At 42.7% G+C, this 144179-nt stretch overlaps 6 protein-coding genes across 8 annotated transcripts in view; 3 read left to right on the forward strand and 3 right to left on the reverse strand.

Annotated features, from left to right (window-relative positions):
- Positions 1 to 4361, forward strand: part of colq (collagen-like tail subunit (single strand of homotrimer) of asymmetric acetylcholinesterase) — a gene marked incomplete at its 5' end in the record, with an annotated part of 17905 nt that extends 13544 nt beyond the window's left edge. Inside the window, 3 exon segments of the mRNA XM_080425794.1 lie at positions 1 to 112; positions 1704 to 1806; positions 2178 to 4361. The exon segment at positions 1 to 112 is cut by the window's left edge and continues 15 nt beyond it. Coding sequence (XP_080281920.1) covers positions 1 to 112; positions 1704 to 1806; positions 2178 to 2247 — 285 coding nt within the window. The 3' untranslated portion in view covers positions 2248 to 4361.
- A 4095-nt stretch (positions 4362 to 8456) lies between these two features.
- On the reverse strand, positions 8457 to 28068 carry plekha8 (pleckstrin homology domain containing, family A (phosphoinositide binding specific) member 8). Its single transcript, XM_080427591.1, has 13 exons — positions 27823 to 28068; positions 26423 to 26539; positions 26030 to 26185; positions 25617 to 25738; positions 23563 to 23721; positions 21761 to 21801; positions 20842 to 20981; positions 18333 to 18711; positions 16790 to 16875; positions 14995 to 15053; positions 14043 to 14244; positions 13551 to 13612; positions 8457 to 12975 (listed from the first exon to the last, which is right to left on the reverse strand). The coding sequence occupies exons 1-13, from the start codon at positions 27860 to 27862 to the stop codon at positions 12778 to 12780; spliced, it is 1761 nt and encodes a 586-aa protein (XP_080283717.1). The 5' UTR covers positions 27863 to 28068; the 3' UTR covers positions 8457 to 12777.
- A 795-nt stretch (positions 28069 to 28863) lies between these two features.
- Positions 28864 to 34300, forward strand: fkbp14 (FKBP prolyl isomerase 14). Of its 2 annotated transcripts, none has more exons than XM_080426738.1 (4): positions 28864 to 29222; positions 30820 to 30971; positions 32225 to 32352; positions 33151 to 34300. In XM_080426738.1, the coding sequence occupies exons 1-4, from the start codon at positions 29023 to 29025 to the stop codon at positions 33307 to 33309; spliced, it is 639 nt and encodes a 212-aa protein (XP_080282864.1). In that variant the 5' UTR covers positions 28864 to 29022; the 3' UTR covers positions 33310 to 34300. The 2 variants fall into 2 exon arrangements, with proteins under 2 accessions (XP_080282864.1, XP_080282865.1); XM_080426739.1 differs by having other exon boundaries at positions 32225 to 32362; positions 33151 to 33315.
- A 9316-nt stretch (positions 34301 to 43616) lies between these two features.
- On the reverse strand, positions 43617 to 94286 carry chn2 (chimerin 2). The gene is made up of 13 exons (XM_080426611.1): positions 93689 to 94286; positions 81162 to 81200; positions 73749 to 73804; positions 71290 to 71321; positions 70344 to 70457; positions 69815 to 70085; positions 60058 to 60144; positions 54558 to 54642; positions 49983 to 50156; positions 46947 to 47024; positions 46650 to 46787; positions 46219 to 46324; positions 43617 to 45932 (listed from the first exon to the last, which is right to left on the reverse strand). The coding sequence occupies exons 1-13, from the start codon at positions 93735 to 93737 to the stop codon at positions 45761 to 45763; spliced, it is 1401 nt and encodes a 466-aa protein (XP_080282737.1). The 5' UTR covers positions 93738 to 94286; the 3' UTR covers positions 43617 to 45760.
- Positions 94287 to 96007: 1721 nt separating this feature from the next.
- On the forward strand, positions 96008 to 109345 carry cpvl (carboxypeptidase vitellogenic like). Its single transcript, XM_080427394.1, has 13 exons — positions 96008 to 96354; positions 96958 to 97148; positions 97810 to 97937; positions 99814 to 99928; positions 100729 to 100787; positions 100953 to 101032; positions 104196 to 104262; positions 104808 to 104930; positions 105442 to 105573; positions 106019 to 106117; positions 106659 to 106832; positions 107794 to 107976; positions 108862 to 109345. The coding sequence occupies exons 2-13, from the start codon at positions 96959 to 96961 to the stop codon at positions 108958 to 108960; spliced, it is 1449 nt and encodes a 482-aa protein (XP_080283520.1). The 5' UTR covers positions 96008 to 96354; position 96958; the 3' UTR covers positions 108961 to 109345.
- Positions 109346 to 118608: 9263 nt separating this feature from the next.
- creb5b (cAMP responsive element binding protein 5b) overlaps positions 118609 to 144179 on the reverse strand; it is an 86074-nt gene continuing 60503 nt past the window's right edge. For both annotated transcript variants that reach the window (XM_080427393.1, XM_080427392.1), the window contains exons 8-11: positions 125296 to 125622; positions 123111 to 123338; positions 121929 to 122037; positions 118609 to 118833 (exon numbers count right to left, since the gene is read on the reverse strand). In XM_080427393.1, the coding sequence (XP_080283519.1) occupies positions 118676 to 118833; positions 121929 to 122037; positions 123111 to 123338; positions 125296 to 125622 (822 nt within the window). In that variant the 3' untranslated portion in view covers positions 118609 to 118675. The remainder of the gene's footprint in view (positions 118834 to 121928; positions 122038 to 123110; positions 123339 to 125295; positions 125623 to 144179) is intronic.

Here is a 144179-nt window from a genome sequence, read left to right on the forward strand (position 1 = left end):
TCGACGGAGAACGCGCCCGACGATGAAGGTTACTGCGGTGACGGGATCGTACAGATCCCCAACGGAGAGGAGTGTGACGACAGCAACAGAGTGGTCACCGATGGTTGTGTCAGTAAGTCATCCCTGCTTCATAGCTGGCCATGTTACCATAACGCCCAATTCACACAGACAGTGATGTGTTTTATTCCTGCTTCTGGTCAGACTGAATTAAATGCATTTCCTTTTTGGAAATATGGACTTTCTGATACATTAACCCAGCTGTCCTTGATTTGGGCAAATTTTAAAACATTTTACACATTTTATTTAAATTGGTTTAATTAAAAAATAGCATATCCACAAGCTCACAGTGTGTCACATCACAACATGTTGTGAGCTAGATTGGCTAATTTTGCTATTTGTCGTACGACAAAATGTATAGGGCTTAAGTGGTTTAGAAATCTTCTTCTTTCGTGTATCGTCGTCATACTGTATGTCCAGCTCAGTGTCACAAAGCCACACTCTCGTCTCTGGTCCCACTTGGAAGAGGCCAGCCTCTGAAGGAGGTCTGTACAGAGGACAGGTGGTGATTATATGTTCGGCACACTCGCATACTGCGCTGTCTGCCAGGCCCCACTCCTTCATGGACGATTTGAAGCGACCAACCCCAGTACGAAGGCGGTTCAGCAGGGTCCAATGCCGGCGTGGTAGATGTTCTCCTTCAACTCCATCTCCCGGGTCTTCGATGTGATGGTGCAGACGTGTGGGTTCAGCCGACTGCCATTCCTGCTTCCAGGAAGTTGCTAGCCATGCCCTTGTAGACAGGTCCTCAGGGATGGAACCAAGCATCTCTTGTGCTGTCCTGTTGTAGGGGTGACGGGACTTGAGTCTGCTCGGGGACGCTGCCTTAGTTGTTGTATCGTGCAGGATATGCCAGTCATGTTCTTGGGCTTTCCTTCCAAGTGCGAGGGTAGCGGCCTCTCGTCGGAGACCGGCCGGGGCAATTCCCGCTAGGACTGGCAGGTAGGACAGGTCAAGCAGCCAGTTATGATCCGAAGGGCATTGTTGATGATAGGATCAACCTTCTTCACATGTGGGCTTCTACTCCAGACTGGGTTTAGAAATGTCCCCCCTATGTTATTTTACAAATCGAACCCTGGGTCAAGGTACCTTTTGCGTCCGATGCTGACATTGAGGGTGCCGTTTCGCATATGTCCTCTGAGTGTATTTCCGCTAATTGGGTGTGTCAAAAACGTCCGAGACATCCATGCTGCCTTCATGTGTACACCTTCTTTGCGTCTAGTTCAGACCACAGCCAGTTTCTGTTTGGTGCCGCTTTGTCTTGCCGCAAACCTCAGTAAAAAAAGTTGAGCTTTCCGCAAACTTTTCTCACTGGCCTCCTCCTCCTGTCGCAGGGAATCACTCCTTGACATAGACCAAGCGTTCCCAAACTTTTCCATGCCAAGGACCACCAAATAGCCTGGCTGTATGTGGCTCCCCTATTGTGAAATAAAAATGAATAGCAAAAACAGCCGATCTACAATCTAATAACGCCACGCCACTATTTTTCACGAGCGACCCCATCAAACGATGAAGTATGAATCATGCTTAAGTGTAAATTAAGCGCTTTACAGGTAAAATAAATAACAACTTTGTCCAACAGAGTGTCTGTTTTCATTCCAGCCAGCCATCTAAACTGATCCTTGTATCCATCCTAATTCCCACAGAATGTAAACATGCCTACTGTGGAGATGGCTACCGCTACGAAGGTGCTGAGGAGTGCGATGGAAAGGACTTTGGCTACCAGACCTGCAATTCATATCTTCCAGGGTAAATACAAGCACCACTGATCTATAATTCCTGCTTGATGATGTTCCACATTGTGGATTGCACAGTAGCTAGGGTTGGGATCCTTTAGGATTTTAACGATTCAGGTTTCTTAACGATGACCTCTTTACGGTCCAATTCCTTAACGCTTACCTTTAACGATTCCTATAGGGGGTTCCAAATGGACCTTTACATGGTTGTAAACCGGTTCCGGAAACGGTTCCAAATGTGATGGAACCGATTCCCGGTTCCTCAATGTTGGATCCGGTTCCTCCGGTTCCTCTTGTTCCAGAACCCAACCCTAGCAGTAGCTATCTGTGAATTCTGTTGACATTTTGAATGACCTATGGGTTTCATTTCCTGTTGTCCTGCAGGTCATATGGCCGTCTCAGGTGCACGCCGTACTGTGTCATTGACTCTACAAACTGCAAGTACTTCACATGAGGAGGCACCTCGGACAGTGTCGCCTAACATCCAAAATAGGGATTTTTTTTAGATGCAAACAAATAAAAAAAAGAACAGCGATGCTACAAACAGGAGGCACAGATGGAAGTGGCAGCAAATGAACCTATGAGAAAAGAAACACACACACACACACACACACACACACACACACACACACACACACACATACACATACACACACACACATACAGTACATGTATCTCTATATAAAACTACTCTGTGTTGCTGCTGAGATGCCACGTACAGCTCCCAGGGTTCCAAGAGACCGTCTGTGAGACTCGCCCCCCCCTCTACTGTTCACAAGAAACGCACAGGACGATTGCACTCTGTCTTAACACACTGGATCGATGCCTGGCCTCCCCCTCTCCCTGACCTTGAATAGGACCAGAACCGGCGTCTGGACGAGGTGGTGGTTGTACTGTATCACAGCCAACCAGAGTTCATTAAAGCACCGATCGATTCGCAAGACGCCGCAGAGATGTGCTGCACTGGACGGGACGTCTTCTCATCTTGACTTAATACTGTTAAAAAAAAATGAAAATAGACAAAAGCCGTAGGAGGACATCCGCAACCATGGTGCTGTCTGTCCTACTGCAATGTGAATGACCATGCACAGCGTTTGCATGAGGCTGAGATCACTACGACCTGCAGCAAAGGCTGTCTCTACCTGAGCATGTAACCCTATCATCACTATACTTTCATTTTGCCATGACAAGCTTTGTACTGTGTATTCTTAATATCACGTTTACATCTTGGGTTGTTGAATGCTGGAATTTGCCAAACGGCCGTATGGTAATGTAGCCATCTGAATTTGAAACCAAAAATCTACATTAAGGCTTCATGGGCTACAGGCAGGGCTGCCCTGCTACATTCATCCCCACTTTGGCTGCTAGGGAGCTTCAAAGAGCCTGGCATGGCTCCAGTAGTCTGTGATGGTACAGCTCTTGACAGGGAGAGGAGGGAGCATTCAGATTCTGGACATGGTCAAGTCGGTTTGGCATTGACATATCCATGGAACTACTCAGGAACCAACCAAGGTAGATGTAGCTCTCATTGGGCATGCTTCACCAGGTATCCTCTTTGGTACGCTGTGTAAATGGAAATGTGCAGTGACTGCACACCGAGGCACACAGGTCAAGTAACTCATTGTGATCACAAGCATCAGTTGTGCGCAAGCGCCCTGTGCTTCACTGAGAAACGATTTATGCTGTATGCAATGGCTTAAAACTGTTATATTCTTAATTTCCTCATGGCACAGTTAAAGTGGAAACAGTTTATAGCTGCTATATACACAATGGGGGGAATGTTAATTCCGGTGTAAAAGCCCACATTCTGTTTTTATGGTCGACTACTGACTGTAAATACCTCTTCATCTAGATTTTCTGTCTTACAGTATACAGGAACTGAGAAACTCTCAACACTGAAACTTAACAACGTAGATGTAGTGTGCTATGTCTTGAACACCCATAGTGTGAAGGAACATTGTATACCGGTATAAGCTGACGTCTTTCTATAAGCTACTGTACAAGTCGCCGTGCCAAGGGAGAACCTATCCTCAACCACACTGAGATGAGTGGTGTGGTGTGAGGTGTTATAATGTGTAGTACTGGGTGTACAGAAAATGCAATCCAAAGTTATGACTGTTACTGTTAACTGTACTTGCATGTTTGTGATACTGCATTCATGAGTTTGAAATAAAAAAAAGCAGGTGTCTTAAATACCATACTAGTGTAGCTAGGTATTGTTTATATAAAACACACAGTACTGCTGTTTGTATGATGGTTGCGTGATCAATTGTGTCATGTGCTAGCCCTACACCAAGCCAAAAATACAGAACACTGTCTATTTCTTTTCCACATAGCGTTGGATGTTCCGTATGTGGTCTATTCAGCTGTACTGTATCCTGTACTGTGTACGCACAACAGTGTTAAAACATAAGATGCATGTGGTAACATAATGCTTATGGAATATAGTGTACACACTGTGTTGCAGACAGTGAAATGTAAATCTGTTTCATTACTCAGACATACTTTATATACTAGTTGTGGAGAATTTGAAAAGGGCAAAAAAGAAACTTGCCAAATAAAATGAGAACCAAACCATTCAACGCAACTCGCTCATTCTTATACGGTATGTTTCTCGATCAAGAGTAGAGCCAAACCAAAATGTTGGCCATTCTTTTTTGACGACATTGGTATCGGCAATTATGTGGCCAATGTGTCACAGTTTTTAACCACTTTCATCCTGCCGTACCTATTTTGGACATGTCATTATAGGCAACATTGTTCAACTTTTCAAAGGTTTGAAAGATTTACAAGTGTCACAACATGCCACATTGCCATTTGTTGTGATCTTGTAGGCTCTTATTGAAGATTTTTGAATAGGGCTCAAGTGGTTCAATTCATGTGACCCCCTAGGCTATTAGCACACATTGTGGCCCAAAAGTGGATCACAAGCGTGACCCTATATAGGTCCCAAGTTGACAAGGTCTGATCTGAAAGCACTCTATTCAAAGGGTTGTCAGCAGTCGAGCCCTCTCGTCCGTGGGCGGACGGAAAGCGACAGTGATTGGGATCTGTGCAGGAGACAGGCTGACAACGATTGAGATGTTATTGATGTTCTTGTCTGGGCAGAGGGCGCTGTGTGCAAAACCAAGCAGACATGCATCAAGCTGAATAACAACGCTGTCAGCGGCTCCCCGCAAAGTGCTGCGTCAGTCTAAGTGGTGAAGAGACCAGGCGGTGAACTCCCACTGGCTGTCGAGCTCTTTAGAGACAGCAGGGTTTTCAGATATCCCTCGCTGTGGCCGCTCGCAGCCGACTCTGTGCTCCCGAGTCGAGATTGGGAGAGCCTGCAAACATGGCAGCCAGCCAAGGACACAGGAGAGAGATGTTTGAGGCACGGTACTAGCCACTAACTCGATTAGCGTGCCATATTTCTCTCCCAAATCACATCAGGACAATTTGCCTGCTGAGAAGCCCAAGTAAAAGCTTACCTAGGCGTATTTATCCTATCACACGCATTCCCCTGACCAGGCCAATCAGATTTGTGGCAAAGATGTCTCTGTACCGTACTAAAATGCCACCGGATATGCAGGGTTCATCCCGATGCTGCCGAGACCATACAGTAGTTCTCGGATGCTCTCACAGAAATAGCGGAAACAGAAAGCTCTTGAGGCAGATGCCATGCATGAATCAAGGCATATCTGGCAACATTCTATTTATTTGTTTTTAAACTGAAAACACACGGCAACTTTAATCCAGTATCCTTGGAAGACAAATGAGAGTCTCATCCTGGTGTCTCTAAAAGGCATGGGGTTCTATAGAAGTCATAACCTCTACCGTACGCAGAAGGCCCATGGATTAATTTACCACTGGAACCATCACCATCACTGTGATTACTTGTCAAATGCCAAATATTCTAAGTTTACCTTTATTAAACAATTTTTGTTATACCCTACACCTTTATACCAATTTGTTTTTAATTTCAAGTACTCCCAGTTTCATATGCATTAGGCCATGGATACTTAATTGATGTCATTTGTTATCTGGGAGCCCAATCTGCACTGTAAAATCCTCTGCTCAGTTAACTCTGAGACAATCAGGGTCCATTTGCTTCCTAACTATTAATCATTTAGCTGGGGACACCCTGGAACCCCCTCAAGGACCCCCCTGGGGGGTCCCTGGACTCCACGTTGAGAACCAGTGCTCTACATCAGTGGTTCTCAAACTGGGGTCCGGGGACCCCCAGGGGTCCTTGAGGAGTTATGGGTCTGTAAATCTGGGAGTGTACCGATGGAAGGGTCCATTTGGTTCCATTCGTACACTCCCAGGGATAGGATTTTATATTGTAGATTGGGGTCCCAGAGATTTGTATTAATTAAATGGGTTTTCGTGGCCTCATGCATATCAAACTGGGGGTCCTTCAAATTAAAAAGTTTGAGAATCAGTGCTCTACACCCAACAGGACCCCTGTTGGGTGTATCCAGAATATGAAAGCCCCTGCGAGCATTGGTGTATAACCATGTTATTTGTGTCAACAATGTACACTAATTATTAATTATATATAATTATTAATAATATATTATTATTATATTATAAAAGATTGAGAATGACAGGTAGATCTGGAATAATTATTTACCTCACACGATGGATGTCCTATAGAAACATTATCACTACTTAAACAGGTACACACTTCTAAAGTGAAAGGCTAGTACAATATGAGATGCTGTGCTCACATTGGAGAAGGCAGGTACTGTATGCTCTGTCAGTGGTTCTCAAACATTTTCATGTCAAGGACCGCCAAATTGATAAGCCGCAGACCCCCCATTTGAAAATATTTGGTAGCAGGGACCCCCATAAGAGAAAATCTTAGTTGAGTAAGATTAGATTAAGGACAATTCTACACCTGTATATAATGTAGGTGGGGAAAGAGAAATTATCTGAATAGTCATTACACATTCTCTCATTGGATTCCCTTCTAGCTGGTGAATCTATTTTGTGCATGTCATAAGCAAAGATTTTTCAAAATGTGATTTGACAGTTTAACAACGGTTCCTCATTTTTGATGGGCACCCCCTCAATGACCCCTGGTCCTTGAGGAGGTCCCACTTTGAGAACCAGTGGGTTATGTTACTACCTCACTAATCAAACCTACTGTATGATTTCAATAATGGGATTGAACCAGGACCGTCTATGTGAAAACCAGACACAATAACACAATAGAATTATGTTTCTTCTGATGATGGACACAGGTGAATTTGGCACTACTGTATGCTCAGAGAAGAACTGGTAAAACAGGGAATGGGCCCCCCCTAAAAAAAACAACCCCAGAACCTGCTGTTCTCTCAATTGCCCAGTTCTGCTGAGAAAACAGGCCCGATTCTCTTAAGTGCCCAGTTCTCCAGTTACCCTCGAGGAACAAAACCGCCATTTACTCAGACATGATAAATGGTATAACTTTGACCCCTGTACCTTAAAATCCACATCATTATAATTAGGGTTTTTAAGTTTTAAAACGGGGGTTAGTTCAGTGCAGATGGGTTGGGTACAACATGGCATCATCATGGACTGCATTGACCGAGGGAGGCCCTCTGGGGCAGGAAGCAGGCAGGGGCCCAGCTGTTGGCTCTGGGCCCGGCGAAAATCCCTGACCTATAGGGAGGAATGGCCGGCATGCAGGGTGCTGTGGGACAGGCTAGGGGACACGCGGCCACAGGGAAACAGGCCTCATTTAAACTCAATGCCAATGTCATTCAGGGAAACCAACAGACACACACTTAGAATTATACTGCTTGCTCATTAATCATGGACTCTCATTGACGGGTGAGGCTGCAGAGCGTTGAACATCAAATACTTGGTGATACAAGCTGTTGAAATAGGTACAGTTGTCTTTAACCACATTAACCCTAGGCGTCCCCATTTGTTCCAAAATTGTTCAATTTCCTTTTTTAAATGTCAATGTAAAGGTTGGCCAATGGCTAAGCTCCAACAAACCAAGTCCAAGAATACAGTTTTTTGGTGTTTTTATTCACCTCCAAAAAGTCACCATGCAGGAATATGTACAGTGAGGACCCATGCAAAAATTATACTTCAAATAATAATTCAAATAATACTTGAATAACAAAGAAGACTGGCCAAAACATTAAAATTTTAAATATAAACACTTTATGCCAACGCTAAAAAAACAACCACCCAAGAACTTCAGACAACTGAAACGGGTTATGTGTTTTCTGTCCAAAGACCCTGGCAACTCTCCCCTTGGTGTAGTCTCTAGCTCACCCTAAGCCAAACAAAACCAAACACTTTCCAGCTCCTTCGTCTTATACCAGGTGAGCCATACCAAGAGAAAGAGTAATTGGCATCGATTAACTCAACCCAGGTTAACCACAGCCCATGAGTTACATACACAATTACATCCATATTTACAAACTATTTCAAATACATTTCAGCACCAATGCCTTCACCAATGCCCTCTTGCTCTACAGTGCTTGGCACCCTCCAATCGACTGAGAATGCCAGCACTACAGACCCGGGTGAGGTGATCACCATAATGAACTTATACCACATTCAATGAACATTTTTATGTATTGGGAAATACAGAGATATTTTATTCAAACCTAGAATGTCACAAATATACAGAGAGTGTAGACAGGTGGAACCAATACAAAAGATTAGGCATACTTCAAGTTCATTTCATTGGGTTTATTGCATAAAAATCAAATAGCATCTTATGTACATTGATAGAAAACAAACATTAAGATACAATGGCATATTGTCAGGATTTGAAGGGGGAGTAAGTGATATGTTTTTGTAAAAAAGAAAAAATATGAAAAAGTGAAAGCTCTATATACTCCTATTAAACACTGCTACTGTACACAGTGTTTGTTGTAACAGCTCTGCAGCTCTTAGGTAAACAGAACATACGTCTTCAGGTTGGGATTCCAATTTTATCCAATCAACTCCACAAAGATAATTTATCAGCATTAATTCAGTGCTCCAGTTCCAATTTTGTCTGCTCATTTTGTTTTGTTTCATCACTTCCAATTTCACCTGTATGAGTTATTTTCTCCTGAATGGGTAGAATTGGTATCCCGACATGAAAATGTATTTTCTGTTTACTGGAGAGATGGGGCGACCCCTGTTACTGAACAAAGTCTAGACTCTATAGCAATGATTAATATCAGAATATAGAGCTAATTAACTCATTCCCTGCCTAGAACGACTAAAACGACTTTTGTCCTTTAAGTCCCCACTGCCAAGAACGACTAAAACGACTTTTAATTTTTTCAAAAAAAAAAAAATCTTTTTTTTTTTCTTATTTATTTATTAAAATTTTAACCTAAAGACCAAGGAGATATGATTTGTTGAAGATCTAGACTCCAATCCACTTCCTTGTTAACTTAAAACTTCAACATTTTGTATCTTGGCTCCTGAGTACTTTTTTTTTCTATGAAAAATCTCTGGCAGTTTGTCAAACGCAAAAATAAAAAAGTTCTGGCAGTGAATGAGTTAACACTTATTTTAACAAAATAATGTCACTTATCACCACCTTTAACATTGGGAACAACACATTGGGAACAACAATCCATTATTGCAGTGATTCTCAACCGTGAGGATATTGCAAGTAGGCCCCCAAATAATTGGCAAAACTATAAGATAGTAATGATTAATTAAAATAATTATATATATATATATATAATAAATATTAATGTAGAAACAATTCCATGGTATCTTTTCTTTAAAACCTTGAAAAAAATTTGTTAAATAAGGGCTTAACAAACTACGTTAATACCATTGATCCAAGCAGGAACACAATTTATTGATTCATCGTTAAAATAAACATGCTCTGAAAATGCACGCGGCATCGGCTGCCGTGTTAAGAGGTCAGATGGGTGGGCCGCGAACGCTTTCAAGATTTTGAAGTGGGAAAATCAGAAAAGGTTGAGAACCACTGCACATGGTTGTGCACGGAATCATTACTGCAGTCGTTCCCGTAAACTCAAGGACTTGTGGAGAGAGAATACTGTTCTAGTACGTTGGCATGTGTTCAAACAACCAGATGGAACGTTCATGCTTTATTCGAATGGCTCAGTGATTCTGTGGCAAAAGAGTGCATCTACAGTATACCTATACATATATAACACTGTATCTAGTCTAATTGGTATCTAGATTATACTTTGTAGCATGGCGGTGTCGCTCGCCGGAAATTATTATTTTTAATAGAATTACGTCATTCTTGGCAAGCGTCATCAATGTGGGACAAAGTATAAACTACACTTTACAATTTGACAAAAGCATCGCCATCAAATGTTTTGTTATTATTGAATTGACATAACATAATTAGCAGGAGGCTGGAATGGTTAATAATACATGTAGAATAGAGCGCAAATGAATGGAAAAACTAAAGCTGACATTCAGATAGAGCGTAGGTCATCATAGCAAGTGTTATAACGACCATCCATTTTCACATAGTTTACTTAATTACGGTTTACTGTGCAGAACAGGAGGAGAGAGATGAGACTGAAGCAATGCGTTATGACGTGAACAATGCGTTATGACGTGAACAATGCGTTATGACATGAACAATGCGTTATGACGTGAACAATGCGTTATGACGTGAACAATGCGTTATGACGTGAACAATGCGTTATGACGTGAACAATGCGTTATGACATGAACAATGCGTTATGACATGAACAATGCGTTATGACGTGAACAATGCGTTATGACATGAACAATCAGCCCCCTTGCGATTGTTAAACACAGTAACCCTAGCATCCCTATTTGGGGGACATTTTTTGAAATGTTGAAAATAGCCGATAGCTAAAATAGCTGATCTAGAAGCTCACAACGCGTCGGACTGAGCTTGTAGATTGGCTATGTTCGCCATTTGTCATACGTCAATGTATATAGGTCTCAAGTGGTTAATACATTAGTAAGTTCAAGGCCTTGGTGTTATAGGCTATGGTGTGTTTAATTTAGTCATGCATTTTATAACCATGCTCTATGGATTGGATGCAAACATTGATGACATTTACCATTTCACTGAACAGTTAATAAATAGGCACGTGCGCGCACACACACACACACACACACACACACACACACACACACACACACACACACACACACGCGGCCAACTATGAATTGGTTTGTGCAGATGTCTAAATAGATATGCTGCTACTGAGTTCAGAACTCAGACAGTTGTATATGATCTTCCTGTGTATGGTAGGCAGCTCAATCTCAACACCAATTCTCATGAAAGCTCCCGTTTGGTCCCATGGCAAATCTATCTGGAGCTATAGCTTATGACAAGGATCTTCAACAAGGGGTCCGGGACCCCTCGGGGGTCCTCAGAGATACAACAGGGGTCCTTGGTCTGAAAAAGGTTGAAGACCCCTGGCTTATGACATAAGTACTGTAAATATAGACAAGCAATACATTGAGGGACATGGAAGGGAAAAACTATCAGGACTGATGATAAATTGCAATGGTCTAAGATACTGATTGGGTGACAAGTTAAAGGAAAAAACAACATCGACATAAGTGTCTTAATAAGGTGTTGTTGGGCCAGCACAAACTGCCAGAACGGCTTCAACGCACCTTGTCATAGATTGTACAGGTCTCCGGTACTCGACTGGAAGGATGGAACACCATGCTAACAAAGATCATTTGGTGTTTTGACGATGGTGCTGGGGAGCATGTCGGTTCAAAATCTCACATAGCTGTTACCAATGCCTTTTACTGGGTTTTTTAGGTTCTTTTGCACCTTAAACCTTGATGTTTTGTGCAAAGCATTTTGAATTGCCTTGTTGTTTAAAAGTACTACACAAATAAACCTGCCTTGCCTTGGTGTACACCACACACTCAATTTGTGGTCAAGGACTTTTTCCCCCCACATCTCCAGCGACTATGATTTTTGCACCACTGAACTCTCAATGTGCATTTGTCTTTGTAATGATGGGTTTATGAACTGCGACCATACTATAACATCCCTCTCTATGTAATTGTTGATGGACTGTTCTTGCTGACTCTTACTGAATTTTGTAAATGTCACTGAGTCACTGCTCTTACTTAAAACACTAGCCAGTTGAGCAGTCTTTGCGAACTGAAGCTCCTGCCATCCATGCCCCCAATAATAAACCCTCTTTCATATTCACCTGCTCAGCATTCTTATACATGCCAGAGCATGATCGGATATTAACTGCATAATTGTATCATGCAGTACGTCTGTACACAAGCATCTGCCAATGCTAGGTTTCTCCACTCGTTTTTTTCCTTTAATTTGTCACCTGTCTGGATATCTTAAAAGCACCCCATAGTTATTGGGCAAAGTAATCATCCGCTAACATGGTTTCTGTCAAATGCTATGTGCCAGTAGCAATTTATGTCCTAGTCCTTAGTCCTCATAAAACAGAGTAATCTTGATTTAAAAAAAGGTTCTTTTCAGCCAAGGGAAAAATGGAGAAAAGACAATGGATTAAAAAAAAAATCATGATGCATGGTGTCTGGAAAGGAATACCCTGTTTGTGTACCAACTCACAGTACATTAAAGCCAGATAAACTGCGCTCTGTAGACAAATGTCACAACAAACCATAATGGTTGGAGTCTGCGTTAGAGGGAAGTATCCTTGATTAAAAACTCACCAACGAATGCCTTTAAGTTACATACCCGGAAGCAGGTTTTAATCAAACCATTACTTCTGCCTATTGTTAATGCTCGTCTTACCCCCCCCCCCCAGAGGGCTACTGAAAACATGTCGTTCATTAACTACACCCCTCTTACTGCCAGCGCAGTTGGTGAAGCACTAGAAAACATCTCACATTGAACGTCGCTTAAGACTACTTTGTACCCAGGATGCTTTTTGCAGAGCGAGCGTTCACACCCGGCTCTACTGTACTTCCTGTCCTCTCGGTGACGAGTCACCGCAACGCCTCATCAAGGGTTCAGGATCCTGCACTTGGAAGTGGGCTCCACTCTCCTCCGAGTTTTGCTTTGCGGGGGGCCTCACACCACCTCGTCGGACTCTAGGTTGTACTCCTCGTACAGGGCGTCCAGGATGGCCAGTTGGTTCTCCATGGCGGGCAGGTACACGCCCAGGTCTCTGTGAATTCCGCTGACGAAGCCTTCCTTCAACTCGTCGCCTTGCGTGGTCACCAAGGCAGCAGAGAAGCTCTCGTAGGTTGGGGCGGCTCTCAGGGCCAGCTATTAGAGGACATGGAGACATAACCAGATTCATGAGATGGAAAAAGACCTCGAAAGAGAATTTAAACATAGTAGATTCTAATATAACGCGGCGTGGCCTCCCTGTCCAATCATTAGCTGCCAATAGTGAGTTACTGTATGTGCAGTTTGTGAAAGCTTGTTACTTGTGGTCATGTCCTAATAGCGTGGTGGCAAACTATGCCTCACTTGGCCAAATGCAAATAGTGATCTTCATAAATACAGCACCAATAAGAACAAAAGTGCTTCACAAGAACAGTGTCGGTGTAACTAACAGATTTTCTTAAAGGTTTTATTTACATGCATAGATTTACAACTACGACCCAACTTTCATGCTCTTCATAAAAGTTTTACTTTACCAGGCACCTCAGCATTTCACGGTAAAAAGTGGTTCCGTTTCATGACGACATGCCCGTACCGACATGCGATTGGTCTACCGTTTGTGGGGACGTAAATACATACTTACATAAAAGGCAAACTCTATTATAGAATGTAACCACACCATTACAAACATGGAGTGTGTTATCAAAGAAGTGGAGCAGGTAAGGAATACGTACGGCAAACACGCCTCGCACCACCCATCCATGGTACTGGCGAAGGGTCTTTCCATAAGCGTTATCTGGGCAAAAGAAACAAGGAAATGTGAGGAAATGTTATGTCTGAAAATATTAACTTTGAATTGCTTGAATATACAAGTGCATATCTGTTTGTAACTTAACCACTTGGCCTGGTGTCCCTGTTTTGGGCATGTCATTAAAGTTTCAAAATGATTAATAATTGTTCAAAAGCAGACAAAAAGTGTGAGACGACGTTTTGTGAGATACACAATCTCACGAAACATTGTGGTCGGCTACTACTACTATTGGACAGTTCCATACAACAAAGTATCAAATTGGGGTGCATCAATTTATGGAAAAAACATAAAAAGATGAAATATGGAGATACAATGTTTCTGCCTGATGACGATATACAGTATAGGAGTGCATGCAAGTGTGGATGAATGCGTCTAGACACGTCTTTGTTACTCGCTCCTCAAAAGAGTCACTCACTGAGAGCACCCTGGATGTCTTTCTGTCCCACGTGGACCTCTGACAGGAACTCCTTGAGGAACTTGAGGCCTCGTCGGAGCCACAGCAGGGCCTCGGTGGCCGAGTTTCGCACCCGGGACACGTTTGTCCGCACCTCGTGCAGCACTATGGACTGAAGCGTGGGGAAGTTCTCGGAGGAAGACACCAGCTTCTGGTGAATTTTCTACAGCCAGGTGACAGTTGTCATGTAGGATCACACACACACAGAGTTCATTGGAATTAATTTACAGCAGTGGTGCCATGTTTAAAGGGGGTGTAAGTGATTTTCTTTTGTTGTTGTTCAAATAAGTGTGTTAAATAGCTCTATACTCTGATTTTGATAGCAATCATCTCTACATAGTGTCTGTTCCGTAAAAGGGGTCTCCCCGTCTCTCTGCAGCTTACTGTAAACATCACATTTTCAGGTCGGTATATCAATTTTATCCAGTCAGGAGAGAGAACTCATACAGAATAAACAAGTGAAATTGGAAGTGATGAAACGGCAGACAAAATGCAGTTAATGAACCTGAAAATATATTATCTGCTCACTAAGAACTGAAGAAACTACTGAACAAACACTCTATAGCAATGATTACTATCAGAATATACTGTAGAGCTTTAACTTCCCTTTACACCCCCTTTAATTAGGCACTACTACATTATTACAATTGTAGACATGGAGCTACATTTGAAAATACTTGATAAACATTCATATATCAGTTTATATGAGGGCCTTCATGTACTTTCTGTAGGAGACAAAACCATCGCCCCCCTGTGGAGATGTAAAGAACTGCTATAAATGTTTCCTGGTGAGGAAAGTTAATGGTCTGGTGTGTCATAGCACATTCAAGGTTATTTTAAATGTGTTCGTTTTATGAGTGAATTTGTTTAAAATAAAAAAGGTAAACAGTTTTTAACTGACAATCACGCTTACCTTGATGTTTCCAACAAAATCCATTTTAACTGGTGCAAACACTGTGGAGCCCAGCTTGTCTGAAGAGAGAGAGTCCTTAGTCATTGGTCTGTGGTTTATTTAGCACAGATGCTCATCTCCATTTGTCCTATATTCAACTACCTTTGTAGTTTCCCCACAAGGATCAATCTATCCATTACTGTAATTATGTGGTTGTTGGTACCATTATTATTATTATTATTAGTTGGAACACAACAAACAGAACAAACAATGATGAACAGTTTAGCAGGCATCAGGAGGTGATCCCTAAAATAAATCCCCTGTAATGAGAACTTATTAAACAGTAATTTTAATGATTTAGGTGCAGATTAAAAAATGTGCATGTGGCAGGGAAAACAAGTGGAAAGAAATGCAGCAAAGACACTGTCATTTCTGATAAATGAGTGAGACACACGTGAATAATGCAGCGTAGGGTTAAACACTGTGGAAGATTCCCTGAAATATATTTCTTCCTTAAACCGAAAAAATCTATTCATGGATCTCGGGATCCACATGGGAACGGCGTGGTTCCTATGTGGATCTCGGACTTCATGTGGCCAGCATGTGATATCAGTCATCTGTGACACATCTATAACGTATAGATAAATACTTCTAAAAGTATAACACACACGTGCATTTGAAAACAAATGAGTGGAGGCGGTGTAAATAAATACATGCTTTGGCTCAGATCGGCTCAGTGGTCTGCAAGATTAGCTCCGGAGACACAAAAAGACTCTTATAGACGGCAGCCTCCAGTAAGCCAAGCCGTAAAATATAATATATAGCTATAAAGTAATATAAATATAATATCACTATATAACTCTATAGTGAGTTTCAATCAATTTACAGTAGGTTGTGTAGCCTTAATACTGTCCATGTACATTCCAGGTGAATCACAGGGCCTATAAGGCAACGCAGCCTAAACATGACACACAAAACACTGACACGTGAACACAGTGAGAGAAAAGGACATCATTTAAGATGTAGAGGGGAAAATATGCAGATGGGGTGGCCATGCAAGAACAGGTTAGAGGTTAAATAAGGAGGCGAGACAGTCAGGCGGTGGCCGCGGCATGAAGGAGAGAAACATGCCAGCATGCTAGCATACGCAATTTGCAGGATGACGGCTCCATTTTTAGCATAGCTTTCATTAGCCCCGTTAGTTACAGCTAGAAAGCTGCGGTTCTCATCTGCAGTCCTGGGGGGTCAGACACTGTGCGTTCACTGTAATACACCACACCATGAGATGCAGATGAGAACCATGAGTATTAGTGGATGTAAAATGATTGAATGCACAGATAAGATTGTCGCTGTTGGCCCGGAAACCTTGTACTGGATGTCCAAAACCGTTACATTTCAGGAAATGGAAAGAAGAACCCGTGTTCCAGTAGTTATTTTAGTCACAAGCTCTTGTTAATACTTTTCATTGGTTAAGCAGCAGATGTAAGAACCCACAGACACACTTAACCACTTTGAGCCTGGCGTCCCTTTATGTCATTATGGGTTAGGGTACAGTACATCAGAAATGTTCAACAATTTTCCCAAATAGCTAAAAAATAGCCAATATACAAGCTCACAATGCGATGCACTGTGAGCTTGTATATCTGGTATTTTTTTGCGATGCGATGAAGCATAAATTTGGGAATTTATGAAAGAAAAGAAAAGAAAGGAAGATGAAATATGGAGATACAAGGTTTCTGACTGACAGCGACTAATATGCAGAATGAGAGAGAGGGCGGACAAAGACAGGAGAGACTGAAAGTGACTTGTATCCTACCTAATACTGGTACTATTGCATAGCATGAGTCCAAAAACTCTTGTGTGGGGATACCATTGTCCTCGATGAGTCTTATATCACTAAATCTATGAAGAAAATAAAAAATAAAGAAAAGTAACACACACATCCCAACATATGTCATAGATTAGAGAAAGGTCCAACCCAGTTCAACTTTTTTATTTGATCAAACCAAATGAATTAAAATAACAGGTTTACATACAAAACCAAGCCATACAAACGATTCACACACAACGTGATGCAGTTTGACTTGCCTGTCAGTACCTGAGATTATTAGGCTACTACTGGTGGTGGTTCTAGAGCTGGACAGTAGGGATACACAAACCATGACACACAATCATGTCCCACTGACTTACAAATATGAGCTTATTTCATAGCTGCACTTGTTAGGAGTTATATAACACTGGATAGGAGAGTAAGATATAAGTTAACTAAAACTTAAAAAGAGTAACGTTCCTTTTGCCTTGCACTTTTAATACTGGTTCATCAAAACTACTAAGCCTTATTAGTCATTCCAGCAATGCTTTTTCTTGTCCAGAACATAAAATAAAAAAAAGGAATAAATAGTTCAAAGAAAGAGCAAAAAGGGTAACAAAGAAACTTTACAAACCCAAATGTCAGAAGAGGGCATCTCTGTACGTGTCATGTGATCAAGAGAAAACACACTAATATAAAAACACTCATCGTAACATCTTCAAACGGATTGTTATTATATAAATAATAATATTCTATAATTGTTCATATTCAGCCTTGTGCAAAGTAGCTACTTTTTGACAAACACATAATGGTGGCGACTGACCTCTTCATATGCACTGCACCTTTAGGCCTGGCTCCGACTGACTACAGTACAATTCACATAAGATCTGTTCAAACCAGGGGTGGGCCCAGCATCGGCTTTAATATCAATTCTGTTCCATATTATATGGTGATTACGCTGGCCGATAAAGCTGAAATTCTTCCCTTTTATGAGATGCATCGGGCTCTATCGTGTCTAGTTTAGTGCCTACTCCATGGATTTTGTAATTAAATTCCATTGAATTTAATTCAAATGCTGTACAGTATGTTTGAGAGAAGTTATTATATTAAACATACTTATGTTAATTCAAATCCATATTAAAACATTTACATCTACCGCAATTAAATAATGGTACAACAGATCGGCAATCGAACATTTGGTAGTGGCCCTGAAAAAAAAACAATTATCGGTCAACCCCTAGTACAAACCCAATTGATTCTGAAGTAGTATTAACCACTTAAACCCTAAATACTTAGAAAACTAATACTTAGTTGACCGGGGTCTGCTCTCTACTTGGTCCGCTCTTTTTTCCCTCTGCACCAAATCTCTAAGCGACGCGTTGTGAGCTTTTAGACCATTTTTTTCCCCGGCTAATGTTCTCCCCCAGGAATGGGGACGCTAGGGTTCAAGTGGTTAACGGTCTACAGTTGAAATGTCACAGCCGGTCATGTTTCTAAAGCCACTAACGTGTCCTAAAGGATGTGACCCTCCTGAGGCGTGTTGCCGTACCTGTGGCTCATTGTGCTGAAGAAGGTCTCCACCTGCTCTGCCTCTTCCTGCTGCACTGAATCCTGGGAGGGAATCTCTTCCTGTTGCTGGACCTCGTCTCTCGAATCGGCAGGGACATCTTCCTGTTGGTCTGAAGGAGAGGCGGGGCTACCAGGCTCTTTGTGGCGTTCCTCCTCCTTCTCCTCCTCCTCCTCTTGGCTTTGGTCCGCCGTGTGCTTCTGATCTTTCTCCTCTTTGTCATCGGCGTCATCCTGCTCTTCCTCCTCACCTGCTCGTTGGTCGGTGTGTTCGGCCTCAGGGGCATTCTGGGTAACGTGGGGAGGAGCGTGTTCAGCTACTTCCTCTGGGATTGAGCTGGTGCCGCTGATGGTACTGGAGTCTGGATGGTGCACAAGCACAGACACACACAGACACAGACAGACACACACAGACACACACATCCAGGGAAATAGTGCTTACATTTTCTTTTAATGGATAAACTTGCAAACTACACAACACAATATTTTTCAATGACAGGTTTAAGACAACGGCTACAGCATTTCGTCCCACAGTAGGTTAGAACCAGAGTTATTGAGAGAGAGAGAGTTACAACACTCCCAGACTTCCACTGTAAACAACGTCATTTTCACGGAATATTCAATCATTTATTTCAGGTGATTTGGAATTTGCTTGGGGTGCTCAGAGATAACAAAAATAAGAAGAATGTGGAAGTAACGCTTGTCATAGAGTGTTCCAAACACTACTGTACAATTCCAACGTTGAAACCTCATAATGGGTGTTGTTGATGAAGCACGCGTGACACATGTAATCGCATTGTGGCAAGATCAAAGGGTGTCCGAACTCTCTCTTTCAATGTGTCTGGTTTGAACCCGATACCTATTAAAACACTATTACTATCTGGCTATATAATTTGGCTACATGTTTATTATCAGCCTCAGTTGAAATGCAAAGACATCACTGGGCTTGTTGGTGGTGAGAAATGCATGGAGAAGTATTTGTAGAGATGTGTCCCAAATTAAGAAGGTCTGTAGTTGTAATGTAAAGTGATACTCGTCATCATCATCCGACTTGTGGATATGGTACAGCAGTACTTAAAAAATGCAGCTTTGTTCACTATGCAAAAAATACATGGCATGACATGTCATCTACGGTCATTTATTCAAATATGATGAGATAAGGTTATCGCAAAACAAGACAGGGTCTAATTACGGTCTAATAACTTCCCTGTGCAATCTGTACGTGTTATTGACAGTGAGTTACTAGGTGTGCAGTTTGAGAACGAAGCAGCGATGAAATGCTAACGTGAGCTTAGCAGGGTGAGGTGAGCTGTGATTGACATAGACGTGTCAGCTGAATAGTGACATCGGTGTCACACCATAAAAACGTGCAGACGGTTACGTCATTTTGTTCTCTAAATACCATCCAGGCGCCGCACTGCCCCCCTCCCACCCCCCACACACAGACACACACACACACACACACACATCAACGTCTTAATGTGGCCAACAGGCATTTGCTTCTACAACTCAAATACTCCTTAAGCGCCAAATATACCGTTAGCGTTGCAGTTCTCTAAATGTCTCAATAAGCCATGTTACTTTAACTAACCCTATATATACACAGTTGACCAGGATTCCCCAGGGATCTATACTTGGAGGGAATAGCCAATCTAGAAGCTCTCTGCTTCTATTTTCACTCAATGTTCGCAGAATGTTTGCCTATTTTGACATGACCAGAGTAGGGACACTAGGGTTCATGTGGTAACACATTTTCCTCTGGCCAACTCTGCAGCCACAAAGCAGCATTGTGTTGGCTTCCTGTTTATGGCAGTACTGTACATTACACACTGACTCAGCACTTTTTGGAATCCCCCTAAAAAAACACGGATTTTTTCACCGGAAATGGAGTGCTGCATAGACGCAAATTGGATCTATGATTGGGTCGACTACTTACTTCAGCCCTAACGATGTTTACGTTACTATGTTACATTTGAGCATAATTCTGGGGTTTAAAATGAGTCAAAACTCAACGGATTGGCAGGGAATGTGCATTCTCTCCACGGCTGCCATTTGTTGCCCTGCTTGTAAGTTCGGTTGATTAAATGAATGCTGAGGGTAATGCAATAATGCAGCTGGGCATACATCATTGTCCACCCTCTAAAATACATTAATCTATCCACATCATTTCAAACGCGCCCCCCACCCACACACACACACACACACACACACACACACACACACACACACACACACACACACACACACACACACACACACACACACACACACACACACACACACACACACACACACACACACACACACACACACACACACACACACACACACACACACACACACACACACACACACACACACACACACACACACACACACACGTCATTTGTGTCTGGGTTGTTCCCTGAAGGCAAGTGTATTTTTCCTTTCAGGAATGCAGTAATGGTCTCTGGTTCAAGGAGCCTGCAGCAGAAATGGAACCAAACGCTGACCTGTGAGAGACAGCTGGTTTTTCTGTGGGGGGGCTGAGTTATTTGGTCCGTCAGGTTCATCTGGTCCCTCCGCACCAGAGTCCAGGCTCTGGCTGTCATGTGCTATGGATCCCCCTGAGATTTCACCCGATTCTCTCCGTCTGAAAATAAGTTGCAGTTACTTCTAGACAGCTGTGATGCACTTTTTGGGTGCAGCTCTAGTAGTGGACCACACTGCCCCAAGAACTTGTTATATTAACCACTTGAACCCGAGTATGCCTATTCCGGGGTGAACACTCGCCAGAAATAGCCGATCTAATAGCGAAGAGATTTGGTGTAGACGGGGGAAAAAACGGTCTTAGTACAGCTGTAACTCAAGTCTGTTTCACTAAGACTAAAGGGTTTAAGTGGTTAACTCTCAATGGCTATGTATACATGCAAACAGACCATGCATTATTTGTCATTATTCAGAATAGACCACATTCCATTTAAGCTATTTACATGATGAGTTGCCTAAATATTTCTGTTTACATGCACTGAAGCATTGTCTGATCGAACGATGCGCAAAGACGTCTAAGGCCCTTCCACTTTACTCTCTTAAGCCATACATACTGTCTTATGACAAATACCAAATAATATCCAATCTACAAGCTCACAATGCGTCACATTGTGATGGGTAATGAGCTCGTAGATCTACTATTTTCAAATAACTTTTGCCCATAACGACATGCCCAAAATAAGAGATGCCCGGGTTGAAAATGGTTCATTTCTTACATCATGAAACGTTTGAGTAGATATTTGACTCTCTTTGTCAGTGTGTTGGGTGAGGCGAGGAACACTGGCCATATTGTTGCTATCAGAAATGAGCTAATGTGTGAGCCTGCCTGGGGCAGCAGGGTGCAACAAAAGAGTAGCATTAATAGACCATGAAGCAACCTACTTTTCTCCAGTGTTCTGATTCAAATGACTGACGGGCTTGATCTGTGGGCGAGAACAAGCAAGACATTAACAATTAGTGTTTAGGAACAACCAGATTGAGAGGTCACAGTTTAGTTCAGTCAGGAACAGAAACACGGTCGCCATGTATTGCAACAAACGGAAATACAGTATATCCAATTATTTCACTGCAATTTCCGGATCATTGAGCTTCTGCTCAGTTCCGGGAGATTAGCAGTAAACACCACCAGTGCAATAGAGTATAGAATAGACAATAGAGCAGCAGAACAGACCGTTTTTGGTGCATTTTTAAAAGATAAGACCTTTAGAGCAATAAACAACCACAGTGTGCTCATTAACCAAGCTAAGTAGCCTTGGGAACCAATGGTTCCGGACTCCCGAGCCATGTGCCCCATAGTTCAGCAGCCTGTCTATTGTTTCCATAGCGTAAGGCTGCTTGACATACAAGTACACCCCCTGAACATGATGATAGTTTGTCACAGGGACTTACCCCTGGTCCAACCCTTGATAATGAGAGAGAGATGCTGAGGCCTGAGGAGGCATTGGGTACCATTTTGATGGTATGACTCGGCCTGGGATTGAACCCCAGTCTCACAGTCTCTGGGCGGACACTCTAACCACAAGGCCACTGAGCTTGTTAACCAAAAATCAAAGTTCAGTCTCGGTTTATTGCACGGCTTGGTTGAATGCTTGATTCGTAATGGTCAGTCACTAAGCAGACCGCTGCTATGAAGATAAGACGTTGCTGTGGAAGGAGAGTGCGCACCTGAATCAATCAATGGGCGCCGGGCGCACTCGGCTAAATCTAATGGACTATTTTCTTTACCGTAAGCAATAAAGATTTGCGTCAATTTATCTCTACATTAAGTAGCTGTGTAATAAGCGGTATGATTAACAGTGAGCCGGTCATTGTTGAGAAATAAACCCTTTCAGTGTGATAAAGACCCCTCTGCTTTGTGTCGGTCTGGGTTTATTTCTCAACAAAGACCTGCTCACCATTAATTATCCCATCCATAATGCGTTCAAAATTGGCCCACCAGAGGACTTCAGGGAACAGATTCATGTCTACATAAGTGATGTGACTCTCATGCATTTTGGACGACCATTGTCGCCACTCTCTCATTACACCACTCCGGATGGAGTCATATTTAAATGGGCTGCCATGTTGTGACAATGGGCTGTGATTGGTCCATGACTGATTAGAAACACAGATTCGATCTGCAGGCTGTCAACTGATCACAGCTGGGACAGGACAGCATGTCCTGCATGAACTAACATGACGCTCCATTTATTGCATCTGGGCGACATGACCTTAGGATAACATCACAATGGCTATGGACCAAACATTTATATTCAAATTTAATTTGAAATTAGAGAATTTACCTACAGTATGTGTATTATAAAAGTTATTAGTTATAGATTTTAGACCATCTTCTCTTATCTTGCTTGCTTGTTTGTCTTTCACACTAGTAGCACTAGTGGGGAACATTATGGTTAGTAGGGAAACAGTGGAGACGAGAGATAAGGACGAGACAGTTATTTCATTTCCCCTTTCACTAAAAAGAGGCATATTTGCAATTACTCAATAATACTGGATTTTTCACACCGTTAAGTCTGATTCATGCTTCATCATACGCCGGTGTCATGTGGCAAAAATAGCCAAGTTCACAACGCACAGGGCTAATTTTTATTAAAATATAGAAACCCAACCAGAGAACTGGATATTCTTTAGTCAGCACTCAGCACTACTACATCCACAGAGATGAGGTAAATAAAGGAACATACCTTCTGTGGTTTGATAGCTGCCACTGGAGGAGAGCCGGGGGGGCTCTGCTTTATCACGTCTGTGTTGAAAGTGCGGTTGGCTATCTGCATGCACTCCTCCAGGGTCTTCAGAAATGTGGTGCATGTGGATTTCACCATGTTTCCACTGTCCACATCCGTCTGAAAGAAAAATGTTATAAAATAAATATTAAATACACACCCTCTCCACTGACTCTCGAGCATAGACTGTAAAAAAAAAAAAAGAATGGACGAAGCTACGCAATTGGTTTCTACAGACCGTAAATGAAGCCGAGTGTTCAGGAATTTCAAATCCGCCATCTTTCAATATCGCGTCATATCGCGTCATATAACCTGCAGAATGCAACCAGACCAGTATTGGTTGGGTAGCTTGTCAATCAAGAGCGGGGGCGGGGAACGAATGCTATTGGTTGTGTAGCTTGTCAATCAAATCATCCCGCCCCTCCTAGAGCATAGCCTACTTTATCGTCAATTTTAAAATAAATGGGACCATAATTTACCAAAACGCATATCATGATGATTGAAAGGAGACTTTAAACTAGCGACTGGAAGCATATAGCATTTATGACAATGTTTATTAAGGTAAGAAAATCAAGTCTAAAGTTCGTCAAAAACCCATCCGCTTGCATCGAGATAAATTATTTCTGACACCAGCAGGGGTAAAACAGCGAAACTACAGGCCATTCATATGAACTGTCACTTGAACTCTCTTCCTTATTCGAATCAATTTCAAAGCAGGAAGCTGGGCCCTTGCTCTCGAGTCTATATGGTCGACTTTGGGGTGAAAATGCACAAACAATTATAAAAATAAATATTCATTTGGTGGGCATGGCTGCTGCTCGATGTTTTATAATGTCAATAGAACCAAAGCAGTGCACACTGACGGTCTTCAACGCTGGACAAAAGAGTCCGGGGATTAAGTGGTTAAGGGCTCCAGGAGACTGAAACGCTTCCGTATGACGGTGGCATCGCCGACGTATCCTTTGTATGTTTATCCAGCCTTTTGCCAATCAACCTGGAGGAGCTTCAAGCCTCCAACGCACTGTCGTTTTTGACGTCCGTGCTGCTGAAACACTAGCAGGATTAATATACTGGTGCGGTAGGCTACACGAGTCATTATTTCATGTTTGACAACATTCAAGTAGAACTATGAGAAGGTAAAATAACGGGTTACTCTACTGCAATAAATAGTTTATGGGTGTCAAGTGCCATGACCAGTTATAAACAGCATATCGTCGCTGTCGGACAGAAACCAGCTAACTCCATTTTTCTAAGCTTTTATTTTTCTAAATAAATCAGTGCTATTGAACACCCTTTACGTCTGTGTGTGGGTTTTACAAATATTGAACCAATGAAAAGTATTAAAAAGCTCTTCTGACCAAACCTCCTAACTCCATTGGATCCTCAAACCACCTAAACTCCAACTTTGGCAGTTTTTTCCATCATTGATTAGAATGACAAAGTTAGATGGAAAAAAAAAAACAATACAAATGTAATGGTCAAAAACCTCCTAACTCCAATTGAGCTGTACTTGGGTAAAGTTATGATAATATAAGGACACGTTCAAGTATCACCGTACCAACTTTGATGAGGCGGTATTGTGTTGTTCTAAAAACCTTTCCTGAAAAGTTTACATTTTGGACATAGCTGGTTTCTGCCCGACAGCAGAGATATAATAATACACCCAAATATAACCAAATATAATAAAGTCAGTTGACACAAAACATTCACCTGAATATCTTGGCCCTGTGTCAGGTACAAATAGACACCGACAGGATGCCATTCAGCAGCGTGCAACTAAATCTGCTGACGTCAAGCAGGTCTGACCTGAAAGTCAACTGGTTTTAAAAATGCATTGACGACACTAAACTGTTTGCTGGTTGACTGGAAGAATAAAAACACTATCTTTCAGGCAACAGCACTTTTCAATGTGACGAGTCACTGTTTTACAGGTGATCAGGTGCCCCCTGTGCTGCAGTTCATCACCACGTCAATGAAATGCTTCTCTCGTTTCAAAAACTCAACCCCTGTCTCACCTCTGCGGAGTCTTCCAGCTCATCGCTGTCCTTGATCTTGTTTACTTGTTGGAGGAGAAGGTCACAGTACAATCTTAGTTCAGACATCTTAGTTTTCAGTGCTTCTGTGCTCTCCTGGATCTCTGGTTTGGGCAAAGAATAACAGGAGGAATAAGTTACAAAGCACTAGCTATAGGAGCAAAAATAAATAAGCCTTTTCATCAGGAAGGGATTTATAATTATCAAAGAGAGATGAATAAAACCCCCACACAATGCAACATGAGCTTAAAAGTGTAACAACGTGAATTAAGACAAAGCCAGAGAAATTGTATTTCGTTTTAAAATGAATAAGGGCTAAAATGCTGTACATGTAATCAGCCGTGTGAAAGTCGAAACTATTGTTATGTCATTAGTATCCAAAGCTATCATGTTACCTTTCTCTCTCTTTGTGCGGTTGTCTGTAAGGCAGGCTTTGGCTGTTCCCAGAGCCACCAGCCATTTCTGCCTCTCTGCTGCGTTGATGGCTCGCAGGTAGAAATACTGCTCCCCTGGGATGGTCAGGTCCACTCGCGTAAAGTCCGATGAATTAACTATAAAAGAACATAACAGCGGGTGAGGAGACAATAATAATAAATTATATACTATAGCATTTGGAACATAATTTAGCTCAAATTGCTTTAAAGCAGCACTATTGCCAAACTTAGCCAAGTAATAGTTAACATGCAGTGTATTTGACTATTGAAAATGCATGATGTTTGGACCTTCATTATTGGCACGAAGACACCGTTTAAAGATCTAAAAACAACCTGCCCAAGGAACTGACCAACCTTGAATTTCACAAACTGAAATCTTAATGCTGCCCTTGCATCCTTTCTTTGTGTCTTCCTGAGAGTCATAGTAGGACAGGGTGCCTCCGTTCAGGACAAACCAACGAGGCTGCCAACCTGAGACAGTCATCAGAGTTTATTTGCACATTGTCACATTCCATACAGAGTAAACTCCATATGCTTCACATTAAAAGGACAACAAAAATACATGCATATCTATGCATTTTAAGACATACTGTATTATGTACAAATTCAGTAGAACCCCCCCACACACTTACTGGACAAAATATAGCATTTATAACCCCCATTAATCCACTGTCCACTCATTCACATAACACTTTATGTCCCCCCCCCCACACGCACACACATACTGGATATATATATACACACAAAATACAGCATTTATAAACCCCATTAATCCACACATTCACATGACAACACTATTTATGACACCCCAGACCCCCCACACACAGGACACAGGCTACAACCGACAGCAACACACACACACACACACACACACACACACACACACACACACACACACACACACACACACACACACACACACACACACACACACACACACACACACACACACACACACACACACACCCTTTTCAGAACTGATATTAGAGCACCAAACCAAGTATTGATATAAGATATAAAACCGTTACAGCGTTAGGGTTAAATAGCAACCAAAGTAAAAACATGGGATTATCTTCTTGGCTGGCTGACAGGTGGTGGTACAGCTATAGCAGCTAATGCTATCTATATGAAGTATTATTCATATAGGTTATAACGTTTGAAATAGCATTTAACAACTTACATTACAACACTGAGTGTGGACAGTGGAGTCTAACATGACTTTCAATCATTTCAACCCAGGCTTTTATTTGCTGTAACGCTAATAGCTAACCCCAGTGTTGCCATGTCGGCTTATTATAAGCGACTTGGGGCTTCTTTTTCTGTAAAGTTGCTTGTAAAAATTGGTAGTTGCGGGTTGCTTATCTAGGATTGCTTCCAAAAAAATGTTAAACCAGTGGTTCTCAAATATTTTCATGGAAATGTTTTGTGCCAGGGCGCATTTGTGTTGTTAGAATGTTTCAATATAATATTCCAAATATTCCACATTTTATTTCAAGAATTTTTGAAAATAGCAGATCTACAAATATAATGTAAAATAGCCAAAGCATACTGTAGAGGTGGCCTAGTTGCTTCTTTTGGGCTTGTTTTCCTTAGACCTGGTTACCTATTTCTCTCTCAAAATATGGCAACACTGTAGCTAACCCCCCGTTAGCTACATAGCCTAGCTTATTACAACTACTCAACACAATGATGACTATCGACTACACACACACACACACACACACCATAGAAACCATGCTCAGTAAAAAACCTACCACTGATGTAATTAGTCCACTTGTAGAGAATCCCCTCCATGGTGTAAGTTATTGGTTCATTACTTGTTGTGTGTGTTGTTGATCATATTCAGATAAGATGCCCAGCTGATCGCAGCACAGACTCCATCGGGTCTCCAAGTAAAAAAAAGTCTGTGTATTTTACGGAGTAACGTTGCCGTCTAGTCTTTACATCTCGCCTGCTACGAGGATTAAAGTGCGTAAAGTTGTTGGTGAATCGACGTCCGTCACGAGAGGATCACACAATCCTCCCACTTGTCACGTCAAAGGGATTGTGTCTAGAATATCCCATAGCCCTGATACACGACTGGGTGTCATGGATTAACTTTAACATAGTGTTTACACTTTCTCCCTTTTAGCCCTTTGATCTACTTAAACGTTCAGATGTCAAATTTAAAGTACTTACCCCATGGCCACGGATGTTAAAATGATGTATGCCCCCTCAAAACTACCCGTATTTTCTGTATTGTTCAGTAAAAAGCATTTCAATCTGATCAGTGGTCATTTCAGCATATACTTTCAACTACGATCCTATCGGTTGGGAGAAGTATTGCACGCTAATAGATTATAACTCTATGAGAAAATGGCCACCAATAGGATTAAAATGCTTTTTATTGAACAATACGGAAGATAAGGGTACTTCTGTGGGCCCGTACATAATTTAAATATTTTTGGCCATAGAATAAGCACTTTATATTTGAAATATAAACGTTTTTGTAGATGTACGGGCTAAAAAAAGAGAAAGTGCAAACACTATGTTGAAGTTCATCCATGACGGTCCGTCTTGGATCCATGGCTAGAATATCCCATAGCCCCGGATGGACCTATACGCTGTGATTGGCTGATGGGTTTTTTGTTTAGTCTTTTTAAAGGGCATTACGGCACTGCGGGGGCGTGCCCTTTACACTGACCACCAATGATTAAAGCTATTTTAAGAAAGTGGGCGTGGTTCACGAGTAGCTCTGGCCAATCAGTAAAGGGAGGAGGTGACACACACATCCGGACAGTGGATACATTTTTGTTGCCAAGGGTGGAAGTTGTTGGTTGCCACGTACGAAGCTGGCATTCTTTGGCTGTGTAACATAAATCTCATGCAGCCTCTGGGCATGGTTTAGCTTTTGGATATTTTGTAGCAAGAGGAGTATTGATAATTGGGTCATAAATTGTCGTCATAACTTGAAAATGATACTGCTGTGTTTGTGGCCCATAATAATCTCCTCGCTGTTTGTGTACGTGAGTGGGGGCAAACTGCCCGAGCCACAGGTGAACATTGAAGTTGTACACAAACCCTTTATTTGTTTTCGGAAGTCGAAATATGGAGATATGCTTCTTGTTCATTTCGAGGGATTTCTGGAGAGCAATGGCACCATGTTTCATTCCAGGTGATTTGATGAAGCACTATTTATTTACTGCAGATTGCATGCTGCTTGGATTGATTCACCAGATTTGTCATGACACTACCTTTTCATACTTGTCAACATAAAACATATAAATGGCTTCAAGTTTATTTCCTGTTGAAGTGTTTGTGAACATCAGTCAGTAGCTGACTGACAGGAAATTAAGTTGGATCCAGCCTTGGATCAAGACAAATATGTATTTGATTTTGAGATACGAAAGTAAAAGTCAGACTCGATAAAATACATGGTAGTCTTGATCCAAGGCTAAGTTGGACCGAAGCTGTTCCCTAGCAACGCAATTCCACTGACAAGATCTCTTACATGACCAAAAGTCAATGACAATCTACAACACAATTGTGTCCTTCCAATTTTGTGGCAACAGTTTGTGGAAGCCAGGCAGTTTTCTGTTTTAGAATCATAAAGCCCCAGTGCCCCCCACACTCCCCCTCACAGAAATGATTTGTTGAGAAGAATGAGGAAGAACTCGACTGGCCTGAACATGGAGCCATGATCTTAATCCTATCAAATAGTTTTGGTATGAATTGGAGCACCAAATGCAGGCCAGGCCTAATCGCCCAACATGAAGTGTGTCTGACCTCACTAATGCTCTTGTGGCTGAATGGAAGCAAATTGCAGCAGCAATGTTCCAACTTCCAACTAGTGAAAAGCCATCCCAGACTAGTGGACAATGTTATAGTAGCAAATGGGGGACCAACTCCATGCCTGTGGTTGATTGGAGGCAAATATTAGTCCAAATTAAATGTATGCTTTCTTCCAAGATGAGAATTTGTCTGCCTGTTAATAGATGGATAGAAGGCGTTTATTAAAGGTAGGCTAAGTGATATTTTTTGGTATTATATTTTTTTTTGTTAAAAAGGTTAAAGTACTATATTCTGATAGTAATCATTGCTACAGAGCGTTTGAGCTCTTTAGTAAACAGAATATAGTACATTTTCAGGTAGGTGACATGTTTTCAGCCAATCAGGAGAGAGCACTGAAAATGCATTTTCTGTTTAATAAAGAGCTGGAGAGACATGGGAGACTCCTTTTACTGAACAAACACTATAGCAATGAGTACTATCAGAATATAGAGCTATTTAACACTTTTTTGTAACCAAAGTAAATCACTTACCCTACCTTTAACAGCAGAAAATACTAGCTATGAGCTTGAAACAAAAAATGTTGGTTTAATATCAGCATATCGTCTCTGTCGTGTGGAAACCTCATATGTCAAAAACTTTCTTTTCAGCATTCAAATTCAAAAATAGCAGATTGACAAGCTCAATATAATGCGTCGCTTCGTGCCACTTTTTGAGCTTGTAGATCTGCAATTTTTTATGCTTTTGTGTGACGCTGTAGTGTGATTAAGTAGGGCGTTAATTTACGAAAAGCACAAGTTTAAATATGGAGATAAGAGGTTTCTGCCCGACAGCAAAGATATAAAAGCCCATATCTGTCAGATTGTAAAATCCCAGAGCAGCGCTGTGTTTCTCTGATGTTAAACCCTGAGAGTTATTTATACATGTGCACTGGGCTTTCTGTCTTAAAGAGCACTGTGATAGATCTGTGTGACTCTTGACAGCCGTCATCAGGGGGATAAGAACCCAGTGTGGTTTACTCTTGGGATCCGTGAGGTGCTGAAGGGCTGGGATAAAGGTCTGCAGGACATGTGCACAGGAGAACGCAGGAAGATCACCATCCCTCCTGCCCTGGCATATGGGAAGGAAGGAAAAGGTATGTTAAACTAATAGTTACACAAAGTGCATGCTGTACTCAGTACTTACCAGGGAACAAAAGTAATTTGTGGCTGATAGATTTAAAAAATCACTCCCAGTGTGAAGTGGGCGGTGTGGTCATCACAGTGGTCATCATAGTGATGGAAGCTCACTTCCAAAAAAAACTTCTTTTTGGAAGTGCATAATCCTATTTATAGGTTATTAATGTCATCATGTGTCTCGCTAGCCAATCACAGTGCTGAATAGAGTCAGCCAATAGAGTCAGCCAATCACAGTACAGGAAAGTGGGCCAAGTGGGCCAATCACAGTGCAGGAAACTAATACTAATGAGGTGTCCCAACCCCACTTATAGGGGCGGCTACACCGCCCAAAAACTACCAGCCTGCCGAGACAGCCACACCAGTTGGCTATAGCGGCCACACCGCTATAAACAAAAGTATCCCTTTAGGCAGAATCATTAACAGACAACGAAGCTATGATGATGTATGAACATTCAGAAATTAAGCAGGTTCCGTTGGCTCCTAATTATTTTACACACCAGAGTGGCTGGTTAGTCAAAGAGGAAATCTACACGCCATTGCCATTGCCGGTTGGCTGGTGTTAATTTGGTTCCCTGCTTACAGTACTGCATATTACTGTTGAGGTACCGTTGGGCAAGGCATTAACAGTTACTCAGGACACAAGGCATTGCTGTATAAATTAGCATCTGTGGTCAGTCAACCTTCCCTGATAAAATGAGGGTTAAAACATTATCATGCTATCAAGGTGAGATGCTGGGCTGCGCAAGACACAGGAAGACAAAGTCTGTAGACTTGGGAACTTCATTGAAATGTTTTACTGATGGTTCTTTGATTCATATGTTGACCTGATGAAAATGTACACAGAATCACAATACAGTCAGTAAATGAAGATGCAGAAATGTGTGGGGTTAAATGTGTTAGCCTACTTTCTTTTAGTAGGAAATGTACAAGATAATTATATGTGGGGCGGCCATAGCTGAATGGGTATAGAGGCCATCTGTGAAACAGAGGGTCAAAGTGTTCCTGAGCAAGATGCTTAACCCCTATCTGCTCCCCCCGAGCAGTGAAGCAGTGAAGTTGAAACTGAATTTATGCAGCAGAGCGGCACTAACAAAGGTTCCCCTCTCTCCCTTCCTCATACAGTATATTTCCAATGAAATGTGTGAATCTGTGAATATCCTTCATGCCTCACCTTGTTTTATCTCTCTGACTATGCTTCATGGATTCACAGGCAAAATCCCCCCAAGCAGTACCCTGCTTTTTGACATCGAGCTCATGGAGATACAAAACGGTCCGAGGTCACACGCTACCTTCCACGAGATGGATCTTAACGATGACTGGAAGCTATCCAGAGAAGAGGTGTGGAACTGTGCGTTTCAGAACTCATGTTTGCATTCCTTCGCACACTTTAAACACTTTATCTACCGCTGTTACACAGAGCAACATCTGTGGAATCAGCTTCTATTCCTTGATCACGACATTACAAGTATCAGCATCATGGTGGTTAGCAGAAGACATTGACATTGAAGATGCTTAAATGCAGTAATTATTATAGCATCCTGCATGATATCCATTTTTACTGCGTGACTCTGCAGAAGGTTAGCCGTCTATAAGTGGATCAGTGTGTAGGTCTGTCTGTGTGTCTTGTGTCTTGCAAACCGCTGCACTGATCAGTGCCAAATTTCTTGTGCACGCTGTCAGTAGGCCACAGAAGTACCTCCAGTTATTAGTTATGAATTCTCGTTTTATAATATTTGAAATATTTAAAATTAAAAAGTCAAGTCAAAGGGTTTGAGTGGATATATAGATAACTGACATCATAGATGACTGGTTGTCACAGGCTGGCCAGATGAAGTCTGAGATTCTAATTGGAGCTTGTTCCCTTATGGATCGCAAGATCATGATTTGATTATTTTAATTCGGAGACGGCAGTGTGAATGGACAAATGGGTGTTATCGTTGGGGTGTGTGTGTGTGTGTATATTTCTTTTTACATAAGTGTGTGTGTGTGTGTGTGTGTGTGTGTGTGTGTGTGTGTGTGTGTGTGTGTGTGTGTGTGTGTGTGTGTGTGTGTGTGTGTGTGTGTGTGTGTGTGTGTGTGTGTGTGTGTGTGTGTATGTATGTATATTATGTCCTAAATGTTTGCTGTGTATTACAGGTCAGAGATTACCTGAGGAAAGAGTTTGAAAAGCATGGGTATGCTGGCGATGACACGCATCATGAAGTGATGGTGGACGACATCTTCACAAAGGAAGACGAGGACAATGATGGCTTCATATCCGTCAGGGAGTTCACCTTCCAACATGATGAACTGTAGAAGTGCTGCCCTTTCATTACACCGTCTCCAATGTGTCTTTCTGATGTGAACGCCTGTTTAGTTTTTTTGACTTCCTAAAGCAGTAATTCTCAATCTTTTTCAATTTAAGGACCCTCCAGTTTGACATGCATTAGGTCACGGACCCCCATTTTGATATTACTTACAGGTTTGTTTTGGTTACATTTGAACACTCTGAGTTACAGACTCCTAATGTTCCATTTGGGTCCTACTCCTAAACTATCATTCATTTAGCTGGGGACCCCCTGAACCCCCCCCCCCCACACACACACACACCACAACGACCCCTGGACCCCTGGGGGTCCCTGGACACTACGTTGTACTGTGCTGATGGATCTCTGTGCCTGTTGACAGGCTGCCACTACAGGGATTAGAACCCACGCTGTCTCAAACCAACCACTGCGTTTCCAAGTTTATTTGAGAGAATTGCACAACTCACTGCACACCACAGTAATTACTGGTAAAATAGTAATTACCTTTTCTGTTATATTCCGTTTTTTTTTTAAATCTCTGTTTATATACAATCAACTGCAAACCATGTAGCACTTACCTCTTGGTCAACTGTAAAAAAAAAACTGTACATGCAAGTTCTAGAAAGAGTCTTGAAATCCATTCAACATGCACTGAATACTTGTCTAAATGTATCATGCACATTATACATTATACAGTATTACAGTGTTTTGGAAATGATCTACCATTACTGATTTAAACATTTTCACAACAAAAGAAACATGATCTGTATCATAATCAGTTCTATGTGAACAGTTAAAATCCTGTTGACCTGTAACTATTGGTTTGTTGTAAATTTGAATGAATCACTAGAGGGAGCTGTTGTCCATGTCTTGTATTGTATTGTAAGCCTTACAGATAGATCAAGCCTGCATGCATACTGTACATGCATACACTTTGATCCTCCCTGGCATGTGATTGGACATCCCTATCTTGGGCATGTTCATCCAAATGCTTAAAACCATCAACGGAGATTAACAGAGTTATTTAATAATTTACCGATTTACCTTTGGCAATACAGGGATTCTTGACTTTAACCATTGGAAGGAAAGTGTAAAATAAACCAAGCTAGAAAAAGACCCTCATATTTAATAGAAATACACTTTATTAATTGGCTCCATGAAAATGCATGAGACGAAGTGTGTAAACCATGTAGACACAGCAACTACCGTATATGTATATCTACTTGCTCAAACATTATTTTGTTTACATGTTTACTAATAAACAAAAGAAATAATAAAGAATAGCAGCAATAATAAACAATGACAAAGAATAATAAAGAATAGCAATACAGTAAGGAGGCAAATGGTCATAGGCATAGCACAGAGTATATGAACATTGCTCACAGTACGCTTGAGGTGCTTGAAGATGCTGTGTGCGTGGTTCCTAAGTGTTATCCATGTGTGTATGTGCACACTGCACATGCAGTGTATGTCAGAGGTGTTGTAGCACATCCTTATTAGTAGAGGCCCTAGGAGGGGTCCACGCGCGACTGCTTATTTTTTTTTCTAGTTTTGATTTTTGGCATCCATAGAACCTCTAATATTGGGATTTTGATGATCCCAAGAAAAAAAGTGGTCCCAAGTGTGTTTTTTTCAATGTTTTATTACCCCTATGAGACCTGGGAGATGGCTGGCTGGAACGCCGGCGAGAGTGTCTTTCGGAGACTGTGGAACGCTCAAATTTAGACGTAGCCCAAAGATAGAGATACCATTTGATTCCAGACAACCTCAGGTTTCCAATGAGACCAACCGTTTCACGCTTCCTTGTCGGGAAGGGGGCTAAATACCTAATGATTAAAAGTTATGACAACATTTTGGCGAGGGAAAAACGATCATCAGCATTTTCCAAATGGTCCCTTGAGCTGTCACCTCAATATATGTGAATGGAAATGGGTTAAATGGATACCTACAAGCCTCCCCTGTACAGAAATGTCAAATTTATGCCAATCTCATGCAGTTTTGGGCAAGAACCATGCAGTGTTTTGCATGCAGTACAAATATGTAATTTCCGCCTATTGTAAAAAGGAGACCACTTTACTGCATCTATAGCTGTATGAGACCACTGTACTGTATCTATAGCTGTATGAGACCACTGTACTGTATCTATAGCTGCATGAGACCACTGAACTGTATCTATAGCTGTATGAGACCACTGTACTGTATCTATAGCTGCATGAGACCACTGTACTGTATCTATAGCTGCATGAGACCACTGAACTGTATCTATAGCTGCATGAGACCACTGTACTGTATCTATAGCTGCATGAGACCACTGAACTGTATCTATAGCTGCATGAGACCACTGTACTGCATCTATAGCTGCATGCGACCACTGTACTGCATCTATAGCTACATGAGACCACTGTAATGTATATATAGCTACATGAGACCACTGTACTGCATCTATAGCTACATGAGACCACTGTAATGTATATATAGCTGTATGAGACCACTGTACTGTATCTATAGCTGCATGAGACCACTGTACTGTATCTAAACCACTGTGCTGAATCTATAAACCACTGTACTGCATATAGACCATTGTACTGCATTTATAGACCACATACATTGACCACTGTACTGTATCTAATATAGACCACTATACTGCAACTCAACACAACTTAAAACATTTATTTATAAAGCACTTTTAACATGACCAGGTCACCCAAAGTGCTGCACAGGTCGCCACGAAGGCTCGGTAGATGCAGTACAGTGGTCCACAGATGCACTAGAGTAGTCTACAGATGCACTTGAGTGGTCTACAGATGCATTATAGGTGTCCACAGTGACAGATCACGACAGTGGTCTACAGATGCAGTATAGGGGTCTAAAGATGCACTAGAGTGGTCTACAGATGCACTAGAGTGGTCTCTAGATGCACTAGAGTGGTCTATAGATGCACGACAGTGGACTACAGATGCACTAGAGTGGTCTACAGATGCACGACAGTGGTCTACAGACACACTAGAGTGGTCTACAGACACACTAGAGTGGTCTACAGACACACTAGAGTGGTCTACAGATGCACTAGAGTGGTCTACAGATGCACGACAGTGGTCTACAGACACACTAGAGTGGTCTACAGATGCACTAGAGTGGTCTACAGATGCGCTAGAGTGGTCTACAGATGCACAACAGTGGTCTACAGACACACTAGAGTGGTCTACAGATGCACTACAGTGGTCTACAGATGCACGACAGTGGTCTACAGACACACTAGAGTGGTCTACAGATGCACTACAGTGGTCTACAGATGCACGACAGTGGTCTACAGACACACTAGAGTGGTCTACAGATGCACTAGAGTGGTCTACAGATGCACGACAGTGGTCTACAGACACTAGAGTAGTCTACAGATGCACTAGAGTGGTCTACAGATGCACTAGAGTGGTCTACAGATGCACTACGGTGGTCTACAGATGCAGTACATGGTCTACATATGCACTACAATGTGTCTGTAGACCACTCTAGTGTGTCTGTAGACCACTGTCGTGCATCTGTAGACCACTCTAGTGCATCTGTAGACCACTGTCGTGCATCTATAGACCACTCTAGTGCATCTGTAGACCACTCTAGTGCATCTTTAGACCCCTATACTGCATCTGTAGACCACTGTTGTGATCTGTAGACACTTCTAGTGCATCTGTAGACCACTGTCGTGATCTGTAGACCACTGTGGACACCTATAATGCATCTGTAGACCACTCGAGTGCATCTGTAGACTACTCTAGTGCATCTGTGGACCACTGTACTGCATCTACCGAGCCTTCGTGGCGACCTGTGCAGCACTTTGGGTGACCTGGTCATGTTAAATGTGCTAAATAAATAAATGATTTAAGTTGTGTTGAGTTGCAGTATAGTGGTCTATATTAGATACAGTACAGTGGTCAATGTATGTGGTCTATAAATGCAGTAGGCCTACAATGGTCTATATATGCAGTACAGTGGTTTATAGATTCAGCACAGTGGTCTAGATACAGTACAGTGGTCTCATGCAGCTATAGATGCAGTACAATGGTCTCATGCAGCTATAGATACAGTCTCATACAGCTATAGATACATTACAGTGGTCTCATGTAGCTATAGATGCAGTACAGTGGTCTCATGCAGCTATAGATGCAGTACTGTGGTCTCATGCAGCTATAGATACAGTACAGTGGTCTCATGCAGCTATAGATACAGTACAGTGGTCTCATGCAGCTATAGATACAGTACAGTGGTCTCATGCAGCTATAGATACAGTACAGTGGTCTCATACAGCTATAGATACAGTTCAGTGGTCTCATGCAGCTATAGATACAGTACAGTGGTCTCATACAGCTATAGATACAGTTCAGTGGTCTCATGCAGCTATAGATACAGTTCAGTGGTCTCATGCAGCTATAGATACAGTTCAGTGGTCTCATGCAGCTATAGATACAGTACAGTGGTCTCATACAGCTATAGATGCAGTACAGTGGTCTCATACAGCTATAGATACAGTACAGTGGTTTCATACAGCTATAGATGCAGTACAGTGGTCTCATACAGCTATAGATGCAGTACAGTGGTCTCATGCAGCTATAGATACAGTTCAGTGGTCTCATGCAGCTATAGATACAGTACAGTGGTCTCATGCAGCTATAGATACAGTACAGTGGTCTCATGCAGCTATAGATACAGTACAGTGGTCTCATGCAGCTATAGATACAGTTCAGTGGTCTCATGCAGCTATAGATACAGTTCAGTGGTCTCATGCAGCTATAGATACAGTACAGTGGTCTCATGCAGCTATAGATACAGTACAGTGGTCTCATACAGCTATAGATACAGTTCAGTGGTCTCATGCAGCTATAGATACAGTACAGTGGTCTCATGCAGCTATAGATACAGTACAGTGGTCTCATGCAGTTATAGATACAGTTCAGTGGTCTCATGCAGCTATAGATACAGTACAGTGGTCTCATACAGCTATAGATGCAGTAAAGTGGTCTCCTTTTTACAATAGGCGGAAATTACATATTTGTACTGCATGCAAAACACTGCATGGTTCTTGCCCAAAACTGCATGAGATTGGCATAAATTTGACATTTCTGTACAGGGGAGGCTTGTAGGTATCCATTTAACCCATTTCCATTCACATATATTGAGGCGACAGCTCAAGGGACCATTTGGAAAATGCTGATGGTCGTTTTTCCCTCGCCAAAATGTTGTCATAACTTTTAATCATTAGGTATTTAGCCCCCTTCCCGACAAGGAAGCGTGAAACGGTTGGTCTCATTGGAAACCTGAGGTTGTCTGGAATCAAATGGTATCTCTATCTTTGGGCTATGTCTAAATTTGAGCGTTCCACAGTCTCCGAAAGACACTCTCGCCGGCGTTCCAGCCAGCCATCTCCCAGGTCTCATAGGGGTAATAAAACATTGAAAAAAACACACTTGGGACCACTTTTTTTCTTGGGATCATCAAAATCCCAATATTAGAGGTTCTATGGATGCCAAAAATCAAAACTAGAAAAAAAAATAAGCAGTCGCGCGTGGACCCCTCCTAGGGCCTCTACTATATCACCTGGTGTCACTCTGACAGAAAGTCCAGGATCCAGCTGCTGGGATTGAGTCCTATAGTTTCTGAGCTTGGTGTCAAGACTAGAGGGGCTGCCACCTCCTCCCTGTCATATGGTGCTTCCTGCTTCCCTGTCTTCTATGCAGGGGCGGATTAACCCTTTGTGATGCCCGGTGCTACGACCCGTTTTGGTGCCCCCCGACTGCTTTGTCAGCGCCCGGAGGGGGGGGGTAGACGGACGGACTGCTGCAGCACATAAAGCCCTTGCATTAAGCCTGCACTGCTTCTATGGTGCTTCCCTGTCTTCTATGGTTCTTCCTATGGTGCTTCCCTGTCTTCTATGGTGCTTCCTATGGTGCTTCCCTGTGCTTCATATGATGCTTCCCCGTCTCTATGGTGCTTCCCTTATGGTGCTTCCTATGGTGCTTCCCTGTCTTCTATGGTGCTTCCTATGGTGCTTCCCTTATGGTGCTTCCTATGGTGCTTCCTATGGTGCTTCCCTCTCTTCTATGGTGCTTCCTATGGTGCTTCTGCTTTCCCGTCTCCTATGGTGCTTCCCTGTCTTCTATGGTGCTTCCTATGGTGCTTCCCTGTAGGTGTTGAATGTTGAGCTGTAATCCTTTGTTTCTAAACGTCAGGTCCGGGGACGGGTCTGTTTCGTTCCATTTGTACACTCTCAGAGTTAAATATGCACTGAGGATTTTACAGTGTAGATTGAGGTATAGTTTAGTTCAGTGACTCTCAAGCTTTTTAATTTCAAGGATCCCCCACTTTGCATTGGGGCCACGCCACGGACCCCAATTTGATACAGTTTTTCATCTCTGGGACCCCAATCTACACTGAAAGATCCTCAGTGTTAATATAATTCTGAGTGTACAAATGGACCTGTAAGGGTCCATTTGTACACTCTCAGAACACTCTCCATTTACAGTCTCAAATGGAGCCGTAAGGGTTCATTTGGTTCCATTATTTATCTGTGAACAACATTCTCACGTAGGAGTTCCTCTGCTCCAGGTGGATGAAGTGTTGTGGCTAGGCTGTCTATTATGACATTAAGACATTAAATACTTGAGTGTGCACATTCAGCTCCCAATTTGTCTTCCGTTAGACGGTTACCGTGTACGTTTTTATAAAGACATCTTGTGTTTTATAGAATGTTGTTTTGTAATGTTTTGTATTTCAAATTTCATACATTTCCTGTGGAGCGCACTGAGTTTCCTTGTAAAATGTGAAATAAAAATAAAGTTTCAAAACAAGCGAACAAAGCACGCACATCCACTCTATAAAGTGCCAAAAATAGAATCTGCACTCTGGATCATGCTCAAAAAGTTTAGAATGTGTTTTCCACCATAGTACGTGACGTTTCGAGCCTAAGAGGCTCTTTCTCAGACTGAGGAAGAGCCGCTTGGGCTCAAAACGTCACGTAGGCCTACTATTATAGTGGAGAATACATTAAAAAAATTTGGAGCTTGATCCAGTGTGCAGACTCTATTTTGACTAGTTGACTAGTAAATACAGACTTGTTTCAAAGCTAAATCCTCTGTGTTTGTTTAACTCTGGAAAACCAAAAAAAAAGTGTGAGTGTAACATTCAGGGTTTTTGCTGTGTTCTATTGACCTTAACTTTGGTCATGGCAATAGATGTGTGACACAGGAAGAGGATGCAACCTGTGGAAATTATGTCAGCGTTTATCCACCAAAGTGGCTGATCCACCTAAGTGGATAAACCTGAATTAGATTCAATAAAATTATGCAACCGTTCACAATGCATAGTTCTGTTCAATGTTTGGCCAAAAGACACGTTGCCAGGGAGGGATTCATCACCACCACCACCACACCCCAGCAGTGAGTAATTAGAAATTGCTTCCCAGTTGTGATGAGTTTATCTATCAGTCTGACAACCTTTCGCATTGTTTCTCAGCCAAGTGGGTCGGGGCGCCCCAAAGCAGGTAGCGACTGTACATGTTTTGACAGGGTCACAGACATAGGTCCTGACTCCATGCTAATATAATTCTTTTGTAGAAAATCCAAAGACGCAAGATCCTGCACACTGCTCATGAAAAAGCAATTCAACTTTCAAGTTCAAGTTTATTGACACATCACTAGTTTACAGGTGTAAAAGAGTGTGTGTAACTGTTTTCCATACAATCTTCCACAAATTGCCGTTTGAAAAGGTAATCATAAGAAAAGGACAATGTCAAATAAAACAATATCAAATACTGTACATAAGGTGTGTACCCACAAAATAAAATTGAAATAAGGCAGTATATTGTGCAAGTACAGTAAGAGACATCACTTATTGAGATACTTAGTAAGCTACTAAGAACAGTGTGCAAGATCTTGCTTGTTTGCCTTTACACTATTGATTTTATCGTATGCACCTGCATTAAGATTTAATGCAAATATTTCCATTGCTTAATATAAATGTTAAAACCATAAGAACCACTCACTGACTTGTTGACTTAGGAGAGAGCTATTTCAGTATCCCAATAGTACCATAAATACTTTCAACAAGACAGTTCATCACCTCAAATACAAGTCAACGTTATTATGCATTTCAATAATTCATCTTTTAACAATAATTAGCTTTCCCTAATAAATGACATACAGTACTCTGACATACAGTACATGCTCTATTATGCCACAATACAGTACAGTTGAATCCTTCATGTCAGCTATTTCACATATATTTCCTGTTATGTTTGATTTTTTGTTTGTTCATGTTTGTTTTGTTTTGGTTGTTGCGATGCCATAACTAACTGATTTGAACCATTCCATGCTGCTTTAAACCGCTGATTAGTATGCAAGAAGGACATTATGGAAAGTAAAACATAATATATACATAAAAACAAAGAATATGACATCAAGTGTTAGGTACAGGCATAAACTGTAACACAAAAACATGCTCCATTAGTGGGCTCATGTAATGTAATGATCAGCTATTTAGCAGTAACAGGCAGGGCCATATTTCCCTCAGAAAAGTTATTGCTCTCTGGCATAGCAACCCGCACTCTCCTCTTTTCTTTAAAACGTCCAGATCGAGAAATTCTCAGATTTCGCCTGCATGTTTGCTGACTGAATCCTGTCTCCAAGTCTCCCTGTAGACAGGTTTCCTCAGTAAATATGTTTTCCATAGACGAGGGGATGTCCGTTGATGCAGGGAGGTCTGCGATATCTCCACTCTGCTCTGGGTCTGTAGACACTGGGACACTCCTACGCCTCGTTGTGAAGGCTCTCCACCAGGGTAATGCTGCTGTTGCTGCCATCACAATGCTTTTAGAATTTAAGCCAATAACTTTGAACCCACTGCAAGACAGGTAGCAATAATGTTAGCAGAGAGCATTTACACACACACACACACACACACACACACACACACACACACACACACACACACACACACACACACACACACACACACACACACACACACACACACACAACTCCTCATCCTTGCTCTCCATCCACCCTCACTCCATCATAGAAGGACGGTCAAGGTCCAATGACTAATTACTTGTACTTGTAAATTCCAAATTAAGTACTCTCATTACTGTAGACCTAATTGTGTTACTTTTTAATGTACAGTAATTGTTCTTTTTCTAGTACGTTCTAAAATCATTTATTCTGCTTCAACTTAAGAAGATTTCTGATTACGTATTGTAGGCTACCAAACTAGTTACAATTAAGCGTTTATGACACAAGCAAGAGGATATTTATTTAAGTTTTGTCTAACCTCTTTTAGCAAATACATTTTTGAGAAAGCTTTCTATTGTTTTAGAAAGCTCATTTAGAAGTAAGTAGTCTTACTTCTAAATGTGAATATAAGTCCAGCAACAGAACTTCTACCAAGGAACCACCAAGCTGTCTAAACAAAAGCAAGCAAATTACTGCCAACTACAGTATTGACAAAAATATGACACGCTTGTTGCTATAGGCTTCTGCAGTCACACATCTCATCATACCTGATTTTACAGCTGATACATTTGTGTTATATAACAGGCTCTATTGATGTAGACTTACATAGTGATGCAGTGAAAACTCAAGAGATATCAGTCTTCAGTTGAGGGTGTCACTGAGGCAGCTACACATTATCCATGTCTCAGACAGTTGAGGGACTACTTCAGTATGGACCCACTGGTGCACAATGCCTCAGTGTTTTCTTCTGTACTTCATCTGTTTATATACTGAAGCCTTAGCTGGCATGCAAGCAAAGTCCCACCCCCTGGCTGCACCTAGGCAACAGGTAAAACTGAAAGGGTGGGAAAGTTAGAGGAATTCCTTGTGAAAATGCCAGGCAAATTACGGGCATTAGACGGTTACCACATAACCGTGGCACTCACTCTGTGCCCTAGGGCAGACACCCAGGGATGATGAACAAAGATGATTAGCTGTTTTGAAGAGTTTAGTCTAAACTCAAATGGGATTTTTTTGTCATCTTAATTAACCACTTCCTACCTGCCACCCCTATTTGGGGCTTGTCATTAAAGGCAGAAATGTCCAAAAATCAAATAAGAATTATAGGAGAATATTTCCTGACAAAATCCCAAAACTTAAAATGTCAATGATTTAAAAAAAAAAAAAGAAAAAACTAAAATAGCAACAACAAAAAAAGAGGATATTTTCGCTATGTTACAGGGTTTTACATATACATACAGGTATAGTATACAGGGTTTAGGTGCTTAAAACCATCATGTGCAGAAAAGGGAACAAAACAAGGGCAATTCACAAGGGCATTACCTTTTTCACATAGGTTTTACATCCTTTAATAAATTCTCATTTGATAAATTACAATCTTAATTGCAACCATCACAAAAATACATTTTAATAAAATGGATTTGTAGAAAGGATTCACTTAATTACAGAAAAACAAAAGTGAAAGGAACTTGGTTTGGGGTCTAACTAATATCTACGGAGGGGTCAAAGACAACGGTACCAGTATGAGCAATGGTGAGTAAAAAATTAAATATATTAACTGGGTCCAGGTCCTATTTTTAATTTTAAAATATTCCACAGTGCAACATGTAAATAGATATTTCTTTCTCTTTTGGCAAAATAGGCAACCATTACTGTAAGTCTAGAATACAGTCCTTATTATAAATATGCTGCAACAATACAGCAGCTACAATATCATCTTAGTTATTATTCAATCCACATGAATTCACCAAAATAGTCCTGTTGTGTTGAAAATAATTGCTGAAAACTAACATTGGGGGAACTCCAAACTGTTGCCTGGTAAATTTATCTGATTTCGTTGGCCGTTCGACTTCAAATATGAGTCTCACACACTCTCAACATCATGGCAACAAAGATCATGAGGCTGACAAAAAGGCAAGAATAAAACATCTTTACAAAATAAACCCTTACACTCTTTGAATAAAAAGTGCTTAAAGAGCTATCAATTGTCTCAGCTCTCGTTGTTATAGTAAACACAGTTAAAAATATTGATCATGACATGATCCAATTTGATCTAAAATAAAAGGAACCGGAATAATCTTTGTATTACAAATTCCCACAGATGTATTCCCACACATTATGTTATGCACACATGATTCAGTTGATTTGACTATCAGTGTGGGAACACTGTGCATGCTGGTGCTGTGAGGCCTGGTATACATACTGTAGTACCAGGCCCTCACGAGTTGTAACGACCACCTGCATGTTATGGATATCATTGCTGTCAGGCAGAAACCTTGTACTGTATGTTCAAATCCATTGATTTATCTTTGGGGGCATTTTTTCCTGTATTTTACAGAGACAGGAAACACAGAACGAGAGTAGGCGAGTGACATGCAGCAAATGGTCCGGCCAGCCGGGAATCGAACCAGGGACTCACTTGTCAAGACATTTGAGCCCATATGGTACGCATCCTAACCACTCAGCTATCTGGTCACCCCTAAAACAGTAACTTTTCAGGAAATGAAAAAGATCCCGTGTTCCAACGAATTCAATGTAGTTATTATTTACTTAATTAATTTAAATTGCCTGCCACCACCACAGAGGTTGTGGGTTGGAATCCACCGTGGTGCATTCGGCTTTGTCGGCCGTCTATGCGAACACAATTGGCCCGTGTTCGGGGTAGGGAACCCGGGGTGGGGAAGGTGATATTAGTCACTGCACGCATACCTACAGGCTGGGCCGGCACCTGTCAGCGGGGAGTGTTGGGCGGTAGGAGTAGGACAAAGGCCCTACGTCCTCTCGGTGGGGGCTCCTCACTCAGTCAGTAGGATACAACAGCAGTGACAACACAGAAAGGTGTGTGGGGAGGAAATAATTGGCTACTCTAAATAAAAATATCCAACATATAAGCTCACAATGCGTAGCGAATCTAGCGATGAGCTTGCAGATCAGCTATTTCCACTACTTTTGCATGACACTGTCATATAGATGAAGTATAAAATAAGGCCTTCATTTACGAAAAAAAAAGACAAAATATGGATATACAAGTTTTCTGCCCGACAGTGATGATGTTCTGCCCAGAAGTAGCTATTGTCATGTCTGTCACATACACTGGGTAGTGGCAAATTCTAATTCCAAGTTTTAAATGAACAGCACTGGTAAGTACTGTAGTTAAAAATACTAGAGCCGTGACTAGCAGACAACAAAACAAAAAAAAAATTGGTCTTGACCGTAGAGAGAGTACAAAAACTCTGAATGTACAGTAACAGGAACTAAACGTCAACATTTAGCCAACTCGAACTATAAACAGGTCATGCGAGAAACAGGCATTCAAGTTTAAATTTCAATCTCAATAGACACAACACTGGACACCTCATCAGACTCAGGGGGGGGGGGGGGGGGTGGTGGTGGTGGTGGGGGGGTTGGCTTCAATTTCCTCTCGTACAGAATAAATAACTGTCCTTGGTTTCCTTGTGTCGTCTGTCCTCAGAATAAGACATCTTCATGCTCTACCAGGAGCTGCACCACCAGTTTCTGTTGCCGCATGTCGTTCAGGGTCAGCAAGGCGTTCTGCTCCGGCGGCTGCATTAACGTTGGTCCAAACACAATGCCCAGGTTCTCAGAATTCATTAAATTGTCTTTTTCTAACATTGTCACCCTGAGGGGAAAAATGAATAAATATATATATTATTAATTATCCCAGTGTACAAGTTGGGGAAGAATGTAGTATTATGCAAGTCAATGAACATTGGAGGTCTTGACTATATTACTTTTTTCAACACTACATCAGGCGATTTCACTAATTAGAACATCTTCAATCAGAGCAGATGCAACTAATTAGTGAAATGAACTGATGTAGCATTTAGCATTTATTCAAGTAAAAAAAAAGAAAAATCGACAAAATAATTGTGTTTCCTTTTTTTGCTGATATCGTGTGAACTGACCTCTTGAGATGTGCCATGAGGTAACGTAAGGTCTCATAGTGGGCTGGAGGCAGCTGCAGTAAACTGTCATGGATGGCCTCCAGTCTGGAGTCAGCATTTGGATGTTCTACAAGAAGACACAGTACAGGTCATCTCAACTCATTTCACCTCATCTCATCTCATTTTGTTTCTGTGTACAATCTCCTGTTAACAACATAGAACAGCATTTTTCTTTTAGTTTTGTAAGTTAAGTTATGATAAAAAAAATCATAAAATGTAACTGGGTAAGAAATCATCTCATCTCATCTCATCCAATAGGAAAGCTGAGAGGGGGTCACAGGAGAGAAAGCTCTGATAGAATTCAGTGCCAGGCCAGCAGAGACCCATGTGGATCCAGATACACTATTACACTACCACTAGGCACTAATGTTGCACAGCTGATGAGTTCTTACTTGCAGCTTGAATGAATTTGGAGTACAAGTCAAATGTAATGACTGGAATTGGCAGGTCTCTCAAGTAGAGCTTCAAAGCACCGGCAATGATGTTGATGTCTGCGTAGGCATCAGCACTGATATCAGCCTTTTCGCCATCTGTTGATAACAAAAAGAGATAGTGTGATTTATGTGTAAACGTGTATTAATTTACAAAAGGACTATACAACAAAAAAAAGAAAAAGGATAGAAAAATCACAAAATTGTCCCGCTGTCAAGACATGGATATGTAACAAAGACAGAAAAAGTCACACACACCTCGATCGAAAGCCAGCCTCACGTCCTCTATGTGCTCCGAGAATCCAGACACACGGTAGAGTCCTTCTGATTTCAGACCTACATATGGAAAATTGGGAAGCTGTCATTTTTTTTTTGTCATTTCTCTTTCCTGACCCAATTTTTTACAGATAGGCCTAATAAAAGGGGAATGTTTCTTTAGAGACAAATCAATGAACAATAGTGGCTTTTACTCTAACTCAGTCAGGATACAACTCAGTCAAGTTTATCTACACCCTCCCCTATGACCAACTATAGAGGTTAGCAGTCACGGATTACACGTGAGTGTGGGGGAAATCGAGAATTGGCATAACAACTAAATTAGGAGAAAAGGGGAAAAGATATCAAGGTGTTCTAGAAATGCAGACCATTTGTCATGAAACTTGCTGAGTACATTCACACTTCCATGAGGATGAACCCTGCTGACCTTGCTGACCCCATGGCTTTTCCTCTAGTGTCCCCTTCAGTGAATCTACAACATATGCCCCTGTCCTTCCCAATTCTGCCCCTAATAATAATTGCACATTTTACATTATGTTTTAAGTTGTTTTAAGTTGTAATGAGAGCGCAGGGCTCTAAGGATGGCATTGACGGTCGATTTAACCCCCTTTTAGACTCGTACTTACTAGTACCAACATATTCTCACCCTCACTCAGGTCATACTATAGTGACAACAAGTTGTGGAAAAACACCTGTTGTGTCACCCATTTGACATGATGACACTACTCTGTCATGTAGTTTTTCAATGTTCCCGGTAGTCTCACCCACTGGAATGTGGAAGTGCCATTCTAACCCCCAACTTGTAACCAACCAAATAGACCCTTGCTGATCCATTTGGTTCCATTAGTACAGATTCCATTAGTACAGATTTTACAGTGTAGAGATTTAAAAAGAAACATCACATAAAACAGGGTCTAATGCAACAACAATCAAAAAGGTTGAGAAATAGCCGATGTACTGTACAACAGTGGCTCTCAAAGCGGATTTCAGGGACTCTCTGGGTTCCTTTAAGAGAGTCTAAATTGACCCTTACAAGTATGTAACTCTGACATAGGGCTGAACGATTTTGGGAAAAAATCTAATTGCGATTTTTCTGACTGATATTGCGATTGCGATTTGATTGCGATTAAAAAAAAAAAAAAAAAATATCTTTAACATTTTTTTAAGTCAAGCTTCAGTTTAGTATTCACTGTGTACGTTTAAAAAGTAATTGGAAGTAATGGAACATTACCAAATGGCATACCATTTATTTACTGTTCTAGATCCTAATAAATAAGGATGAGAACTAAAAGATATGAATTGCTTCATTGCTTCCAACATGTATCTTCCAAGTACTTTTTTTCCCATGTATATATTTAAACTTTTAGCTGGAATAGAAATAGCTTATTTTTGTAAACAACCCAACATTGAACTTGTTAAGTCATTAACTTATGGCTCAAGAAGAGAAGCTTTTTCTGAAATGAAGTTCAATAAATAAAAATAAAATTAAACAAATAATTACCTTTTTGTGTAAACAATTCACAGCAGTGAAATAAGTAGGTATTTCACTTATGGCTAAAGAAGCATATTTACTGATATCCAGTATTTAGCTTATGTAGATTAACATTCAACTAAAATGTAACACTTTTTTGTCTCACAAGGCAAAGTCCTCTCCTACTGTACATTGTATTACTACTACTCCTTGGAAGTGAAAAACTCAACGCAGTGGTGGAAAGTAACTAAGTACATTTACTTAAGTACTGTATTTGTACTTTACTTGAGTATTTCTAATTTCCAATACTTTAACTTCTACTCCACTACATCTCAGAGGCAAATATTGTACTTTTACTCCACTACAATTATTTGAAAACTTTAGTGACTACTTACTTTTCAGATATAAATTATAATATTGTAAAACCTACATTAACCACTTTGGCCCTATTTTATACCTAGGTTATTTGAAAATAGCAGATCTACAAGCTCACAACGCGCCGTGAGGCAACGCGTTGTGAGCTTGTAGATCTGCTATTTTCAAACATTAGTACTTTTACTTTTGGTATACTTTAAGTACATTTTGACTTTTTACTTGTAACAGAGTACTTCTACATTGCAGTATTGATACTTTTACTTAAGTACAACATTTGAGTACTTTTTCCACCACTGTACATAACAGAAGTGACAAAGATACAGTTCATAGTCGCTTCTTTTGGGCTTGTTTTCATAGACAGGGTTGCTTATTTCTCTCACAAAACCTGGCAACACTGACCAGGAAGTGCTTTCCATCGTATTGTTTACATTGCATCCAACAGTAATAGTTTAATAATGATGGGAAAAATATAAGTTACACTTACAGAAACAAACATAGATAGGAGCAACACTACTACTACACTGCTTGTGTCGCACCGAAAATAATGTTTTACCGCTACGCGCGGCATCAGGGATTTGCGCAACACGGCCGTTCGACAAACTTTAAATACTCGTAGCCGACGGAGACCTAACTCTATGAGAGGGACAGAGCGAGAGAGGGGGGGGGGGGCCTCGCTGCCCTCTCGCTCCCTGTAGAGAGATGCAGGCAGCCACTCTGGAGAGAAGGAGACAAGTCCCGCGGGTGCTCTGGGATTAATATGAATATTAAAATGATTTATTATGATAAAATAAAAAATCGCGGCCTTTGCGATTAGCTAATCGCGTGGTTTCAAATCGCGATTTCGGTTTGAAAACGATTAATCGTTCAGCCTTACTCTGACAGTATACAAATGGAACCAAATGGACCCGTTAGGGTCCATTTGTATACTGTCAGAGTTAAGGGGAGACCTTGAAATGTAAAAGTTTGAGAACCATTGCTGTACAAGCTCACAAGGCGGCCTGCTGCGACGCATGATGAGCTTGTACATCAGCCATTTTCGGCGAACAGATTTGGTGTAGAGGAAAAAGAGAGCAGACCAAGTACAGAGCCAAAGGTGAAGCTCACTAAGTACTGAGGGTTTAAGTGGATAAGGGCTTGAACTGGGGGAGATGTGGCGACGAGTCGTAGTTTACCTCTCAGCTCGATCTCTCGGATGCACATGTCCACCACCATGGGACGCGTGGTGTTGTGGGCTTTGACCAGCGTGGTGAGGTCACAGCTGAACACTTTCTTTATCCTGCGCAGGTCTGGCTGGCAGTCACTGGGAACCAGTTTGGAGCATTGCTTGTGTACGTTCAGCCCACAGTCTGGGATATGAGAGCATATGAGAGAGAGAGGGGGGTTAGAAGGAGAATTATGAAGTGTGCAGAGATAGATAAGCTTCAGACTCAATAAACCACACTTAAAGGAACACTTTCAATCTATTTTCAACCTTATCTTCACATAATTGGCCCTCAACAATGCTGCTCATTCTAAGATAGCGCCATTTCTGTCTACTCGCTCTGCATCTCAGAGGTGGGCTGTGGACAGTTCAGGAATTTGCCTACCAATGACATCGTTGGTGGGGATCCCAAGCTAATGGAAACTACAGTCTTTCTCCTCCTGGAAAGTTACCATGCTGAAATAGAAGCCACCGTTGTTACATCAATAAAAAAAGAAAACGTTTTAAATCTAGTTCGAACCAATGATGTCATTAGTAAGAAATGTTAACTATCCACAGTCTACCTCCGAGACATAGAGCATGTAGACAGAAATGGCACCGTCCCATAGTGAGCATTAGTGAGGACCCATATATGGAGAAGATGTTGAAATCAAATCATGTGGATCTCAGGAGCAGGTGGAGCATGTGATGTCAGTCATTTATGACAGTCAGTCGTCTCTATGACATATCTAGAACATATGACTCAAAAGTTGGAGTCATAAAGTTTCAGAGCCCCATTGACTTCCGTTATGAAATGAAAGTTAAATGTTTCAAAAAGTAATAAACATTATGTGGAAAAATACTGGCAGTGTGCGCAAGTAATGGCCGTCTAGATGGCTTGCCTCTGAGGAGTCACGCCGTAAAGAAGGTGAAATGTTCCTCTGACAGCCGTGTGAAAGGGCTTGGCAGGGTCCGAGATAAACTGCACTGTCAGACAACAGAGCAAGTCGTTCAGTCGGTGTAAGCTGGCATGTTCCCTGCACTGTGCCAACAGAGGACAACAGCGGGGGGGCGGAGGGTGGAGGGGGGTTGTCTGAGTGTCAGTATTGTAGCCGTAGTCATGGAGAGGGTGTTGGGCAGAGAGAGAAGAGAGAATGAGAGAATGCCTGCTTGTGGCACCATTGACAGAGAGAAGAGGGAGACGCCTCAGGAATGTGTGTGTGTGTGTGTGTGTGTGTGTGTGTGTGTGTGTGTGTATGTGTATGCGTGTGCGTGTGCGTGTGCGTGTGTGCGTGTGTGTGTGCGCGTGTGTCTGTCTGTCTGTCTGTCTGTCTGTCTGTCTGTCTGTCTGTCGTGGCCACCCTTTTTTGATTGATTGAATACTTTATTAGTCACGAGGTTCAGTCAGACATTAAGGCTGGACATTAAAAGGATAACACAAAAAAGACCTGGGGACCATTGTATTCAATTCATGAACATAGCATAAAGAAATCGCACAATAATACATGTCAATGGATTGATTCTGTCTCATGATTGAAACAGGACAGCCACTCAGCAAAATCTGTAATGTTGATTGGACTTATAAAACACATTTGACAGTCAGAGTTGAATGAACACCATGGATTTGACTGTGCAGTCTTATATGCCTCGTCACACGGGCGTCTTACTGGCAGGCAGCGCCACATTAACGTTCCACTGCTGACTGGGGACCTTATTCTGAGCTCCTGCTGCCAGAGAGAAAGAGGGAGACTGTGTGTGTGTGTGTGTGTGTGTGTGTGTGTGTGTGTGTGTGTGTGTGTGTGTGTGTGTGTGTGTGTGTGTGTGTGTGTGTGTGTGTGTGTGTGTGTGTGTGTGTGTGTGTGTGTGTGTGTGTGTGTGTGTGTGTGTGTGTGTGCGTGCGTGCGTGCGTGTGTGTGTGTGTGGAGGGATAAGGAAGAGTAGAGACTACGGATAAGGAAAGCGGAATAGAGAGAGAGAGAAATAGAGAGAGAAACAGAGAGAGAAACAGAGAGGAGAAATAGAGAGAGAGAGAGTACAAAGAGCACTCTCCTGTTTTCCCATATAGCACATGGTGTCTGATGACACCAGTGTTTGCCTGAGGCTTATCAGCATGGCTAACGCCTGAACAGCACACACTCTGTCTGGGGAGGAAGCCAACCAATAAACACATCAATGTCAGGGTTGTATCTGTACCTAATGAAAAAGGGGGTCTTGTGACCTCTGAAGAAACCCCACGCTGACCTGCAGCACAACAAGCAATCCATCTGATACTGTTACTATCCTTAGACACACCGTTCATATCTTTATTTCTACAGTGTGGCTCTGCAAGAGGCTACCCATCTATGAGAGGGTCTGTGTGTCTGTGTCCGGGGCTAATCTTGCAAACAACCGCTGGACTGATCAGCAACAAACTTTGCATGCATGCTGCCAGTAAGCCACAGAAGTACCTAAATCTTTTCACGTTTTATACTTATATAATACATAACTATAATTCAAGTCAATGGGGATCAGGCTGAAACCATGCCCACATTTGGAGTCACACGTCATAGACGTCTAGATACAGACTGGTCACATGAAGTCTGAGATCCGCATTATAGCCACACCGTTTCTATGGGGATCCCGAGATCCACATAATTTCCTAGCTATGCTTTATTTTCACGGCTGTAGCACGTACTGCAGTGTACTATCATAAAGCGCTTGCTTGCTGGGCACCCTCCTCAATTGAATATCCATTACACTGAATTTAGAAAGTCTTGAGTCAAGATATGATTAAGTAATGCCATTGCTGAACCAGAAACCAAGTTATGCAACTTAAAATATAATCTGTGAATCAACGTAACAAACTACTGTAGATGACATTTTGACAACATATGATTATAGTGACAGCTATACCCACAAAGTGTCAAACTAGAGAGAGATTAGAAACAAACCAAGTGTTGTGTATGGATTGGGATAAATCACGTACTGGGCCCATTAAGTATGCGGGCTGTTGACACAGTTTGGCATACCTCTACAGAGCACCCAGTTAAAAAGTGAAACATGAAACTAAAGACGTGCAGAGTTTGTTTTTCTTTCATTTCAATTTCACAGCAATGAGCTAAGCAGCGTTAAAGAAACCACAGTAGCCTCAAGTCTGGTCATGCAGCACGTCTTTGTTTGACTGGGTTTTCCCACAGCGGTGTCATTTGGTTAAGTTCACAGCAACATCCGGAGTGTTAAAGTAATTGTTGGAGTGTAAAAATTCAGTTAAAGGTATTCCCATGGCAATCATTGCTATACACTGTTTGTTCAATAACGGGTCTCCCCGTCTCTCCAGGTCTTTAATAAACAAACAAAAATATATATTTTCAGGCCGGGATGCTAATCTTTTAGTATCCCGTAATTATTTTTAGATACATTTTTTTTTGCTAACACTCTATAGCAATGATTACTACCAGAATGTAGAGCTTTAACTTTTTAACTTTTGTCCCAGCTGTCACAGCCAAAATGATAAATGGTCTGAATGGAGTGAATTATGCGTGACAATATTGTGAATTCCTAGCATGGCACAGCATCTTAAGTCTGGAGTCGTGCTACAGTATGGTGTTGTAAGCAAACACAGAGTTGGAAAGAGATTACCAGGACAAAGCAGTTAAACTTGTATGTTTTATGGTGTCATAGATTAAACCTTTACTATGCAAGATGTTGTAAGACATGTAATAAGAATAATGACAATGAAATGGCCGTGGCATACTTTTTGCTGAAGTTTGGCGAGGTCTTGAGAACAAAATGACATAATTGCGGGCGAAAACAAACAAACAAATTGCCCTGCCGACGATTGTTTCAACAGTTCTTGCACCTTCATAGATGTAGAGATGCAAATGCCAACGCCAACATGGTGCGTGATTGGACAGAAATTCAAGCTGCTTGTGATTATTTATTTATCTATTTCCGCAATCAGATTCACTCGGCAAAATCACCATTCCAGCACTGTATACAGTGGGCAGGGTCTAACGTTCAGCACTCAAAGCAGAGCCGCATCGAGTATAAAATTGTGTACCTGTTTGGTTTTGGCAATCAAAAAGTACTGTACAGTACATAGCCTTGGGAACCAATTCCGCAAGCCATGTGGCCCATAGGTCAGGAGCCTATCTCGTGTTTCCGTAACAAGAGGCGGCTTTAGGTACAAGTACACCCCCTGGACATGATGCTAATGTAGTATGTCGCAGGGAATTACCCCCAATCCAAGTCTTTCGTATGACTTTGTCGGCGATCATTGAACCCCCAACCTCGGAATCTCAGGGCGGACAGACACACTCTAACCACACAAGGCCCCCTGGGCTGGTTCTTTTGAAGTACGCTACCAGCTTAACGGTTTAATAACTTCCATATCTAGAGTGCTGCTCAAAGTGCCTGGCAAGCAACACTGGGAAGAAACATACTGTACATAAAGATGAGACAAAGTTAACAGAACAATGAACAATATATTCGGAACAATGATTGTCAAAAGAGATGATGTAAAAACAGGTTAATGCGACAGTTGCATTACAAGGACAGTGTCCTGTAGGGTTTGAATAAGATGTTTTACCTGAACAACGGACACCCTGGGCGATGAGGCCCCACATGAAGTTGGCACAATATTCACACCAGTGTGGCCCCCGGAATGTGTGTACCTATGAGAACAGACACATTGATTATACACACTGGAAAAACAATATGTCCAAATGTTTTTAAGATCTTTTTTTTTTTTTATAAATATAAAACAACATGTTGAGTGAACAATTGTACATCAAATTAATGCTAAATTCATTAGGTTTTCTCAACTAGAAGATTTGAGGTTCAAAATAGACTTAAAGGGATATTTCACTTTAAAAAAAACGTTGGGTCATTTTATCGTCTACTCAGGCAGGTTTTTTTGATTACTTTTTTCATTTATTTCATTTAATGTTTTTATTGTATTTAAATTTTTTCATTTTCCAATTTCTTTTTTTTTAATAAATGAAAAAAGCAATCGAAAAAACACGGCCCCCTCGCGTATTAGGAGGGCAGGGTGAGTCACCAGAACCAAGGACGGGTGTTTTTGATGAATCTAACATGTTAAAAATGGAGTTTGAAGTTATAATGGGTTTGTATAGGAAGGGGGCGTGTCTGATAAAATGAATATCAAATATCTAAATACTGAATCAAGCAACTTAAAGACGGTCTGGGGGGCTCACAAAAGCCTGAGTAGACGATAAAATTACCAAAAGTTTTTTTGAAAGTGAAATACCCCTTTAAATTGGTTTATGCAGACAGGAGAGGCAGTACTTTGGGTCAGACTAAATAACAGCAACACACTCGCTTGCTGCAGTGTTGCAGTCGTTTGAACATTTGCTAACACATCATGAGCCGATCTGTAGCGGTGCAAGAGGAAAGGCCATCTCAACCAAAAAAATGTTGTTTTCATCCTTGCTGAGCATTTCTTTGTTAAACATTAAGGTCTGATTTGTTCAATAACAGGGTCTCCCGTCTCTCCAGCTCCTTGGTAAACAGGAAATACATTTTCAGTTCAGGATACCAGTTTTATCCAATCAGGAGAGAACCCCACAAAGATAATTCATCAGCTTATAGCAGTTTTATAGTTTTCCGTTGCCAATTTTGTCTGCGCATTTTGTTTCAGCACCAATTTCACTTCTTTATCCTGTATCCTGTATGAGTTCTGATGGATAAAATTGGTATCCTGAGCTGATTTTTCTTTTTCCTGTTGACTGAAGAGCTGGGAGAGACAGGGAGACCCATGTTACTGAACAAACACTCTCTATGTGTTTACTATCAATATATTGAACACTTATTTTAACAAAATAATATCACTTACACCACCTTTACATTTCATGGCAATCTACCCATTAGATTTTGATGTATCTTTTATGCAATTGTAAATATTGGTCTAATGGTGGCGCTAGAGGAAAAGCCATTGGGTCACCAAAAGCAGGGGCCATCCTCTGGGGAGCATGACGGTGCACAGAAGATTCCATGTCACCCCAGACAGTAGTTTTCAAGATCATGTTTTTTGGGCCCAAAGTGGTGGATGGATGGACCGACATATCCATCCTAATGTTGCGCTCACACTAACAGAGACAAAGCTATAGGTGGTTCCAAAGACACTGGACTTCTCTACTACACTTTCTTCAAGTCTGAGTGTTTTTCAAAACTAGGCCCTTTTTACTGTTGTTTTTTCTCTTCTGTTTGAACCCTTTCAGTAATGTTTATATGTGCTCTTTTTGTAATGTCCGGTGTATTTACACAGCATTGTATGTGTGGTGTTCATTAATATGCGCTGTCCCTTCCAAATACACGTATAAAATAAAATGCATTTCGAAGAAGAAGAAATGAGGAAATAGCTACACATAGTTGACCAGATTCGTTGGACCCTTCCTGTTCTCCATCTACACTTGATATTTTCGGCAACAATAGCTGATCTACAAGCTCACAAAGCGTCTTAATGCGCGAGCTACCACATCTGCTATTTTCGCCAGAATAGGGATGCTAGGGTTCAAGTGGTTAAAGAAGTAAATAAAGCCTTTGTGTGAGTTCTTCCTGGTTATGTAAGTGTTCATATCTGAGCAGTTGCACAGGAGACGTTATGCAACATTGTTGTCTTCAGACATCACCCACCCAAACATGAGACATGTGACACAGCATGACCAATTACTTACATTCAACCTATAGAGCTTGCGCAAATACTGCCAAAAGAATGCAAATCTACAAAACTCCTGCGAGGAAGACCTCGAGAGTTCAAATCCAGATGGATTCACAGAGAGAAAGAAATGAACTGAAACAAGCTGCAATCACACGTATGGTAATTCACATCGCTAATGTTTGCCAGAAACATTTCAACATGGTCTTTTTTTGTCAACATAAAGAAGCCCAAATGTAAATGTAATCCAGTCACACAGGTACATTTGATCTCTCCACATTGTGAAGGGTTTAACTATACCAGTGATTCTAAAACGTTTTCATTTCAAGGACCCCGAGTTTGATATGCATTAGGCCACGGACCCCCATTTGATTCGATTTTTCCCTCTGGGACCCCAATCTACACTGTACAAATCTCAGTCTCAATTTAACTCTGAGAGTGTGCAAATGCTTTGGTTCCATTTTGTACACTCTCAAAGTTACACACCCGGGGTCCATTTGCTTTCTAACTATGAATCATTTAGCTGGGGACCGCCTGGAACCCCCTCAAGGGCCCCTGGGGCTCCCTGGATTAGTACAGTGGCCATTCAAACTGTGGTGACAGATGATATCATGTATCAGATATGTCATATCTATCGTGTGTCAGACAGTAAAATACATCTTAATTGCTTTTAATTCTTATTTAGACACTAGAGTAGATTCTAAAGATTGTGTTTTTAGCTCCCTTCTCAAATAGGGCAGCCATCTTGAAGCTGGTTTTCATTGTTTGGCTCCACCATCTATGATCTATATTATTGTACTCTGTGTCTGTGGACACATTGATGAAAACGTCAGCAGAGGAGAATCACAGATTACCGTCCGCTGATCACAGACGGTAGCAGATGAACCCCCTGCTGACTAAATGACTGTGTTTGTATGCACCAGGCAGATTAAGGGATTTATAGTAACATGTCTGGCATCTGTTGCTGGGCTGTTGGACAGGTTGCCAACATCTTCACAACACGCAGTGTCTGCAAGGCAAAAATAACAGATGCGAACGAACACACACACACACACACACACACACACACACACACACACACACACACACACACACACACACACACACACACACACACACACACACACACACACACACACACACACACACACACACACACACACACACACACACACACAGTATACACCCTCAAGACACAGATACATCAGCATGTGGTGTCCATACACACACACACACACACACACACACACACACACACACACACACACACACACACAGAAATATGGATACAGAAAAGCACACACAGGGAGGAAACATATAGATAGGGGGAACACACATTCAGACAAAAAGACACACACACACACATACACACACACACACACGTGTCTCACGCACGCACGCACGTGCGCGCGCACACACACACACACACACACACACACACACACACACACACACACACACACACACACACACACACACACACACACACACGCAGTATACACCCTCAAGACACAGATACATCAGCATGTGGTGTCCATACACACACACACACACACACACACACACACACACACACACACACACACAGAAATATGGATACAGAAAAGCACACACAGGGAGGAAACATATAGATAGGGGGAACACACACATTCAGACAAAAAGACACACACACACATACACACACACACGTGTCTCACGCACGCACACACGCACGCACGCACGCACGCACGCACACACACACACACACACACACACACACACACACACACACACACACACACACACACACACACACACACACACACACACACACACACACACACACACACACACACACACACACACACACACACACACCACCTCAGGTAATTGACACGTTGGTTAGGTTCTAGTGGGCTGATGCATAAAGGAGATAAAAGTCCAGACAGGTGGTGAATGAATGTCTCTTTTCAAAAGGAGCAGCAGACATGCTGCTGGGGGGTCATTCTGAACTGCAGGTTGACTGTAACCTGAGATACAATAAGAACAATGTTCAGCTGCCCAGAGGCAAACTATCTCTGTATTTCAAGCTCTCTTTGAACACTTTTCTGCCTTTCCTTTTCCTTCCTTTCTTTTTTTAATGATTATTTTTTGGCACTACATGCTTTATCAACCACTTAAGCCTTATACAGTATACTTCATCGTACGCCAAAAAGTGAAAATAGCCGATCTACAAGCTCACAACGCCCTGTGAGCTACTACATCTGCTATTTTTTAAGACTTGTTGAAGATATTTGAAATAGTTTTCGCCTATAATAACATGCCCAAAATAGGGAAGCCAGGTTGAAAGTGTTTCAGTGTAGAGAGACCACACACAGGGCAGAGAGAGAGATGGGACACAACAGGAGTCGGATTCGAACTCGGGTCTTCAGGGACTCACAATGAGCATATGGTCAGTGAGTGCACTAACAAACTGACCCGCCTGTCTTTCCTTTTCTGTTGCTGAATAACATGACATGCAGTAACCGAGCTCGGCTTTACAGCGCTACAGTTAAACACGTGCCAACAATCGATCGTAAACTATTTTACGAACGGTACGACCGCACTTACAAGTGGACAGCGTCAGACAGACCATGGGGTGCTGGGAGTGCTTGAAAATCAATGACAATCAATGCCGCGCTGCTGTTAATGGGTTAAGGTATAGTGTATCCATTAGGCATGCTTGTTGCCCTTGCGCCTGACAGCTGCATGCGTTCTCATGACTGCAGGAAAACACACTATGATGCCCTGATGCTAACACTGTTCAAAACCCCTATCTAACTGGTCATAAAGCATTCCTGTAAATGTCTCTTTGTCTTTTACAGTCCAGATATGTGTAGTAGTATTAACCAGTGCAGTGTTATTGCTATATTTCTAACCAGTCTGTATAATATTAGATGATACATACAGTATGCCTTGTCTTGTTATAGCATATACTCGTCCAATACTGCTCCCACCATTTGCTAACACTTGGTCTTGTTCATATTACTTACTTTTTGATACTTAACTTTTACAATTTGTACTTTTTTCTCATCTGCTGTGTATTTTATTCCCTTTACATCAATACGTCTGGGAGCAACGCAGCAAGTTATAAAGATACTCAGACAACAAACAGATTCTGCTTGTGATAATCATACTTGGACAACAAACAGATTTTGCCATGGATAATCATGAGAGAAAAAAAGAAATATGTTGAAAAGGAATCTTTTGCTGAGAGAAAGAGAGAGAGAGCGAGAGAGAGAGAGAGGAGAGAGGGAGAGAGAGAGGGGGGGGACTTCAAAAGGAGGTTTGAACACAGAATCTTCAGAAGAGGACTGCCTCTGCCTCCCCATCCCCCCCCCCACCCCCCTCTTTACCACATCCTCTGCGTTAGACAGAAGCTCTCCCCACTCACCTTGAAGTTGTGGATCTTCTCGTAGGAGCACTGCTTCTCCGGGCTGTCCCTCACGGCGCTCCGGCGGACCGGCGGCGAGGACGAGATCTGTGGACAGGAGGCCAACAGTTTAACAGGCTTCCAGAGGAGCGTTCCCTTGCAGCCCAGCCTGATCCCCAGCGCCAGAGCCAACAGCTCCTGGCGCTTGCGATCCGGCCTCTTTGCCCGGTGGGTCATCAGCTCCGCCGGCGGCCCTCCTCGGCCCTCCTCTGCCTCCATGGCCTGGTTCTGCTTCTTCTTCTTCTTCCCACAGGCTCTCTCCGGCCCCTATGGGGGGGGGGGGGGGGGGGGGGCGGTTGAGAGCGCGCGGTCGAAAGGGGGAAGTCGATTGGCTGAGTGCTGAGCGGCCAGACGGTGCCGGGCCAACAGCCCTGTGCAGAGAGAGAGACGGCAGCTGTACTCCGCTCCCCTGCGACCCAGGAGGGCTGACTGACGACAGGCAGGCATCTGATCTGATTCCAGCAAAGCAACAGGAGGAAAGAGGGAGGAGGAGGAGGGGGGGGGGGGTGCAGGGAGGTGGAGCACGAGTGGGAAGCCTGGGGGCAGGAGGAGTGTGTCTCACACAAAGGCCCTCATTCACACTCACTCATTCACACACACAGGCACACACACACACACACACACACACACACACACACACACACACACACACACACACACACACACACACACACACACACACACACACACACACACACACACACACACACACACACACACAAAACAGAAAGAGAGAGAGAGAGTAAGGGTCCCTGGGAGGGGGCGGGGGGGGGGGGGGGTTATGCGGGAGGTGGTCCGCTGTCAGGATCGTTCCACACGGCTCAGCAGCTCTCCAAAGCAGGATCAACGGTCCAACAAGCCTCTCTGTAAAGCAGCCACCAGTAAGCGCACACGCCCATTATAGCACACTGCCTTCCGGACAAACTCCACTTCACTTAGCCGGAGATAATACCCTGTGTCCACTGTCTGGTATACCTCTAACCCCCTGTTTACAATCCAGACATAACACAGTATGTATCGACTCAAAGCCTCCTTCAGGCCTGTCTGTGTTCACAGCAACACCTTCAGTCGATGTTGAGCTTTACTTGTGGCTATTTGCTGCTGATTTAGAACTCCCCAAACGGTCTCTCCAGAACACTATAGCCCCAAACACAGTGATTGCACATTCTTCCCGCCAGTCAGGCTTTGTTCAGACTGCAGGCAAATCCAATTTGTTTCTCAAATACTGTATGATCTTTACTACTGTACTCCACACTGTTATATTGCAAGTGATCAGTCTGTGTATTCAGACATCGTCTAATATAATGTAGTAATGTAACGTAGAACTTAATAATCTCACGGGGGGGATTCAGTTTCAGCTTCACCCAGCTGATGGCTGCTCAGGTGGTCCTATACTGAGCGCTCGGGGGGGGGGGAACAGATAGTGGTTAAGTGTCTTTCTCATGGACACCTCGACACATAAAGCGGGGGGGGGGGGGGCGGGGAATTGAACCTGGGGCCTTCTGTTTGTTTCCCATCAGACCGCTCTCTGTCTGTACCCACTCAGCTATGTCTATACCCTATATCTGCATTGGTTGCTGTGGTAACGACATAATGACATAGGCATGAATAATGCTCAACAGTCAAGCTTTATACTCTGTTGGCTATTTCCAGCAGCAGACACCGTCGTATGACGAAGTCTAAATCAGGCTTCAGAGTGTCCAGACCGAGACACATCTTTAGAAATCACATTTGATTTCATTGCTGTCGGGCAGAAACCTCTTGTCTCCATATTTTATTCTCCATAAACTTTTTGTGTTTTTTTCGTAAATTAATGTCCTACTTGACCGTATTACAGCGTCACACGAAAGCATCAAATGTAGCAGATCTACAAGCTCGAAGCGTGGCACGAAGCGGCGCGTTTCGAGCTTGTTGATCTGCTACTTTCGAATTTAAATCCTGAAAAGTAACAGTTTTGGACATATGAGGTTTCCACCCGACAGAGACGATTTGCATTTTAAACCACCTAGGAATGTGGCTCAAATTTGATTTGATTCACATTGTGCCACACAAACTTCATAAAAAACTATGGCCCGAACGGCTGGCGCAGCGGTCCGGGCACCTAGCCTGACAGTGTGTCGCGGGTTCGAATCCCGATCTCGACGACGTTTGCTGCGTGTCACTCCCCATCTCTCTCTCCCCATTTCCTGTCAGCCTACTGTATACTATGTATCAATAAAGGCAGAAAAGCAACAAAAAAAATCTTTAAAAATAAAGAAATCTGATTCCAATCTGGATAGGCCAAAAATCGGATTTGGGCTTCCAGTCTGAACATATCCTTTGCTCTCAGATCACCAGCCCCAATCCCAGTATGCCAAATATACTGGGATTGGGAGGGATTACGACAATAAACCTACTGTAATCCTGCAGTGCCCAATCAAGAACAAAATCCTTCAGTAAAAATCCCACAGAGGAGCTCTTTTGCAGGGCCTGCAGCCATGATTTGTGCCAACATTATTACTGTGTCATACACTGCGTTCATCACCATCAACATAATGGCTTCTGCAACACCTACAGTAGCAGCCAACCTTTAGCTAATCAACAAACTCAGAACCCGGGGATGACAGGACAGAAAATAGCAGTACGCTTAAACAAACGTTAAATAAATGTAACGTCACATTACGAGTCAAATACCAAATATCACACAGATTCCGTTCATAACCTTTTCTAAAACGGCCCCTGCTTGAACGAGAAGCTGAGAAAACGAAGTATAAAAGGAAGATATAATATTTGTCGAAAGAATGCGCGAGAAACTAAAGTCACAAAAAAGATAGAGGGTATTGTGTAAAATAATGAAAAAGGTCAGCGAGCGAATAAAGAGTAGGATTTGTGAGCTGGAACGACCAGCGAGTGGGATGGAATGGAATTCTAGGGGAGAGGAGAAAGACGCAAAGGGCGACTGCAAAGCTGAGATAAAAAAAAGTAAGAGGATTGTGAGCTTGCGGTCCTGATAGACACAGAAGCCATACTTAAAAGAAATTGCTTTGGGGCGCCAATGCACCCCGTTTCACACCACGCAGCCAGTCGTTGACAGTCTGAGAAGCAGTGACTGAGAAGCCACAGAGGACCAGGGTAGGAGACAAAACAGGTCATGTGAGGACATTTATCATCAGGGTTTGGCATCTTTTGAAAGGACACAATGTACAGCCACAATGTACAATCACAATGTACAGCCACAATGTACAACCACAATGTACAGCCACAATGTACAACATCAATGTACTGCCACATTGTACAGCCACAATGTACAGCATCAATGTACAACCACAATGTACAACCACAATGTACAACCACAATGTACAGCATCAATGTACAACCACAATGTACAACCACAATGTACAACCACAATGTACAACCACAATGTACAGCCTCAATTTACTGCCACAATGTACAGCCTCAATGTACAACATCAATGTACAATCACAATGTACAGCCTCAATGTACAGCCACAATGCACAGCCACAATGTACAACCACAATGTACAGCATCAATGTACAACCACAATGGACAGTCACAATGTACAACCACAATGTACAACAACAATGTACAGCCACTATGTACAGCCACAATGTACAGCCACAATGTACAGCATCAATGTACAGCCACTATGTACAGCCACAATGTACAGCCACAATGTACAGCATCAATGTACAGCCACTATGTACAGCATCAATTTACTGCCACAATGTACTGTCATAAGGGACAGCCACAATGTACTGTCATGCTGTACAGTCAAACCAGATGAGAACATGAAGGAGTCATGTTGATGGAAGGACCAGCAAGAGATATTAACTCCTGGGGGGGAGGGGGTGACAGAAAGGGAGAGAGTGACTGTGTGTGTGTGTGTGTGTGTGGGGGGGGGGGGGGTATATCTTTGTCCCCGAGGCAGATGGCTCCTTGTCTTCTTAAAGAAGAGCCAGAGAAGAAAGGGCACAAAAGGTATAGACAAAAAAAAATAAAAGCTCTGCTTTCTTTACAACGGCCTGACCCCTTTTATTCCCACAAAGCACTGTGTGCGGGCACAGCTGAGCAGACTCTGTGGTGGCCGCATGGAATCATGGGAAAAACAACACCGGTCTTTCTGTGGGCACTAGCCCATTAAGAGCAACAGGGCCGACCCGCGCGCGTCCCACAGAGCGAGCCCTGACAAACAGAAAAATAGACGTTCTGTGTTGGGCGTACAGAAGCCAAAGAATATCGTACAGTGTCCACGAATGGAAGACACAGACCCTTTGTAAAAATGGGACTAGAAATAGCTACTGTGTCCCAGGCCGACTGTAAGTCACATCATTGTTAAAGGGCTGTTGTTGAACATGTATGCTTGCGATGCCACGCAAGGAGTGCCCCTTGTTTTCACAAGTCACAATCAAAAGAGAGATAAATAGGCGTCAATTATTTTTTACATGCTCTCTCAGCAGACAAAGCAGGAGAGAGAAGCCATTGCGTTACTGCAAAAACAACGCACACAGTCATCTGTCCTGAAATGTTTTATGCAAGCGGGCCCCGAGCGAAGAACTAATGATACATACTGTATGTCGCATACAGTAGTTCCCTTTTATGCAGGGTTTACACTAGCGGCAAGCCGGAAACAAAGAAACAAAGCTACAAATGACCACACATGTCCAGCTACATTGCTGCTGACTCGTGCTGAGTCACTGTTGAAGGAATGAGTTTTTCTTTCATTTACAGAACAGGAATTATGGGGATATAGAAGGGACGTGGAAATGAACTAAAAACATCATGTTTGTTTGATGCTTCACTGCATCACTGGAGCGCTGAAAAAAACTTGAGTTCAGCTCATCTTTTTTTCTGGTAGCGCATCACGCAGCGACAAGTGATGGACGTCACTTTGTAGCTTCCTGTCGCTGGCTTCCATTAAAAATGATGTGAAGCCTGTCGCTTCGTCGCCGCCAGCCAGCCAGCGTGCCGTGAATACAGCGTTAGAAGCTTTGCAGTGATCAAAACCAGTGTGGCGAGTGATTATACGCCACTGTAGTGACACTGACATGTAAAATGGATGGGGTGTGTGGGCGCGCACATGTGCATGTATGGGAATGTTTCTTTGTTTGTGTGTGTGTGTGTGTGTGTGTGCGTGCATGCGTGCAAAGAAAAGTATATGCGCAAGGTGGCCAGACAGATTAAAGCAAATCCCTCACGCCTCGTGGGAGAATTCTGCCTACAGTACTAAACCCTATGCACTCATGACAATTACAAAGTATCAACAACACATGAAGTGAATACATGGGAGTGTTGGCTGTACGGCGAGGCCATCTCTCGCACTAATGGGTGTGGTGTATTTTGTCAACATGAACCGATAAAAGTAAAACTCTGCTTCAGGCAATTGGACAAGGCCTCCATTCCCCTCTCACATCCATTCGTACTGCACCCAGGGTTCAATTAGTAAAAAAAAACAAAGGGGGACATGTACTTAATCACTTAAGTCCTATATTCTTCTTTGTACGACAAATGGCGAAAACAGCCGATCTACAAGCTCACAACGCGTTGTGACATGTGATGCGTTGTGACTGTGAGCTAGTACAGTAGATACTGTACTAGCTAGTACTGCTATTTTAGAGCAGGAATAAAACATATCCCCACCAGTGATCAAAATTAATGACTAGAGGGGGGATATCAAAAGCAGACGCATGGATCCCCCCCCCCAGCAAATACAACTACTACTACTGTACCAGTAGAGAAGATAGAGTTGGATTTTTGCTAAACATAATTTTTAAGGCATTTTCTGTCTTATTAGATCTCAAAAGTGAAGGGAGACATGAGAGTGGAGGTTAAAAAGGACAGGATGAGACAGGTGGTTGTGATTAGATCTGTGCTTAATGCAGTACACGGCCTTATCTGTGCGCAGCACTCTGTTTATATTGACAGAGAGAAGGCAGGTGCTTCGTCAACTACGATGCTGTGTGAAGCCTGCAATCATTTGTGCCGGCAGCCTCTCAGCTCCTGCTGTATTAAAGTGGGCAGCTGAAGTAGGAGGTGCTTTATTAAGCTACAGAGTGAACTGACAGTCCAGACATCTAGACATCCGCAAATGTCTGTATCTGTAAATGTTTACTCGCCAAAGGGGAGCTTTTCGCCGCACTGAGTAGCTCTGGTTGTCGTTATTTGACAAGGATGTGGATTGATTTGTGTGTTTAGCAGTTGCACAGTAGTAGGCGCAGTCAGTGTGGTTTAGGGCAGTGATTCTCAAACTTTTTGAATTTCAAGGGTTCCCAGTTTGACATGCATTAGGCCACGGACCCCCCATTTCATACCATTAGTTTTTTGGGTGGTGTAGGCATCGGCTTCCATGAACAACCAAGGCAACCCATTGACCTCACGGATTGTCCGAGATATGCGTTAGGTTTGTGCCACTACACACATATAAGTGGTATCGTGCACGATATAACGTCTGTCTCCCATGTATGCCCCTGTATGTCATTAACATGACGTTTTTGACGACATCAGCATCCCCATATCTCCATATTTGGTGGATCGGTCGTATGGTAGTGGGTAACGCACTGGGTACCACAGGTACTCTGACAGCAAGTACTGTACTGGTATTGCATAAACAGGGGGCATGCATTCACAACTTGCATCGTTCAGGACTAGAATTGTTCCAGATTAGGCCTGTGCACATTTATAAATAACCTATTGAGTGTAATATCTAATGTTATTAGTACTGTGGTAACCGGTACCACACTGGGTAATCTAACAATGGGTTACAGTGAGTACTCTGACAACAGGTACAATGGGTATTGCATGCACGGTCCCTGAGTAGGCTAGTTATTTAAATGTGATTATTCCAACAGCGAGCTGTTTCATACCTTTACCATCCACCCTCTCTCATCCATATATTCTCATCTCTGAAAACAGCTCATTCAATATTATGTTCTCTATTGGTTCATATTTTGCTTGAAATTTGGCCATCAAAACGTTTGGGTGCATTATGTGTGACTATTTTCAACTGAAATGTATTTTTTCAGTACAAAGGGTCTTGCGAGCGACAAAGTATAAATTAGCCTGAACTTTTACAAATTGCTGCAGTACTGCTGCTGACACATTTTCCAGCTCCATAGTGCAACATGTTAATAACACTGCCTTCTGACAGGTCTGTCATATCCCTGCCGTTCACCGGCTGTCAGGCTGACAAACTATCAGCCGGGCGTATGAAGACATATTACCCTCCTCAAGTAATTGATTTGATCGTCAAGCTAAAAGTCACATAAAGGGTAAAAACCCTATGAAAGGCATGTTCTATGAAAAATTGTGGTGTTTCTTATAAAGAACCACTTTAACCCCAACCTCCCTACTTATGTCATTCTAGGCAAAAATGTTGAAAAAAGCCTATTTACAGAGCTTGTAGATCAGCTATTTTCTAGGAGGGGGGGGAGTGGGGTTCATTTTTCACAATTTTAGAAAATACTTAAAAAGTTAAAAGACTAGATAATGCTAAGTCCCTGCATCTGTCAGGAGACAGGGGAAAGACGACAGGAGCTTTGTTGGATTGCCATCTAGTGGAGGTAAGGCTTGCCTCCCCAGTCAGAAAACAGGACACTCTACTCTACGCATTCCTCGAGCAGACAGTTAATCATTGACAGACTATCGTTCAGCAGCAGCGTGTTGGAAAAACAAAAGGCTACTGTATGCGGTTCGTCTCAGCCAAGAACGCTGTCTGTCTGATTACATGACGGCGGGCGAGACAAGTCCCCGGTCCCCTCAGTCATCATTACCTTTCAGAGGACGCAGTGAAGCGCAGCAGATGAAGTGAATACGCACTGCTGGCGGCGGGTGGGGGTGGGGGGTGGGGGGTGGAGGGGGTGGAGGGGGTGGCGAGGGGATAATGTACCTCTGCCTGTCCACCAGACAAGAGAGGCAATCCACCTCCCACACAAGCCCTGCAATATTACTGTAGATGGCAATTTTACCGTGCTGTGGGAAATCGACAAATGTGAAACGAGGCCTTGGTACCATAAGCACACACACTGTTGAAGGGCAAATGCAAATGCATAAAAATGTTAACCCAGATGTTTTTGGAATGTTAGTAATGTGTATTCTGCTCCAAATGAGATCCTACAGGAAAATGACACTGTTGTTCATACTGTATACTGTAGAATGATTTATGGCACAAACTTCAAATAATTTGTGCTATTTAGAGTTTTTCCTCAATCGCTTGCATGCATTTCTTGAAACTCTAACCTCCTTCTTTCAACATTGCCTCAAAACCCCATGCCATTTAGGTTGGCCAATGCAATATTTCAACTTCTCATTGTGTTTGTACAGAATGCAAAAACACTATAAACACAGTTGTCATAGTGTGGATGCAATTCTCATTCCAGCTAAAAACAGATTGTTTTTCGTTCCTCTACATTTCCCATCCACATTGACACAGTTGTTCCTTGGGTAAATCATTGCATGCAAAGTGCTATGTACAATGAGCACTGTGTTTGTACAAAAGATAAGGCCAGCATGGTGGGTGATTGGAGTGAGTAACCTCCCTTTACACAACTGATGAGTAACGGAGAACACATGCTGTCAATTCCTTGTGTCAGGTAAAGGTTTATGCAATGATCAGGAGATGACATTGTTGTAGAGATTGACCTACAGTACTTAGTCTTTTGACGCATGCGGTTATCATTTTGATTCTCATGCACGGTAAATGGACAGCATTCATATAGCGCCAAAGCAATTTATTTCACATTCACCCATTCAGACACACAATCACGCACCGACAGCAGAGGAAACCATGCAAGGCACCAACCTGCCCATCGGGAGCAGTTCGGGGTTCAGGGACACTTTGACACGCAGCCAGGAGGAGCCGGGCATTGACCGATTTCCAAGACGCCCGCTCTACCTCCTGAGCCACTGCTGCCACTGCACGGGTGTTACAGCATTAACCCATTTATACCTGAGGCTGACTCTAAAAACACCTTCTAAATCCTGACCTACGTTTTCTGAAAAACACCAAATCTATTCAAAAACACAATTGTTTTAATATTGCTATATATAGCAACAACTAAAATGACACAGCTTGAAAGGTATAACAATGTATAGGTGTAACAGGTCTAAATAGAGAAAAGCTTTCACTGTAAACTAAGGAAGATGACCAAAGTCAGTGGTTGGAAATATGACCAAAGTCAGTGGTTGGAAATATGGTAAATAAACATGAACCTCAGGTAATTCTTCCCCAAATGGTTCAATAATATAAAATAACGATACCGAATGAGATATTTAACCAATTACTGTAAGCTCTATTCAAACATTTTCAAAGGGAGCCGATCTACAAGCTCACAACGTGTTGCATCAGGATGTTGTGAGCTTGTAGATATGCTATTTTCAAAAATGTTTGACATGTTTGTTCCTAGGTGGTTTGAGATGTAATTCAAATCGGATTTATATATACTGTATGAGTCTCAGTCTGGACACTGGGAATACACAAATATAGAATATACTGCATTGCCACTACTGTTGTAGTTCTGTTGCTGACCCGCCCAAATAAACAAATAAAGAAAGACAAATCCGATCTCATCCCTTGCAAATAAGTGTGGACAGTCAGTCCTAAAGAATGTATTTGAGAAACAAATCAGATTTGCCTGCAGTCTCAACAAAGCAATTGAGCTGAACTAAATTCCATAACTTGATAGATCATACAGTTTAATGGAACAGAGTATAATGGAGTCCTCACCCTCTCGTCTCTCTGGAAGGTGACTCGGCGGCGCTCCGTCCGCCCGTGGTTCAGCCGGTGTACCATCTTGTCTTTGAGCAGCGAGGTGTAGCCCAGGTGCTCGTAGATGGGGTTGGTGGTCATCTTGGCGATGTACTCCGCCGCCTTGGTCTCGATGTAGAGCGTGATGAGGCCGTCGGTCACGAGGTCGTGGACCGACTCAAACCGCTTTTCCCCGACAAAGTGCTTGCCGTCGTAAAATAACCTGTAGTTGAGAGTCTGGTGGCCGAATCTGCCAGCAAGGAGATAATGGCATAATGTTAGCTGAGTGAGTGAGTGAGTGAGTGAGTGAGTGAGTGAGTGAGTGACTGACTGACTGACTGACTGACTGACTGACTGACTGACTGAATGACTGAATGAAAGAGTGAATGAAAGAGTGATAGATTGATTGATTTGAGTGTGATTGAGTACAAGATTGCATGAGTGACTGACAGAGTCAATGCTATAGCAGACCTTTAGGGGTGTGTGTTCTTCTGTCACTATACAGTACCTTAAGGCCAGGGTGTGCGTCCCTGGCTGTCTTTGGCTCTCTCTGATGAGGTAAGCCCCCTCCGATCCCACCAGCAGCTGATCTGCATATTCACGAGAGATGACGCCGTGGAATCTGAAGCAACATGACAGATTCACCGTGACTACCCAGACGACGATGACCGTTTTCCTAGAGATGCTTGGTATACTGTAACATGTATACCATACTGTATGTGGCTTCTATGCCTCAAACTTTTTTTTTCCATCTCATGCGTCTGACTTATTTGACATATAAATATGACACAAAGTACCTAAAAAGTTCAATTTTAACACAAACATTAGTAATGTATGGCTGATGTAGTGCATATAATACATGGAAGAATCCTACTACATTTTTATGGGTCCTCCGATGCTTTTATTCAGATTAATTATTTTTACGGCTTCAGTTTATTCCCAGACATTTTGTATCTATTCTATCACGCACGCACACACACACACACACACACACACACACACACACACACACACACACACACACACACACACACACACACACACACACACACACACACACACACACACACACACACACACACACACACACACACACACACACACACACACACACACACACACACACACACACACTCGCAAATGCGTACACAAACATGTACCCATATATACACACAGAACACATAAGTATACACACACTGACACACACCCATGCAGATGCACTCATGCGCGCACCCCCCCCCCCCCCCCCCCACACACACACACACACACAAGCCCACACAAAGCCCACCCACGTACGTACATACACACATACATACACCCATCCACCCACAAGTCTTGGGAGCCCCAAACCACATCTAATACTAGGCAATAATGACAGATAACACCCAACCCAACCCCCTGTGCAGAGCAGGCGGGTGTTATTAAGAAAAGGAATGAAGTTACAGTACACTCACTCTCTGCCGTAGTACTTGGGCCTGTTCTCCATCTGGAAGCCAGAAAAGATATATTGGCTGACGGAGTGATATCATACCAAAGAAAAGCTTCAATTTAATGGCTTTAGCAATCTCTCCTCTGGCAGTGTGTGTGTGAAAGATAAAGGAGTCCATGCTATGGGACAGAAATCACAGTGGCTGTCTGCATCCCTGTCTGCAAGCTGCTGAACCATTTGTCCTGGGCGGAGGAGGGTTAAGTACAAGCATATCGTTGCTGTCGGGCAGAAACCTCATATCTCCATATTTCAACTTTTTACGTTTTTTTCCCCCGTAGTAAATTCATGCCCAACTACTTCATCGTACAACAATGTCCCGCAAAAGCCGCGAAAATAGCCGATCTACAAGCTCACAACGCGTTGTGATGTGACACATTGCGAGCTTGTAGATCAGCAATTTGTTGCTATTTTCGAAAATGTTTGAAAGTGAAAGTGGTTAAGTGTGGCCATGGGTTTTTATAAATATTTAACCAATGAAAAGTATTAACGAGAGCTTGCGACTGAAATAACTATAATGGATCCATTGAAACATTTGTTTACAGTTGAGGACATACAAGGTTTCCGTCCGACAGCGACGATAGAGAACGCAGGCAGCATGGTGACGGATCGAGAATGAACGATTACAGTGTGATGTTAGGGTGTGTGTAGTCTTATCCGCAGTGGAAGTCTCACAAGCATAGGGAACAGTTCAGATCAATATACTTTTCATCATGTGCTTCACTGGGTGGGGTCAAAATGAAGGAAATACCAGCACAAAGTCTTTATTCAGAGATGGTGACCCGAGGAAGTAGGGCGTCTTTTAGTATCGCAGCTTTCAGTCTAGTTATATCTTCTAAAAGGCAAGGTTGCTGCTTTTAAATATCAACCCAGCCCCAAAAAAAAAGTGCTTCGGAAAGAAAATCTCATTATTCCTTGCAGATATTTTACATGAATGTGTCCCATTTTCTTAGAGGTGTTTTATAAGACATTATATACCATATGGTTTCTACTAGGCCTCTCTAAGGAAACATTTCACATTACATAAAAATGTAAATATATATATATATATAAAAATGTAAATATATATATATATATATATATATATATATATATATATATATATATATATATATATATATATATATATATATATATATATATATATATATATATATATATATATATATATTTACATTTTTATATATATTATATATATATATATATATATATATATATATATATATATTTACATTTTTATGTAATGTGAAATGTTTCCTTAGAGAGGCCTAGTAGAAACCATATGGTATATAATGTCTTATAAAACACCTCTAAGAAAATGGGACACATTCATGTAAAATATCTGCAAGGAATAATGAGATTTTCTTTCCGAAGCAATTTTTTTTTTGCCTGGGTTGATATTTAAAAGCAGCAACCTTAGAAGATATAACTAGACTGAAAGCTACGATACTAAAAGTCCTACTTCCTCGGGTCACCATCTCTGAATAAAGATATATATATATATATATATATATATGTATATATATAATTCACGATCTACATATTGGAAGTCGAAAATACAATCTCCTATTTTTGTGAATTCCCAGTTGTCGATTTTGAATAAAGGTCTAGCTTAGCTCATGGCTGCCGTCACAGTCGTTTCTCTTCAAACTAATGGTGCCATCATAAGTGCTTTGTCAATAAGGTACACACAGCTCCCATCAGAAATGGATTGCACTGGCACAATCGTTACACATGACACGTGCCAACTCCTCTTAGGTTTGATTTGATTGATAACAGGAAAGCACAGAACCATAAGTACAGAAACATAAAAACCCTCTAGTGTACACAGTCAAATTCACATTTGAGAAGGGGGTGTAAGTGATATGTTTTTGAGGTTTATGGTTTTTGTTAAAAGTTAAAACTCTGTATTCCAATAGTAATCGTTGCTATCAGTGTTTGTTTCTTTAGTGAACAGGAAATAAAAAAATTAGGTCAGGATACCAATTGTATCTAATCAGGAATGAGAACCCCGATAAAGGGCTATACAATTGAAGCCATTCATAAGCTTCAATTGTATAGTGTTCCAGTTCCAATTTCCAAGTTCATCACTTCCGATTTCACTTGTTTATGCTGTATCCGGTATGACAAAATTGGTATCCCAACCTGTAAATGAATTTTCTGTTTACTAAAAAGCTGGAGAGACGGGGAGAGCCCTGTTACTAAACAAACACTCCATCATGACGATAATTGCGGAATATAGTTATTTAACAGTTATTTTAACAACAACAAAAAAAGAATCACTTACATCCCCTTTAACTTAGAGATACATTAAACCTCAGTAATTTACAGTGCACTATAGCCGTGTTTACTGTTTGTGTGACTTTTAACGTGACCCTGGCCTGTAGCCTGGCACCATATCTATTTACAGATACTATATATACTGACCTCCTGAGGACATGTGACCCTCTTGGGCCTGGGGGCCTCCTGCTGTAGCTGGTACACTGTCAGAGACAAACATGGAAGTTAATGGGGTCTTCTGTCCCCTGGCTCAGCGCAGAATGTACACACATCAAGTGCAAAATGTGTGACAATACTGTATGACAGCAAAGACAGGGCAGAGAGAGAGAGGCAAGCACAGGCCATAGGTGTGTTCGCACCCACAATGTTGTAAGTCAGTCTGACTCAGGTCTGAGTTTTTCAAAAATAGCAGATGTACAAGCTCGTAGCACGGCATGAAGTGACGAGCTGTGAGCTTGCATATCTGCACATTTTGTTTTACTTTCTGAAAAACGTATGTTTCTATATATATATATATATATATATATATATATATATATATCATATATATATATATATATATATATATATATATATATATATATATATATATATATATATATATATATATATATATATATATATATATATATACATATATATAGCTAAAATCCAAAATGACACAGATGCTGTTTTAATGGGTTAAGAAGACAAATACACAATCAGCCTTTGACATTGATTATTTTAATAAAATATCAAGAATTAAAGGATTTAGGCTACAGTCACACATACGCGCCGGAGGGGGAGTTGCCAACGCATGCTGGAGAGTCAGACACATCAATTTCCCATGTTGTCTTGCAGATTGTGGGCAGTGCTGGCTGTTTGGTATGTAGTTCGTGGAGTGGTTGGCTCACCAAAAGAAAACTACAAGCCTGTCAAGTGGGGTCAACAACACACTTCTTTCCCTTTGGTTAACGCCCGGTCAAAGTTCACCAGTGTTGAATTCCATGGTTCGGGCGCGTTGAACGCAAAATGCGTCAACGAGCTGCACCCCATTGCTTCCATAGAATGGAAGTGAACGGGACGCGGATGTGTGGCCATGCCCTTATGTCTTAGCAAGTTTGGAAAAACGTGTACATGCATTCATCTTCATTAGACTCTGTAATTACTGTGTTTTTTACAGGTCTCCCAAAAAAATCGATCAGACGACTACTGCTCGAGTCCTTACTAGTATAGTACCAGGAAAGTGGATGATCTCTCTCCAGTTCTTACAGTACATCTTTACACTGCCTGTCAAAGAATAGATTTAAAAATACTACGGTTGGTTTATAAAGCACTGAATGGTTTACGGCCAAAAATACATTCCTGATCTTGGCTACACCATGAACCATCCACTGAACCCAGAGTCAGAACTAAACATGGATGAGCTGTGGTCAGTTTTTATGCATCGCATACTGTATCTGGAATAAACTCCAAGAAAACTGCAGGTCTGCTACAACTCTCAGTTCTTATAAATCAAAGCTGAAACCCTTTCTGTTTGCAGCATGCTTTTACCGGGTTTTCATTCTGCACTGTAATTGTGCTTATTGCGTATTCAAAATGTCCTTTTATAACGTGATTCTTTTGCACTCTCACAATGGTCTGTCTTAATGTCTCGATGCTTAATGTAAATTTAAACATTGCCTCGCCTTGACTACTGTATAGTATGTGACATGCTGTAATCAGTTGTGTCACCACCATGCCCCAAATTTCCATTTCAGTTACTTAGCTGGTGCTCTTATTCAGAGACTTCCTGTCAGTGAGGATGTACAGTATGGCTCAGTGTTTATTTTGGGTTGACAAGTGTGGATTTGGGAGCCGTCACTCACAGTGTGTGTGGATATGGCTTCGGGGCAGGCGTTCCTCAAGTGTGATTGAACATCACAAGTGTTCAACGAACTCTGGCAGAGTTTCACCTCTTTCAACCTGGCATCCCCTCTTTTTGGCATGTCATTATAGTAGAACATTTCCAAATATTAGACTGGTGCCCGTTGGGAATGCATGCCCCACACGGTTACACAATACCCGCTTCCTTTACCTGTCATCTGTTTGAGTCTCTTTTATGCCCATATATGGAGTTCTGTGTGATGCATCCAGGCCAGTCTATGACGTCAGTAATATGACATCATATTGATGCCATCAGGGTACTCCATATTAGATGGGGATTTGCGGATTTATCTATTTTTTTGGGAGATCTGCTGAACTGACCGACTTCCCACTAGGCACATCACACCCTCAAGGCCTCGGCGATACGCACACCGAGGTCCAAGTCAACCGGCAGTTCTCGAGATACGCTGGTGACAAACTCACTCACTAGAGAGATTTCCAAAATGTTCAAACAATTTCAAGATTGTTTGAATAGAATAGCAAATGTAGCTGATCTATAAGCTCAAAACAAGTGACACGTTGTGATCTTGTAGATCAGTTAATTTCGCTATTTGTCATACGGTAATGTATATTTGTATAAGTGGTTAAAAGAATACACTGACATGGTGGTCATATAAACACTGGCATAGTATTTATACAAAGACTGGCATAGTATTTATACAAACACTGGTATAGTGTTTATGCAAGTCTGTTCTTACACTCTGCTGAGTTAAATAACACTGAGGATGCTTTACATTTAGCTGATGCTCTTAAGAGCAGCTATGGATACAAGTATCTCGCTCAAGGTCACTTTACTGTGGCAGGGATTGAACCTGTGGCCCTTTTGGTTTCCAGACAGTTCTATTATTGAACTAGATACTTCTATTACTTCTAGTATTCAATAATACTTCTAGTTTCTATGTGAAACTAGACATTGACCACTGAGCCAAAGGGAAGTATTACTGCAGACTGTTGCACCAATTGGGTGAAAGTTCTCTCTTAAGAATGAACTTGATGGTGCAACAGTAGGTGTCAGATTTCGGTAGAAACTATTTTTTTGTGTAATTTTTGGGGGCAGCTTTTCTGAGTCTTCATTTGACAGGTACAGTGGAGAGAGGCAGGGAAAATATAGAGAGAGTATGGGAGCGACTTGCAGGAAATAGTCCGGCCGGCTAGGGGACGAAACAGGGACAAGGAATTGAAACAAGGAATCGAAACAGGGAATCCAAACAGGGACTTCTCATACCTACAGTTGAACCTTTTCAGGTGCTGCAACACGAATTAGAAATGACGTTCAATCTACTACAGTTTAACTTGGTGCAACCTAGTGCTGGTCTTCAGGATGCATGTGGACCAACAGTGCAACTGATCACTCATTGCTTGATGTCCTTGTCCACTGCAAAGGCAGCAGAAGAGGTCTAACAGGAGCCATTAGCCTAGAAGTACACGACTAATCCCTCAGTGCTTTATATGACAGCAGCCGTATACCTGCGATCCCCTTTGTGTGAATGGGGACCATATTTCACAACGACAGCCCTGCTCGAGCGCTAATGCGGGATGCTAACGGTATACATTAATCCTTTTGACCTGAATGAGGACACGCACAAATACACACACACACGTGCGCGTGCGCGCGCACACCGGTATGAACACTACCAAGCTTCTGTAGGATTAGCCATACTTGAAAGTGCTTGGCAGAGCTCAGAGAAAATCACCGAAACCATTGAAAAAGGAAATGAAGAATGTGAGGCATGCAGGAGAGAAAATCACCCAGACATAACAGTATCACAGCTGGGCAGAATTCGTCTGTTAAATAAAAGATAGCTTAACTGCTGTTTCCACAGTTTCAACATGATATTTGACAGATATCGACATGTAAATCATGATATATAGGCCTACAGTACATACAGTAGCCTAAGTATGCTTGGAAATATTGTCACATTGCTACAGTATGTTAAAGTAGCAACACTTTGATTTGGCCTCTTGGTATCTAAAAAGGGAGTTTGGTGAATGTTTATTTATTTAATAGTTAGTTAATTAGTTAACTAGATGGTGGTCAACTTGAGACATTTTTTTTTCAAGGAAAGACTTGAAGCAGCATGCTAAGGGAAAATGACACTTTAGTAGAAGTTTCGGTTGCATAGCCGAGATACGTTCAATTGTTGCTCCGATGATTATAAATTGATATTCCAAAATTGTCTTCTCATTGACTTTGCACGGTAACACAGGTCTCAAAGACTCCCTTTCAGAACATAAACAAATGCGAACAAAGCAGATTCTACCAGTGTGTACTGTAACATTACAATACAAATTTCTGTTGATTTGGAGTTGCTGATTATGAGTTACATCATGGCAAGGTAACTACACAAACTAAAACAAAAAGATCACCAGCGCTCACTGCCAAGTCCTTTTAGGATATTTTATTGTCTAGCACGGGCAGCACTAGAAGTCAAGTCACATTTATTTATATAGCACATTCATACGACAAGCGCTAACTCAATGTGCTTCAAAATAAAAGCAGAACAAATGCAAAGGTCAACGATGACAGCGAGAGCCTTCCTCAGCATGTGACATGCTGAAGGAAGAAGGCTCGCGGTGAAACGCATCCGTTTGTAGTTAGTCCTAAAAGGACTTGAAGTGTCTGCTGGTGATCTTTTAGTTTTAGTTTAATTCATTCTGAACCGTGCACCCGGTTAGAGACTGTTGTTTGTGATGAGCACTCACATTCCTTTTGCAGTTACAAGGTAACTACACAACCCGAACCTCTACCAAAGTGTAATTTATAGCTTTAAAACAGACCTGAAAGCACAGCATGTTAAAACACATAAGAACAGATGAGTCAATAAAATAGCTGGAATAGACTGGTGCAGGCAGTTCAGGGTCAGTCAATGTTGAGCTTTGCAAGGCAAAGCAGCCAACTCCCAATGGTGTCACCCACACGCCCTTCAGAAGCATGTCAAATTCTCTTTAAGCATTAACTGGCCTTGGCACACTGAGTGTACTGTCTAATACTCTATCAGTTAAAACTATTCGTATTGGTTGCCAAGCATAAACCGATAAAACAAAAGCACCATTTAAAGCCGTTCTCTGCTAAATGATTGATAGCTAGGAACCAAATGAACCCTCATGGGTCTGTAACCCTAAGTGTCTACGAATGGAACCAAATGGACCCTTACTGGTCCATTTGGTTCCATTTGTACACTCTCAGTGTTAAGGAGGGGGTGCGTGGCCTAATGCATATCAAACTGGGGGTCAATGAAACTAAAAAGGTGGAGAATCACTGATTTAAAGAAACGGCTGCTACATAATGTAGCCCCTGTTTTTTAATAACCTTTAATATTTCTTCCAGTTTGACAAGACACGGTCCTTCTGGCTCAGGGTAGGGTAACCGTTGCCAGAAATGATGCACAGTGCACTGTGTGCTTTTTTCCCCCGACTGCGCTGTACAGTCCTAGAGGATAGAGAAACTGCTGTGTAAGGCTGAGAGCTACAGTACGTCTCAACCACAGCAGGAGGGAAGGAGAAGTCCTGACTGTGAAATTGTGTTATTTTGTCAGGGTGACTTAAGTCACACCGGCAAAGATGCTGGGAAATCTTCCACTTCCAGGACTGGGACATACGGAGGTCTAAAAATACACCTGAGTGCAGAGGGCAGAGGGGATGCGGGGAGGGGGTGGGGGGGGGGGGGGCAGGGGGAGATGAGAGGAGGCATCAGGCAAGCAGTAACGTAGGAGAATGCTGCACAGAAATAATTCGACTGAGCCATGAACATACAGCAAACCATACTGTTGCTGAGTATTCTACTATGGAATAAACTAAACTGTCAGTCCGACCGTCCCTCCATCCCTCCTCATCCAGCTCTCTCCTCAGTGGGTTGACCAATCGATCTGAACTTGGGGCACATGGGCAGTTACCATTGGCATATCATCGCTGTCGGGTGGAAACCTTGTATGTACAAAAAAACGTTCCTTTTCTTATTTTTTTTATAAAATAAAATAGCCGAACTACAAGCTCACAATGCATCGCATCGCAACGCGTTGTGAGCTTGTAGATCTGCTATTTTGCCTACGTTTGTGCGACACTCTTATGTGACAAAGTAGGGCATTAAATTACGAGAAAACATAAAACGTTGAGATATGGAGAATGAGATACAAGGTTTCCGCCCGACCACAGCGATATGCAGGTAGTGAGGAAGCCAATGTTTCACTTTTCACAAATGTACGCTATTAATTAGCATCTTTGCCACTGGTTGTGGAATATGTAGTTGCGGTCCGATAGTCCGGATGGACTGCAATGCCACTGCAATGGTTCTATGATGGGATCTGTAGTCACAGTCGTTGGTCCCATAGCCTGGACGGACGGACAGTGGGTGGGAAATGCGGGTATAGACTAGTAGTCTATATTAACAGTTCATTTACAAAGCTATCTCCAACTGAATCAATAGTATACAACATATATATATAGTATATAGCATACAGTAAATAGCCTGTCAAGGTGAGATACTGGGGTGCACTAGTGGGTGACTGGGTAGTGCATCGATCACATTATTGCAAAATTACTGTTTCGATTCCGGCGGAAAACCTGTGTTGCGTTTACTGTAAATAAAGCTAAGTAAATAAACCTTTTTTTAAAGATGAGATGCTGCACTGGATACAGTAAAAACAGTACACAGTAAAGACAGATACCGTACTGTGCAAACACTCCGAACTCCTTTTGAGACCTTTTATTTGTTGATATTTTAATCTCCTCTTCATCTCATCAGAATGAGGATGATGAAGAGACATTCAAAGTCAAAATAGATAAATAAATAAATGTGTTGCCTTTACCTTCTCTAGACCTAACAGTACCTAATGTAAGTTAATGTAATGCATCCAGCTCAAAGTAAGCCACAGACACGGTCGCTGCTCAACATGCTGTTGCATGAAAAAGTAATTTTTGCTGAGTTCCTGCAGTTTGCAGCAGATGCCATGCAGATATTCTGGGGAGTCAACCCATTTCCTCTGCGCTCCACACAGCAGCGTTTAATGAGCTGACTGTTCCCAAACACATCGCCATTTTTAACTGAGCCGCTTTGCAGGTACAGTAGGAATTGCATTTCCTGGCTTATGCCAACCTATTTTCTTCAGAGACCTGGGATTTGTGCCTTTGTGTGTGTGTGTGTGTGTGTGTGTGTGTGTGTGTGTGTGTGTGTGTGTGTGTGTGTGTGTGTGTGTGTGTGTGTGTGTGTGTGTGTGTGTGTGTGTGTGTGTGTGTGTGTGTGCGTGCGCGCGCATCATGTGACTGCGTATATGTCTGGGTATGTGATCACTTATTTATCCGGTATGCTTGTGCCTTTGATCCCTGATGCGAATATGTTTGTGCATGTTTGTGTGTCTGTGTCTGTGTCTGTGTCTGTGTGTGTGTGTGTGTGTGTGTGTGTGTGTGTGTGTGTGTGTGTGTGTGTGTGTGTGTGTGTGTGTGTGTGTGTGTCATTTAACTGCAACATATTGAGTTCCCCCTATAGTGTGAAAACCCAATTCTTCCACGTGCAGGAAAGAAATGCTATACCTGTTATTTATAGATTGAACATAAACGCTCCTTTATTTCGACAAGCATCGGCGTGGAGGCAGGGGGGGGGGGGATCAGGCTTACACATTCTTAATCAACGCACATGATTCGACAGATACAAGTACTTACAGTAGGACTTCCATATGGGCGGCTGGTAATCCTCTGGGTCTGCAAAGGAAACAAGGGAGAGGTAATGTTACAAACACAGCACGGTGTTAATAGACTCTCTCATTAAAAGTCTCTGCTACTTTTCCCTCCCCTGTGGGCTGGCGGTGAGCTCATCCCTGTGGGTAGGGTATGTCAACACTGTTTATCTTCTCTGCTATAATTATGCATGAGGTTTCACACCGGGCCGATGCCTCTGGAGATCCACCGGTGAACACACTTTTGTTCTGTTCGGTGTCCCCTGACGAAAGGCAGATCGATACAGATTCTCCGCTTGTTTTTTTTTTGCTTACCGCATGTCTCCACCGGGTCAATATTACCGGCTATTATTATTCAAAACCATATATACTAAGTTGACCAGGGTCCCCCAGGGCTCTATATTTGTTCCCCTCCGTTTTTCCCCTCTACGACTTTGCGACGCAGCGCGTTGTGATCTTGTAAGGATAAGGATAATTCCTTTAACAGGTCCATTCATGAAAGTCCTTGCGGTCTTGTTTCCAATGAGGGCCTGTGAGCAATTAGGGGTTAAGAGTCTTGCTCAGGGCCTGGAATCGTACCTGGGGCAACCAGGGCCTCTGGCTCCCTAGGCGGGCTCACTAACCACTCAGCTACGGCCGCCCCCAATGTCGATGGGCGATGGCATATTTTCACTGAATGTTTGCCTCAGTCCAGAATAGGGACAGTGGGATTCATGTTGTTAAATCGATCCCCATTCTGTCCAGTTATATGTGTTGAAGTGTCCCTGAGCAAGACACTTCCCTAACAGCCCCAACGTGCTCATCGTGACCATCTGAGCAGCCATCAGCTGGGTGAAGCTCAAACTGACTTAATAAAGGTCTACCTACCTTACCCAGGGGGTACAAACAAACAAGTTTAAACAATACTATTTAATTAAATTAGGGAGAAGGAGATATCATTCCAAAACTTGACACCCGGGAGATTATTTTTTATTCCTCAGGGGAGAAAGCGGTGGTATGATTAAGCGGCTGATGTCTTCGATGGTTGATGTCTGATTAGGCTGCCGTGATCACGTTCCTGGAATGCCTGCTAATGGGGAGGCTAAAAATATCCCATGAGTGGAATGTCTCCGGTCTTGATCTAGACTGACACAGGAATGAGGACAGTAGCTAGGTCAATGTCATTCCTTCATCTAACAGTTCAAAGACTAACAAAGAAAGATCAGCGTCACTTCTGACCAATTTAGACAGGAAGGAAGACACAGGGCAATGCATTCTGGGAATGGATTAGGGATGGTTCACAATAGTTGACTAGTCAGCCAACAGCTGACTATTGAGTCTTATTTATTTTAAGGTAATTACAGAGATCAGAAAAACCTACAGTATGTCCATACATGTATCAGAACCGTGTCTGGCGGACATTGGCCCTATGCCTATGCCTATCCATACAACCTAATCATAAGGGGCTTCGGACAACGAATAGCCGAGAGAGAGTGAGAGAGAGATGACCAGATTCAACCCTATCTCAATATAGTTGAGTCGGTGCCTATTATGGTAGGAACACTAGCTGTGTGAGCCACCTGGATAACACATTGTGTTGTGTCTTTCATGCTTTTCATGCTCTAGAACAGCGATACCCAACCTGAGGGCCGTGGCAGGTGGGCCACGAGTATATTGCAAGTCGCCCCCAAAATATTTTAAAATATTTTAAAGATAATATAACATTAATATAAAAAAACTACATTATGTACAAATAATGTCATGGTATTTCTGGGCGGTGAAACCGCCCCTATAAGTGAGGTTTGGATATTTGTACAACAAATCCTGCGCTGTGATTGGCCAAAAAGTACCCCGCCTAACCCTGCACCGTGATTGGCCAATCACAGTCTATTCAGGACTGTGATTGGCCAGTGTCACATGACACATGTGCATAGCCCTATATAAGAAACCATAACTTTAAAAAAAACATAAATTGGTTTTTTTTAAGTTATGGTTTCTTCCATCATAAAGAGTGTTTCAATAAATGTATTTATTTTTTGTACATGATTGGTTGACTCCATTCAGTATTGTGATTAGCTAGCAAGACACCGCCCACTTCACACAGGGTGTGATTTTTTTCCTTTAATACCTTAAAAAGAGTTTGTCATCCCGCTAAATGGGAATAAATACACCATGTCAGTTCTATCGATCCAAGCGATTGATTGATCATTAAAATAGACATGCTCTGAAAATGCACACGGCCCACCCAGCCATTCGGCTGCTGTGTTAAGTGGTCAGAGGGGTAGGCCGCAAATACTTTTAAGATATTCAAGTGGGCCCTGATCCAACCGCTCAGGGAACTGCTGCTCTAAAACACTAGTTGGGTAATTTCCACAGAAGACCACTTTGTATTTGGATGCCCCAATATCTATTATCGCTGAATTTAATTTGTAAGTTCTGACTTAATTTGCCTTCGGAGGCTTTAATGTTATCGAGGCACTGAACCCGTGCAATGTGTCTGTGATGGATCACGGCACTCGCATACATCAACCCCTGGTACAGTCATTTGACAACTAGAGTAATTGGCTGAATCACGTGAACAATGAATCACGCTGGTGCAGAAGATATGCTGTCTTCATTTAAAACATCCCCGCACATTTATCACCAGATCAATAGCACCCACGCACGCACGCACACACACACACACACACACACACACACACACACACACACACACACACACACACACACACACACACACACACACACACACACACACACACACACACACACACACACACACACACACACACACACACACACACACACACACACACACACACACCCACACACCCACACACCCACACACGCGCCACTGTTCATTAGGCAGGATTGCAGGTGCACGCCCACCAGCACAGAGCACACACACCTGAGGGTCGGACTCAAAGGCTGGAACCCGGTGGGGATCTAAAGAACCTGAAGGAATGTGTGTTTGCTCTTGTACTTCAGTTCTTGTGAGGATAAAATGTGGATAGAGAGATGAAGAAACACTCAAAAGATAAAAGAGAGGTAAAAAAGAAACCCCCCCCCAAGTGAGGCCATTTTGCTGAACCTCGCTGTTTCAAGGCAGTGTTTTTGGTTTAATCACATGAATCTTAGAGTCCCTTTCCTGGGGCGAAGAGATTTGGGTGTAGGGGCGCCCCGGTGGCCCACCTGGTAGAGCACATACAGTACCATTAAGGCACAGTCCTTGAGCAGCTGACCCAGGCCCTTGTCCTTCCCCATCTCTCTCTCCTGCTGTCTCTCTCCACTATCGCTAGGAAGGCTTAACAATGAAAATAACTTTTATTTTAAGATGATAGATTTGGTGTAGAGGGAAAATGGGGGAGCCTAGCCTATAGACCTCTGAGAGACTCCGGTCAGCAAAGTATATATAGGGTTTAAGTGGTTAAGGCTTTGGTTTGGGTTTAGGATGAAGAGGATTAGGTTTAGGTTAAGATTAGGAGTTAGAATAAGGGTTTACATGTATGAGGTTATAAGGTTAAGAGTTAGGGAGTGAATGTATAGTCAATAGTGTGTGTCTGGCTGTGTCTTTGTTTAGGTGAGAATGTGGGTGTGTGGGAGTGACAGAGAGCGAGGGAAAGAGTGTCTCAGGGAAAGAGAGTGATTGACAGAGAAAACTTGAGAGAGAGAAAGCCTGGGCATGTGTGATTGCTAATGTCTCACTGTCTGAATATAGTTATAGTTTACTTAGTAGATTAGGATACTTGTTCTATTCTCATCTGTCACACTGGCAAGTAAAGACTGCAGGCATTCATCATATTTCCTCCATATTGTCCTCCACTGAACTGGCACTGCAGGTTACCAGAGCATGGTGGCACACACCAGGTACTGTACCCAAAATTAACTATAGCTCATCATTGATAGATTTAGACAGTTAGTTACAGACAGTTTCCTCAATCTTTTGTTGCTAGGAGACATGTGAAGCCCTCCTCAGCATCCTGTCAGCTGCTGAACACTAGCAATTCTAAAACTATAATATTCATAATAATAATAATAATGAAAAATATAACGAGAAATGTACAAATCAGGACTGCTGTGTTGTCGCTGTTTATAGCCTGAACCCCTCAATACAGTAGTTCATTCCACAAGCTTTCCCTTCATTACAGTGTCTAGGCACAAGAACTGGATAATTGTAAAATTGCACACTTTCTACTGTATAATGGACTCCTTCTTCATATACTGTATTTTGCATAAACATTCCCTATACATATCCTTTTTGCAGACATCCTATATTCAGACGTTGCCGAAAATAGCAAAACTACAAGCTTAGCTCTGTGAGCTTATAGATCTGCTATTTTCTGCATTTCAAACCAGGAATGTGGTTCAATATCTGTTACTATGTGGTTTTTCCACTGTTCAGACTTGATCAAACCAATCTGATTCCAATCTAGACATGCCAAAATTTTATTTGGGCTGCCAGTCTGAATAAACATTGTCTTAATGCAGTGGTTCTCAAAGTGGGGTCCAGGGACCCTGAAGGTCCCTTGAGGGGGTTCCAAATGTGGACCCTTACAGGTCTGTAACTCTGAGAGTTATTTCAAGTTTCCTTGAAATTAAAACATTTGAGAACCACTGCCTTAATGTATTTACCCCGGGTTTTTTTTTTACCCCTCAGAATTGAGGATCTATTCTATTCAAAACGTGGTTTTCAGCCCGTGTAGAAACCTATAGTTGCTAAATGGTTCTTCCTGTAACTCTATCCTGTCCCTCGCTGATGAAGCGACCTCATGTTCAGGCGCAAATCAAGTTTGATCTTATCGCTCGTCTTATCTTAACCATCATGCATTTGATCGACAGTGGACACGTGTACTATTGCAGATCTATGGAGGAGGGGACGTCTTAAGGGCATGTACTCTGTGCAGGGGGACCTCCCGGGGGAACGTCTGAGTTCACTAACCATTGATTAGGCTTCAGGCTCCATTCGTTGATATGTAGCCAAATGGTCAGGGGAAAAACGTATTGTCCTCAGAAACAGTGGAGCTTTGTCACGGTGCCTCTGCAGCAGCCGGCCCGATGCAGATGAATTATTCTAGTGGAGCTCAGTTTTTAAAGAACGTGATTTTCATCTGGGCTGGCTGCCAAATATGCTCTTTTCAATCTGATTTGGTTTAATAACTGATGCCATCTGAGTCTAAAGAATCCTGCAGCGTCTGGGGTTGAAGAATAGGGAGCGTTATTGGACAGGGGGGAGTCGTGAGCTGATGCAAACTCTGGCACAGACTTATTGCAAACATGCACACGCTTGCAAATACTGCGTATGAAGCTACAGTACTGTACAGCAGCGGTTCTCAAAGTGGGGTCGGGGGACCCCCATGGGTCCTTGGGGGGGATACCAAATAGCAGATCTACAAGCTCGAGCTTGTAGATCTGATCTTTTTGAAAAATCTTGAAAATGCGTGCAAATCTTTAAATCTCTTTTTTAAAAGGGTGAACATTTTTAACACAAATCTTTGCTTCTGGGGGTCCCTGGCGCAACATATTTTCAGGTGGGGGTCCGCGGTCAAATATATATCATTTCTGGGGTCCTTGGCACGAAAAGGTTTGAGAACCACTGCTGTAGAGCATACAGCACAGCCACAAGCACCAGCACACAGACATAATAGACAAACACCATGGATACATACACGTCACACAGAGTCACGTGCGCACATGCACGCGCACAGAAACATAAGGAAGGACATCAAAAGGAATTCCAAAGTGTGGTGGGACTGAGTTTGCGTCTTGTCTGTTTATCGGGGTGAATTTGAGATAGCGGGAGCAGCCCGGTGGCATCTTCCCTCCCCGAAGGAGACAGACATTAATTGTGGCGCCCTCCATTACCCACCAGTCAGAAGCATTCGATAAAATAATTACCGGGCGTCTGTTTGCCATCGTGGGTGAGAGAGAATATGAGATGAATAAAGATCAAGATTGCTTAAGACTTCATCCACAGAGGTAACCTTCAGCACAGAGATAAATCAACCTCGACACAGCAGGATGAATCTGTGTGTAGTAGAGGCAGTGGGGGGGGGGGGGGGGGGGGGTGCACAGCCGAGCGCTGCAATGATTATGTAGCCTACACAATCATTAGATGTTAACCTGATCAAGGCAATACCCCAGACTATAGCAACTGTCGTGTAAATCTGATTCAATCCGATTCATCTGGTTCATTTAACATCGTAATGCCTGATTTACACTTGGTTGTGGGCACACGTGTACATGCGTACATGTTGCACATCGAAAATAGCAAATCTACAAGCTCACCACACGGCACAGAGCGACACATTGTGAGCTTATCTGCTATTTTTGGTGCACAACACAGCACGCAATTGAGAATGAATCAGGAATTACTGTGTGTACTAGTGTGCATGTTAATGTAGCCAGTAGCTCTCAGTCTAGTTAAAGCATTTATGAGTTCTGAACAGCACAGGGGCCTGCGGTATCATCTCAGCTCATGGTTAATGAAGGACGACGGATGTTACTACAGACGTTTTCTCCTCATAACCACAAAATCCATAAACTGACAGACTATGGTGCACAGCATATGGTCTGAGAGACATCCATGTCATCCTACCCATATGGAGATGTGCCCCCACACACACACACACACACACACACACACACACACACACACACACACACACACACACACACAGGTGTAAGTGTGCACAGACCAATAAACACATGTACAGTAGTACTCAGGAGGTAAAGTGACCGTTTGGGAATCGGAAGGTTCCCGGTTCGATACCCAGCTCCTCCTGGCTTAGTGTGGAAGTGTCCTTGAGCAAGACACTGAACCCACTGAACCGCTAACTGCTCCCGATGAACATGTTGGTGCCTTGCATGGTTTCCTCTGACATCGGAGTGTGTTTGTGTGAATATAATGCACACACACACACACACACACACACACACACACACACACACACACACACACACACACACACACACACACACACACACACACACACACACACACAGTGGTACAAGTATGCACAATCAATCACACACACACGCGCGCGCACGCGCACGCACACACACACACACACACACACAGTGGTACAAGTATGCACAATCAAACACACACGCTCTCACACACACACACACACACACACACACACACACACACACACACACACACACACACACACACACACAGACACACACACACACACACACACACACGGGTAGAAGTGTACACAATCACACATGCAATACACACACAAACTGACCATAACATCAGAAGAGACCCTCCTGTGGTGAGAGACCATCTGTGGTTTACTCTGCCCCCAAAACCAGCATCTCCAGATTGCTACACCACACACCAGATACAATCTCCCTGCTATGTATTTATACTTGGTGGTGCGGTGGTGTCGAGCGCCAAAAATAAATAACCAATCAGCAAATACCCGATCTACAAGCTCATGATGTGTTGCTTTCATAAATGAAGCCAGCATCTCTAGACAGCTACACACCAGATACAATCTCTGACTAGTATACTGTAAGTAGTATCTCTGTCAGAGGTTCTCTGGTGGTGTGTTCATCTGACACTGGGTGGGCTGGAGAGCCTTTGGGCAGCTGTACGTGAAGTGTTCAACAACACTCCGTGTTCTAGTTTAAATGTAAGGAGGTTTTGCCTGTTGGCCATCACATCAGAGATTCTTTTAGCTATAGTGACGTCACCCCCCTAGTGCGTGTGAATAGATAGAGGAAGGAAGGGCATAGATGCCGCGTGTTGGGGGTGCAAACAAAGATAGATGGCCGGAATACTGCGTCGACCACATCATCGCAACATCCCCTTCGGTTCAATTCTGTCTGGAGACCTGTGTTGCACGACTCTCCCTCGCTTAAATGTCCTGTTTCGCTCTCTACACTCTCCAGTCTGCATAGAAGCAAAAGAAAAATAGAATTGTTTCCAACATTCCATCGCAAATCCCTCTCTCAAGTCATCCCGGAAAAGGAGCTGACATCTATCTAGATCTATATTACAAACCTCTCTGTGCGAGTGCATACACGTCTGTCCTTCGCATATCTCAAGAACACGTGTGCGTTGCCGACACCCCAAAGGAGTGCAGTGTCGAGTGTGAAGTCGGTCCGATCAGCGTGCGCCACGATTACATGCAAAGTCAATGCAAAGGCGAACAACCCCGAATTCACACAGAGTGTCGCAAATGACGCGACGTGAGTAGGGTTTGGATCCGGAAGCGTAGGAATCGTGAGGAACCGGGTCCAACATTTGGAACCATTTCAGGAACCGGTTTTATCATACTGTCAGAGCTGGTATGTGGACTTGACTTCTGCTATATAATTACAATACCGGTGGTTCACAAACTTTTACATTTCATGCACCACCACCACCACCATAACTCTGGGTCCATTTGGTTCCATTTAGTCTCAGAGTTACAGACCTGTTAGTGTTTATTTGAAACCCGGTATAGGAATCGTTAACGGGAACGGTTATGGAATCGGACCTTTAAGAGGGAATCGTTAAGGAACCAGAATCGTTAAAATCCTAGACGTGAGCGATGTGAATGGTGACACGATCTATGTGTCTGTCCCTGTATATGGAGATCCCTGATGTGATCAATATGACAGCATAGTACTGACATCATGGACTGGCCACCAAGTGCTCTGATAACAGGTACTGCACTTGTACTTTGAACAAGAGGCACTGGTGTCATAAATATACTGCTCAAAGAAATGTAGGGAACACTTTGATCCCTTAATTATTTTGAGTTTTCATGAACTGTGTACATACTGCTAACAAAAACTGCTCAAAAGAATTAAGGGTACATAGTACGTGCTGACAACGGGTACAGACGTCATAACTCATAGCACCCAGTCGCTGACAACAGGTATACTGTGCTAGAAAGACATTTTCTTTAATGTGGAGCAGCATGCGACAGAAACGTATAACCAACTGAAGGATGGGGAGGGGTTTCATGACTTCAAAACTTATATTTAATGCTTTATTTCCTGAGATCTGACTGGGGAACATTGTGCTGGTACAGTACAGTACAGCTTTTACGCCCGACCAGCGCCAAGAATGTGTAGGAGTCTCCCCCTGACCTTAGAGCACCGTGCCAGCAGCGTAGCCGCAAATGATTTTTCCAGGGACAGCAAATGATTGCAAAACATATCAGATTTTATCTCTCGCTTTTTTATTTTTCATTAGATCAATGCAGAGTTGCTGCCTAGGATGCAGAATGGGGGTTTATCAATTTGATGTTTCTAATGCACGGGTGGGCAACCTTTTCGGGCACATGATCATGCCATTTTTCAAGGCTTGGGTGATCACCCAGTGCCAGATAGTGAAACCCACACCATTGCTTTAATGTCTCATTACAGGCTGCTAGAAGCATAAAGTTAATAATTTGATAATGAAATATAACAAAGAATGAGTCAATAATTTAATATGAATAATAAAGGTAAACGGTAAAGGTAATTCTGACTATCTGGAGAGAAAGGTTTATGCACATCAAACTCTAATGGTTGTTTTTGATCAACTCAATTGATCACCTCAATAGCCCAACTGATCACACGATACTGTAGTGTAGATCAACAACAGGTAGAGGTGGTTGTCTAACCCCGTGCTAATACATATGTAATAAGGCTATAATCGTGATTACAATTACATTGTATTAAAGTGTAATGTGAATGAGTGCCAGATGTCCACGCACGCACGCACGCACGCACGCACGCACGCACGCACGCACGCACGCACGCACACGTAATATTTTCTGTCAGCGAAGCCAATGAACTCTGCCTGTGGTGGTCTGGCGGACTTGAATGAACCATAGCTCCCCACCTGCTGTTACTCCAGGAGGTATGACTTTACAAAGAGAAACAGCCTCAAAGTAATAAAAGAGTTCCTCTGAAGAAGTCTCTGGGGATGTCCCCATTAGAGGTTCTTTTCAACTTATAGCCTGAGCTCAAAGAGAGAGAGAGAGACGAGGCTAATATATGGAGCTCAAATGCAGACATATGTCAAAGACGCCCTCAAAGACGAGATTATTCAAATGTTGTGTGCGACTCCAAAAAAACTCTGCAGGAAAATAATGATACCCTTTGTGACCACCACTCCATCCTTGGCATGGACACAGGCTTGCAACCTCTGATAATTATATTGAGGGCCCGGCGGTAATGACAGCCCTCTGCAGCCACAGTAAGAAAAAGACTTTCCTCTTAAAGACGCAGTGGTCAGATGCTGAAAATCCAGCGCGCTCAGTAACGCGGGGCATGAGATAATGCTTTGTTGAAGCCGGCGGGCTTCCACAACCAAAAAAAATCGGCTTGGAACCACTGTGTCTGTTGCTCTCACTGGGGCAGTGCCTTGGGGAAACATGACGCCAGCTGTGTGGTGTGCGGTACGGTTGGGGACGCAGGGAGAATGAGGAAAATACTACATAAACACTGCCTACTATACTGCTCACTCTAATGGCAGACCTATGTCTAGCATTAACAAGGATTGTTGCTTTGTAAATAAAAAAAGGCTATACAACTTCTTTCAAATTGTGGCTGCTGCGGCTATGGTGGAGTTGTATTTAGGTGTGTGTAAGCAGGTTTATTGGACTTAGAGTTACGGTACATCCCCCCTTCAGACTATTCCAAGCATACCCCCTCTCAGTCTCACTCTCTCACACACACACACACACACACACACACACACACACACACACACACACACACACACACACACACACACACACACACACACACACACACACACATATGCTCTGGCTCTTGGTGTGTGGTCACAATATGAGGCAGCGGTGCTGTGATAGAGCACTATGTACTTTAACACCCAGCAATCTCTTGGCTTTATCAGCCCAGAGCGACAGGCTTAAGACGTCGCGTGGAACTGCTGTTTCATTCTGGGTGTGTTTGAACAGCTGCAATCCCATTTCTGGTTCACATTGGATGTTACTTACCATGAGACTTTTGCTCATGTGTAACAGACAAGAGAGAATAACTCACTTTTTTTGTCCATTGCTGCCAAAAGGAATGAATTAACTTGGGTTCATGCTATAATATGAAAACAGTATGAACTATATTATATCACTGGACCATGAAATAATCAACATAATTTTCAAAATGTCACAATATAAGCCCCAGTCTTGGGCAGTGTTTTGGAAACCGGTAGACTGCTGCAGGACAGTTGCCAAAGAAGCTCTTTTAACCCATTAAAACTGGGAAAACATCTGTGTCATTTTAGATCTTTGCGTTGGCTATTAAAAAATAGCAGGTATAGTGCTGCTCTGAGAGCTTGTAGATCTGCTATTTTTGATTTTTTTTTTTATATATTGAAAGAACAACTGGTTTAGAAGGCATTTGTAGAATCGGCCTCAGGTCTTAATGGGTTAACCAAATGGAAAGTCAACAAGGGAATTATGGGGATAATTGACAATGTAATGATGATACCATCCAAAAACCAAACCCCAGGCTGGTTACATGTTAGAACCTCATGGTCCCTGTCTGTCTGTCACATGAGAACTGCTGCGTGCCCTGGCAGTGTTGCCATATTTTGTGAGAGAAATAAGCAACAAGGTCTAGGAAAACAAGCCCAAAAGAAGCAACTATAGCCTATAGGCCACATGAGCACTTTAAATCACAAGCGTTGTGAGCTTGTAGATCTGCTATTTTCAAAAACTCTTGAAATAAAATGTGGAACATTTGGAATGTTTTTGAAACGTTCTAACTACACAAATACTCCCTGGCACAAAACATTTCTGAAAATATTTGAGAACCACCGGTTTAAAAAAGAATTAGCCTACACAAATTTGTAAGCAAACCTAAATAAGCAAGTATACGTTAGAGACCAGCCCAAAAGACCGCAATCCGCAACTACCAATATTTACAAGGAACTTTACAGAAAAATAAGCCCAAAGTCGCTTATAATTAGCCGATATGGCAACACTGTGCCCTGGTCTTTCCATCGCTCAAAGCAGGACGACAGTGCAGTTTTGTGGCTGAGGGCAATCAAATCAAATCAAGTTAATTAGGAGTCATTATTGGGAGCTATTTGATCCTACAGCGCCTTTTTCTGAGCTGAATCACTGGATGCTGCGTAAAAAGAGAGTTAAAGAAATAAAGGAAATCATAGTCACAATAATAATAATAATAGGTCCTATGAAAGAAAGGCGCTCCAATTTGCGTGCAGAAACACACATGTTGGACGAGGGGTGTATTGTTGTATGTAAAAAAAAAAACTGAAAAAACAAAAACGAGAGAAAAGTTTGATTCTTGCAAGCATTTCCATGTGCACAATCACATCATGGCATTTATATTATTTATGTTTGCGGATTATTGCTCCTCTAACAGCAACTCGTATCTAGGCCTATAATAATAAACAAATAATAATAATAATAATAATAATAATAATACTAGGATACCTACAACAAAAACAACAAAAACGATCATAACAATAAGCACATTTATTATACATTCAAATGTAGGCTACCCCTTTGTGGCTGTAGAATCAGCCTAAATTATGTATAGTTTCTATTGACTTACCAGATGACAGTGATGAACCTGATAGGCTTGAACTGCTGGACGCTGCCATCCCGTCTGGGGGTTCCTCCCGTATTATATGGTCAAGGTGCGCTCCGCGATCATCACGTTCCCATCGCCTCCATGAACATCACGTCTGCGCTCTCTCGCTCGCTCTCTCTCTCCCCCCACTCCTTGTTTTTTGTATTTGATTTTTTTTTTTTTATCTTTGATTATAATGACTATTTCGTGTCTTGATTCGTACACAGCCACGTCTGATGTTTCTATTTTCAGTCACGCAAAATCAATGTCTACTTAATCTTTCCTTTAAATGCTTCTCTGCGCGCCGTTGGTGCCACACACACTGCCGCATTCTAGAGGTACTTTCGCCCACTGTGGCAGGATAAAAATAGTCTACAGAACAAACTACAGCAGCAACACATGAACTTCTGCTAGTCGCCCTCCTTTTGGTTGGGTGTGTGCATTCCACTGTTTCATATAATAATAATAATATATTCTATAGCCTACGTTTCCTTCTGCGGAATTGTTATAAACTCAGTTCGTTCGGCCATAGTATCGTTTCCATGTGCCACTTTGAGATTTACAATAAACACACCACACTGCAACGTGGGCGCGCCTTCTTAAAGTGAAAGTCTGTGGGAGAATAGAGATACCATAGTCCAGAGGGACGAGCTCGCAGTGGTTGGCTAGTTGGTTGTCAGGCAACCGTTGACGTGAGGTGACAAATTAAATTGTAAAAAGGCTGTGGCTATTGACAAGGATAGAGGTAGCCTGTTTAGTTAGGAGTCATTTATTGTGATAACCTTTCAATGCTGAGATCATTGGTATTTGTTTATCAATTTATTATGTCTTTGTGTTTTAATGTGTGTGGTGTCTTCTTAACCAGGGCCCACTTAAGAGATGTCTTGTGACTACCCTGGTTAAATAGAGATTAAACAAAGTGGTGATTGATTGATTGATTGATTGATTGATTGACTTGTTTTATACTCTTGACAGATAGGCCTATGTACAACATAAAGTTGTACATAGGCCTATCTGTCAAGAGTATAAAGCACAATAAACCTCGAGAGAGCTTATTATTACATTGGTGTATAGGCCTAATTGTAACCACAGCACTTAGGCCTACCACTTACCAGACCCACTCAAACGACTGGCTTACACTACACTTACACTATTAAGGTCCCACACATGTTCAGTCTGAACTGGGCAGGCCTGCTTTCTGTTGGTGTTTTGATGTTCCAGCTTACATACCTCAGAATGTGACTGTTTTTTAACTTAGGCTACTAGTTTTCTGTTTGGGTTTTATTTATTGTTATTTCTGTGTCTTACATTTGTGTTTTAATTGTTGATATGTTTTGTAAATGAGGGCAAACCTCAGTGCTCTTTTCAAGAATAAAGGTCTCAATCAAATTTCCATTATTGTGGTCATTTCTTTTCAGTGTAAGCAACAGTGAAAATAAATGCTTAGGCCTACTACTTGGGGTAGAGTTCTGAAGAAAGTGGTAAACTGTTTAGTTTTATTGTCCCCCTACCCATGTAATTATATTCAGTTAAATTTGACTTGTATGTATGTATGTATGTATGTATGTATGTATGTATGTATGTATGTATGTATGTATGTATGTATGTATGTATGTATGTATGTATGTATGTGACAATGCTGCCCCCTCGTGTCAGCGGTTGCCTGACTACCATCCCTCCACGCAATGGGATCAGACTGTAGATTCGCTTGCTCATCGCTTGATTTGAGTTGAACAAGTTCCCATAACTTAGGCTGTCACAAAAGTCTATATACTTATGGAAACTAGTTTTAAAAAATTAAGACAATTTGTTAAAAAATAACAATACATAATGTAAGAGTCAGTCCATACAAGGTTAATGCCCTATTTCGGCCACTAGGTGACAGCACAGTGACATAGAGGAACACCAACGACCAACATATTATTATAGGCAACATTGTGTGAATTGTACACATTTCTTGTACTCGTCGTAACGTTACACAAACACTTATACATACACACACAGCACTAACATGCGTTGTAGTAATATCGTCTTAATTAAACGTAATACAATGAATGATAACATTCTTAATCTTCATTTCTTCATATGGCCACTTGCAGGGATCCCTGAGTGGACCACTGCTTGACTACGGCAACTCTGAACGCTCTAGTAGAGTGGGGTCAATTCACTTTGCAGTTTATCTAGGTCTGAAGCGGATACGGAAACGGAGCCTTTATGTATGTGTATGTACAAATTACCGGATACAGTAGGCGGGTTCCAGACCGGGATCAGAGCACTCAACGGTAAATAGAAACCCGGCTTTAGATTCCATCATGTACTGCGGAAAGCCTGGCGACGCACGGTCAAGCCAGACAACTGTTCCACACTCTTCTGATGGCGGGATCATTTTAAAAATTGTGTGAGACAACAATCTGTCTTGAGAGACTACAAAAGGAATATCGCACGAAAAAACAAACGAAAAGGGGAAGTGAGCGTCGCAAACGTGTCACATGATCAGTCCATTTGATCATGTGACAGATAAAACGTTTCAGTCACAACACTCACAGTTGCCTCTCTCTCTGCTCAGCTGAGCAGCAACCTGAAACACCAGAGAGGTTCACACAGGCTACCGACAAGCTACCAAGACAACAACAACACCACATTGCAAGGTAAGTTTGTTCCAAATGCAGTCTAACAGGGGTCTTCAGCAGGGGGTCCTCAGAGATACTGCAGGGGGGCCACCAAATCTTTTGTGTGATAGGGACTTTATTATTTAAAAATTTACATTAACCACTCGAACCTTCGCATGACGCATCCATATTGTGGGAGGAACATATTAGCAGAAAATAGCAGATCTACAAGCTCACAATGCATTGGCTGTTTTCGGCGAAGAGCTTGTACAGGGAAAAAAAGAGCGGACCAAGTACCGAGCCAAAGGTAAAGTTGACAAAGCATTGGGGGTTTAAGTCTTTAAATGTCTGATAACACATTTAACACGATGTCTGAGTCTGACAACACACATTTAACATGAATCAAATATATAGTGGGGGTCCCTGCTTCATCTCTCACTCAGCTAAGGGGTCCTTGGCCTGAAAAACGTCGAAGACCCCTGGTCTACACTACACCTGGTGTGACATGAGGAGAGCGTGATTGTCTTTGCAACTTGATATACAATGTATAGGGAGCTGGAGGCAACAGCGGGCCTGTAGCTACTTGCCAGAGGACCATGTGAGACTCTTTCTTCCGTTTTGTGGTTTTGTCTTTTTTGACAGAATGTTACGGGAGACGCTGAGTGTCCTTCTGCTGCTGTCGGCGTGTCTGGAGCTGGCACAGACAAGAGGCTGCTCAAGTTTTTTCTGCAGGAAGTCACACCGTGTGAGCAGCTCCACCGGTGGAGACAGGGGTGACCCTGGATCCCCACTCTTTCTCACCCCTTACCTGGAGAAAGGCAACATAGATGAAGGTACACTACGCATCCCGAGTTCAACAGTTAAACCTAACTGTTAATCCATTCCTCAGACCTAAACCCTGTAACTTCACAAGAAACTGAACATTTGGCATCCTTGTGCAGCAACATGGAGAGAGATAGAGAGAGAGATCATAATATGTAATGTTGCTGTGTCTCTTTCTCTCTCCCTCTCTCTCATATACAGTATATGAGAGAGAGACACAGCATATATGCTGTATATGAAAGAGAGGGAGAGAGAGACACACACACACACACACACACACACACACACACACACACAGCAACAATACATATCATTTATATGAGAGAGAGAGAGAGAGAGAGAATGTACAATACAAAGGATGCAACAGTACAATAGGAAATGGCAGTGAAGTAGTAGGGTATAGCTTTATCACCAGGAAATGATCAGAAATGATTAGACTGTTATCAATTAAACTAGTGAGTGACCGCACCGTAAACATCACCTCCATAAAGACTGCATATATCAGGCATGTGAATGTAAACATATGTGGTGGTATAGTCTCACGTGCAGGTGAGACATCACCTGACGAGACATGGGGTGAACAGGCTTCTGTAAGACCATGGTGTTTTTTTTTTTTTGTGACAGGCAATTCTATCCTCACTGTTTTAATGGACTGACATGTTATTGTTTCAGCCAGGAGATTGAGTCTGGTGGGACCTCTGCCTGGTGACCCTAGTGTGAATGTCAAGAGTTATGCCGGATACCTCACCGTCAACAAAAAGTACAACAGCAACATGTATTTCTGGTTTTTCCCTTCACAGGTAATCTGCTGTTATATTGTTTTGGAATTCAGTGGGGTGGTGGAATCAACATTAGTACACAGACCTCACTATCTAGTATCAGTCTGTATCGGTAAATATGTGATAATGAATTGCCCCATATGTGTATTTTGCACCCGACCCAGTTTGAGTAAAAGAATGCAAGCTATGAGGATGGTGGTTTATTTAGACTATACACTGTTTAAGGTCTAAATCTAAGTATGTACACAGCCATGAGATGTCGCCTACCAGGGTCTGGGGTCATAGTCGATGTCAGTGTTTCTGTGCATTTACCATAGCTTACCAAAGGCATTTAAGGTTACAAAGCCCATGTTAAATGCCTATTATACTGTGTAGGCACATCCAGTATATATGTTTTGCATTGCTATACACCTACTTTATTGATTGATCGAGGATAGATTTTATTTAGTAAAAATGTATACAAGTGAAATACACGCTATATATGTGAGCCATGCAGAGGATAACACACAAAGTATAATGACATACTGTACTTATTTATAGTGAGGTTTTCTAAGGACTAGTCTGTCTGCACCACCGACGCTGTTTATTACCCTCATACTGTATTTATGTAGCCTACTTTTTTGAGACCTTTAAACCTTTACGTCTTTGTCTTCTCCTTAAGAGCTCTGTCTTCCCTCTATTGTAGATGTATCTCTTTCATACTCTTTACTGCCCCATTTATCTGAGGAATTATTAAGGTTTCCCTTTCTTTATTATAGTAGATGATCAATCACAGATTTCAGAGGCGTAGTACTTGGGAATTGTTGAGAATTAATGTGCTCTATTAATGTAGTATCTTATCAGGGTGCTCAAAATGGCTGAGGACAAAACCACACAGCAAACTTCTGCTTAATTTGATAGGTCAGTCGAGAGAAACAGGAAGGAGAGGGAACATAGTAGGGATTGTCATGTGACACACTCACTGCACTGTGACTGAACCCTAAATGTTGCAATCATGTCGTTAACACTAACTGGTCAACCTACCAGCTGCATGACATAAAATGTGGAGATAGAAGATGGTACCAACTCATCTCCTTTTTATAGCTATGACCAAGCAGCTAGTATTATTAGCCTGTCTGTCTTCTAACTGTTGAAGCATTGCCACAATACAAAATCATTCATGGATATTCCTGTGTCCTGATTGGCTGAGAGGCCATGCAATTACATATTTTAAAATGGCTCTAAATGTATTATAAGACATGGCATTTTTGTTACTGTTACCGATAGTTTACATTTAACATGACATTTCTTTTAATTGTACAGTTGTACTGTCTGTAGGTACATCCTATCCTAACACACATGAACACTTAGGCAGACATAACTAATCACAGCTTTTCATGATTTACGTGTGTGTTCTGACTATGGGAGACTACAGTACAGTGACTGCTTACAAACAAGTAAGCCCTGAAATAACTATATACATTTGTATCACCTTTTTTTTAAGAAGCCAAAGTCACCACAAGATGGTGCTCAAATCATATCTTTAGTTGAAGATCCAGATGCTACTGGCAGGAAAAGTTAAGGATAGGATAATTCCTTTAACAGGTCCGTTCATGAAAGTCCTTACAGTCTTGTTTCCAATGAGGGCCTGTGAGCAATTAGGGGTTAAGAGTCTTGCTCAGGGACACATTTCATTTCATCGACACATTTGCTGGCCTGGCCTGGAATCGTACCTGGGGCAACCAGGGCCTCTGGCTCCCTAGGCGGGCTCACTAACCACTCAGCTATGGCCGCCCCTAGTTCAGTTCAGAACTAAGTTGTCAAAGCATCCAAATGAAAGATCAACTTTGATTTGATTGTATTCCAATGATAAATAAACAGACAATTTACTTTAAATATAATAATTGGTGTTCTGCAGGTGAGACCAGACACAGCTCCAGTGTTGTTGTGGCTCCAGGGGGGGCCTGGAGGCACCTCCATGTTTGGACTCTTTGTGGAACATGGACCTTATGTGGTGTACAAGAACTTGACTGGTACAGTGTGGCTATCAGAGGCGTATGTTATGTTATGCTGCCCAAATCACGTTTTTGGCTTTTCCAGATTGGAATCAAATTGTTTCTTTTTTTTATCAAGTCTGAACAGCAAAAACAAAAAAAAGACACACACACGGACAGCAACTCACGACGAGTTGTGAGCTTGTAGGTCGGCTGTTTCCGCCAAGCGACACTGTCGTATGACAGAGTACAAGTTAACCCATTTAGACCTGAGGCCGATTCAAAAAATGCCTTCTAAATCCTACCCAAGTTTTCTGAAAAACCTTGGGTGGAAAAGGATTCAAAAATAGCAAAAGTAGCAGATCCACAAGCTGGAAACGCTGCGCAAAGTGACACGTTTTGAGCTTGTAGATCTGCTACTTTTGCTATTTTTGAATTTGATACTTTTGTGTGACGCTGTAGTATGATCAAGTAGGGCATACATTTCCGAGAAGAATATTAGAATATAGAGATAAGAGGTTTCTGCCCGGTTCCCAGCTTGAAACAACATATAGGTGTCATATAGGGTCTAAATGGGTTAAGCATTACTCATGCACGCCTATGTTGTTACCACAGCAGCCGACGCAGATAGGTGTGACTGCACAAATCCAATCTGATCACTTGCAAAAAAACTGTGTGGACTGTGGACACTCGGTCCTAAAGATTATTTTGAGAATCGATCAAATTGTATTTGCCTGCAGTCTGAACAAAGCCAGAGTGATTCATATGAACACATCCTTCATATAAACACATCCTTCTACGCCAACTTTCTTAACACCCAATCTTTGCTCTCTTTGCAGTCGGTTCGAGGGATTACTCCTGGGCGTCGAGATATTCAGTGCTGTATATCGACAATCCTGTAGGTATTCGTTTGATCATTAAACAAATGGAGGGAGGGAGGGAGGGAGGGAGAGGGGGTGGACTGATTAGATGGTTTCCTATATACACACAGTCCAGCAATGAATGGTGTAGTTAGTATTTACTTATGATATTTATGTCCGGTGTATATTTGTGCTTGTGGCAGGTTGGAACGGGCTTCAGTTTCACAGACGATGACCGGGGCTTTGCTCGGAACCAGGACGATGTTGGCAGAGACCTGTATAGGTAACACGACTACTGTAGTATCACAAGTAGTAATATTAACAGGTAGAAGAAGACAGTAGAAGAATTAATAGTAATATAGCAGTGATAGTAATTCAGTGGTGGTGGCCATAATAATTTTGCTATACTGTACAGATGTTTACATAGCAAGTAAGACGGACAAGTATCCTGACCAAATAAGGATGTACATACAAATCTAATCATGTGGATTTTGAGATCCACATGGGAGTCTCATGGCCCCAATGTGGATCTCTGACTCCAGCCAATGACGTCCGTCATCTATGATGTCTGTCAGCCATGACACTCCACAAATAGTAGTGGGAAGAGGGGTATCGTGCACCCCCTCAGAAATATAATTCTAATCAGTGTTTCTAGATTGGACCAAATGTGGTCCAATGAGCTATGTTAAAAAGTTGTCAAAATGTCCCATATACCATCTATATGCAAATTAGTGCCGCCATTATGAAACAACAAATATCTTCACTATAAATCACCAAATATGCCAATAAGCCAATTCTTAAAGGGATCACATGTACTGTACCTGTGGCATGCTGGTGTGCAAATGAGTGCTGCCTTTACAATATATACTCTCATTTTTATTATGCCAGCTTTTTTTTTGCCATCTGCAAAATAATTGCTCACCAATAGCTTTCTTCACCAATGTGTTAATAAGGGTGTCTTCTAACACCTCTTAATTACTTCCAACTGAACTCCTCTGGGAAACGTTGTGCGAGCCAATCAAAGCTGAGAATTACTTCCAAACCAACCTTTTCAGTCTGTCTTTCAGCAGCGGGTAAAGGGCTCAACTGGATGGGCAGCTACCCGCATTGCCCAGCGCTGACACTTCTGCTCTGGAAAACTTTGTGGGAGCCAATCAAAGTTGAGAAGACCTGGTGTGAAAAACTGTAAAAATATAAATTGGCCAATATGAGCTTGTGGGACGTCTTAACTAGGGGCTTGTGGGGGTGCTGAATCCATACCATAAGCTATGCAAAGACACCTAACTACCTCATCATTGGCTGCACCATGGTAATACAGTAGATGGATTTCTGTTGTTCTGATGTTTATCACAAACATGGACTCTTAGATCAACTTTCAAAGTTAATGCCAAATTATACCCATTTTCATTTCACTTTCTAGGAATCCCAAGAATCTAAATATACCACTCCAAAAAACAAGTGAAATTATGGCCACCACTTGGCCAATCACGCCAGGGAGTCATTGTTACTAAAACCGAATGGTTGGACTGGATTCAGCAACCCCACAAACCCCTAGTTAGATATCCCACAAGCTCATATTGTCCAATTCATATTTTTCCTTTTTTTTTACATGTCTTCTCAACTTTGATTGGCTCCCACAAAGTTTCCCAGAGCAGAAGCGTCAGCACTGGGCGACGTGGGCAGCTGCCCGCCCAGTTGAACCCTTGCCCGCCCGCTGCTGAAAGACATACCAAAAAAATAATTCTCAAATTTGATTGGCTCCCACAAAGTTTCCCAGAGGAGCAGTTGGAAGTAATTGAGAGGTGTTCGAACGAAGACACCTTAACACATTAACTGCCAGAATTATTTTCATATTTTTTTAGCCAGTGCCAGAGTTTTTCATTGGAAAAAAAAAAGTACTCAGGAGCCGAAATACAGACTTTTTAAGTTTTAAGTTAACAAGGAAGTGGATAGGAGTCTAGATCTTCAACTAATCATATCTCCTTGGTCTTTGGGTGAAATTGGAAAAAAAGTTGGCTTAAAGGGATATTTCACTTTCAAACATTTTTTAGCAGCGGATATTTCACTTTCAAATAAAGTAAACATAAAAAAGTAAAAAAGTAATGGAAAAATCACAGCCCCCTCACGCATTAGAAGGTCCTTCTAATGCAGCGCTACTCAACCCGCGGCCCCAACGCAGCGTCTTGGCGGCCCCTCATGGTTTTTAAGCACAGGATAAAAATATAAATTTCCGTTCAAATATATGGGTTGCTAAAAAAAATTTCAAAAACAAACATCAATTGTTACAGGTATAATGCATAGTTTTCTATGCATTTAAGCTTTTTTGGGGGGGTTGACCCCCATTTTTTTCCAGGGTAGGTATCCCTTATTTCAATCTCTGGGAGTTGGCAACCCTAACCTTGCCATACCTTAGCTTTTGCTGAACTGATGCCACTGGACATACACACAAAATAAACAGGTACAGTGAAAAGAATATGATGTCAAAATGTACATTTTCTTATAACAATAACAATGCGTAGTGTGTGTTACAAAATCGAAAAATCCAAAATAGGACCGTCATTTTTAGCTTGCGGCCCCTTGGACTTTTGGTATTTTGCTGAGTGGCCCCTGAGCCATCTTAAGTTGAGTAGCCCTGTTCTAATGTGTAAGGGGGCCGTAATCTTTCCATTACTTGTCCATTTATTTTTTAATATATGTTTTCATGTTTATTTTATTTGAAAGTGAAATATCCCTTTTAATCATATTTTGTAAAAATGTGATTATATTGTAAAGGCACTAAGGCAGCACTCATTTGCACACCAGCATGCCACAAGTACATGTGATCACTTTAAGAATAGTTTCATTGTGATCCTTGACACTCAAAACATAGGTCTAGACACCTTATTGGTTCAGTTAGGTGCAATATTGGCTGATTTATAGTGAAAATGGATGTTTCGATAATGGCGGCAACAATTTGCATATAAATAACTTTTTAACATAGCTCATCATTTTGTACCCATTTCTTTCAATCTAGAGACACTGATTAGAAGTATATTTCCGGGGGATGCATGAAAACCTACAAGCTCACTAAAATGTGAGCAAGGGATCAGAGACCCTGATTTCCATTATAAAATTTAAGTGAAATATTTCAAAAAGTATAAAATGCATGTGTTTTGCACATGCTCTGCATGCTCCAGACACACATACTGACACCTTATAGATGGCTCGACTCCTGCAGAGTTGAGATGCAGTAAAATAAGACATAGAATGCATGCATAGAACAATATGCGTGAAAAAAGGAACTGTAACATTTTAAAAGACAAAAAATAACAATGATAAAACCAGACGCATAAAAGCTTGTCTGTAAAATATATTTAAATATTTAAAAAAGGTCCTAATATTAATCGCTAATAACGCCTCTCTCACCTTTTTGCTTCTCTCTCGCCCCAACCCCATCTCTCTTCCAGTGCATTAACTCAGTTCTTCCAGATCTTCCCTGAGTATCAGGCCAATGACTTCTATGCCACTGGAGAGGTACGTGTTGCTTCTTAAGCACTGTAATTATTAATTTATAACACTGATGTAGATTCAAACCAGTAAGAATCTACAAAAGGCTTGTTATCATCAGTCTTAATTACTATCCATTTGTAGCTTTATCTTTTATCTGTGTCTGAGCCCTGGCCGCTCGTAACGACCTAATTTCCCCCCAGGGATCAATAAAGTTACATCTTATCTTGTTGTCAAAAGGGGATTATTATGCAGGTCTCATGCACACAGCCAAGACCATGATTAACATTATATAATTGCATATGCCAAAGAGCCAGCAAGACGAAACACTTTGACAGTTGTTTAGCTAGGCAGTCAATCCAGCATCTTGAAATACCACTACTGGCATCTAAACTTAATGGCCTAATTAAAACGCTCCTCCTTTTATATTCCCGGCATTCAGCTGATGCTTTTATTCAGAGTGACTCGAGTGCAATTTACAAGCAACCAAATGTTATGTTTTGTTCAAGGTCAAATCCACAAAGATGTTCCAGTGATTTGAAATTAATTTCCCTTTCTTTGTCTCCTTGCAGTCCTATGCAGGGAAGTATGTTCCTGCTATCAGTTACTACATTCATAAAAGCAACCCCAATGCCAAGGTTAAAATCAACCTCAAAGGAATGGCCATTGGGGATGGACTCTGTGACCCAGAACTGGTATGTTTCTGAATGGAACACAATACATGTTATACAGCTGGTAGTTCTCAACCAAGCAACCTGATTGGTCATGTTGGTGTGTATCGGATTTGTCAAAGTCGTGTTCTAGCCGTGCTGCTAATTTGTAAATGTATTCCATTGCTATACTGTACCAACGCCTCTGGCATCCAGGGAGCTAGTTGGCAAAAACCTTTCAGACGGGGCATAAACACTGGGAACCGTTGCATAAATGGTTTAATTTGTGAAGGTGTTGAATGTGTTTGTTGGGCTACCTTTAAACAGAAATGATTGTCCAAGTTTGTGTACCGGAGTGACCAACTGGAACTCATTTTGTGAGAAATTCCATTAATACCCAGCAACCTGCCTTCGTTGTGTGATTCACTTTTGAGTTTTATGTGAGCGCTTTGCTACAGCATACCGCTGTCAAATCAAAATGTGGGAGTTTGATGAAGAACGACAACTAGCTTACTGCCTTTGACGGTCTGTCTGGCTTTGTTTGGGTCTGTTTCAGATGCTGGGCGGGTATGCTGACTTCCTGTACCAGACAGGGATGATAGATGAGCTGCAGAGGCAGTATGTGATCCAGCAGGCCGACACTGGCGTTCAGCTCATTCAGCAACAGAAATGGGTGGAGGCGTTTGAGGTAGGAGACAAAGGGCCTTCGTTTTATTTTAAGATTGTTTTGCGCAGAAATGTTGTGCTCATGACCGCACTTAACGATTTAGGTGGGATGTTAGTTCTTTGTTCTTTGTCTTTTTTATTCTATTGACTTATCTGGTTGATCAAAAGTTAAACTAATTTGTGTCATCCACAGAATGCCATAGACGTAATTTAATGTTTTCGTAATCACATTTTTCAATTGGTTGTACAAAAAATCGATCTTTTTGGTTCTTAAATAAATGTTAACCACTTTAAACCTGGTGTCCCTATTTTGGGCATGTTGGCAACATTTAAAATATCTTAAAGTAGCGAAAATAGCCGATCTACCAGCCTCGCCGTAGGACTAAAGAGACTATACTGTAGTAGTTAACAAGACTATTATATTCCTTGTAGCTTATGCCTAAGCATGTTGTCTCTATGTGCTTCAGGTGTTTGACATGTTGCTGAATGGTGACGTGTACCCCTACCCCTCGTTCTTCCAGAATGCCACGGGCTGCACCAACTATTTCAACTATATGTTGTGTCAGGTACACTGAAACACTGGCAGACATTTTACCCAGCTCATGCCTCAACCGTACAGTAATTAATACACTATTGGACACTGTTGACATGTTGAGTCTTCCATAGTTTAGTGTTTGTGTACCTAAATGTGAGAGAAAAAAAAGAAACTGATGTGAGGTGCGTTCGATATCCCTTTCTTATGATCATCACTGTTTCTAATACCGTTAGTTTAAAGGGCAACTTTGCACATTCGTTTTGCCTGAATCCTCTCATTCTGTTGTGAGGAGGACATGTGAAAATCAGATCTTCAAAAAATCACAATGCATTCCATGTCTCAAGATTTCGCTCTCAAAAATAGAAGGAAACCGACAACATTGTAAAATGTTCACATTGTCACAATTAGAACGTTAGTAACCGGGTTAGAAATTGGCAACAATGTCCTTTAACATTGATCCTTCATTCTGTTTCTTTCTCTTTTTTTTGTATTTGTTCTCGTACTACTTTTAAAACACCTGTAGCTTATATGTAGGAAAGTAATTCTTATGATGACAATGATTACTTCTACAGGAGCCTGAAGACCAGGAATACTTCTCCCAGTTTGTGACTCTGGTGGAGGTGAGGCGTTCCATCCATGTGGGGAACCTGACGTTCAACGACGGTTCGGAGGTGGAGAAATATCTAGTTCAGGATGTAATGAAGAGCATTAAACCCTGGCTGGGGGTGCTGATGGACAACTACAGGGTGAGGCTCCATCCTTCCAACACCTCCTAACCACTAAGCCCCATATGACTGTCCACACACAGCCACAAACATCCCGAGTGACCATGATCAAACACGGACCCGTAAGGTCTTGGGTACTTTTGGGTATTTTCAGTTCGAGTGGACCCGTGAAAGTATAGGGTTTAAGTGGTTAAGCTTGACAATGCATGTGAAATTTGAGCCTGAAAGGGTTCAACACTTCGCTATTTTCGGCTCTGAGATTTGGTGTAGAGGGGAAAAAAGGAGCGGACCAATTATAGAGACCTGGGGGAACCCGGTAAACAAAGTATAGAGGCGGCAGTGGCTTAGGGGTAGAGTGGCCGGGGAGAGTGAACTGGAAACCGCAAGGTTCCCAGTTCGATCCCGGGCTGGGGGGCTCCCCCAGAGTTAGTCCTTGAGCAAGACGCTGAACCCCTAATTGCTCCCGATGAGTAGGTTGGTGCTTTGCATGGTTTCCTCCGCCATCGGTGTATGAATGGGTGAATGTAATGCACAATCTATGTAAAGCGCTTTGGATAAAAGCGCTATATAAATGCACCATTTACCATTTATAGGGTTTAAGTGGTTAAAAACATTGGCAGTAAGAAGGTGAATAAATTGAGCTCTACTTGTGGCATGGGCTTTACCTTCTGTCTGTGATGTGTCCAGTCTATCACCCTATTACTTTTAGTCAAGATTCAATAGGTTTTATTTGTCACTCACTGCTGCAAGTAGAAGCAGCAAAATGCTGGTGTGGCATGTTCTGCAGACTGTGCTAACAATTACAATACAATTAAAACAAGATGATGATAATGATATGGTTATATGGATAAATTAAATGTAAAATAAAGATGAGAATAGCACAGGTTAAGAGAGACAGGTTGGGCTGAGTCTAGAGTCAAGTCGGCCATTGTTGTTCACTCAAGTTCTCATTGTCTTCTCTGTCTGTTAATCCATTCTGCAGGTGTTGATCTACAGTGGTCAGCTGGATGTCATCGTAGCAGCCCCTCTGACAGAGAGATTCCTGCCCACGGTTAACTGGACTGGTGTAGAGGAGTATAACCGAACCCCTCGCTTCCACTGGAAGATCCAGCCCACTGACACAGAGGTGGCAGGATACGTCAGACAAGTGGGCGAATTCTACCAGGTGAGGAGACACTGCATCTAGTAAGGGATAATGGGATATTCCTGTTAAACATTATTGTATTGTAAATATTGGGATTGCAGTATAGTATGTAGGTGTAGGATATATACTGTATACCAGCTCAGTGGTTAGTGTCTACCCTGAGACTGGGAGGAGGTGGTTAAATCGTCGGCCAAGTCACTGAGTCATACCAAAGACTATAAAAATGGTGCCCAATGCCTCCTACTTGGCACTCAGCTTCAAGGGTTGAATTGGGGATACATCCCTGTGACATACTAGCGTCATGTCCAGGTTGTGCACTTGTACAGCAAGCTGCCTCATGCTACAGACACAGGAGACAGGCTCCTGAACTTTGGGCCTCATGGCTCGGATATCCCAAGGCTACTACTCACTTATGTATGATAAATGTGAACAGATTTCCTTTACATAACCTTTTTCCCCTCTGTGCTCACAATGTCAAACATTTGGAGAGACAGAATGCTAATTCACCACTTAGGCCCTATATACTTCATCGTACTAAGTTAAAGGTTAATGTGGATAATAACCACCACGCCATAAGATTAGGACATTCAACTCTATTTGTAGGCCTGAGATTCTACCATGTACGGTGGGAGGCTTGCTTCTGCTTATATTTTATATTTGACTATATATATATATATATACATATTATTACATATTCTAAAAACAATGTAATAATGGAAAGCAATGAATGGGCATTTGTAAGATAACACTTGAACAGATTTCAAGACCCTAAATTGCAAAACCCATTTAACATCTGAATTACGTTATCGTTCAATAAAAATTAAATAAGGCCATATTGAAGTTGCTTTTATCAACCGCTTTGAAATATTACTCAATCTTGATTCTGTGTCTCCTTTATCATGCAAGGTAATAATTCGAGGAGGAGGGCACATTCTGCCTTATGACCAACCAGCGAGGTCCTTCGACATGATTGACAGATTTCTGTCGACGCAAGGCTTCATCTGAGGCGTTTTGTTTTTGGACTGGACGTGGAACACAGTTGATTTTGGGCCTTCTCTCCTAACAAGCCATGTTCTGTTCAGCTGACACTGAGCAACTATTGATTTGAAAGACTGTTGATTTACTGTAATCTATTCACCATAGGCATGATGCATTCTCAGATCCAATACATTTCCTCGAATTAAAAGAAGCAACCCACGCCGAACTGTTGGAGCTGTTCTATGATGCACTGCAAATGAAAGTTCAGATATGCCTGCAAATTACCAGAATCAATTATTTGCCTTGTGTATTTTTTTTTCTTTTGTGTGATATACTATTGCATAGGATGAATATATTTTTGATGGAAAGGTTACGATTACATGAAAAGTCAATAAAAGAAATTGAAAAACCACACGGCCCCAGGGTAGTGGCATTAAATATCAATATTGTTTGATAAATCATTGCAGTTAAAGGAGGCTGTTGGAAGGCACATGAAAGCCCAGATCAATGGGGTACCTGAAAGCCCCTTTGCATCACATTAGCATGCATGTTCACTTGTACATAAAGGTTCCACTAGCGGTCACTGTGCAAAGAGCTCTGTTCCCCCTTCCTTACAAGAGTCAGGATGGAAGGATGTAAAATCATTGCTGAGCCGTCATTCTGTGCATTTGAAAAAGAGGTTTGCATCATTAAATCCTTGACCAGCATTAGCCTACCAAGTCCAAGAATTGTCAGTTATGTTGAAGAAAATACATGAATATTCACTGAAATTATAGTTTGGGAACAATGCAAGTTGGAAATGCACCCCTGTTATGCAATACCCATTGTACCCGTCTGTCCTGTGTCCCTTTTATGCCCATATATGGAGATCTCTGCATATGGTTGGCCGGCTGCCTTTGTCCCTTATGTCCATATATGACGATCTCTGTATCTGTCTGTCCTTGTCCCTTTTATGGAAAACCGGCAGAAAACGACTTGCTCTCTGCATAAACTATTAAGGAAGACTCCTTAGACAGTGACAAAGAAAATAGTATTTATTTTATTTTAACATGCTCATAAAGTGCTCTGTGCTCAAAGTGAGGGGTGCCAAAAAGTAGCAAACGTTTCGGTCCAAGGACCTTCGCCAGTGCTGTATGAGTGGATCAGACGGACAAGTTGCTCTCATAGGGCTCTAGATCAGCTCAGGTGCTGAGGATAAAGGTCATCAAGGCCCACTACTCAAGGACATCACCATGGCAATGGTGGGGCGTGGACATAACATTACGGAACAAAAAGGACCTAAGGTTACACAGCATTACACATGACATAATGTTCATTGTACAGACAATTTCACATATAAACATGTTAGCATTTTTTTTTACCATTTTTCGAAAGATTCTTTTGAGGAAACATTACATCACAGAACATGGGCTATTCAATAAAGGGTTCCTATAGGTAGCACTGGAGGGAGAGGTCTTCATTCATACCACCCGGGTTAACAGACTGTAAAATCCATCTGGATTCAGTTTGAAGGAGTTTGGTGTCTAAATCACCACCTCTTCTGGATTTCTTTACTTGTTCTATAACTATAAATGACAGATCTGCTATGGAGTGACCGGCTTCCATAAAGTGTCTGGCAATAATAGGAGATTTAGCGTCCTTGCGTCTGATGGCACTCATGTGTTCTATACAATAGTGTAGGGATTGGTCTGGAGGTTTTGCCAACATGCTGGAGATTACAATTACGGGAAATCATACATTGGAAGAACTACAATTTACAAATTGTCTGATGGTGTATTGTTTGTTCGTGACTACACTTTAAAATGTCCCTGTTATGCCCATACAGTATATGGAGATCCCTGATGTCATCAGTATTCGTTGCTGTCCGGCAGAAACCAGCTAACTCCATTTTGACGCTTTTGCATTTCTTTCCATGAATCAGGGCCATTCATGGCAAAAAAAATTGAACCAATGAAAAGCATTAAAAAGCGCTTCTGACAAAACCAGCTAACTCCATTGGATCCTCAAACTTTCTGCTAAACCAGCTAACTCCGGTGGAGTTAGCTGGTTTTGCTGACTCCAGGCTCCATCCCCTTTTGACCTCCAACCTCATTGTGAGCTTGGAGGTTCATTCAGCTGTTCTTATCAATGATGAACAAAACCTCCTAACTCCACTTTTTTTCATTTCCTGAAAAATGAACATTTTGGAGTTAGCTGGTTTTTGCCGGACAGCAGAGATATGGTCACTGTGTAAAGAGTGACCGTATATGGGCATATTGGTACTGGTTCTCCATATGCAATACCTACAGTATATATGGCATTGGACATGCATATTGGTTGAATAATCTGATCCGACTGACTCAACGCCGGTCACCGCACTCCCTCGGGTCTTCGGCGACACACGCACCAGTTTCCTAGGGAATTATGGGCATCACTTCCTGTCGAGTTGATCAGGTATCAGGGATCAAATCGACAGGAAGTGATGCCCATAATTCCCTAGGAAACTTGTGGATAGGATGAGCTTCTTTTGTGCTGAAATAAGCTCCATATCATTGAGACCAAAAATCTGTTACTAGAATTGATCTGCATTGCACACTGCACATACAGTAAATGCACTGCAATGAAATTGGCTGTAGTGGTATTGGGTATTTGTGTACCAAGGTAATCCACTGTTATTTCATCAGACGACTATTACACTGTCTAGACATTTCAATATTTAATGAGCATTCTAAGCCTTTTAAACGTCTAACTATTTAATGAGCAATTATGGTTCAAGGACATGCATTGAGTGACAAGCAACACAGATCATCTGATTTGGACACATAAGGTACTCCAAATGGTGTTTCTCAAAATGGGAAACAAACTGTTCTGACAAGGTTGAGTATAACCGAATGAACAGCAACAATTGGGAATACCTCAGGGTACTTTTTTGCCCCACACCCACCCTATTATGTTATTGCTAAGATCAGCCTTCTGTTCAACTTTGTAAATGAATGTCCATGCACCTCCAAAGAGAATACATACAACTATAGAACCAGGCTACAGATAGATGTTATGTTATGTGTTCAAATCCCCTAGTACACTCTTCATATCAAAGTTGGTTTTGAAAGCCAACATGCAGAAGACATGCTGTCACAAAGGTCCTGACGGACTCATACATTTTTCTCCTCAGTGGGTTGACCAATTGATTTGAACTTAGTATATGAAGGAAGTGAGGAAGCTTATTCTTCACTTATGAGCATTTCTGTGAACTCTCACTCAATTAAGAGTGTTGTGGGTGGAGATGACTCAAGCTGGGAGCAGTGCCAGGGTTGATTGATCCGCAGATGTTTCCAGTTGTGCTCTCCTCTTTATAGTAGCATGCTGTATGGTCCATGAGTCTAGAGGGTGTAAGTGGTTAAGCCTACTTATCAGAATAAGACAGTTTATTTCATTTTTCTTTTCTTTAAATGTTTTTTTTCCCCTTGACCTTTGACAAGCATTACGTTCTACCGCTAGCATCTTTTCCTGCAACCCTGTTACTGCAATTAGAGTAACATGGTTGGTTGCCCGACAATAACAGGGTAGGGTTACATGTTATTAAACCTCTGCCTCGGGGCAGAGGTTCTTCCTGACCTCCAGGCCAGGGAGTATGCATGCAAAGTTTCACGCCGATCAGTCCAATGGTGCCGGAGATTAGCTCTGTTCACAGACGGGCCGACAAGGGTGAAAACATAGTCTCCGGCCTTCGGACGTCCGGCCTGTCAGAGACAATAATTGAAGAGTTTTTTGCAAAATGCCCTCAAATGCCCTCACAGAAGACAATTTGATAATTTTATTCAACATTAGCCAACATAAGACTATACTGTGGATTTCAATTTCAAATTGAATCTGGAAGATTCTTCAGTGGCCGTCACCGGCGTCTCCTGACTTGAACTCAATCGAAAATCTCAAGGATTTGAAGAAGGCAGTTACAAAACACAAACCCAAGAATATTAATGAACAGGAGGCCATTGCACATGAGGAATGGTCTAAGATTCCTCAGGAATACTGCCAGAAGCTGGTGTCTGGCTATGCATCATGTTTGCAGCAGTTCAAAAATGGTGCACAAGGCCTACTAAGTGCTAAAGATGCTTGTCATGAAGAAGGCACTGAATAAGATTGAGACTGCAGTACTCACTGCTAGTTAAATTGTTCTTTGTTGTGTTTATTTTAAACGGCTGACAGTTTGCAAATAATTTTGAGTGCAGCTGTATGTTCTTCCAGGAGGAGATGAACTGCAGCCAAAACAGGGACCTCATGTCTACAATCAAGGAAAACTGTAAATTCAGGAGGGAAGACCACATAATCTCCTCCCCATCATAATCTGTAATCTGCTTGATATCCCCAAGTGTATACTTTCCCCATTTTCTTAAACTGTTATTATTATATTTTGACACTTGCTTTGGCAATGTAAACAAATGTTTTCTCATGCCCATGAAGCTCCTTTGAATTGAATTGACATCAATTCCTCCCAAGGTCACCAGATTCTAATCATTTCTGATAACAACATGCTGGGATCTCCTCCTCTCAGGCCACCACCCCATTCTCCCCCTCTTTCTCGGTGCATCATTTCTCCACTATTCTTTGCTACAGGTTGTTGATGGGGTCTCTAGACACTAACAGATGCTGCGCAACGGACCCCAAAGCCAATCATCTCGGGGTTTGTTCACCCTGGAACGCCGAACCACACCTGTCTCTGGACCACCAAGCACCTCACCCCTATCCCCTCCATTATTTTCTTGCCCCTCTGCCCCCTCATTCCTACCCCCCCTCACAGATTAATCCCCTCACCCCTTCCTCCCCTCATCCATTCATCCCTCCACCCCTTCATCCTCCTCCTCTCATCCTCTGTCCCTCTTCTGCTCATTGCTCCACCCCTCTTATTCTCTCTATCCTCTTGTCCCTCTTTTGTCAAATTCAATGTTTTGTTTCAATTCAATAAATACAATAACAGATTTATTGTTTGAAGGTGTGGTCTTACTAGTGGAGCTTTGTAAAAAGATATAAAATATATTTATCAAGCTTTTTGACACCATACAATATATTTTGTAATATTGTCTTTGTAGTAGTATTTTGATGTGCATTTTTTTGTATGTTTATAGATATTTGCCATATATACTTTAATACGTATATGTTATTTTCTGTTTTTAAATTTTTCATGTTATATTTCATGTTTTGTCAAAACTGAATGTGTTGATCATAAATTAACATTTTGTAATATTGAATTTGAATCCTGATTTAGGAATGGAATGCCATCCCACAAATTGTATATCGTATACTGGATTATCTACACACTACACAGGGCATACTGTAACCAGATATAACCGACATAACTGCTACAGTATTCTTTAACAGGTATGGCTTTCCTATTCTGTTTGTCTCTCATGGTGTTTCATGATTAGAAATACAGTAAGTCCAAAGGCTTGGCTATCCATAGACATGAAATGTGAGGCAGCTTGTATTATGTTACAGAACAAGTGCTTTATTTTCATACCATAATGTAGCTGCAGTGATATTTAACATCTGTACAAATGCATAAAAGACAAAATGGAGACAATGCCATTAAAAGACACACAAAAAATGTACAAAGTTATGCAGGCTAAAACGGTTTCATCGATTCATTACACATAAACAAAATGACAATGAATTTAAGCGCTGAAATGAGCCTCGACATACTAGGATGAAAGGCAGCAAGTGCTATGCAAACATTATTTACAAAACATGTACCACACATTTACTCCCTTCTCAAAGAAAGGTGGTTGCATTACATGTACAAGATTACAGAATTAATGACATTCTATACAATATTTATAGTTTTTTTTATATTTAAAATGATACAATTATAATGTCATTAACTTGTAGGAATTGTTCTCCCCCTCATGCAAACCCACACAAACACACTCGTACTGTGCACTCTCACCCATCCTGTACATCTGCCGGTATACAGCAGACAAAGGACAAACTAGGTCCACTGATCAAACAAAATGAAACGTGAGAATGTCCTGTCTAATGCCAAATTCATGCTACGTCGTGCAACACATTCGTACGGCGTAGTATAAATTGGGCTTAAGTCTAAAACGGTAAACTCCTCCCAGTGATTCCAGTTGAAGGTACTTTGAGGTCCAAGCTTTGCAGGAGGTTAAATTGGAATGGTCCAATAACACAATAACAAACAACCAAAAACTGAAAAACAAGGCAAGTTTTAGCATATTACAGGGTGGTTATAAGAAAGCCCTTTGTAAGAGAATACAGTACATTTTTGCATTCTCCCAGAAACACGTACTGTTCACACACACCACACAAAACTGGACAAAACCATGATGGGATCCATTCAAAGGAACAGAGCGTTTCTCGTTCACACATGATGTAAGCTACCTTTGCCAGAATTGCCACCGACAAAACAGAAACTTTGGATTTTGTTTAGGTTTAAAAAAAGAAATGGAGGGGGGGGGGGGGGGTATGCCTACATGCTAATACAAAAGTATAGATTTAAAGCTGCAGGGCACATTTACTGAGAGGCCACCATACAATCAGATTTAAGGCTGCAATCCATAACTTCATTTTGAGACTAAAACTACATTTTAACCAAAGTGTCTTAATACAATGCGGTGGGTAGAGGTGGTCTCACTGATATTCTATTGAGAGACACTCAAAATTCAGCGCACATTCACGCATGACACTAAAATCTAATATGCAGACACATTGCCTGCAAATCTTGTATATCTGAACGGGGATGGATTTCAACTTTAAAAGAGAGCGTCATCTAAATGACCCCCAAAAATTACAAGAGCTCTGAGCTCACCTTTATCGTAGCATTGAGGAAAAAAGCACAATGCACATTAGGCACACTCCACGAAGCCAGAGACAGACAGACAGACAGACAGACAGTGTCTCGCTGGTGTCCGAACAGGGAAATGGAGGAGAGGGGGGTGGAGATCGCTGAGAATTCCTCAGGCCTTGATAATATGGCTATTTTTTACCCTCTGCTGCGACAGAGGACAAAGTGCATAGTCAGCATCGCTTCTTCACGCCTACACAGTAAAATCCACAGTGTTAGACCCTCACCCTTAGTGTTGGACGCTTACGGGTCCATTCGGTTCCATTTTACACCTCCAAGAGTTAAATGAACACGGAGGATTTTACTGTGCACTATAAAACACAGTGCTCCGTGGTCATGCTGAAAAACATTCTTGTGCCCATAGGAAGGAAGGAGGGGTGAGATTCTTGGACAACAACATAAAGGGACAATATTAAAGCGCCAGTGCTGGAAATACTCAGTTACAGATAAGCTGTCGGGGGAAGGGGGGGACGGGAGAGAGGGAGGTAACCAGCATGGGCCAGGCTGATTGGAAAGAGAGAAAGAGCGAGAGAGGCAGAGAGAGATATGGGAGAGAGAGAGAACCATTGATGACAAGGTCAGAGGTCAGATGCAAAAAGGAACATTTTCTCTCCTTAGTCAACTGGTTTTCAACCTCTACATGCAGCAGAAATCCCTGACAAAGCCACAAACGGTTTAATAACGTAACAAAACAAAACAAAAACTGTTGCTTACACTGAGTCAGTGAAAAGCAATTAGTTAAAGGCAGAACCGCTTGAAGGAAAACCCACGATAATTTATATTTAAAAAAAAGATAGACAGTCGCTTTGCATATAGTTTGCTAACAAATGATTTCGAAGAGAGATTCAGGCACGTTGTGACACTCGGAAAGCATTAGGCAATTATCTGCACCTCTTTAGAAAGAGCGGAACACTACGCCAGTTGGTTCAGAACCTCATTCCTGTTCATGCTGACAAAAATGTTCATGTCAAAGAGACAAACAAAATAAACTCACACTTCAAATCAACTCTTTGGCTTTGTTCAGACTGCTTGCAAATCTGATTTGTTCCCCAAATACGATCTGTAGGACTGACTGTCCACACTGTTCTTTTTGCAAGAGATCAGATTCGGTTTATTCAGACATCGTCCACCTATACTTGTACGGAAATAGCTGACCTACAAGCTCACAATGCTCACACAGGTGAAGCTGAGAAACATCAGTTTCCATGTGTTTTTTTGCTGTTCAGACTTGATCAAAACCAATTTGATTCCAATTCTGAATAGGCCAATAAAACAGATTTGGGCTCCCAGTGTGAACATAGCCTTACAGACTTTAAGTCCCTTCCCCTTCCTGATTCCATTCACTCAACCTGACTGTGGGAGACAGAAGGCAGAACAAAACCCACACAAACGCAGACACACATACACGTACGCACGCACGGACACGCACAGACACACACACACGGACACGCATGGACACGGACACACACACACACACACACACACACACACACACGCACATGCACACGCACACGCACACGCACACGCACACGCACACGCACACACACACACACACACACACACACACACACACACACACACACACACACACATGCTGGGAATTTATATTCATTTGGAATTTGCCACTGAATCCAAACAAAACGTGGATCCTTAGACACAGTTATCACACATAAAAGAGGCATCGTTCTTTTAAAGCTTCAAATTGGTCCTGGAGAGCGGAGGGAGTGAGGCTGGACTCCCGAGCTGCCTCACTAGTATCACAGTGTAGAGTTAGACAAAGCCGGAACAAAAGAGCGTGTGTCCCCGTTTGAGACCAGACCCACTGGCTTGGCCAGACTGATCTTATCTTAGGGCGGACACAGGCACACGCACATGCACACGCGCACACACAAATACACACACACACATGCACGATCAATACTGGGATGTATTGCTTCAATTTGAACAAAATGGTATTTTCAGTATCACGCACACACACACACACACACACACACACACACACACACACACACACACACACACAAGTGTGAGTCCAAACACTCTGAACACCATTGTAGGGACAAGGTTTAACAGTCGTACGCCTTTCTAGGAAAAATACCAGCTTCTCTACTTCTTTAAAAACTATCATGGCAACAGTTTGACTTGGTTTGGGTACGCAACTGAAAGGCAGTAACATCACACACAGACACAGACACTTGTCTGTGAATCTAACAGTATTCTGTGACTCCAGATCAGACACGTTCTCTAAAACATCATTTGCACAAAGAGGGATGGGGCGTCACAGAGGTGACGCTCCCACAATCCGAGTCCCTTTCCCTTTGCGGCGCTGTGCGTACCGCGGCCCCGGCTTAATTGGTACCATAAGTTCCAACGCAACGACCAAACCATACAATTATCTCACTGTATTAATGCTGTGTTTTTCTGCAAATCTCCCTTTAAGCTAATAAAGTACAAATAAAAAAGAAAACATATAAAATAAACAAACATACTGACAACCACGTTGACGAAAACGGGAGAATGTTAAGGAGTTAATAAGATTCTATAAAAATACATTGCTACTGTAAAAAGAGGAGCCTTGCTGGGCTTGAGAGGTTTGTCTTGATGGGGTGGTGATGGGTGGTCCTGAATGCGGGAGGCAGCATGTATGGCTGTACTGATAGGTGGAGAGGGGGGTTTAGAGGGCCTATGGGGGCTGAGGCTTTAGTCCTTTGGGTTCCGTGAGGGGCTCCAAATGGACCCTTACGGGTCTATAACTCTGAGAGTGTACAAATAGAAGCCAAATGGACCCGTAAAGGGTCCATTTGGCTTCCATTTGTACGCTCTCAGAGTTACGGGGTTCCTTGAAATGAAGCAAAGTTTTGAGAACCACTTCTTTTAGTCTCTCTCTCTCTCTCTCTGCTCTCTTTAGTGGATGGGGTTAATGTCTGTGCGGTGGTTGGACTGTCCGTGGACGTTGCTGCCCCCTACTGTGGTGGTGGAGGTGGTGATGGTGTTGTGCTGAATGACTTGCTGCTGGGAGCACGCTGCTGGGTTCGGACTGCCCGCCGGACTGCTCTCTGGACCTGTGGGGAGGAACGGGACAGCAGACACTTCAGTGAGGATGGAGGACCTGTGTGTGTGTGTGTGCGTGTGTGTGCGTGCGCGTGTGTGTGCGTGTGCGTGTGCGTGTGCGTGTGCGTGTGCGTGTGCGTGTGCGTGTGTGTGTGTGTGTGTGTGTGTGTGTGTGCGCGTGCGCGTGTGTGTGTGTATGTGTGTGTGTGTGTGTGTGTGTGTGGGGGGGGGGGGGGGGTGGGAATCCCGCGCGGGAAATTCAGTTTCAGCTTCACCCAGTTCATGGCTGCTCAAATGGTCATGATGAGTGCTCGGGGCAGTTAGCGGTTAAGTGTCTTACTCTGTGTGGAGTTTGCATGTTCTCCCCGTGTCTCCTAGGGTAGGTACCCTCACAAAAACATGCAGTAATCCTGGTCACTATACTGCCTCCCCCTGGTCAGCCAGGGCGCCTGATGGAGGGGAAAGGAACTGGTTGGAATAACGTGTTCCTTCCACGCGCTACGTCCAACGGGGGAAACTCCCCCGTCGGCTGTCGGGTGATAAGAAGCGGCCTGCTTACTCCTCATTGGATTGAAGAAGGCATGAGCTTCAGCTTGGGCTCTCCCTAGGCTGGCAGAGGGAGAGTAGCGCCCAGGATTACAGGAAAAAATATGGGTTACAAAATCGTGGGATAAAAAATGTAAGCTAAAAAAGTGTCTTGCTCAGATACACTTGGACACATAGCCAGGGCTGGCATGTGAACCGGGGACCTTCATTCTCCCAGACGGCCTCTCTACCCATTCTCTCAGCTCTGGCAGCCCTTATAGCTGAATGATGGTTAAGATCATGTGTTTGTGAACAGGTAATAATACTAGGATAGAAGGATAGAAGAATTAAAAACAAATCAAACAATCAAAAAAAGACAGAATATGTTTCTGGTCCACACTAGAGAAAGGGCCGTTTTTATGATTAGTGTGTGTGTGTGTGTGTGTGTGTGTGTGTGTGTGTGTGTGTGTGTGTGTGTGTGTGTGTGTGTGTGTGTGTGTGTGTGTGTGTGTGTGTGTGTGTGTGTGTGTGTGTGTGTGTGTGTGTGTGTGTGTGTGTGAACCCTCAATTCTTCCCATACTGCTCATGGCTTAAAGGAGCTACACCATGAATTTAAAAAAAATATTTGATATTTAATATCATATGGTGTATGTCCCTCAAACCTTTTTCAAAAGGTTTGAGCCTAAATCATCACTCAGATATACTCATCCCAAGTCAATTGTCTCTGGCTTATACAGCACTTTCAGCTGCAATACCAAAACGTCCTCTTGTGCAGGGGGGGGCTACTGAGCAATTCTGTCTGTTAATTAAAAAAAATATTTAAAAAAAATATTAAAAAAAAAAAAAAAAAAAGGACAAATTCTGCATAAAAAGAAGCATCTAAGAAAAATACAAAATCGAAAAAAAAAACACTTTGAACATTTTTGAACAATTCCACCAAGTGTTTGAGGTGCCTGTTTCACCCACTTCCGGGGGGCGGAGCCAAAATCCGAGCCCGAAGTATTTGTTCGTAGACCCCCACTTAGAAGTCACTTAGGGACTTAGTAGAAAAAGTTTCGGAGCGATTCGGGCACTTTTCATTTAACATTGGGTTTGCCATCATTAATGTTTGTGACATCATAAACATTTCCATTCTGAGATCGCCTGTTCAGACACGCCCATTCTGGAAATCCATGAAATGAGAAGGAATGACTGAATTTAAAAAAAAAACATTTTTTGGGTACAAGAGACACTGGGGACCCTAAAAAATACAAAAAAACAAGAAAAAAGTGATTTTCATGGTGTAGACCCTTTAACAAAATTAAACACACATACACACACACACACACACACACACACACACACAACCTGTTATCATTAAGACACGACTTTATTAAACACAAAAATATACATGATATAAAAACACTTTCAACATCTTATAGAAAATGTGTGGTCGTACATTTAATAATAATAATAGATCAGACTTTTATAGCGCATGTCTAAGAACGCTGAATTTACAGTCCTACCACCTCACCTGTCTTCCCCCAACAGCCCTTAAGTGCATAACGCATAAAGTAGAAAAAAGGAAAAAAAAAGAAAAGAAAAGATGAATCATAAAAAACTCCATAAACATCCCTGACGACTCGGGGACCCATTGGCAGTGACATCTGTACACAGGAGGGACCCATCAATGTTAAAGTCTCTCCCGCCGCCCCGCCTGAGAGTCTCCTCCCCTGCGTCGCTATAAAAGACCCATTCAGCCAGGGGAGTGAGCCTGCTTTTTCCTGCGCTCCAAGCCGCACAGGGAGGCACCGCCCTCTCGCCCTTAATTACATGGAAATGTCACTCGTATCCATATCAGAAGGGGGGCGGGGCTCTGATGTCATGCTGCTGCTGTGCGCTGTGTGCCCAGGCCAGTAATCAGTGGGATCCTGGGGCGTCCCCGGGACTTTGGACGCCGTCGGCCTCGGGACTCTGACGTCTTTCTCCTGCAGAGCGTCTGTCGGCGGTCCTCCGTGGTACAGTACAGTACAGTACACCCCCCCCACCCCCACACACACACACTCCCATGGAAAAACAGGGCTCATAGGGAGGAGTGGGATGGGGTTCAGACTAGCGACGGACTTCTCACAGTCCAGGCCTGCCGCCCCCGCGGCCGTTAAACAAGTCAGAGGTTTACAGTAAGTCCAGGGTGGTCCGGGGCGGCGTGGGGGCCGTACGTCAAGAGGCAACAGGGTTGCAGAGAACCTGAACACTGTGGGACCTCAGCAGTTCATGGGGGGGAGTGAGGAGGGGATTTGAGAGGCAACGGATTGCCGATTGTCCATCAGCCGGGGCTTCGTCCCAGAGAGCTACCGAGTGCCTCTGCAACGTTGTAAAGGGAGGGGATGGCGAGCGACAGACCAGAGCGGGTTTCAGACGACCACTGGCATGGTGGCTGGGGCTGAGCCCATGCGGTAAAGTGATGCAGCGCCCCGGCTCAGCCACCAGAGTGCCCCGTTCACAGCAGTGTCATCTGTCATGTGAGGACAAGGCACACAGGTGAAGCTGTTTTGGGTATAGAGGTTTGTGTGTTTGTACTGCATGTGTGACAGCTACTCACTGAGGTAAGCTTGGGACTCTTTCTGCATAGTGGTGATAGGACAGTCCTTATGGGTGATAAGGAGCTGTTTGAGCTGGGTCACCTCGTTCTTCAACATGGTCACTTCATTCTGAAACACAGCAGCACACACTAGTTATTATACTTTAATAACTATAATGAACATATTTATTAATAATACATACAAACTATATAATATATAATTAATGATTATTGATGCCCCCCTTCTCTTGGCTCTTTATTCTGTCCTTTATTTTATTTTGTTCTTTATTTAAAAAGAAAAGGCAATTGTTTTATTTATTTACATGTATTCATTTTACAGTGTGGCAACACAGGGCCAATCTGTGTGGTAGAGTATATTAATACAATATAACTAACACAACTGCAGTGGTTGTAGTTGGTCTACCTGCTCTTCTATTGAGACATTTAGATCATGTCCTCATGGTAGGACCAATACTGGTTCTCAAGTGATATTGCATGAAGGGTCAAAATGCTATACAGAAGATTTGATATTTTGTCGCGGGTTCGAATGCCGGATAAACATGAAAGGATTGACACCGAGTGCTGCTTTAAGGTCAGAGACGAGGAAGACAAGCTGTATAACATGTCTCCAGCCGGAATCAAATTATGTGGTCGCCGCACTATCCAGTAAGACCACACTTTGGCTTTGAGCTTTGTTGTCCTGGCTTTGATGTTGTTGATCTAGGTATTGAAGCTTGTTCTACCGTGTTGTTTTAAGTTGCTCTGAATAAGAGCATCGGGTAAGTAGCTATAATGCCATGGAAATAAACTGACTACAGTACAGCTCTTGTGTGATTTCACTTTCACAGGAACCTCACTACGCACATTCCTGTTCCAAGTAGGTTTTATGACAGCTGCCTGCCAACTTTGCACAAGAGGGGAGAGATAACAGACGAGATTCTAATCTAAAGTAGGATATAGTTCATCTATCAAGCCTCGCTTTGTTCCGCCAGTACAAACTGCCATTCATGTAAATGCTACAGCATAAATGCCTCCGGAATCAAAACAAAGCCATTGTGCAGACTTCGGAAACACCTGCACCTGTCTCGCTTCAATTTTCTCACGACTTTTCGTTCAATGAAATTAAAGCGAACGTCCGTTTTGGGATGGAAACGACATGGTTTCCCGTCAGCGGAGATAGCGGTCGCTCATGTTCTGCTGTACCTGAAGCTGCATGTTGGTCTGGGTGAGTTCCTCTGCCTTCTTCTCCAGGGAGACCACCCACACTTTCCTCTTCTGGCGGCACCTGGTGGCCGCCGCCCGGTTGCGCTCCAGGAACTTCCGTCGGCGTTCGTCCGGGTCCTCGTCGACCACCCGCCGCCGCCGGCCGCCACTGGGCGGCGGAGACTGCAGCGTCTGCGTGGGCTGCATCTGCTGGGCGGCAGGGGACATCTGAAACCCAAGGTAGAAGAGGAGGACATCAAGGTCAGTTTCCTACAGTGCTTCTCTGAACGGACCGCGGCACGTCTGACACTGTTTACTAGACATGCCACGACTCAGACGGGCCCTGCTGGCTGGCAGCCAAGCCACCTGTCTACTGTCACCGCTGCACCGTCTCCCGGCCCCTCCCCCTCGACACATGCACCTATATATTACCTCCCGCGGCTATTCCCTGTCTGGCAACGTCCCCAAAAACAACATCTGGTCGTGACACGCGTCCTGTAAGGCCCGTTCCGTGGGGCGTCAGGAATGACTGACTGCCTGACTGACTGATTGGAAACCTGACTGACTGGGCTGATTCACTGGCCGAGCCGCCTTGTTAAAGAGGTGTCGCAGAGGCGAGCTTTTTCCACCGCCCACTTCCACTCAGACTAACACCGGTGGACGCCGTCAAACGGGCCCGCCGCTAACTACGCGCGCCCACTGACTGATCTTGACATAAACTTGGCAAGGTCAGCTGTTTTCAGCCTTCCAATCATTACCATTTTTATGAGGACCACGGAAAATACAAGGCTCTTTGATGGCCGCTGTGTATACAGCCCGAGTGTTGTTTTAATGTCTTAATGGTACGTTTGGAGCATAAATCCCGTTTCTCGATGACTTGGGAGTCCTTCATCTAATATGTATGGCATCGCTGAGGATGTCAGCCGCTGACGACGTGAGGACGAAGGGGATTCGGATCTTGATGTCCTTTACGTTGCGGGGGCAACGTCTCTGCATACACAGAAAAAGAACAACACAAGCTCTGTCTATATTCATAGCTCATACATTACACGGATACTTAGCTAAGGCAGTCTGTCTGTCATCGTGACTTGCTCTTGTAAACCTTTTGCCCGTCTGAGACACCTGGAGCACATTGCGACCACGTAACTGCAGCTTGGCAGTGTGGAAGGGCGTGGGGGCATTAGTTTCCAGCAGCCAGTCCTGAGAATCCTTCATAACGCACACTTTACAGCATCTCTGTGACCCCTTCCACCTACCACCTGCCTCTCACTCTGACCTGTGGCTGACCAACCTCTAGAAAGAGGGAATATAAAATGACCCTTGTGAAAGGCTGCCAGGAAACTACTTGGCAAGCATGGGGCCGCAGTGAAGGAAAAAAATGTGTTTGACCTGTGCTTTACAGTGAATGTGAAACATAATTTAAGCTTACTTTTACACTGTAACCACTAATAGCTGTTTGTTCCAAAAAAACGTGTTTGCTCAATAGGGCCCTCTAAAGCAGCGCCTTGATCCAGTCATGGTCCATTAGTGTGTGATCTCCTGGCCAGCGGATTTTCACAGCGCTGGTCAGACCCGAACACAGCCACTCTCATGGCAGGTGTCCATACTAGGGCTGTCACGATCATGACATTTTAGTTGACGATTAATTGTCATGCGATCAATGATTTAATTGTGTTTTTGGCATTGAACATTGGAACAATAAAAAAAAATATTTCTGTTTGCCTTTTAGGCTTTGTACCAGGTCAGTGGTTAGATAGAGACTGGGAGGCCGGGTCAAGCTGCCTCACGCTACAGAAACAGGAGATAGGCTCTTAACCATATGGGCCTCATGGCTCGGCAAGGCTTACTTACATTAGGCTTTGTAAACAAAAGTTGCACAGGGAAGATATGATAAATCTTACAATAAATGTATATTACAAATAAGTTACTGACCGACAATGGCTGGTACCAGTAATGAAAATAAATAATGTACTATGGCCAAAACAACTAAATATATTCATGGGAATAGTCGCTCTACAAGCTTGTAGATTTGCTATTTCCGCTATTATTTATGAACAATCTTCAACAGATGAACTTCATTCAGATTCTGTCAATTTTGCTAGATAATTGCGATTACAGTATCCTAAATAGTTGCGTTCAGGTGATTCTGTAAGAAGTGTGAAAGCCATAGGTGTCCACGGCTCACCTGTGAACCCGAGTGCATGTGGTGGTGCGGTGAGGTCTGGTGCGGGTGCCCCGGGTGGAGGTGGGGGTTGTGGGAGTTGTGGTGCGGGTTGTGCCCCTGTGGGTGGTGGTGCCCGCTCTGGCCGTGGGTCTGGCCGTGGTGGGGGTGGTGCCCGTGGTGCTGGTAGGCGTGGGGCGGGGCCTGTAGGTGCTGGTGCGGGTGCGAGTGCATGTGATGGTGGGACCCCTGCTCCTGTCGCGACGACATCATCTCCATCATGTGACCCATGGAGTTCATGTTGCCGTTGGCGATGGTGCCCGGGTGGTGCGCGAGTGCGGCCTTCAGCCTCTGTGGAGACAAAACATACGCTATTAGGCCATGAATCCCATTTGTTAAAATGTGTGTCCCTGAGACCCCAACACGGTATGATTGGGGTCCCATCAGTGTTAATTTAACTCTGAGAGTGTGCAAATAATTTGTACACTCTCTGAGTAACAGGCCGGGTCCATTTGGTTCCAATCAATCATTTTGCTGGGGACTCCCTGGAACCCCCTCAAGGACCCCTGGACCCCACTTTGGGAACCACTGTATTACAGCTGTTAGCAGCGTCCACTGGGGGGCTCCCTTGCGGCTCAACCGCTCGGTTTGCATAGAACTACAGTACAGTACTACATAAAGGGTTTGAATCCAGTTTGTGACCCATATTGCGAGTCGCCCCGCTCTTTCCCCCCCCCTGCTATCCTTCACTGTCCTGTACAATCAAGTTGAAATGCCCTAAAAACAATCTTTAGGAATGAAACATCATTCACAAGGTGAGGCACAGGTTGGTACATTTTTTCCATCCATCAGTGTGCTGACAGATGTGTTGACTGTCAGGAGAGGCACGGCTCCATAAATCTACATGTCAACACAACAGATCATAGTCACTTAGCATGTCCTCTGTCTCTCCTTCACTCCACTCATTCTTTTTCTGCCTCTCCCTTCCTTCATTGTGACAGCTCTACCCCCCCCCCCCCACCCACCCCCTCTCTCTTTCTCCCTTTCAGTTTCTCTCATCCCCTCTCTCCCGTTCTCATTTATATTTCGACATTTTGACAACAGTCTTATCCACGGCGACTTGAGCGAGTCGTTAGCGTCTTGCTCAAGGACACTTTGAAAGGACATGTGTCCGTATTAATGGACACATCATTCACCCGTTGTGGAAACCATCTTCATGACCTTTACGGGTCAATAATAATAATAATATGTTTAGCCAATTGACTAAGGTATACTTTAAATTACTGCAGACCATTTTCCATGATTTATGTCATTTTGAGGAAGCCATTGGATTCTGTTAATTTCAGTACAGTATGGAAATCAACATGCAGAGACTTGAAACTTGCTTGAAATATGTCAACCAACACACTAAATATCATTGTGCGGTTAATTTCTGTCAAGTTTTAATCAATTTTACACACAATTTGATTTGAAAAGTCTTGCCACAAATTGTCTCTGACGAAAATATCGATTTACAGATTAACTTAAAACATCCACGACTTACAAACTGTGCTTGGTTTATTATTCATTGTTATTGAGGCAAGTTTTAAAGACACTGTTAAGCGTGTTAAATGTCGACTAACATAAAATCAATGTCACTGTGAATGCAATGACATGCATTGGCACTGTCATGGTCCTTTAATAATGATGACGGTCATAAATCATATAAATAATTAAGTCCAGACAGAGAAAAGTCCAGACAGAGAAAACAACAACAGGTGAACAGTGTGGCTCCAGCCAGGTGAATATCTCCTGTGTGTGTGTGTGTGTGTGTGTGTGTGTGTGTGTGTGTGTGTGTGTGTGTGTGTGTGTGTGTGTGTGTGTGTGTGTGTGTGTGTGTGTGTGTGTGTGTGTGTGTGTGTGTGTGTGTGTGTGTGTGTGTGTGTGTCTGTGTGTCTCTCCAGCAGGTCTGCGTGGACCTGTGCCCAGGAGAGGAGCCCAGTCGTCGGGCTGTGAGAGCCTCAGTGCTGCTCTCCCACCTGTCAACGCAGCGGGAAAGTTTGTTGCTTTAGAACGTGTGGTCCACTTAAGACGAGCCAGGGAGGGGAGAGCAGCGAGACACAAGCACACCTTGAGACAGCATGGGGAGGGCAGAGCAAAGAGACGCTGTCTCAAGGAGAGCTTGTGTTCTTACTGTACGTGTTTACCACGTCCAACTCTCCTCAGGGGTCTACGCTTCTAGACGTGACTTAAAGACAACCCCGGGAGTGGAAAACCAAAGGGAAAAGTCATAATCCAAACACACAAACTGCCAGAATCTGTCTTTGGACTTCGATCTGTTGCGTTGAGATGTCATAAAAAAGACATGTCTGTCCCTTTTCATTTCACCTGACATTTCACCTCTCAAGAGTGCTATTCGGCGCGTCCTGTGACAAGCTTCAGGAATAGCGCTCTTGAGAGAGTGCTGAATCGGCCAGGATGACTTATGCTGGGATGATTAATGCAAAGTCAGGATTGTTTAGTAAGAAGCGTGTACGCGAATAAAACCAAGACTATCATTGTGTAAATGCATTATTCTGATTCGCAGATGCGCGTTATGATTTTATGATTTTATTCCCGTAGGTGCGCTGTGGTTTTGAGGTGCGATTTCTGGTCATTTTATAATTAGATGGCGGTCGTGAAGAGAGACCCAACAGCACCACTGGAAGAAACACATTCAATTCATTCATTTCACATGTGTAGTTTTCCACCGTCCTTCTCAGTGATGTTCTGTTATTACTGTATGTCCTTGGTGGTGTTTGATAGCTTATTTATTGTCTCTTAGTTATCGTTTTTTAAAATCTGACGCTGTGAAGACAAAGGGAAATTTCCACACGCGTGGCCAATAAAGTTTCTATTCTATTCTATTAGCTATCTCATCTCGGAGCTCCCCCCATCCCCTCCCCAGCTGCTGTCAGTCGGCCCGGGGGCCAAGTCCTGGGCTCCATATCTTTTAACAACCTTCACATTCATGATTCCCATAGGGAACAGCAGCCAGCTGGCCTGGATCACAACGCTACGCTGAGACCAGAGCACGGCACATCAGCCTCGCTCTCCTCTCTCCTTCCCCCTCTCTCCTTCCCTGCTCTCTTCCCTTTTATCCTCTCCTCCGCTCCTCTCCTCTCCTCTCTCCCAGCCTCCTTCAGAGAGGAGCTGTCTACCATGACGGATGAGCCACGCTCCGCTGGATCATTAAAGAAATGTGAAAGTTAAAGAAAAAACAACACGCACTAAAAGCTATTTGATATCCGAAATGCTTTTAAGTCCAATAGGCCATTTGTCTTCACTAGTACTTCCATTTATAGAGGAGCCTGTATCTACTGATACGCTGAGCGTGAAACCAGCAGGGTCGAAACCATCGCCCTGTCGAGCCTGTTTTGACAGCAAGGAGTTTCTGCCTCTCTTAGGGAATACCGTACACACGGTGTGACTACTGCATCAGGTATACCAGACACAGACACTCGAGTCAGGAGTCGGAAACGTTCTCGTTTCCCCAGGTGAGAAGAATGCAACCAAATTACACTCCTCTTGCCCGCTATGTTGATAAACAGTTCAACACCACCCTGTCACCCTTACCGTTTGTACTTCAACTATCTGGTCTAGTCATACGCACTCTTTTAACCTTGGAAATCCTCTACCCACGGCCTCAGTAGCACATCTCAGTGGGTGTCCTCTGTGACCTGTGAGTGGAGGGGTTAACATACCACAGAGGACGCAGACAACTGCCTGCCTCCAAGCTGCAGCTGTCCACATCAGTGGTGTTAAATGAAGGCACAGCGAGGAGGACTCCACACACAAGTTTTCACACCGTGAACTTGTGAGACGCTTTCCAAAAAAAAAAAAAAAGTAGCTGATCTACAACATTGTAAGCTTGAATCAACAATATATAAAATAGGACTTAAGTAGTCAAGGCGCGTGTATCTGTCTGGTGTTAGTGTCTTTCTAAATAGGTCTTTTGTCTTGTACAGTATGTATGTATTGTATTTGCAGTGTGTATACATGGCTAATACAGTATCTATGTTTAGAATACTGCCCCGGTGTTATGCAAGATTGCAAAATCATATTAAAAGACCATTATTTCCGCATGTTGTCTGGTGTGTGTATGTGTGTGTGTGTGTGTGTGGTGTGTGTGTGTGTGTGTGTGTGTGTGTGTGTGTGTGTGTGTGTGTGTGTGTGTGTGTGTGTGTGTGTGTGTGTGTGTGTGTGTGTGTGTGTGTGTGTGTGTGTGTGTGTGTGTGTGTGTGTGTGTGTGTGCGTGCGTGCGTGCGTGTGTGTGTGTGTGTGCGTGTGTGCGTGTGTGTGCGTGTGTGTGTGTGTTTGTTAGTTGTAAATCATATTTTCATGTCTGCGTGCATACTGTAATGCTTGTGTATCTGTCAGTTTGGACCAGAATACCATGAACCACGATAATAGAAACATTTGAACAACTTAAGCCCTGTATACTTTGTTGTACGACAAATGTAAAAAATAGGCAATCTATAAGCTAATAGCAATATTTGACATACATTGACATGTCCAAAATAGTGACACCAGGCTATAAGTGGTTAAAATATAAACATGCTACTAACCCTAACCCTGCAAGTTCATTCCCAGGATATCCAAGCAATATTCAGCGGTGCTGACAAGTGCCATCCTCCATGTGTGCCTATAGGACGACATGCGAGGCTGACAGACAGACAGACAGCCCCACAGACAAACACCTTCCCTTCAGCCTACAGCGTGTCAGTCAACACCGGGCCATGGGGGCCCCTCCCTCCTCTGATAGAGAAAGCCAATCAGGTTCCTACAGCTGTGTGCTTATCTCCCGCCACTCAATCACAGCAGGAAATCTCCCCAACGTTCCCACAAAGCACAGCGAGAGGCCGGAGGAATGCGCCGCCTTCCCCCCCCCCCCCGTCTACCTCCGTCCGTCCGTCTGTCTGTGGTGCTCTCTGCTTTGCCAGTCAGCACCCCCCCCCCCCCCACACACACACACACACACACACACACACACTCACTAATGTTCTCCTAGTATGGGTAAGACGTCCAGGGTAGAGGGGGGGGGGGTGATGGTGGCTGAGGCTAGAGCTCGCTGGCTTCCTGCCAACCAGCCGTCAGGGGAATAGGACAAGGAGGGCAGAGAGAGGAGGTGCTATGGGGTTGGGGGGGTAGGGGATAGATGGTTTCTCCTCTCTGCACACACACACACACCACAAACACCAGCCCAGGACAGCGGCTTCTCATTTATCAGTGTCTGTGAGAGGCGTCCAGCTGGCAGGGCCCCCCTACTATCTGTTTATTAATTGAATTAGCCTGCTTCAGACGAGGAGCCCACAGTGTGTCAAAGCCCAGAGGCAGGTCAGAGAGCCTGGGGCCCTGGCGAAGAAGAGGGCCCGCGACACTGACAGTCATAAACAACCTAGTACAGTATAATAGAGACAGGGGCCACGGTCGCTTCACATGGCTAGACGGAGAGATGTAAGATAGAGCAACAAACATTACTGAGTTGAATGTGATGCAACACCGGAGTGTACTGTAGGCCCTACTGCTGAACCACACAGGAAAAATAACAGTAGATATCAAAACGGAGAAGGAAAGGAAGAAGACAGTGGATAAACATAAGAACAAAGGATTCATTAACTACATTAACCCTGGCATCCCTATTCTGGGGTGAACCTATGGCAAGAATCGCTGATCTACAAGCTCACAATGGGTCGCAACACGATGCGTTGTGAGCTTGAAAATTGGCTATTTCCGTCAAAGACATTTGGTGTAGAGGGGAAAAAGGAACGGACCAAGTATACAGCGCTGGGGGACACCAAACTATTTACAGCAGGGTTTAACTGGATAAATGAATCCCTAGTCATATCCAAACGATATGACATCACAAACTATAGTTAGCATGCTACACAACTAAAGACAGGGTGTTAACAGGGCAATAAAAGACAGAAAGAGAGAAAGTGGAATTCTTACCGTGATACGAGCTTATTCCTGAGGCTAAGGGTCTCTGGACAAACTACAAGCCCATCTGTAGCACCGACACACCTCGACTCAGCTCAGCTCAGCTGAGCTCGGGCCAAAAACGTCTTTAAGTCTGCGTGTCCAGAACCACAGTGACGCAATTGGGGCACGTCGAACGGCGCGCTGACGAGCGGCCTGTGATTCCCCAAACACCTTCATCAGGAGCACTAATGCCTCTTTAACACCCGGGTGTCTTTCTTTCCCCCCAGACTGGGCTGCTCAACGCCAAGGCCTAACCACCACCTGCATCAACCTCTAATAACACACACACACACACACACACACACACACACACACACACACACACACACACACACACACACAAACACACGAGCACACACAAATAATACACACACATGTGCATTTCTCCAGCGGCAACTTGTAGGCCACAGAAAACAGTCATTAGAGAGTTGCAGGTGTGTGCTGTTGTGGTGGCCCATGGGCAGAGAGTCTGTCTGTCTGTCTGTCTGTCTGTCTGTCTGTCTGTCTGTCCTGTGGTGCGACCGTCTGCACCGCAGGGGATATATCCAGTCTGTCTGAGACTGGGAACAACACAGTACCACCAGCTCACAGACTGGGAACAACACAGTACCACCAGCTCACAGACTGGGAACAACACAGTACCACCAGCTCACAGACTAGGAACAACACAGTACCACCAGCTCACAGACTGGGAACACCACCTGTACCACCAGCTCACAGACTAGGAACAACACAGTACCACCAGCTCACAGACTGGGAACAACACAGTACCACCAGCTCACAGACTGGGAACAACACAGTACCACCAGCTCACAGACTGGGAACAACACAGTACCACCAGCTCACATATTGGGAACAACACCTGTAGCTCACAGACTGGGAACAACACAGTACCACCAGCTCACATACTGGGAACAACACCAGTACAAGTTTACAGGTTGTAGAAAAGATGAGTCACCTGCATTGACGACAATTATAGTTGAACGCTTTAAAAATTATTCAGACATTTTCAAAAATGAAAATTTTTATTTTTGTTATTTCAAAATGTTCAAACATACCGAAAATAGCAGATCTACAAGCTCACAGCGCGTCGAATCACGTTGCGTAGATCCGGTGGCTATTTTCACTATTCGACGTATAACAAAGTATATGGGGCTTAAGTGGTTAAGAACACTCAAATCATCCAACAGGGAAGAAAAATCTATAAACTCGCTAGCCCTGTATATAAATATCTGAAACCATCTGCATTTCGTGCTTGCGGTTTATTCGTTCTATTAGTGCACTGAGGCTGGCGCACAATCCTATTGATTTTCCATTGTTAAAAAAAGAAAAAAGAAAGAAAAGAAACACCCGCCGTCCTGATCCGGGCAGTTTTTCGCCCAGAGGGGAAACTATCGTCTCCCCTCGCGACCTTTGCTCCCTGACCCCTCCGCTCCCTTCCCTCTCTGTTCTCCAGCGCCTCCTCCTTCTCACCCAATGCGTGGTTTTCGGGGAGGGTGAACCAGGTGATCTCCCATTAACGATATTTATTAACGGACGCTTCCTCTCTGACATGAGTATGGGGGGGAGGGGGGGGGGGGGTGGCGGGGGCGGGGGCACTGACGGATGTTCCTGCGAGCGCTCGGGGCCACATCCTCAGAACACACTCGGGTTTCTCACTGGCCAGGATGACTTCATATCAATTAACCCTGGGAGGAGGGAGGAAGAGAAAGAGATAGAGAGAAAAAGAAAGAGAGACGGGTAGAGAGCGGGGGAGCAGGTACAAAAGGGAAAGGAGTCCACCACGCCCGCCTCAGGATGGGTAAATCAAACCCGATGAGGTCAGGGTGAGGCACTTTTATTCCCCTTAAAAGTGGAGCAAGTGGGCTATCAGGGGACCCGAGGCCCCGCTGGCGCCTCGCCGCAGTTTAGGGAAGATTTAGCCAGTCTGAGGAGTCGCAGCAGCGAAGCACTAAATGATCAGTTCAATTGTTTTTTATACCATCATAATGCATTTCTGTATTGCAACGCCATATGATGGAGAGAGAGAGAGAGAGATAGAAAGAGAGAGAGAGAGAGGTGGTGGCTTTATGCATACTGTTGTGCATGTACTACATGGCTGAGACCCTGGGGTCACCACAGTTTTGAATGTTGAATAAAACATTTGAATTAATCCTCCCTTCACATGAAAGAGCACATTTAAACCCTACTGTATATACTTAGAGGACTGGGAACCCCCAGGGCTGTTTACTTGACCTGTACATTTTTTCCCTCTACACCAAATCTCTTTGCTGAAAATAGATACAAGCTTGCAGATCAGCTATTGTCACCGAACGTTCACCCCAGAACAGGGGTTGCCAGGGTTCATGTGGTTAAAGTTGCAGTCCAAGCTATAGCTGCAGCTTCAGCATTTTGCTACCGTTAAGCAAGCCAGGCACGTTTCAATGGTCATGTGCAATACCTTATGTGCAGAGTTTTTCTAATGGGATAATAAATCAATACTGCAACTTTCCTGGCAATCGTGTTCGTGGGTCTTGCCGCCCCCTCACTCCCCAGACCCTAAACCCAGCATGGGTTCACCATGTGCAGCTGAGAGCAGCCTGTGCATTAACAGGATCTACGTTCTTGCTTGATATTCATTTCACACACTGACTCCACCAGTACAACTCATCGTCATCCCACCATCACTCCACAAGCTTTTTAATGGTCACTCCTCTACTACATCTACTAGTCTCTCTATCGCTCTACTAGTCTCTCCACAGCTCTATAGGCTCTACCACTCTAGAAGTCTCGCTACAGCTCTACTAGTCTCTCTATAGCAGTGTCTCTACAGCTCTGCCAGTCTCTCTACCGCTCTAGTAGTCTCTCTACCGCTCTAGTAGTCTCTCTACCCCATAGCAGTGTCTCTACAGCTCTGCCAGTCTCTCTACCGCTCTACTCTAGTAGTCTCTCTACCGCTCTAGTAGTCTCTCTACCCCATAGCAGTGTCTATACAGCTCTCCTAGTCTCTCTACCCCTCTAGTAGTCTCTCTACCGCTCTGCTAGTCTTTCTACCGCTCTAGTGGTCTCTCTACCCCATAGCAGTGTCTATACAGCTCTCCTAGTCTCTCTACCGCTCTAGTAGTCTCTCTACCGCTCTGCTAGTCTTTCTACCGCTCTAGTGGTCTCTCTACCCCATAGCAGTGTCTATACAGCTCTGCTAGTCTCTCTACCCCTATAGCAGTAGTCTCTCTACCGCTCTAGTAGTCTCTACACAGCTCTAGTAGTCTCTCTGCAGCTCTGCTAGTCTCTCTACCTATACCAGGGAAAGTGACTTTTTTTTGCTCTTCCTAAATGGACCTACCTGCGGCTTATACCAGTGTCAGTTACCTGGCTTATGTGGACTATGCGGTCGACACACGCTGACACTTTGCACCTTAAAGGAATATTTCACCCAAAAAATTACTTATGATCTATCAATTACACACCCCATGAAGACTTGAATTCATGGAGATTTTTCTGGACACTTTAAGTCTTCTACCGGAGACTCAGCCGGTCATCAAATTATTGTCTTACGAATGCAATTTCTTTTTTTATTGATCTCTCTCCCTCTCGTCCCCTTGCCCCCCCCTTATTCGTCCCTTTCTCTTATATAACAATAACACTAATTTCACCCACTGTTTTACCCCTGTAAACCTGTTGCTTCTGATTCTACAGCTCTACAATTCTCTCTACCACTCTAGTAGTGTCTCTACAACTCTGTACACACTCCACAGCTACACTAGTTTCTCTACCGCTCTACTAGTCATTCCACAGCTCTAGTAGTAACTCCATAACTCTAGTAGTAACTCCATAGCTCTAGTAGTAACTCCATAGCTCTACTAGTCTCTCTGTAGCTCTAGTAGTCACTCCACTAGCTCTACTAGTCTCTCTACAGCTCTAGTCACTCCACTAGCTCTACTAGTCTCTCTACAGCTCTAGTCACTCCACTAGCTCTACTAGTCTCTCTACAGCTCTAGTCACTCCACTAGCTCTACTAGTCTCTCTGTGGTTCTAGTCACTCCACTAGCTCTACTAGTCTCTCTGTAGTTCTAGTCACTCCACTAGCTCTACTAGTCTCTCTACAGCTCTAGTCACTCCACTAGCTCTACTAGTCTCTCTGTAGTTCTAGTCACTCCTCTAGCTCTACTAGTCTCTCTACAGTTATAGTCACTCCACTAGCTCTACTAGTCACTCTACCACCACTAGCTTTTCAAGTCTCCCTACAGGTGTACTAGACGCTCCACTATAGCAGTGCCTGCATGCTGTACACTTTATCTCTCTGTCCCCTAAAAAAAAACTCTGTGCCCCCTGTTACTCTACTTTATTAGATTCCCCTCTCGCCCAGAGAGGCAGTAACAGCCCCTCCTTCCATCTCTTCCCTGTTCCTCCACCAGCACACCTCCCACCACCCTGCCGTGCCTCGCCAAGACTGTTAAACTGATTTCCTCAGGGAGTAGACGGGCAGACAGTCTGAAGGGAGCTCTAGGCTGGGCTGGGCTGGGCTGGGCTCTCTCTCTCTCTCTCTCTGTGTCTGTGTGTGTGTGTGTGTGTGTGTGTGTGTGTGTGTGTGTGTGTGTGTGTGTGTGTGTGTGTGTGTGTGTGTGTGTGTGTGTGTGTGTGTGTGTGTGTGTGTGTGTGTGTGTGTGTGTGTGTGTGTGTGTGTGTGTGTGTGTGTGTCTGTCTCTCTCTCTCTGTGTCTGTGTGTTGTGTGTGTCTGTCTGTCTGTCTGTCTGTCTGTCTGTCTGTCTGTCTGTCTGTCTGTCCTCTGCTGAGTTGGTCCAAGCTGATCAAAGCTCGGGTGAGCAGAGACTTGATTGATTGATGATTGATGTACTTTTATTTAGTAAGACATGAGAATCACAGTACAAGTACAAAATTCACAATACAAGGTCTACTAAACTGGAAGACTCAGTTAAGCACGCAGCTTGTTTAAGATGAGAACCCCATGCACACAAATCATGATGAAAGACGCCCTTTACTTCTTCACACATAGAGGGACACATCTGATCTGATGCATCCCCCTGGTGCTGAATTATCTACAGCATATAGTAAGCATGTATACAGATACATACTATCACTGTGTCTTTAGTTTTGACAGTGTGCTAGCATTTTGCAGTAACAAGATATGACTGACAGACATCATCGACCTGCAACTTAGGAACCAACACCAATTTCAAATTTGAAAGCTATAGCGAAAACAGCTTGCAAAAATGTTAGCTAGCTGTTGGTTACATTGAGGTGGCAGAGATGACCCTCCATAAGATTCAATTAATTTACTTTTTTTATATATTGTTAGACCAATGTGCTGTACCACGAGACAAGACTGTTCATTAAATATGGACATGCCCGACACCAGCGCAAATCACTGAGTACTGAAATCTGAACACGCTGATCTTTGTGGTCCAACGCATCGTCAGTGCGATACTGCTGTCAATGCTGGGCAAGCTGCTTGTTACTAATAATCATAAATCATTATATATAATTAACCACTTAAACCCTATTTATTGTTGATCGTATTCCCAAGGGCTCTATAATAGGCACCCTATGTTTTGCTTAAAGTACGTTTGCTGAATATAGTTGAATGTTAGCTCCAGAATAGGGAAGCTAGGTTTCAACTGGTTACTAATTATATGTGGTATAACATAGAATTGTGACACTGGGGGCTTATGTCGAGTCTTTATGTCTTTATTACATATATTGCTCTACATCAAGTGACCAGTTGCTTTGTTCCCTCTACACAGTGCTCAGTTGCACCAAAGTGCAATACTCTGTAGCCCTGTAAATTCCCCTGTAAATATGTTTCTAAGTTCTGGCACCAGTACTCCTATTAGTGCAACCAACCAGACTCTCACAGAGACCATGTGCAAGTTGTATAAAAGTCACCTATTCCCTAGTTTCTATTTTCAATTTCTTACCTTCTTATTTTTTATTCCTTGTTAACTTCTAACACTTTTATAATCTTGTTGTGTTTATGTCCAAGGTGTTCCATGTGAGCAACCCGACCAAGTCGAATTCCTCGCATGTGAAAGCGTGCTGGGCCAATAAAATGATTGTGGTTCTGACACGGCCAGGGCCAGACGCCCAACTGGTGCCGAGAGGAGCCAAGGCAGCGTGGGGCGCAGGGAGATACACACACCCACTGAGGAGCAAGCTCCAAGGCATGCGCTCATACTCCTGGCAGGCAGGCAGGCTTTCTCTCTCTCTCTCTCTCTCTCTCTCTCTCTCTCTCTCTCTCTCTCTCTCTCTCTCTCTCTCTCTCTCTCTCTCTCTCTCTCTCTCTCTCTCTCTCTCTCTCTCTCTCTCTCTCTCTCTCTCTCTCTCTCTCTCTCTCTCTCTCTCTCTCTCTCTCTCTCTCTCTCTCTCTCTCTCTCTCTCTCCTCCCTCCCACACTGTCAACTTAATGGATGGGCCTCCGACTGCAGACTGTATATCCCCACTGTTTCCTCTTGTAAAGCCCCCTTGCTCCGGAGAAGCCTACACATGCTTATCAGCAGCGCACCCACCACCTCAACCAGCCATACAGGGAAGGCCTCTGAGAGAGCAGGCAGGAAGGAAAGAGAGAGAGAGGCAGGGAGAGAGAGAGAGAGAGAGAGAGAGAGAGAGAGAGAGAGAGAGAGAGAGAGAGAGAGAAGCAGATAGAGAAAGAGTTAGAGAGAGAGACAGAGTTGGAAAATTAGAAAAAAGTGTCTTAGAGAGAAAGGCTGTAAGAGAGAGACAGAGAGATGGTAAATACTAACATATGTCTTTGACCAGTGCCATTAAAAACAATGAGACTGAAGCTCTCCTGACAGCCTCTCCTGTGTATTATCACACGGCTGTTTCTGACCAGCGAACTAACGACTGTACCTTTGTTTTGGTTTTGTTTACAGATGGTTATACAGATGCTTAAAACAACAGACTTCTAAAAACTGTGTATTTAGTAAAGGCGCAGTAACAGGACTCCGGTCAAACAGCCTCCTCTCAGTATTTTGTCTCTCCATAAATTGTAATCCAGTGTGCTTATGAAAACAAGATAGGTCCAGTCTTTGTTTGGCCTCTGTAATTGTGTTATAATGGTGTTTTTGTTCGGAATGCATCCGTCCTGTCGGTCCATATGAGGACTCATTATGTCAAGTATTATTCAAGCCGTGTTTATGACTGACCTCAAATTAATTATTAGAAACGGGTGAAAAACATTCACACACATGAGAGGCAGAGTGTACTACTATGTGCCAAAAAGGCATGACAGATGCGCATGTCATTTGTAAATACAGAAGTTTGTTTGAATGAGTTGTAATGAACCCTAGTGTCCCTATTCTGGGGTGAACATTCAGCAAAAATAGCTATCTACTATCTATATCTACAAGCGTGGGGGATGCTGGGGGATGCTGCTCAACAAAGTACTGTATATAAGGTTTAAGTGGTTAAATGAGTTGTCTTAATGACGTGCGTTTGCAGGAGGTATAGCCTGAATCATGAAATGTTTTTTAGGGACATACTTTACATCATACAACAAAAGATACAAGTACAATGCAATTGTACATCAATCCACCCAAAGAACTTCATAGGGCTGGCCCGAATTCCACTGTTTATTTATACTGTACATTTTCGCTGAAGCTCCTAAGCTTTGTTTTCATAATAACAGCGATACATTTTCAGGGTCCTTTCAAAACAATTGTTTTTAGCATTAAATTCAAATGGAACAGAAATGCAATTGCATAAACTCTCAGAACATGAATCATAGCCCCATATCACATCTGCTCTGCTCTCAGTACTCTAATCCAAATTTTGAAATGTAACATTACTTACAGAATGGTGGAATTCTCGTGAACAACTTGAACATATTAACGCATGTCGAGCATCGGGAAAACCTTTAAAAGCCACACAACCACGGAGAGCTACTCTCTGTTTACCGGCCAACACAAGCGCAAATGGCCGACATTGGTGACACTTGTCTCCACTGCTTGTTTAGCATGCCTTGTGACTTTTCTTACCACATGAATGCTGGGTTGGCCACAGCACTGAAAAGCAGATATCATATGATCGTTGGAAGTACCAATTTGGAGAAAGACCAGATCAAATTAAAAAGATAAATAAATACGCTGTGTCAGTCTCCACAGACTCACAGTAGGCCTAAGTGCAAACCTATTGCATGAATTCTGACTTCACATAATTATCCACACCGAGTGTGGTAACAATTAACAAGTCTAATAACAGCATGGCTTCCCTATGCCTAATGCTTTGAAACAGTTAGCCAAAGTCATTATCATTTATCTTGCTAAATGGCATGAATCACCCTACATATAATAGCCCACATAATAAAATGTCAATTGAAAACATTTCTTCAGGCTTACTGTAGTGGAAAAATTGCTTTCCTTCATCTCTTTACTCTGGGCTGCTGTGATATTGTATGTATATACTGTACTGTATCCTGAACAATGCCTACACATGTTAGTAGCATCAGTTGAGCTGCGTGGTTTGCTGTATTATACATGTGGCAGTGTGAGTTGAGCTGGGATTGGTCTACTTTTGAAGGACAGATATACAGAGATACATACAGAGATAAGGAACAGACCGCGTTCTAAATGGCTGTCCCATTTGGTACCACGGCACGCCATGAAAAAAACTAAAAACTTCAATAAATCATAATCCTAATCCAATGAGAGAAGCTTCAGAGCACCAAAGCATCTGACGTAACCTTAATTTCAAGTATCTCAAGTAATGATTGAGGGGGTCATGTGAAGGCTGCACGATATTGACAAAAATAATATTGCAGTGGTTCTTGCAACTGTGAAACAAATTGCAACATAAAAATGCTGCAGTATTTTACAATATGATGATATTGTATTCGTCACTGGGTGGTGGGGTTGGGTGGTTGATGAACTGTAGACTGGGTGGTGATGATGGGTGGGTCAGGTCCAGTCTGGACTGTCTTGTGGTGGTGCTGGTGGTTTAGCCAAGCCCCTAGCCCTGCCCAGAGCCCAGAGCCCAGAGCCAGGGTCCTGTTCCCATTCACAGGCCCTGAACCGTGAGCAAAATGTCCTTCACATGCACCTCCCCAACAGCACAGCTAAAACAACACGTAGTCATCCAAAGACAAACAGACGCCACGCTCAGCTCCACGCTTGCTGCTCCACGCTTGCTGCTCCCCCTGAACATTGACACACACGCACACACGCGCACACACACACACTGTCACAGCGACACACACAATACATAAGAGTGCACATACACAGACACAAAACGTACATCCACAAACCCCATGCGTGGATGCATGTGTGCGCACGCAACCCCCCCCTCCCCCACACACATACACACACACACCACACACACACAGACACACACACACACACACTTTGCCTGACCATATTTGTGAGGACCTGCCCAGCCCAGAATTTCACTGCCTGCGATGTTGCTACCAGCAGTATTGTATGTGTACGTGACAATAAACACCCTTGAGCCTATAATAGCCCCAACCCAAACAGCATAGAGTAACTAACCTTAAATGTAACCATAAACCTCAAAGTCTAACACCAAAATACACCCTCTTAGTAGTGAGCATCAGTAAAACTCCCCCGCTTAGCAGAGTTATAAGGTATGAGATGTAGAAGATCAACACACACGTGTGTATATGAGCAGTGGTGGAAAAAGTACTCACATTTTTTACTTAAATAAAAAAGTATCAATACTGCAACGTAGAAATACTCTGACACAATTAAAAGTCCGGTAATTAAAATTTACTTGAGTAGAAGTACAAAAGTATTGGTATCAAAAGTACTTTAAGTACCAAAAGTAGAAAGTACTCATTATGCAGAATGTCCCATTTCACAAGTTTTCATATGTATAACATGTATACAAAATAAAACTTTCAAACGTGAGAAATTTTCAAATGGCCTAAATGTATACAGAGCTGAAGTGGTTAATGTATGTCTTGTAATCCATAAAATCCATAAAATAACTACCGTAGTAACTAAAGTTGTAAAATAATTGATTAAAGTATAACATTTGCCTCTGAGATGTAGTGGAGTAGAAGTAAAAGTACAGAAAATTGGAAATACTCCAGTAAAGTAAAAGTACCTCAAAATTGTACGTAAGTACAGTACTTGAGTATAAGTACTTAGTCACTTTACACCACTGTATATGAGGACCTTCCTTTGACTGCATTCATCCTCTAGACCTCAGTCCTCATCACTACTACACACAAACTAACCTAAAGCCTAACTCTTAACTTCCTCTGCAGGAACCTCACAACTCGTACATCCAGTTTGCTTCAGTACAAGATGCAGTATTCTCTGTGATCACACTGCTGTGCTCTGCTTTCATCGCTGGCGTCTGTTTCAGCCAAGCGCTTGTCACAATAAGGGTGGAGTCGCTGGGCTGTTGACATTTTTACAACATGTGAAACGAAGCACTGTGACCGTAGTAACGCCGCTGTCAAACAAACTCGAGAAAAAAAAGGGACCTGCTGTGGTGTTGCTAGGTGCAATTAGGCCTGTTACTAAGAGAAGTGGTCTGAGTGATGAGTTGTCTGGCTCTGATACGGTATGAGCGCTTTTAAATGTTAAATGTTGTTAAAAGGGCGTTTGTACTTTATTTTAACCAAATATTAGAGACAGAGACAGAAAGGAGAGAACAGAGAGGTGACATACAGTATGAAACAGAAAATAAGGTCGAATTAAAATCTTTAACCGCTTAAACCCTCTATACTTAGTAAACTAATACTTAGTTAACTAGGGTCGGCTCTGCACTTGTTCCGCACTTTTCCCCCCTCTACACCAAATCCCTTCGCTGAAAATAGCCAATCTGCTAGCTTACAACGCATCGCAATGTGACACGCTTTGGGCTTGTAGGATTTTTTGGTGGATGTTCCCCCCAGAGCAGGGATGCTAGTGTTTGAGTGGCTACAGTAAGTTACTGTACAATAATCTAATGTAGGTGGTATGGATACTTACAGTTCACTAGGATGCCCTGTAGTACTGTAGTTTATACAAGGCTAGTTTGTTGTTAATGCAAAAGACTACACTAGTTTGTAAGTAAGTAGTTTGTAGTTTATGTAAAACTTTACATTGAAATTAATGCAGGAAGCTAAAGGCCAAAAGAGAGACATGGAATACACAAACTACAAGCCTAATGTGAAGTTTATGTAGTAAGTCTACAGTAGCTTGTAGTTTATTTGGAAGGCCAGTGTCTATTTTATGTAGAAGGCCAATGTCTAGTTTATGTAGAAGACTAGAGTCTATCTTATAGTTAAGGCAGTAGTTTAAAGTTGAGTATTTTTAGTATTTAAGGCAGCTACTGTAGTTTATACATGGCTAATGTCTTGTTTACGTAGTAGGGCCACAGTAGCTTGAAGTTTATGTAGAAGGCTATGGTGTAGTTTATGTTTAAGGCTGCAGTAGTTTATGTACTGTAGAAGGCTGGAGTGTATGTGGGAGGCTGTGGTTGAAACACATCTCACGTCTTACTGTAAGCTCCTGGCAGTGGCAACAAAGTGGAGGGAATCTGACAGGGGCCTCTCTCTCTCTCTCTCTCTCTCTCTGGTCTGGGGCCAATGCTGATAAGCTGGCAGACACAGCCTGATACTGTAGCTGCTTAAGCCCGCACCGTGCTGTGCTGAAACCATACACCTCCCTGACGCTATACGAAAACATCAGATGTTTAGCATCTGAAACAGTTGCTATCCACACATGCCAGTCGATGGAGCCTTTTATCCAAAGCGCTTACAGCATGATGAGTGCATTTAATTTCTATTGCATGGGAGGACTCGAACCCCTTAACCCCAGGAGTGTTCGTTTTATGCTCCATTCAATAAACCACAAAGTACGATTTTACGCTCTTAACCACTTGAACCCTATGGGGGTCTATGCTTGGTCCCCTATCTTTTTTCCTTCTTCCCCAAATCTCTTTGCCAAAAATAGCAGATCTACAAGCTCACAACGTGATGCATTGTGACCTTGTAGATCTGCTATTTTCTGTAAATGTTATTATGACATGCATAGGGATGCTAGGGTTCATGTGGTTAATTCATGTTTTGAGAGTATATTACAATTTGCTGTACAGCAGACACTCTTATCCAGAATTACACTTACAAAATCCAAGGTCGGGGTGAATAAGCATTGTTAACCAACAACAAGCGCTCGAGGAATTAGAGTGCTACAAAAACCAAGTATGTGCTAAAACGTAACCAGGATAACAAGTAAACAACAAACCTAAATAACATACCAAGCATCTCTCCACAAGTAAACAACATATTGACTTGCAAATGAGTAAGCAGGAATGGATTCAGTGTCTCGTTCAAAGACACTTGATCACGCCACTGTTGTTGACGTTTGTTGTGTTGTGGCGGGACTGAACTTGTCTCCCGGTCTATAATGGCACAGACTGCATTGGTTCTCAAAGTGGGGTCCGGAGACCCCCAGGGGTCCTTGGGGGGGTACCAGGGAGTCCCCAGCAAAATGTGTTAATAGAGGGAATTAATATAGGGCAAAAGTAGGGCATTAATTTACGGGAAAAAATCACAAAAAGTTAAAATATGGAGATAAGAGGTTTCTGCCTGATAGCAACGATATGAAAACGTCATACGGCAGAGTAAAAGCTATGCATCACTCACGCCTGTCGTTACATTGTTACCACAGCAATGCAGACAGGTGGACGATGTCTGAATACACAGATCCCATCTGATCACTTGCAAAATAACAGTGTGTACGGTCAGTATTAATCCATTAAGACCGGGAACGCATCTGTGTCATTTTTAATTTCTTTGGCTATTAAACAATATCCTTGTATGTTTAATCTCTTAGTTAAAGAGTCAACTGGAGTGGTTATATGTGGGGGAGACTGGAATGTACAATTACATAAAATTGACTCTACTAATCAACATAAAAAAGTGAATCAATACTCCTGCATTATGAGAAAAATGCTGAAGGAAT

The sequence above is a fragment of the Gymnoscopelus braueri genome, assembly GCF_963280865.1.
Source record: "Gymnoscopelus braueri genome assembly, chromosome: 4".
NCBI lineage: Eukaryota > Metazoa > Chordata > Actinopteri > Myctophiformes > Myctophidae > Gymnoscopelus > Gymnoscopelus braueri.

Excerpts from the sequence above, each read along its gene's own strand:
- plekha8 (XM_080427591.1), bottom strand. The coding sequence starts at position 27,862 with ATGGAGGGGATTCTCTACAAGTGGACTAATTACATCAGTG. Across the intron at positions 21,802-23,562 it reads CAGCTATCAAACCACAGAAG|ATCAAGCCCGTCAGTCATTT; the intron begins GTATGTTCCTTT and ends TCTCGCCCACAG. Across the intron at positions 18,712-20,841 it reads AAACCAGCTGTCTCTCACAG|ACTCCAGTACCATCAGCGGC; the intron begins GTCAGCGTTTGG and ends TGCACCATCCAG.
- fkbp14 (XM_080426738.1), top strand. The coding sequence starts at position 29,023 with ATGATACTGCTGTGTTTGTGGCCCATAATAATCTCCTCGCTGTTTGTG. Across the intron at positions 29,223-30,819 it reads GGCACCATGTTTCATTCCAG|CCGTCATCAGGGGGATAAGA; the intron begins GTGATTTGATGA and ends GACTCTTGACAG. Across the intron at positions 32,353-33,150 it reads GGAAGCTATCCAGAGAAGAG|GTCAGAGATTACCTGAGGAA; the intron begins GTGTGGAACTGT and ends TGTGTATTACAG.
- chn2 (XM_080426611.1), bottom strand. The coding sequence starts at position 93,737 with ATGGCAGCGTCCAGCAGTTCAAGCCTATCAGGTTCATCACTGTCATCT. Across the intron at positions 70,458-71,289 it reads CCCAAGTACTACGGCAGAGA|ATTCCACGGCGTCATCTCTC; the intron begins GTGAGTGTACTG and ends ATGTTGCTTCAG. Across the intron at positions 54,643-60,057 it reads AGAAGATCCACAACTTCAAG|GTACACACATTCCGGGGGCC; the intron begins GTGAGTGGGGAG and ends CTGTTCTCATAG.
- cpvl (XM_080427394.1), top strand. The coding sequence starts at position 96,959 with ATGTTACGGGAGACGCTGAGTGTCCTTCTGCTGCTGTCGGCGTGTCTG. Across the intron at positions 99,929-100,728 it reads GGTGTACAAGAACTTGACTG|TCGGTTCGAGGGATTACTCC; the intron begins GTACAGTGTGGC and ends CTCTCTTTGCAG. Across the intron at positions 104,931-105,441 it reads GACTCTGTGACCCAGAACTG|ATGCTGGGCGGGTATGCTGA; the intron begins GTATGTTTCTGA and ends GGTCTGTTTCAG.